This window comes from Mauremys reevesii, linkage group 2 (genome assembly GCF_016161935.1).
Source record: "Mauremys reevesii isolate NIE-2019 linkage group 2, ASM1616193v1, whole genome shotgun sequence".
NCBI lineage: Eukaryota > Metazoa > Chordata > Testudines > Geoemydidae > Mauremys > Mauremys reevesii.
The window spans coordinates 153001650-153140668 of NC_052624.1; the positions used below are offsets into that span (position 1 = coordinate 153001650).

A 139019-nucleotide genomic window follows, 5' to 3' on the forward strand; every position below is an offset into this window, starting at 1 on the left:
CACTTTTAAAATACCATTTTCACTAAACAAATAAGAGGGGAGACATGCATATGCCCCTGAAAGCATGTGCCCTGCATTAAACACATGAGGAGTTTCGCTAACATCAGTGGGCTCAATCAGACCTTATGTTGAAATCCTGCCGTGTGATCAGCCAGCATAGATCCCTTCACCCACTACCCGGAAGACCTTTAATAACAGCAATATCTAGCTCTTATATAGAGCTTTTCTTACATAGATCTCAAATAATATTACATATCCCCATATTAAAGAAGGGGAAACTGAGGCACAGAGCAGGGCTGTAACTTGCCCAGTATCCCCAGCAGGCCAGTGGCAGCACCAGGAATAGAATCAATAGCTGGACCAGAAAATGGGCAGTTAAAGGATTGAGATGGATGGGTCAAGGCCTTACTTGTTAGAGCTGGAGGGGGTGGTCTAAGGGCTTGTCTACACTGCCCCATAATTCAGATTGCAGGGGAGTGAATAGCAGTGTGCACCAAAGGGCTCCACTATAACTCCCTTGTGTTGACACTACAGGTGCAAACTACAAGGTTCTTAGTTTGCATTACTGTAGTCCTGTTTGAAGAGGGTTACATTAATGTGAACTGGGGATCTTTAGTTCATGCCCATAACATCCATATGGGGGAGCTACTGTGCGGCACTGTGGTATTTACACCCCCTTAGTCTTAAGTGCAGGGCAAGATAGACATAGCCCAAGTGTGAGGAATTCTGGGTTCTATTTTCCGAGCTCCATTTTCCTATTTCCTCTTATTTGGGACAGGAAGATGCAAGGCAAGGTGTAATATAATGGGTGCCAAAAATGATTCTTTCAGCTCCCACCGGTGGAACATAACATGGTTGTGTGGGCACTTTAAATACTTTACAAGTCAGCCCACACACACAAATGCATTTCCAAGAAATGATCGAAAACCAGAATTGTAGTTGTAACATGGGCCGAATGAAAACATATCTGCCGTAATAGCTACAAGCGGATCCCTGCGTCAGAGAACAGTTTCCCTCTTGACTTCGCACTCAATCTGCCTTGCCAAGGCAACTCTCTCACAGCATATGCATTTGTGGCCCAGATCCTTATTAATAGCTCCTCCCATTTAGAGCCCATTGTGAAAGTATGCAGAGCGTGAGGTGCTGTCCTATTTGTTCATGGCCACTTCCTCTTTCACACCTGCAGCGCTGCATGGTTGTGGGAGTAATAGTGGCTCCTTTCCCTGCATGAATCATTAATGTTGGACAAAGAGGGTAAAGCTCTGGGTGTTAAACCACAGGACAAATGGATTGTGGAGGAGGTAAGTGATACTTTTGCTGCTAAAAGCACCGTAATTATTCATGGCTTTGTTGCTCTCAGTTCTAACTGCAAAACAAACAGTTTAGAATTACGTTGAGCTAATTTGTTCTTGTCTAAGCCCCCTCCCCTCTGAAATTTTTAATAAGAGCCGGGGAAAAAAGCCACAAGCCACGTTCTATTATCAATCACAGTCATATGCATCTGAATGTAACTCCATTAAAGCCGATGAACATTTAGACCAGCGTAACTGAGATCAGAATGTGGTGCGAATCCAGAGTAGCACCTTTAAAGTCAATGAAGCAAGACACGAGCAGTAATTCTCCTGCTGTACTCTGCACTGATTAGGCCTCAGCTGGAGTGTCCAGTTCTGGGTGCCACATTTCAGGAAGGATGTGGACAAATTGGAGAAAGTCCAGCGAAGAGCAACAAAAATTATTAAAGGTCTAGAAAACATGACCTATGAGGGAAGAGTGAAAAAATTGGGTTTGTTTAGTCTGGAAAAGAGGAGACTGAGACGGGACATGATAGCAGTTTTCAAGTACATAAAAGGTTGTTACAAGGAGGAGGGAGAAAAATTGTTCTTAATCTCTGGGGATAGGACAAGATGCAATGGGCTTAAATTGCAGCAAGGGAGGTTTAGGTTGGACATTAGGAAAAACTTCCTAACTGTCAGGGTGGTTAAGCACAGGAATAAATTGTCTAGGGAGGTTGTGGAATCTCCATCATTGGAGATTTTTAAGAGCAGGTTAGACCAACACCCGTCAGGGATGGTCTAGATGATACTTACAGGGGCGGCTCTAGCAATTTTGCCACCCCAAGCACGGCGGCATGCCGCGGGGGGCGTCTGGCGGTCGCCGGTCCCGCGGCTCCGGTGGACCTCCTGCAGACGTGCCTGCGGAGGGTCCGCTGGTACCGCGGCTCCGGTGGAGCATCCGCAGGCATGCCTGTGGGAGGTCCACCCGAGCCGCAGGACCAGTGGACCCTCCGCAGGCACGCCTGCGGGAGGTCCACCCAAGCCGCCTACCGCCCTCCCGGCGACAGGCAGAGCGCCCCCTGCAGCATGCCGCCCCAAGCGCGCGCTTGGCGCACTGGGGTCTGGAGCCGGCCCTGGAGTGAGTGTAGGGGACTGAACTAGGGTGTAGAGTGCCGTAGGGTGTAGACTGAACTAGAGTGCCGTGAGTGTAGGGGACTGAGCTAGATGACCTCTTAAGGATACTGGATGGAGAGGCTGGAAACCTGGGCTTGCTATTGACCCGGTGTGTGACTTTTGCCAAGTCACCTTGCCTCTCTGTGTCTCAGTTTCCCATCCTTTGTCTATTTAGATTATAAGAGCAAGGACTCTCTCTTACTATGTGTTTAACACAGAGCCTAGTAATTAAAACCCCAAACTTTCCAGTTACAAGCAGCAGCATCTCCTCTCTACAGGAGGCAGAATATTTATTCAGTCCTCATCTTCTCCAAGCTGCCTATCGATCAGCTGTGTTTGTCCTATGGTTTCCCTGCCAAGTGCTTGAATTTTAACAGGAAGCAGCAGATGAGCATAAGGTGCCATCTCCATAGCTACCCATGAAGACTTGACAGCAAGGGGTGATGAAGAGGCTCTTACCCAGATGCAGCAGTCATTAACATTCACCATAACGGCCTAACTTGAAAGGACAGGCCTACCAAAGAAGCGAAAAGAGATAAATCTTCTCTCTTGCCATGGGGAACCAAATCCTTCTGGGTGATATTGGGTCAGATTTTTAATCTGTTGATTAATAATTTGTCTATACGGCACCTTTCAAAATTAAAAAGGAGAGCTAAGATTCTGCAGTCCACCTATGATCACTATATATATGGCCATAAGACAATGAACATCCTGAATCAGACAGACAGATGATCACATTATAGCTTCTCATTCCCATATACATCACCTTTTTCCCCAGGCTTCAATGCCTGAGGCAATAGGGTTTAGTACATAGGGCACTGAATTGGAAATCAGTATTTCTAGTCCTGGCTCTATTTGCTGTGTGACTTTGGGCAAGTCACTTTTTCTCTCTCTGCCTCTGTTTTCCCCTCCCTTTGTCTTCTCTACTTAGATTGTAAGGAAGAAATGCCGTGATTTCAAAAAAAAAAAAAAATTCTCACCTGAAACTGAATGAAAATCAAAATTTCCTGCAAATCAAAATTCCAAAATGTTTTGGGTTGATGGGAACATTTCATTGATAGAAATCAAAACATTTCTTTCCAATTTTGACCTTTTAACAACATTTACAGAGTTTTAATCTGCAGAACAATGAGTTCCATTTAGACAAGTCATTTCCAAGTGAAAAAGCAAAAGGTTCCATTCTGAAAAATGTCAAAAGTCAGCCAGGTGTTGCCCCAATCTGGCCCAGATGGTGGTGGACAATATGGGTGCCACTTTCACTCGGGCTGGAAACCCTCCAACTTTGCAACAAGGATGCAGGCTAAACCACCCAAGTGCCTTCCCACAAATCCCTCCAGATATCCAGAAGCGCAGACAAGTTCACCCACAATTCATTGCGAAAGAATCATAGAATGGCTCAGCTCACTGCAGCCCAAAGAACCATGGGATATGTCCCCAAAGTCATAGCAACACACATGGGGAAGCGTAGCACTAGTGAGGACACAATAACTCAGGTAGGACTTTGCGGTGTGGCTACTCACACCCAACCCAGGCCCACGCACTGTCAACCTCGAACTCCTTGCCAGAGGGTGTTGTGAAGGCCAATACTATAACAGGGTTCAAAAGGGAGCTTGATAGATTCATGGAAGATAGGTCCATCAATGGCTACTAGACAGGATGGAAGGAATGGTGTCCCTAGTCTCTGTTTGCCAGAAGCTGGGATTGGATGACAGGGCATGGATCACTTGATGATAATTTGTCTGTTTATTCCCTTTGGGGCACCTGCCATTGGCCACTGTCAGAGGACAGGATACTGGGCTTGATGGACCTTTGGTCTGACCCAGTAGGGCCGTTCTTATGCTACCCTGGTTGCTCAGACCCAGTGCTGATCACCCAAGTTAACTCTGCAGTGTAGACATACTTTCACTGCCCTATCTAACCTCTCTAGAGGCTATTATATTTTTTTAGATGTTCCAGTTCAGGGGGTTCATGATTTTATACCTGTGGTCCTTGCCCTTTTCTCCTCTTCAATAATATTTATAGCAGTTCAAGCTATGAAAATGATATGGGGCAGTCAACTCTCATGCTTCAAGGTCTATGCTGGTCTCCTGGAAGGGTCAGGAACATACTTCTCAACTTGCCAAAGCCCATATGTATGGTCAGTCCCAAAATGAGGAATGTTCCCTCCCAAAAATTATTCACAAATGAAATGTTTTGGGATTTCTTCCTGCCATGTAAATGACTCTGCCTGTTTTATTTGTAAATGCCTAAGGTACCTAATAACCAACAGTGGAAGTGAAGGGACACCAAAGGGCAGAGTCTCAAAAGAGCCAGCACATTATGTGTTGACCAGTTTGGAACAGCTGGGTGTAATGTCACTGAGTCCCATTCCTCACTAAGGATCCATCTACGTAGCACCTGGGAGGTGTGATTCCCAGTGCATGTTAACCTACATGCACTAGCTTGAGCAAAGTACCATCCAGCCCGACCCCTTGAGTACGTACTCAGGCAGCTAGTCCAAGCCACCCTCTGTGCTGCTGCAGCCACATTGCTATTTTGAGGCACTAGCTCATGCAAAGCTAGCACCGGTATGTCTACCCGCGCTGGGAACTGCACCTTCCAGCTGCTGTGTAGACATATTCTGAACCATATTTGCTCAGTAATGGTCAGGAAGGAATGCTACAGGCTTTAGAGGGTGAAAATCACCCCCCGTGGAGAGAGCCAGCAGAATGCCTTTTGCACCACTTAGATTTCTCTTCCTGTCTACAAGCTTCCAGCACAGACATGCAAAGCTGGAGATAGAATGGGAAAAAGAAAGCAACCCAGCCCTTTGAGTAATTTATGAGGCATGTTTATAGCTGTGTTATTTATAGAGATCCAAGGGGAATTCATATTGTTCTTTAGCACCTGCCATTACATGGCATGTTAGTAGTGCCTGCCCAAAAAAAAAAAAAAATACAGCATCTTTGATTAATGCTTTCGAAAGCTAAGAGTGTCAGCAAGTCCTCCAAAAGACTGTCCCTGCTCTCCAACAATAATTTATGTCTTAAAGGCACATGGCCCTGATTAAAAGCTCTCATCACTGTAAATCAAATAGTGCCGCTAGGAAGAAAGGGGCAATTTTCCCCCCTTTCCAAATAGCTTGTGCTTTTCTGGCATTCAGTTCTGTACCCACAACAATAAGGAATCAGTGAAGATTATTGCAGTGCCTTGAGGGAGTGGGGGTGCTTGGTCTGGCTTTGCAGCAAGATGGAGAGTTTCCTTTCAGGCCTGTGTGTTCAACTTTTATTTTATGAGATTAATGAATTCAGGTGCAGTCAAAATGGTTTACTGCAAACAAACACCATCCCTCTTAGCACACTGGAAGGATAAAGAATATCATGTGCATAAGCACAAGCTAAATGCTATGCACTAACCCAGACCGTTCTGTGCTCATTGTAGCTATTTGGGGTAGTGTTGGTCTAGAACATCATAAGAACAGCCATACTTGTTTGTAGTTGTTGAACCTGCTGGAGAATATTTAGTGGGTTCTACTGACTCAGTGAGACAAGCAACTCGTCTAGGATCTGACTGCAGGATCAGGGCTGAACAGAATGCTGTGGGTGGGTGATAGAGTGTCTATCCCACAGGAAGCCTGAACAGGTCATAAAAAAGGGCCAATTAACCTTATAGGCAGTATCTGGAGGAGACCCCAGCCTGATATAGTCTCATGGCTGATAAAGCCCAGCTGTGGGAGGAGTGGGGCTAAATTTATAAAAGAGGGAAGTTGGTGAAGACAAAAGGCTGCAAGGAGGATCTCTGTAGTTGCTATCTAGAGAGGAGGAAGTTGGCTCTGGGAATTTGCTTTGTAATATGGACTCTGATGAGAAGCTAGAGGGGGATAAGTAGCTATGGGGAGCATAGGATGCTCCAGAGGTGGGTTGGATGAGAGGAGGGGAAAGCCCAGGGAAACAGCAGCAGAGTTTGAGCAGACTGTGGTTGCTGGCCATAGGGTCCCTGGGATAGAGCCTGGAGTAGTGGGCAAACCCAGATTCCTCTACTGGCCACTGGGAAAGTGCACAGACTTGGAGGTAGATCAGAAGACAGCCTGAGACTGCAGATAGACCATCTGTCCAGTGAGAATTTCCTACTCTAGCAGAGGAGGACTATAGTGAGCTGGCCAGAGAACTAGTCACGAAGACGGAGCACCTTGAATGAGAGAGAGACTATGGGGTGAGCAACTGGAGGAGGTGGCATCAGACTGGAGGAGAGCTATTCCCCAGATATAGGCCCAAGGAGGCACCTAATTGTGAGTGTATCCCCATCACAGGGGGAAATCAATGCTCATGCTTCTAGGCTTGCACTGCTTGTCTGAAGGGGTTAGGAAGGGATGTTTTTACTATGTACAGCTTTGCATCATGGAATGTTTTCTACTTTTCTCTCTGAACCTGCAGGTAATCTATGGGCTCACCTGGCTTTCAACTATCCACCTAGAAGACTTTCACAGTCAAAAAGCTTATGAGATACTCTGGGGGGGAGGGGTATTTATTGTAATGTAATCCTTTAAAAAGCAAAGCCATGCAACCATTCAGACCAATTGCTATGCACCTCTATTGCGCAGTGTTGCCCGTTCTGCTGATCGTGTTTCAATTATAGTGATCACTTAGGAAAAAGCCAATTAGCACCGTGTCGTCTGGCAAGGTTCTGCCTCATGACCAGACCCAGAAGTTAGTTATTACATGGACCCCACGATTCATATGAGAGAGTGTCACACTTAAGAAAGGCGTTCTACCCTTGTAATATCTATTAGCACAGTTAGTCAAATGACCAACCCTCCAACCCAGCAAAGTAGGTAGAGATAATACAGAATGGTCAAGGGGCATCAGCAGTTCTGTACTTGCACTTTCTTTGGTGGAATGGCCCAAAGTATTAGTCCTCACCCTCACCTTGATCACCACCCATGGTTGTCATCCAGGTGTCTCCCAAGGCACACAGGCTGGGATACAGCTTTTATAGTGTTGTGCCAACTCCCACTGTGCCTAATGCATATTCAGTAGGCGTTTCAGCCCTTTTTGCTTCTCTGTATTTCCTCACCCTACTAATGGCAGAGTGCTCTCTTTTCATAGGTTACTGGGCCTTTTTTCTCATGCTTATTAGCATGTATGTTCATTGGTTACCATAGTATTCTTGTGGTCAAACCTCTGCTGATGTTCCTAACTTAAAATAGCTGAAGCTGGTATAGACTGGCATCTTGTGCTTACCTGTCAGCCGTTTAGCAACGCTTGCTTAGGACATCACTTTCTTGTGATCTAGAGTCACTTACCGGTTAGTTACTTCACGTTTTTAGGCCTTGGACCTTAGTTTGGCTACACTGTTGTCTTTACAGGCTTGAGCCCTAAAGGCCATTGCCTTGCTGCCTTAGTCCATACCCATATCTTACCTACCTATAGGCTATTATCAGGCCTCTGCTTTGCTGTGGAATTGAAAATAAAATGCAGCATTGGCCTTCATATAATCAAGTCTATTCTGCATAGGTTCTTGTACTGCACTCCTCACCATCGCTGTTCTACACTTGTTAGAGAAGGCCAGGAAAAGCCATGCACCTGGCACTTGGAGTGAGAGATGGGTGAGGCTTGTGGTGGTCCTTCATGAGAGTTAGATCTACAGTCAGGGACGGCCCCCAAGATGATTCTGTCTCCCAGGGCACACTGTAGTTGAGAGATCAAAGCTAGCTATTGCAGTGAAGCCACAGCAGCAGCGCATTGAGTGCTTGTGTAGTAGGAGGCTCCTGAGCAAGGAGGGATAGGTCAGTGGTTTGCACAGTAGCCTGCTAAACCCAGGATTGTGAGTTCAATTCTTGAGGGGGCCATTTAGGGATCTAGGGCAAAAATCTGTCTGAGGATTTGTCCTGCTTTGAGCAGTGGGTTAGACTAGTTGACCTCCTGAGGTCCCTTCCAACACTAATATTCTATCATATGGTAGAAATAAGTTCCACTGGGCCAGAGAAGCAAAGCTGTCATCCCAGAGCTCTAGCTGATTTTTTTTTTTTAAACTCTGGGCCCATGCTGTTGAATGCCTTGTTGCCAAACTCTTCTAAGAATAGGTGCTCCCACTACAGAAAAGTCCGCTGTGAATTAATAGGGATGAAACTGACAGGGTTCTCTAAGAATCACTCTGACCAATAGACTCTAACTATAGCCCTGCTGTAGAATTCTGTAAATCAGTTTGAGGTCAACTATTAAATTCAACAGGATTTTTCAGTAAGAATCACATGATATTTCAGCTGCATTTAAACCAGAACCAAAAATATAAGGATCTGATTCAGGAAAAAAGTAGAGGCAGAAGGATTCAGTGCTGAAAAGCCCTCTCTCCAACCACCTGCTTTGGGAAGCGGTTCAGATGTCCATCTCTATGTGCATACATACGTGCCAAATCCCACTTACTTGCTCTTGTAAATAGTTTTTACTGAAGTCAGTGGGAGTATGGGTAGGAAGATAGGGACGCATCTAGGTTAAACAATGTATTTATGGTGCCCTCTTGTGAGGAAACTTCATAGTTCAGTCTTGCTTGGAAAGGGCAGGTTTTAAGGAACCATAAGTCCCTGCCCCAATGAGCTTTTTGACTGGTTTGTAAAGCACCTAGCAGAGTAGGTTCCCGTCATTACTGGCACTAGGCACTGCCACAATAAAAACAGGAATATAAAATATTAGCATGTAGTGTATTATGGGAGGGTCAGGTTGCCTAAGAACACACAGTATAATCTAAGTGAGATCAAATAAAGCTTCTGTTTGTTTTTGCTGAAGATAGAACAAAAGTAGAATTTATGCCAATCTTCATAGCTGTACTTTGGGTGGCTTCATCTCCTGGCAGGAAGAAAAGCAATTGACATAGCCCCTTTGGAAAGCAGTACATACCATCATCTGGCAATGGTGTCTAATTAACCATACAAATTCAATTTGATCGACTCTATCCTTGCACGTCTATCATTTGACATATTTATTAACAGTGCTAAGCAAACAAACAATTACATGTAAATTCCTATTGACTTCAGTGGCTGTCAAACTCCACATGATACCTATCATCACAATGGTTTTGTTTAAACTATACCTTAAATAATCTTCCCATCTTATAAGGATCAGGAAAAGTGAGCAATTTAAAGCTCTCATTTAACATTTATAAAATGTATATTGCAGTAACAACCAAGGGCCTCAATCAGGATCAGGGCCCGTCTGCATAAATGTCTAAAACGTGCTACATAATCCAACAATGTGCAAAAATAAACTCCTTTCTATGCACATACATGCACCACACCCTAATTACAGATTAATTATTGCAGGCCAATCAAGGTCTGATCCATAAAGTCCATGGCAAAATTCCCAGTGAGTTCACTGATTCAGGATCAGACCTTACTAAAGGCATTTGTTTGCAGGGATTCCCTAGACTTCCTTAGCAGTGATTTGTTGAAGAGAATAACAGAATTTTGAATTTTGGGATTCACTTGAACCAGACTCCCAGCAGGGCTGGTGTGAATACATTTGGATCAAAACCAGAGTAAATATTTCCATGACCCTCAGGCCTCAAAACCACTGAGATTCTCTCAGCCCTCATAGCAACACTGAGATCTCAGTACTGAGATCTGCCAGGCCTGCCAAATGGCTGCTTCTGTCTGGGTGCAAAGAGAGACCACTCATAGCATCCAACACCTCCCTCTTTCCTTCTGAGCTGTGGAGACTAGGCAGAGAGAAATCCTTTCCTTTCTGAGCTTTGATTTTTAATCTGCTCCACCCAACAATCCAAGAACTCACTGGCAGCTCCCTTTTGATATATCAGATCAGACACCGATCCCCTAGGACACTTGCCCTGTCCTTCCCACCAATCTCCTAATCTACCCAGGGCTGCCAAAGAGACCCTCATATATTAAACCAGTGTCTCATTACTCCAGGCTAGCATCGCTATAATTCAAAGAAATGAACAGTATGGGGTTGGCAAGCAGGAGTTCCAGCCTTCATCAAAGTGCATCATGTGATGAAGCTCATAAATATTTAAAGCAATTTTGGTTGCAGATCTATTTCTGTCATCACACAGTGTGGTGTTCATCTCTCTCCACAGCGGGTACAGAGTGGAATAAACCCAGAATTCTCCTTTCCTAGCTCAGAAGTTGAGCCTACCTGACTCAAACAATGCTAAACTTAATGCCTGATAAAATATCAGGCTCCTTAATACAGCCAAGGAAGGCATAACACAAACCAATGGCTAGAAACTAAAGCCAGGCAAATTCAAATTAGAAACAACTTAATTTTTAAGTGAGGGTGACTTCCTTTGGGCCCTTGTTCTAGTGGTTTGTGGTGGACTCTGTGTCGTCAGATCAGATTGGAGGAGTAGTTCAGTGGCTTCCAAACTTATTCACCTACCATATGTGACGAGGTTCATTCACCACTACGGTGCTGCCTGCTGGCTATCCCGGGGATTAGCTCTGCTAACCACTGTGCCCTTCTGTTGGTGTCTCGCCACTGTTGCTTCTGCACTAGGGCCCACATCACTCCCAGGACCAGAGTCCTTTTCATGACACAGCTCTCTTCTCCCCCCTTCTGGGGGAACTGCAGTCCGTTGTCCAGCCACTTGGCTGTGGCTGTGGTGACTGCAGCCAATTGTCCGCCCACTTATTCAGTGGTGAGGTGGGCGGAGTGGGCGGGCACCGGGCACCCACCCGCTACTCCAGGTCCTGGTAGATGGCCACCATTTGCTGCATCCCTTCCAACTCCTTAGATTATTTCCCTGGGCCTCTTCGCCTTGGCTCCCAGAACCCTCTTTGTCCTTGTCTGAGGGCCTTGGCCTACAAATCCCTGTAGCCAACCAGGGGGCGTCTTTAGTTCCTCCCCGGTCGCTGCTAGCAGCACTCCTCTGTCCAGGGTGCTAGTTCCCTTCTGCTTGGCCAGGAGCTTGATCTTCCCTCATTGAGTTTGTCAGCTAATGAACTTGCTCTGCCTGCAGCTCTCTTTATATGGGTCTGCCCAGCCCTGACTGGCTGCTCCTCACAGCCCCTTTCCTATTGGCTGCTTTTTGCACAGCCGCCCTAGGCCCTAACAGGCCAGTGCGGGACAGGTGCCCCATCACACCACCTTAAATAATTAAGGGAATGGACGAAACATCAAGCTCACATCCAAAGGGTGGTACACTTATTGAACTAGATAGGCTCTTCCAAGCTGTAAGAGCCTATCTAGTTCAACCACAAGTTAAGGAGCTCAATACAGGAATGCATAGATGGACTTCTCTGGCCTGTGTTCTACTGTAGGTCAAATTAGATGATCTAATGGTCTTTTCTGACTTAAAATGAATCTATATCAGCTTTAACTATTCATGGGCATCATCTTGATCTTTTAGATGAAATTGTGACCGCTTGTGGTCACTGCAGATCCCACAGCACTTTTCAGTGTTAGCAGGAAGAGACACAGGACCAGGGGTGCTAAACATTTTTTATTTTTTAGTGAGGGTGCTGAACCATTGAACGCCTTGTATATAATGGAAACCACTTCAAGCCAGGGGGTGCAGTAGCACCCCTAGTTCCAGCACCTATGCACAGGACACTAGTTTAATGAAAGCTGGCTGAAAATGGTATGAATTTCTGGCTTTAAAAATAACACTTTTTAGCTTTCTCAAATTTTCAGAAAAAAAATGTTAAAGTAAAATTCTGAATTTGTCAAGGTTTGACTTTTTGACTTTTCAGTTTTTGGGGAGGGAAACCTGAACCCCAAGTTGCTGTTTCTTGTTTTAACAGCCCCTCCCCCTCCAGTTTTAAAGAGTCTTTTGTTGAAGAAAAATTAAACAATTTTGTTTCTAGGAAAAAAGGCCATTTATTGTCAAATGTTTCGAATGAAAAAATTCAACAGGCTCTACATTTAACTTTGTCTAAGATTGTGAAGGCAGCATTACCTCACCCTGTTTTAACTAAACTGAAGACAATTTGAGGCCACGTCTTTTACTCATGTTTTAGCACATATAATACTTAACTAAAACAATTGTGACATAAGGTTTGTTCCTAGCTGTGTTTAACTGCCTGCTCCTAGGGTTAAACATGACTAAAATCAAACTCCCGTATCCTGCCCACACTAAAATTAAGCCTAGGCTACACTAAGTTTTGCCAGAACAGTGTTAGCAGCCCACTCTTCTAGGACAGATGCACTTATACTGGCAAGCATGTCTTTGGCTGGTATATCTACAGGGGCTCTAAAGCGGCCCGGGCCCAGCAGCGCGCGGCGCGCCGCCCGCCTTCCCGGTCCGGGCGGGTCCCGTCTCTTCCGGCTCCTGTTGAGGCTCCGCCCGGCATGCCTGCGGGGCACACGGGCAGCCAGCAGCGGACCTGCGGCGCGGGCGCTGCTGCGGGAGCGGCGGCGGGGGGCGGAAGCGGACCGCTGCTGCAGTGCCTGCCGCAGGTCGTCCTCCGCCGGGTGACCTGGAACCCCGCAGGCAGCGCGCATGGAGGCGAACAGCCAAAGCCGCCCCCGGAAACAGCCGCCCCAAGCGCCTGCTTGGCGCGCTGGTGTCTAGAGCCGCCCCTGTATATCTAATACCAGTTCCCTATGTGAAATAAGCCATAGGGCTTTCACAGCATAGAAATGCTGCCCAAAAAAAAAAAAAAAAAATCGCATCCCTAACAGACATTGTCATTCCAGCAAAAATCTCTAGTGTAGACCTGCCCTTACAATCCTGTGTAACACATGTTAAAGCCTGACTCAGAAGTGAATATACCCTGATTGGGAATGGTTTTTCATTTGTTTTAGGGATTATTTGCAAAATTCCTCTCTGGTCAGACACATCATATTAAGAAAACTGAAACGTTCCAGAGAATTAAATATCCTAGGAAAATGTGGTCTCTCCAGATCCATTTCACTTTTTTAGTCTAGAATTTTATCAGCCTCTCCATGATGTAAATGAAACCTTTTGTAAACACAAATCTCTTCTGTAACTAGTCTGATAGATAATGCTTGTAGCACAGTCTTTATTTTATTATAGGAGGACACGGTTGGGGCTGAAATTCTAATAAAACACAAGGATGTTAATCTTTCAACGCTGATCTACAATGATAGAATACTGTGCATTTATTAATGTATTCATATGTAATCTATGTCACCGTAAGAAGCCACGTGCATGTTTCTGCATTTATTATATACTAAATCAAAGGGATTCTACTGTTACATATGCCCCACTAGCCTAGGTAATTTCTATTTTACAGGGCTTGCTGCCATCTAATGGTATTAGTTGTGCCTACAAAATTCTTGAGCTTGGAATAGAAATCAGCATAAAAATATTAAATCGGTATAGCTACATTAAACAATAAAGTGAGAGCCTGGCAATTAAAGTTGGACAAAATCAGGAAATTTATAGTTAAGGTCCACTAACAGCACTAGGCTGTCATCATGGCACCAACAAGTAATCCTATGTTGTATATACACATACCCACTGCAACGTTGGAGAGAGAGATCTGGCTTGTAATGTTGCTCAGCTAGGCACTGATTCGGCAGAACGCCAAAAGTGCAATGCTGAAGTGTCATGAAAGTCGATAGAATTCAAGCACGTGCTTACATGCTCTGCTGAACCAGCACCATAGTTCATTGAGGTACCTGGCTAGATTGGAAAAGAGAGGTTAGATAGAAAGAATGAATGGAAGCAATAAGTGTAAATCCTGCACTGTATGGGCAGGAGACGAGGCCAGAGCCCAGATCCTTAAAGGTATTTAGGTGCCTAACTAGAGGACGATCTGGGCCCAGCTGTCTATTGCTGAGAGGGGGAGGGTGCTGGTGAATCATGAGTGACATAGAAGGCTGATATATCTGCACGGTAGCTGGGGATTTACAGTCCCGTTAGAAATGTGAGTAGTCTGGCAGGACTGGTTAGGGAGCCTGTGGTGGGTGCTTCACCTGGGCATGATGGGTAAATGTCAGGGTAGGCTTCCCTCATCCACAGTAAGTGACATTCACCAAACAAGCACAGATTTCTCTTCCCTGGGAGGCCAGTCAAGGAACCAAAACAATGCTCAGCCTTCCCAGGCTGCAAACAAGGCTCTCAACAGTCTGGCCATCCAATCTTCCAAGTTGTTGAGACTAGCATGTCTCTTGCCAGCCATATCTTTCCTCTTCCTTCTATTTGTTAGCAGTGCTGTAGCTGAAATGAGCCCCAGCTGGATGTGTGTTGGCCCTACATGTGTGACCCTGACCCAATCAATGGGAAGTCTTCAGAGAACCAGACGGGTAGGATACACACACATAGATAGTAAGCTATGGGCTAGTACAGGGGTGGCCAAACTTTTTGACCGAGGGCTGCATCTGGGCCATGAAAGCTCACGGTTCCCGGCCAATGGGAGCTGCAGGGGTGGCGCTTGGTGCGGGGCAGCATGCGGAGCCCTACTTCCTCCCCCGGCTGCCCCTACCATAGGAGCCGGAGGGGGAACATGCCACTGCTTCTGGGAGCCTCATGGAGCCATGGCATGTGTGGAGCAGGGCAAGCCCTGGACCCCACTCCAGATTAAAATGTCTAAAGGGCCAGATGCATCTCCTGGGCCATAGTTTGCCCACCCCTGGGCTAGAACTTCAGCAGCTGGGCATCAGCATGGCTCCATTGACTCCAGTAAAAGTATTGCTGACGTATACACTCTGGAACTGACCCAATGGATCAATCTAATTGATCCATTGGTTTCCTCTACTATATTCAACCATTTCCCTGCCTTAGATTCACGGCCAGTTGACTTGATTAATCCATGTGATCAGAGAGCTATAGCACACAGCAGTGCTTGTAGCATTACTATTGTTCTAGTGGGTTTTTAAGCACTGCACTGATCTCCCATGGGGTTTCTCTTCCTCTTTCAGAATTCTGGCCCCCTTTTTTTGATCAAATAGCAACTTTCTAGAGCTAGCAATTGAATTTTTCAGTGAATGCTGGTGAGATAAACCAAAATAAAGGCTGGCAGTCATGTTTCAGTACAAATGATCTAGCTCATGATATTTTCATCAAATCAACTGTCCCACATGACTATAGTTTCTTTAAATCAACACACTGAGACATTAAGTCTCTCAGTGTTAAGCTAAACAGATTGAGAGCTCAAAAAAAAAAAGCCTCTCAAAAAGAAGATTGAGCAGTGACTTGATTAGTGCAGAAATACCTTCACAGGGAGAAAATACCAGGTTAAAAAGAGCTCTTTCACCTAGCAGAGAGGCATAACAAGAACCAGTGGCTGGAAGTTGAAACCAGACATTCATATTAGAAATAAGGCACAATATTTTTAAGTGAGGATGATTATTAATCTACTAGAAGTGGCAAATTCTTCTTTGACATTAAGCCCAGTCCAGATGTCTCTAGAAGATGTGCTTTAGTCACAATGGGTGCCAAGCGTGCTGCCACACCCCCTGGCTTGAAGTGGTTTCCATCATATACAGGGTTTACAGTTAGGTTCAATGGCTCTCAGCACCCCCACTATACAAATTGTTCCACCACCCGTTAATCACACATGTTGTTGTGCTCAGTATAGGAGTAATGGTGATATTTATTGGCCTGTATTATGCAGGTCAGACTAGATCTAAATGGTCCCTTCTCCCCTTAAAGCGTCTGTCCCTCAGTTATTAATAGAATTTATTGAGCATGTCAGATCTTAGTAAACTCTCCAAATCGTATCCCAGCCTACGCTGGGCTCATTGAAAATCCTGGGATGGATTCTCTGGGGCCAGCCTTTTCTGTGGTTTAGGAGACTGCAGGTGAGAATCCCAAAATGACCACTCATTAGGTGGAAGCTCCATCTATGTGTTTTAACTAAATATTAATCTATGGGCTGGCTTCATATTTCAGCTCCATGTTATTGTAGAAACACTTCAAAAGTTGAGCCTATCTAAACTCAGCTTCATATAAATCAATCCCAGAAAAAATGGAAGGGTGTTTCCATAGGTGCTACTGTCTAGTCTAAGGAGGTAATGACCAAATTGTTGCATTTTGCTGAGACAGGAGAACATAAGCAAATTAGTTGAGGTGAAGGTCTTTGCAAGAGGGCTTTTCCTGCCCCCCTGCCTTTTTCAATTCCCAACAGAATATTGTCTAGCCTTGCTTTGCTCATACCACTCCCTCTGTGCTGGAGAACCATGGGACTGAAACTCGTAGCAAGATTGGGGCGAAGTCTGGCCCTACTGACAATCAGTGGAAGTTTTGCCATTGACAACAAGGACAGCATTTCATGCTTGTGCTCAATTCCTATGCTACCACTGCTATTACCCCAATGCTATATTACTGCTGTAATAAAGGGTGGCTGCACTGTTAGGAATGCTACCTTTTAGCTGAGTTAGAGCCCATGGCGTATTCTGAAAGAGGTGGAGAGAACATAGGCAACCTAAAGATGAACAGACACATCATGCTTCCCAGAGCTGCATGGAGAAAGGTCATTCTGTTTCACGGAGGATTTCAAAATGGGATTTCATTCCCATTTGGAACAAAAACTAGAAACTTTGAAATTCTCTGCAAAAAGGAAAGTGCTGGGGGGCTGTGACTCAGGGCAGTCTGCCTGGCTGGCTGGTCTGGAGCTCCATACCTCAGAAGCTTCCCGGGTTTCTAGTTCCCCATCCACTGCCAGGGAGCTAGAAGCCTGAAATCCCGGCTGCTGAGGAACTGGGCTGGGGAGCTGGCACAGAACCAGAGGGATTTCACAACTTGCCTGTTGGAAACCTGCCTGAGTTCTACTGCAACTTTGAAATTGCAGCATCTCTGCAAAACAGTTCAACTTTGACAAATCAGCAAATGCCATTAAAAATGGTTCATCGGCATTTTCCCGACCAATTCTAACTCAGTTCTTTGTGTGGGTGCTTCTCTCTGTGTCTATCCCGCATACGGTCTAAGTGGGCACACATTGGAGGCTTGAGAGCTGTGCCAACAGCTTTAATCATTTTGGTTCCCCTTTGATTGCTTTAGATCATTGGTCACTGCTTAACTATGTAAACTGAAGGTGTTGTTTTCAGACAAACTATAGTGGGAATTCACACTTCTCTGCTTTGCCAGATGCTGTGTTTATCAGACACCTGGTCTGAAAAGTCTCTTAAATATGGTGTGAATTTGCTTGTGAAAGAGGCTGGCTCAAGCACTGTGGAGACAAGGCCACTAGTTATACAGAGGCGTTATAGTAGAGCGGCGCAGGGAGCAGTGGTGCAAACTGTCCTTTATTCACATGCCTCTTAGGAGAGAGTGGTAGATTCAGTCTCCATGGATCGATCAATCCTTGGCTTCGCCATTGAGAGGACCAAAATGAGTGCCAGCAGGATGGATTGTTTTGGCAATTCTTGTTGGCTAGGACTCCATCTGTCAGGCTCCCTTCAGCTGTGACAAGCAAGTTCAAGGCATGAGTAGGATGGGGCAGATTCTCAGGTGCTGTAAACCAGTCGATGTCAAACAGAGCTATGCTGATCTATACTAGTTGAGGGCCGCCCCTCCCTCCCCCCAACCCCACGTACACTCTCACAACACTGATCACTTCAAGACACAGATACACCTAGTGGAACCACAACATTTTGTCTTTATTAGGCGTTCCCATGGTAATATAACACAGTTTGTAAGGAATAAAACACAAGACTTTGGGGGGTGGGGTTTGCCGTTGAGACAATGGTCAAATATCAGTACTTTTTGTCTACACACATGATCATCTTTAGCACTTACAGCTCCTCCTCTCATAGTTCACAATCACAAATCCAAGGGTTAAAATCCAGCTAGTATTAAATCCTACATTGTTTATTATTTTTAGAGCTTCAAGTCACTGCGGTTAATTGTCAGTCTCATTTTTTCTTTAAGCATTTACATATGACATTCATTAAACAGACACAAAGCAAATGAGCTCCCACAGAAAAACATGCTTACATAGCCTGCAAAAATCTTTATATTTTTTCCTTTGTAATGAATGAACAAAACTATCTGAAAGTCAGTCTGTGAAGGAAAAAAAACAAGGAAGACTCAAGTGAATACTGAAGAGCTGCGAATGTTTCGTAGAATTGAAACGACTGTTTCTTTTTTCTCCCCAACTTGTTCCAATTTATTTCAAAGCACAGGTGGAAAAAATAGCTGTAATATATATTAGGTTTTACTGATTACTTTAACAAAAAAGTGCAATCTCTTTTACGAAAAACAAAAGACCCAAGAGTTAAACCAAAATCAAACATGGCTGGACAAAAACATATTGTCCTTTTTTTTTTTTTTTAAGGCTGATATTTTTGAAGGAGCCTGAAGGAGTTAGGTGTTGAGATCCAATGGGACTTAGGTACCTAAACTGCTTTAAGATCACTGGAAAATCCCAGCTTTGATACTTTACAAAAGCGGATTTGGTTTTTAGTTTTTAAAAGCCTGCATATATCTATTTTCCTTAAGAACCTGTAAACACCACTTTAAGAGTTAAAACATGGAAAAATAAAGTGAATACACATGCAAAAATACAAACAGAAGAAGCAGGTGACACCACTGAATACCAGGGGACAAAAAGACAAGGTAGCTGAGGTAATATCTTTTATTGGACCAAGATGTTACCCCATCCACTTTGTCTCCCACATATCCTGGGACCACCATGGCTCCACCAATGCTGCAGGGGACAAAAAGGCAGTGAAGATAAACATTGTGACAATGGGTGAAAGATTACCCTCTGTGCAAAGAACCAGCCCAAGGCCCCAAGCCCTCAAAATACAGCTTGAGTAGGACTGAAATGATGCATGTGAACCAACTGCTATCTGGATCTGAAACCAGGATCATCCATCGCTTGAGCTAAAGGATCAGCACCCAATTCCTCAAAGGCATCTAACGCTCACTGATTTCCATGGGAGTTAGGCACCTAAATACCTTTGAGGATCTGGGCCTTAGCTCACAGTCACTAAGCAATCTCTATATGGGATTTAGCTAGTATATAAGGAGTGATAACTACCACTGACTCTAAGTTAGGGTGGGTTAAATATAGGCCTTTTCCTGGGTGTTTCTGGCAGGATGAAATTTGCCCTTGTGCAATGATCTATTGTATAACGATGTCCCAAATCACTGGCAAAATCCTCAGCTGATGTAAATCAGCATAGCTACCACAAAGTTGCCATTTACACTAGCTGTAGTTCTGGCCCTATAACTGGAATTGTCATTGGTAAGCCCTTTCTTGTATGCTTTCACAAGGGGTCTTTACACGATACTAACGAAGTTTCTGTCCATCTTAAATGACTGCTCTTGTGAGTTCTACCTTTTTTCTGGTCATCAAAGCGGGGGGTGGCTATTGAATTTAACATACTGCCAAATTAACCTAGTTTATTGACTAAAACCTCCGCTTAGCAAGTTTCACTTCCCCAAATGAAAAGCCTGTTGAGGAAAGGTTTTCATGGGACTTTGTTCCAGATCCTCAGCTAGTGTCAATTAAGTGTGAACTTCAATGGCACTAGGCTGATTGACACCTGCTGAGGACCTGAGAGACTTTTTGAGGGAGATCATAGCTTCGCTTTGAGGCCCAGAAGTGTCCATGAACTAACACAAGTATCAAGTGCTTGCTGAAATGATGCTATGAACTCCTACAACCAAATGATTGTGGTCATGGTGATGGTGATGGTCAAAGCTAGGACATGAATGAGGCTGGGGAAGGGAAGAGAGAATGGGGGAGGGATGTCCACTCTGAGATGAGACTCTGCAAACACAATGGTACAAAACATTTTAAAAAGTACTCAATTTTTTAAATTTCCTCAAGGATCTAATTTGCAGAAAAATCCAGAAGGAAAAACACCACACAACCTCAACCCAACTGGGTAAGATGCATCTTGTCAATTTCTAGCACAGGGTTCTTATTTGTAATAAGATACCCAGTGAGATCACAGAATGGTTGTGATGGGGGAGAATGTTGATACAAGTTTAGACTTGTGTTCGTCTGCCCTCCATTTAGTTGTCCTGTTGCAGGTCAGGACCCTAAGGAATATCCAGTTTAAAAACCCCCTGAATTACTGCTGTGTTGGACGTCTCGAAAAGCAATTTTAATTTTTTTTAAAAGGCAGCTCCCGGGAAATTCACTTTATCCTTCCTTTGTCAAAAGAGAGATGATTAATGGGTACAGAGGCCACATCTCAAACACTCTCTTTAAACTGAATGTTTGCATGTCCAGCGTATCAAATAGGGTTTGTTTCTTTAACTGTGGTGGGATCGGGGAGAGGGGGAATTGAGTGGGATCGGTGACGATGAGGAGGATGGATTGAGGGGACTGAAAGTGGCGCCATAGCACACTGGTTGCCCGCAGTAACCGTCACAGGCTCTAAAAGAATCAAAAAGGGTCTCCAGGTACCCTGCCCCCTCCCCTGGTCCGCTAGGCGGCCTCAGAGAGGTTAGTTCCTTAACCCAAGCTGGTGATGTTGGCACGTCCGCCGGGCGGCGCCACTATGCGCTGAGTAGTGCGGCGGGGGATATTGTCGTCGATCTGTGCACCTGGAAGGAGAGGGAGAAGAGGCCATGTCAGTGCAGTGCTGGAGTTGAGTATCTTTCAAAGCAGTAACTTAGACCTGTGACATTGCCTGCTGTCTATGGGCTGCATTCAGCCCTTGGGTCTAAAAGGATGCAGCTCCACTGGAATTGATAATAGCCTCTTAGGCCAGGTTGAATTAGGCCCTATGTCTCAGTTCCTCAAAAAGGTATTTAGGCACCTAATTCCCATGGAAATCAATTGATTTCCTGCCTTGGGGAATCACAAAACAGGCAGCTGTTCTGCAAGGTGGGGAATCATCATGCCCTGCTGAATTGCTCTAATCCAAACTCACAGGGACCAGCACTGGAACTGGAAAGTGTAGCACATTCTTTAGTGGAGTGAGTCCTAGTCTTCTCTGCTGAGGCTGCCCCATTAATTAGGATGGTGGGTCCTGAGACGTGGATTAGATTGAGACCTCTAGGTAGGTTGGTGGCCACCAGCTATCCATGCTAATGGCTTTGTGGGGGAGCGAGCAGAAGGTTGAACTGCCAGCCTAGAAGAGAGGTTCTCTATCCCCGTGCCACAAGGAGGGAACACTATCTGGCCCACAGTGAACAAGATCTTTAACCTCAGCTCACTTGTTCTCGCTGCATCAGGTGCTCAATGGAAGGGCTCTAAATTGGCTTCTTGGGATGTAAAGCAGGGTAGACTGCTTAGCAGGAAGTTACGGCTCTGTGCCCATAGAATGGGGCTGGACATAGGACTGACCCCTGGGTTGCAGAACAGCAACACTAAAAACAGACAAGACTATGCTACTGTTTCAGTGGAAGCTCTGAGCAGCAGCAGCGGCCCTGGAGCTGCCTGCAGATTCAGGGAAGGGGCACCACATCGGTTCACACTGTTATGATGGTTCTTTGTGATCACAAAGGGCTAGGTTAGACTGAGAAAGTTTTCAAGTGGTAGGCTGGTGAGTGGAGAAATTTGTTAGTCTTCCCCCCCCCCACATATGCTAAATTGGTTTAATTGCTGATTGGAATCATCATTTTGGGAGGAAAATCCCTCTCCTGGCTTCCCCTGTTTTAGCTTCTGCTGAGGCATGCTGCTGGCTTACTAGCCCTTTATCAAACACTTGGGCCACCCATTCCTCTCAGCTAAGTTAACTTAGTGGAAGACCTTGTCATATTTGTTGTGGAAGGAGGAATCTCATTAAATTGTCATTCTGATCCTCAACCTATTGCTTAAGCACAAAATGAGAGAGATGTGTAACACTTTCCTATGCTGAGAACCTCAAGCCACAAGTGAGTTTCACTAGGACCATGTGAAAGTACTGAAATAACTTTTTAAATGCTTGCTTTCAAGTTCGCTAAAAGCACTGCAAGTCTCTCTGAGATGCATATCTCTAAATAAAACAAATGCGTTCCTCAACTGCAGGCAGCCCAAACTGCTTTTGGTCAGGTGATTGCTTTGCTTCAGGGAGTAGAACCAAAGTAGCTGCACGCTGCTGCACCAGCCAACATGAACTTCCTAGCTGTCTCATCAGAACTGCCCTCTGGTTTCCATAACTACATCTCCAAGTTCAAACCCATCCTATTTTCTCATTGAGTTGCTCCAGTGTCCACCCTACAATTCTGGCCTTCTAGGTAGGTACTCTTATTTGACTCCTCTCATTTTGGCTTTCTCTGGACTAGTCACTGACCTAGACCCCCCCCAAAAAAATCAAAACTTTCTCTATTTTCCCCTCATTTTTGTCAACATTTTGGATTTTCATTGGAAAGAAATATATTTTGTTGACAAATCCAAAAAAGTTGAATAAGTTTTGGCTTTAATCAAAGATCTTCCATGCAGAAAAAGTGAACTTCCTGAGCAGCTCTCAATTTAGCAGTAAGGTAGCCTTACCCCCCTTCTCTGGATCTGTCTCCCAGACACTGAGCCACTGTCTCTTCATACTTCACCATTAAACCCTCTTTTTCTCAATTCAGGACAGACAGTCTCTCTGCAGTATCCTGTGATGCTACACAAAACTGCCTATGCCCTACAGAACCGCCTCGCTCTGCACTATACGGGCCAGATCCCACATATCTGGTGTACACCAGCATGGCTCCATAGAATCTGGCCCTGAATGTCAATCGCAGGCTCCCTGTCTTTGGGCCACTCAAGCCTGATCCATAAAGGAGGCTTGTGTAAATGTCTCCCATTCTGGCCAAGCTATTCACGGCTGAAAAACCTCAGCCATAGATACTGCAAGATAAAAAGTGAAATAGACGAAGTGCCAGATCCTCAACTGGCAAAACTCTACAATGGCGCTACTTAACTTGTATCCCAGTTGGGGCCCTGCTCTTTGAAGTGGATGGAGATATCGATTCCTTTGCTTTGGCACTGAAATAAATCAGAATTCTAGGAGGGCTTCTATCCAGATTTTTTCTTCTTCTGTGAAATGAACCCTCCCAGTCCCTGCCTTCTTTTGTTATTGCAACCGAACCCACGGCCCCACAAGAAAACAACCAAGATTTCAACGTAATAATTTAGCCATACATAAGTATGTACCAGACAAGCTAAATCCAGACTGGTGCAGGTTCCTGACAGGTGGGGCCTGCTGTTTGGCTGGAGACGTCTTAGCAGAGGATGCTGGTGTGACAGTCTTCGGTGTCACCGATACTTCGCAGACGGGCCCATCGTACAGGCCCCGGGGGACGCCCCGCAGCTCAGCCAGCTGGAGAAAACACAAGCAATGAGCCTCCAAACAGTAAAGCTAAAGGCAGCGTTAGGAAGAGACCTGAACCGGGACCAGATGTCACCAAGTCAAAGATGTTTGATTCAAGGTTCAATTTTTGCACTAGAATGTAAAAGCTGCACCTCTGCATGGTGCTAATGTTGATTGAGGACTATGGCTGTTCAACTGCACAAGTGAAAGGGAGACCAGCCTTTGCCCCTCCAGCTGCAATAACTTCTTTTGCATTGATTGTAATTTCACTAATTGAGAGAAGGTCAACCAGACCTGGAAGGGAAATCAATATTTCTGGTGACCAAGGTATTCTAAAATCATGGGATTCCATAGTAATCCTCATGAGCCTCCAGTCGTATAAATCCATCGGCTTTAAAGCACTGCAAATTAATTATTTCCCATCAACATTTCAAAACACAGTCACTCTTCATAAGGAGTATCGCTTGCAATGAATACTTTGACGAAGTATAATCCCAAGCAAACAACTGATTCTATCCAGGAGAGGGCAGTGTTGCAGATATGTCAGTACAGTGTGTAATATTTCCCTTCTTAAAGATGTTGACAAATTAACCTATACATACAATTACACTACTGGTCCATTTTGAAACACTCTAGGGACCAGATCCTCAGCTGTTGTAAGTCTATATAGCGATGCTGATTTCAATATAGCTATGCTGACTTCTACTGGCTGAGGATCTCTCTAATTACTTCAGTTTTGGCTTTATACCTTTTTAAAACAAATGTTCAAATTTTAGCCTCAGACTAAGTTCACTGTTTTTCAAAAGTAGAAATGTTCTCACTATATTTGTTTCAATTCATAATAGACTGTTGGGCTGGAAGGGACCTTGAGAGGTCATCTTGTCCAGCCCCTTGCACTGAGGCAGGACCAAGTAAACCTAGACCATTCCTGACAGGTGTTTTGTCCAGCCTGTTCTTAAAAACCTCTAACGACGGGGATTCCACAACATCCTTTGTAAGCCTATACTAGAGCTTAACTATCTTTGAGATTTTCCTAATATCCAACCTAAACCTCCTTTACTGCAGATGAAGCCCATTACTACTTGTCCTACCTTCAATGGACATGGAGAACAACTGATCACTGCCTTTTATCAATGTTGTTGCTCTCAAATTTGTCTATCTTTCCTAAAATGTGGCACCCAGAACTGGACATGACACTCCAACTGAGCTCGCATTACTTCTGAGTAGAATGGGACAATTACCAACCATGTCTTACATACAACACTTCTGTTAATACACCCCTAAATTTTAGCCTTTTTTTCCCCCAACCATCACATTGACCCATTCAATTTGTGATCCACCTTAACACCCATTCCTCTTCAGCAGTACTACTGTCTAGCAGTTACTCTTCATTTTGTAGTTGTATATTTGATTTTTCCTTCCTAAGTGTAAACTTACTAAATTTAAATCTTTCAAAAAATTTTAATTTAAACCAATAATGCTGCAAACCCAATCGCAAGAGAATCAAACTATCTGCCTGAAACAAGTGTGATTAGCCTAGTTTCATTGTTTGAAGATCTATTAAACGCAAAGGGAACAAAGCAAACAGCATAATTAGTTTTATTTTAAAAGTGTAAATTTATCTGGACGATCAACTTAAACACTATTTTTTCCTCCTATTGTGACAAGATGCTAGTACCTTGCAGAGTCATTTTGTTGACTCACCCTGACCACCAGACCTAATGGCTCTTACTAGTTCTTATTACTCCTGTCCGTCCCTCTAAGACAGAGGGAATTTAGGAGCAGAGACAAAGATTCTGCAGGGATAGCCTAGCTCAGGCTGAGGTTATTTAGGTTACATAGTTACTTTAGAAAATAAAAGCCAACCCAGGGAAGAAAGTCAATTTGGACAATACCCACTGTTTTCTCTACAGAAGAAGTGGGGTGGGGATGTCACCTGTCTACCAGCCCCATAACAGACACTTCATGAGCTAACTAGCATTCATTGACATACTCACCCTGCTCCTTGCCTTGATGCGCTTGTAAACAAAGTCAGGGAATGGCTTCCTGGGGATGTATCGTCCAGAGCCCTCAGTTACGTGGAGGTTCCCATCCTCCAACACAATCTTTCCCTGGCTGATAACCACCAATGGAGACCCACGGCATTCCATGCCTTCAAAGATATTGTACTCCAGAGTCTAGGACAAAAAGACGACATCAGGATCAAACGTTCATCCCAATGCAAGATGCCACGTCTTAGGCTATCATCTAGTTAGAATTCCCCCACTTTGTTTTTGAAACAACAACCCATGCTGATTCCCAAATTTTAGCGTTCAGGTGAGAGAGAGATGACCATGTTGATGCACCCGCCCCAATATATGTGGTGACATAAAAGCAATAGTAATTAATGCTGTTATGAGGCTAAATCCTAAGGTCTTTACTCAGTTCTTACTCAATCTTTACACCGGCAAAACTCGCAATGGGGCACAAATTGTCATGATGAACAAATGCCAACAAGTTCAAACTTGGATGCACTATAGTTTAACCTCTTAGACTTGGATCCTCAAGGGGCCTAGTCCATGGCTGACAAAGGGATTTAGGAGCTTGATCCAAAGCCCATGGAAGTCATTCACTATAAGGCCTGATTTTCAGAGGTGCTGAGTACTAGCCCTTCCTACTGACTCCACATTGTGGAACAGAGGGATGAGCACATGGTTACAGCCCTTGACAGGGACTCTGAAGGACTGAGGTCCATTCTCCGCTCTGCCACAGACTCCTGTCACCTGGACAAGTCACTTTAATCCCTCTTTTTGCTTCCATTCCCCATCTGTAAAATGGGAATGCTAAATAGTGTTGCTTGTAAAAATTCAATTTAAAAATGCCAGGATCACATTTTTTACAAAATGTTCATGTTTTATTTTGACCCACTCTTAAGTTTTTTTTTTCTCCCCTCTCTCCCTTTCGTTGTCATGTTGGTTTAGACTGTAAGCTCTTTGGGGCAGACACTTTCTCTTACTATGTGTTTTGAGCAGTGCTTATCACAATGCAGCCTTGATCTTATCTGGGGCCCGGAGGTACCATCCTAATATAGATTAAGTCCTGCATTTTAAAATCTTCATTCAGACACTTTTTTTTTTTTCAAACCAGATCCTGCCTGATTTAGCCCAGGATAGACCTTCCTACACTAGCTACAGAAATCCCTGGTATCTTCACGGGTTTTTTAAACTTAATTGGATATAATTAAATGGTATATAAGGCCCTGAGGGATTATCCTAATAAACAATATTTAGTAAATCAGTCCCTCTGAAATACTCCTCATATATCAAACATGAACAAGCTTTTATTCTAAGTACAGGTGAATAAAAGACAAAGATCATGTGAGAGAAGCAAATAACAGCTTGCTTTATGCTCAGAGTATTGTATGCATTATTAGTAATCATATTTGTATTCTATTATTGCCAATCGGCCCTGTGACAGGGTACACCAACCCTCTGAGGCCCCCTGCCACACCCCACCTCAAAAAAGGGCAGTGGAGATGGTCCTCCAAGCTGCCTAGAGTGGCTGTGTGGGACACAGCCAATCAGGGCCCAGCAGCCTGGTATAAGAAGAGCTGCAGGGCCAGAGAGAGTTCAGTTCCTTGCTGGAGCTGTAGGAGTGTGGATGGTGTGTGGCTGGCTGATGGAGCTACAGAACCCTGGACAGGGCAGCACTGCCAGAAGCCAGGAAGAGCAAGAAGGAGACCTGAGCTGGTTGCTGGAACTCCATTAGGACAAGGCCCTGAAGTAAGGGTGGAAAATGTGGCCCAGGGAATTAGAGAAGCCGTGTGACATAGTTAAAGGGACACAGCAAACGGCTGTGATCTAGAGGGTCCCTGGGCTGGGACCTGGAGTAGTGAGTGGGCCTGGGTCCGTTAGCCACTGAGGAGAAGTGGCCTGGACACTGAGGCACCCCATAGGGGGAATGGAACTGTAGTGGCTCAGCTGGAGAGCTGTAGCCAGGAAGCCCCAAGAGGGTGAAGACTTTGTCTCCAGGGAGGGAGCCATGGGGCAGAGCAGGGACAATCAGAGTGTGTGCAAGTGTGCACACTTGGCCAAGGGGGCACTCATGAGAGGGGAGTGCACCCCATTACTGGTTCGAACTGAGAGAAAAGCCCTATTGTTTTAGCAGAAATGCGTATCTTTGAAGCACATCTTCTGTATAAGGTGAACAGGCTGTGAGAATTTGCTCCCCAGAAGGAGGACATTGATGTCACTCTTTCCTATTGTACTGTTTTGTCTTTAGACAATAAAATGGCTTAAGTTCAGTTATTGGGTATATGGAACGCTTAAGAATGAACCATGTGCACTAATACATAGAGTAGAAGCATACATACACTGCTCAGAGATGGTTTAAAAAAAAAAATCTAATCCTAATTAGATTAAAGCTAAATTGAGGTTTACAAAATGGTGTTTGTGTCAACATTTTGGTTGAGTCAGGGACTAGGCCAATCTTATTTTACTCTAATAGGATTGCACATTCTCAATTAATGGGATTTGAAATATTTGATTGGGGAGGAGACAACAAACAGAAGAGCCACTGGTATATGCTCCACCCTTTACCTGTACTGGCACGAAGGGCTTTACTAATATGTTATTTGGGAACAGGTATTCTTGTGATCATCGGGGCGGGGGGGAGGGAATAGCAACTTGCTCCAAGTCACTTTTGCGGAATTAATGATGTAGTCTGTTTCTTAAGTGTGTTATAACTATGGGTGGGTTTGACTGCAGCACTACAATTAGAATGGAGGTTAAATCAAAAAGCAAATGGGATCCAGTCTGAAAAATGTTGTGGTTGCCCAGAAGAGAGCTAGGATAAAAGCACAGGAATTAGGTTAGTTCCAAGCACAACAGTTTCCCTCTCTAGCTTTAATGTTTCCTTGCCAGAGAGTGGCACAGCTGTGAAATCCTGGAAAATGTGTGTTTCTCTAACATTTAAAAACAACAGACTAAACTGGTGCCCCATGATTACTAGGTCTGGATCTGCAGCCGTAATAGCTTCTCTTGAGTTTCAAACCAGCTTTGGTTTTATCTTTTAATAAAATGTTGTTCCTTTAAAATAAAGGATGCTAATAATTCTGCACTTGTATCACTTTTGCCTCCATCATAAAAGGTGCTATGGATGCAAAATAACTAACAGATGCTATGTAGGGCAAGTCCCTGACCTGGAAAGCTTAGTCTTATGTCAAGATGCAACTGGGAGGGGCAAGATCAACAGAAGAGCATTACAATCCTGTATGATACACAGCAGTTACCTACAACCTCATCCTCTTTTCCCCCACTCATCCATCTTTTTATAACCAAGTGTAGAAGCCTTTAAAGCAAGGGTCACCTCTTTACCTCTTGTTTATACAGCACCTACCACGATGGGGTATTTGATCCTCCAACTGCAGCCTCTGAGTGGTATTGTGATATAGAAAATATTAATGCCTCCTGGGAGACTTTTGGGGCTATAAACATGCTATTTAGAAATGAATATCTATTTTAAGTACTGCTTGTACCTATCTGGACAGGGACAGGATCTCTGTCTGGATGGGTAGATACCTGCATGAAAATTAGACATTTGTTGCCTACAAGTTAGTGGTTTGTGCTGTTTGTCTTCCGTTTAAGTCTCTCCTTTCTTGGGGTTTTAAAAGGTAGCTTTTGAGAGGTATTAGCACCCTGAGACAATGCGGTCCAGATTATCAAAGGGATTTAGGGATTTCAATGGGAGTTAGACACCTAATTACCTCTAAAGAAGGTGGGCCTGAGGTCCTCCAGCTGCAGGGCTGATAGGGAAGTCCCACAAACATGCTTTAAGCGGATATTGAGAGGCGATCTTTAGGAAGAGGGTCACTCACTGAGTGCTTGACAGCCAACAAAGCCAGAAATTCACAAGTGCACCCTAGTAAGTAAGGTGCATAAATCCTGTTGAATATCAAGGGTGCTCCTAAATCAGTTGGGTCTTCTGAAACTCTCTCCAGTGTGGGTCTAATTCTCCTCTGCTCTATACTGGCTGTATACTACTCTAACTCTGATGGCACTGGCTAATTGGATGGAGTTAATCCTGATTATACTGGTGTAAGTCAATGGAAAATCCGGCCCTGTGTGTTTTGCAATATGGACCCATGCCTTTTGGGAATCCACCATACTTGCATCACATAGACAAAAAAAAGCCATCAGATGGCAAGAATTTTCAGATGCTACCAACCAAAGCAGGACTTGATCCAGCCCCTTATAACCATCTCTTGTTCCACTCCATCCTTGTAAGCTTTGTTTTATATATGATCTTTCATCTACCATAATGAAATTAATAGCCCACTTACCAAGTTAGATAGTGTTAAGGAACACAAAAGCAAGCCAAACTTTTTTTAAAAGCCTTTGTTAATGTACCCAGGGGATCCATTCTGTGTAGGAAAATTTTGCTGCTTCAGCAGTGGAGTGAATAAAGCCATTCATGGAAAAAGCACAAGGAGGTTTTTCCAAGGAAACATTCCCTAAGTTTTTAGCCAGCAGCTACACCAGTTGTAAACAGACCCACACAGTGGTTGTTCTCTCTCTCCTGCCGTACTGCAGGGTCAGAGAGAACTTCAGTGGGCCCTGCCTGCTGATAGTGGTCTGCACTGTCTCCTTTAGAATATGAGACCTACTTATTCAACTGCTGGAGCGCATACTTAAGGAGTTGGACTCTAAGCTGCTGTAAATTAATATAGTGTCAGAGTTCTACTGATTTATTCCAGCTGACAATCTGGCCCATAGACTTTCAGGCCAGAAGGAACTACTCTCATTCATCTAGTCTAACCATTTGAATTGCACAAGGCACAGAAATCCTGCGGCCAGTGGGAAAGCTCCTGGTTTAAACTAGGCTGTGTTTTTAACTGAGAGGAATTCAGTCTGCAAAATCTGAATCTGTCATTCAAACTCTCCAAAGTTCAAGAGTACGCTTGGATCCAGACGTCTGATTCTGCCCACTATAATGACTAGGGGTCATTGGCAAAACTTAAGTCTCAAAAACCAGCTCATAATTGTGCTCATCTTAGGTTTAAACTGAACACTTCCTCCTCCTCCTCCCCGCTCCAAAAAAAAGACATTGCATCATTAGCTGAAAAATGACCCCCAGAATGCAGAGCTTCCTAAGTGTGAAACCAGTGTTCCTAGTCTATGTTCGTGGGCCAGTAAACACTTATTTGCTCCTTCACACTCAGGGTGCTGCTGTGGTAGTGTGCACATGGGGTGCATGGTCTCAGTAGGACTCTACAGGAGCGTAATTGTAACAGTGGATGTAAGTGTGAAGGATGGGGCTTTATGGCAGATTTTTCATCTTCCCCTGGAGTGCCAAGGAGGGACCATGCATCAGAATCAGGTGTGCATCAAACACTCTCAATTCCCTTTGATCAGAGGGAGCTGTACGGCACATTATGGAGAAAGCTAGACTAGAATTCGCACTATGCATAGTGCTCAGCTACAAAGGCCTGGTCTACACTTAAAAAAATTAGCTCAGCCTGGCTATGTTGCCCAGGGAGGTGAGAATTTTCACACCTGGAGCACTGTAGTTAGGTCAACCTAACCCCTTGTGTAGATACGACTGTCAGTGGAAGAATTCTTCCATTGACCTAACTGTGGGAAGCCTTCAGACTACGGTACTAGAGCAGGCCGGCTGTAGCTCGGTGCAGAAGGGAGGGTAGGCAGGGCTCAGCTGCAAAAGGTACTCACTATGTTATGAGTCTTGGCAGAGATTGTTTTGATACTGTCAGGATCCCAGATGACAAGGTCAGCGTCAGAGCCCACAGCGATGCGGCCCTTCCGCGGGTACAGGTTGAAGATCTTAGCAGCATTGGTGCTGGTCACAGCTACGAACTGGTTCTCATCCATTTTACCAGTCACCTGGTGAAGGAGCAAAGAAATCACAGCATTAGCAAAGCACAAACCTGCACTAACAGCAACTAGCTAATAGCACCTCCTGCTGAAAGCAGATTCCTAAGGGCCTTGTGCTAGACAGAGATTTGTTACCATTGGATGGAGGTGGTGGCTGGCTTTGTACAAACAACATTACTTATTAATTGTAACAACTGAGCTCTGTTACTATCTTTCCTTCAAAGATGTAAAAATGCCATAATACCTTGTTCTTGTTAGCAGTAGCTATCAAAACACTTAAAAAAAAAGTCACTGCTATTATCCCCATTTTACAGATGGGAAAACTAAGGTACACGGAGGGCAAGTAGTCTGCCCAAGGTTACCCAATGAATCAGTAGCAGAGCACCTATGTCTCCCAGGTCTGAATCCAGTGCACTATTCACTAGGCCACACTGCATCCCTATAGCAGTGCAAATATTAAGCAGCACCCAACATGCCTGTGGGATCAGTTTATTAGACAGTTTACAGATGAGGAATTAGAGGCAACACAGAGAGAATACAGGTGGAAAGAATTACATTTCCTCCATGAGAGCTGGAGAATTTTGAGCCAGATTTTTAGTCTCTGATTCAACTCCCTGAGAAGGGATACCTAGGGCCCTACATTCAACTCCTGTGCAGCCCTGGTACAGTGGCATTGTTGGGGCAGGGCCAGAGGAGACATGCAAGGGACCAGAGGAAGAGTCACAGAGCATGCTCTACACTGGCACTTCTAGGCTACAAAGCAGCCTGTAAGCAGCTATTAAGGGTGCTCAGAGCAAGGGCTGCTATAACTCACTCCACACCCCTATTGCAGCCCAGAAGTGGGAAGGTGCAAAGGTGGGTGATCTACCTCTAGACAGAGGCAGACAACATTCACTAGATTCTGTTTTAAAAATCACTTTCACTTTTTTTTTGTTAGTGGCCTCTTTAGATGCTAAACAGTGGCATCAAAAAAAAAGAGGAGGGGCCCAACAAAATGTAACCCAACCATGTAACTGACCTCCTCAACTAGAGAACGGATGGGAATCAGACCCCTGAGTGACATACCACAGCCTTATCCCAGATGATGGACATTCTTTCTTCAGTCCCATTGGTTCCTTCAGGGATCAGGGTAAAGTTGTCCTTTCCAACAGCTTTCTGGGCAGTGTTGAAGGTGCAATGGGCACTGCCAGTTACCTGCAGGTCTCCGCTGAAAACCAAACGGGGGGGGGGGGGGGGAATTACTTTATCTTCACAGCAAATTAACAACTCATGTCCTCAGAGAGCCCAGGACCTTCTGCATCACAGCACCGCACAGCACTCCCCCCCTTGAGCTAAAGCTGAAACTCTGTTAGCAGGCAGCACCAGGAAGTTATCTTTGGTGACCACCCACTAGCAGAGAATGCGCAACGTGCTTAGGCAGCATGTTCTATGAACACGCAGCCTCGCCTACTCACCAAGCCAGCAGGGAGTTGAGAAAATCAGGAGTGGTCGGGTCAGGGCTCAGTGGTGGGGAGGTGACAAAGGCTGCAGCCTTGACCCAGTTCTTACTCCAGTAATGAGATCCATCGGTCCCCAGGCTTGCTGTGATGGGCTCACCATAGACCACGGTGCCTATGGGGCAGAAAGACACCAACAGGACAGCTGTAAGCATCACAATGCCAGCAGAGCAACGCGCATCTCCAACCTCTCTGTGGGGGCCCTGCCATCCTTCTAATTAAGGGAGAACAGAGAGATAACTTGCCCCTAGGGACATTATCCCATAACTACAGCAGGATTTCTTACATCTTCCTCTGACGCAGCTGATAGTGGCCCTGACAGAGGCAGGATACTGGACTAGATGGTCTGAAGCAGCATTGCAACTGCCCCGTTCTATCCTGCTGTTAGAACCCAACCCAATCTATTTGTTACAACAAATGATATGAGGCCAGGTGCTATAAATGCCCCAAAATTAAGGCTGGTGAAATCTGAACCAACACAAACTCTATGGTTTGGGCAAAAATTTTATCTGAAACAAAATTCTGCCTGTTACCCCCCACTAACCCCACCCCTTATTTGCAGTATCTCCAGTATCCTGAAGTGTATTCAAATGTTAACATTTCATTAGTATGGACAAATGGCCGCACCCTGCTAGTGGGGAAAAAAAAGATGTAAAAAACGAGGTCAGTGCTGTGTATGAAATGCAGATTTGCTGATGAGACAACAACCATACAATTCCCATTTCCACAGCATCTCATGCTCGAGGGACCAGCTTAGATCAGCGTCATTAGACAAGATTGCCTGGTTAAGAGCTCCCTCAGAAGTACTCATGCTACCACCGCTTGCCATTATCTTATCTATGACCTAAGTTTTCACAAGCCACTGGTTATTTTGCGTGCCCAGTTTGAGAAACCTTAATAACGATACCACCACCTACCTCTTACATAGAGCTTTTCATCAGGAGCTCTCAAGGGTCAGTATCATTATCCATTTTACAGATGGGGAAACTGAGGCACAGAGCAGTGAAGTGACTTGCCCAAGGTCACCCAGCAGCCCAGTGACAACAGAGATGGAATCAGAGCCCATGTCTCCTGAGTCTCAGTCCCCTGCTCTATCACTAGGCCTTAGGGTGACCAGACAGCAAGTGTCAAAAATCAGGGCAGGGGGTAATAGGAGCCTATATAAGAAAAAAACCCAAACATTGGGACTATCCCTATAAAATCGGGACATCTGGTCACCCTAGGCCTTATGGCCTCACGGCCTCACAGGGGCCTGATTTTTAGAGTGTGGGTAACTCAGCATTTTCTGAAACTCAGGTCCATTTATGGCAACTTGAGTCAGGCACCCAACACCACCAGTTACTTTTGAAAACGTCTGCCTTTCAGTATGTGAGAGTTAACAGTGAGGGTCTTGTTCCTGATGAGCATCTGGGGCAGCAAATGTTGCCTGTTTATTAGATACCTCATAATGGGACCATACAAATAAGAGCTGGGGGAAAACCAGAGTGTCTGAAGGCCCATTATGGGATAAATCAGAAGGGATCTGATTAAAAAACGTAGCAGAATGAAGATTTTGTTATGTTTACAGTAACACTGTCATAAACAGAGTGGGGACCATAGTGCTAGGTGCTGTACATACACACAGAGAGAATCTCTGCCCGGAAGAGCTTAGAGTCTAAATAGAAAGGAGAAAGGAAGTATTATCCTCATTTTACAGAGGGGGAACTGAGGCACAAAGAAGAAAGATGTTTTCCCCAGTGTCTGTGGCACAGCAAGGAAATGCAACCAGATCTCGAGTCACAATCCAGTGCTTTAACCACAAGACCACTTTAGAGGAGTATTTTTAACCACAGGCGGGAACAGCCCATGTTTCAGGCCATGATTCTTTACATGGGTGGGATCCACTATCACTGTCTGCATACAGAGCACATACTGGAGGCTGCAACTTCAGAAGCCCTGACAGCTGCTAGTGGCACTGAACTACTAACCAAATGAACCCCTCTGAGCTCTATCTAATGCACCCCTTACTGTGGCATTCAAGCTTATTGTGCTACTACTCACGTGCAAAGAAGGCATCTGGGGCTCCGTGGGTTTTCAGATACCAAGAATAGGCAAAAAGCGGGGCAAAGACCATCGAATCTGGCCACTTTCCTGTGACAGAGCGCTGAAGGTGCATCCCAGAGAACAGGCCTTAAGTGTGGATCATAATGGCTTGGCCTCCTACCCCGTCACTGGGACTGTTTAAGAGACAATTCTCCAGCAGAAGAGGAGCCTGCCAGGGAGTACTCGCAGCAAACAGGTTCAGGGGTCACGAAACTGGAACAAGGCAAAGAGCACGCTGGATATGAAAGGGAAGCCTGTTTATACCCAATACATTGGAGGAATTGTTCTCACAAGCTATCTTTCATCTTGCAGGGCTGCCAAGGCCAGTGTCTGCAGGGAATATTCACCATGCAATTGCCACCATGTGCCTCTGGCTTTACATAAAGTTCTTGTTTCCCCCTCGCCCCATTAAGAAATCAATTACCTTTTGTTCATTTGTCTGGATGTTCTTCAGTGACTCACTCTCTACCCTCTCAGGGTTGTGGGTGCCAGCTGTGTGGCCCTCTCTCTGTTGTGTAACTCTGCTTTGCATGCCATGTTTTTAAGCCTGTGTAACTTATACCAAAAGTCACCTACTAGGGGCAAATGACATTTTGCCCTGGAATTGTACATAAGCTACCATCAAAGAGAGAGGATGGCCTAGTAGTCAGTGCTCTCTCCTACAAGATGAGTCAGACCACTTCAATTCCCTGCACTACCACAAACTTTCTGTGTGACCTTGCCCAAGTCACTTAGCCTCTCTGTGGCTCAGTTCCTCATCTGTAAAATGGGGATAATAATTTTTCCCTACCTCCTAAGGGTACTATTAAAAGATTGTGAAGCACTCTGAGATCCACTGAGAGATAAACAGGAGCAGCAACCTAGGGAGTTTTGTGAGGAGCGACGACGAGTTCCTTGGCATGAATTTGAATGTTAGCTTATTCGTTGTGTGCTTGCTTGCCGTGTGCCTGCTTGATTGAAGATTGTAGTGTTGTCTGTTGGTGGGGCTGGGTGCTAGGCAAGAGTCAGAGCTTCCTAACAACGCAGCAGCCATCCATCCATTAATCTCTAATGCCTTTAGGAGCTCTTGACAAGAGGCCACAGCTAACTCAGGGAAAACAGAGGCTTAAAAAGCCAGCTCCTAAACAACCCGAGGAGCTAGTGAACAGGTGAGTTTAAAGAATCATAGAATATCAGGGTTGGAAGGGACCTCAGGAGGTCATTGAGTCCAACCCCCTGCTCAAAGCAGGACCAATCCCCAGACAGATTTTTTTGCCCCAGATCCCTAACTGGCCCCCTCAAGGAATGAACTCACAGCCCTGGGTTTAGCAGGCCAATGCTCAAACCACTGAGCTATCCCTCCCCCATATTGTTACATGACTGAACCAATTAACTTTCCTCCTCCCCTCAGTGTGCTCTGTGCATCAGCTGATTGCCAGAGCTAGCTCCGTTTGAGTGGTGCCATATGCAATGGCTGATATACACTTTGGGGTCCTTGTTCAGAGTTAAAAGCTCTAGCTTGCAAGCTCCTCAGAGCAGGGATCGTCCCTTATTGAATATCAGGGGAGCTCCCAGCGCACTGTGGATGCACATTATTATTTCGGTATTAAGCACCCTTCAATTTCTGCTGTCACTAATTACTATGATCTGTATCACAGAGTGCCCCGGGGGGCCCAATCAGGATCCAGGGCAACAGAGTATAAAACACAGTCTCTGTCCAGAGGAGCTTACTCCCTACCTTTATGTATATTAATCATTATTACTAGTTTTTACATAGCAGCTTACAGCCTAGGATCTCCCCAAGCATGTCTCATCTTTACAGATGAGGAAAGCAAAGCACAGAATAATTAGGGCCATATTCTTCAACAGTGGCCACTGATTTTGTGCTGAGGCTCCCAAAGAAAAGATACACACAGCTAAACGCAAGTGGCCACTCTTGAAAATGTAGGACTCTGTGAGTTACCTAAGGCTGCCTGGTGAATCTCAGTGGCAGAGTTGAGAACAGAAGCTAACCCTGAGGACATCCAGTCCTGCTCTCGATTCCTGGTTAACCACAGCTAATACTGATATAGTATTTTCTAAAAACCGTACACACGTTATTAGCCCCCGTGCAACTTCAATAACATTCCATAAAGATTGTGTGTTTTAAAAAATGTTCTTCAGCTTTACACCAGAATAGATTTATACATTGCTTATTTCTGAGCTTTCAGAGGGGATGCTTTCATTTTTTTCCCCCTGCTGTTAACATGTCCCTTAAATGCAAGCAGAAGGAATGGGGGAGACAATTCTAGAAAAATACATTGGCTCAGCCACTCCTGGGACACAAAACTGAGCTAAAATTTACAAGGTTTTTTACCTCCTTGTAGTCCCCCCTCACAATCCCTGTTGTCTGTTCTTGCACATACCCAAATTCATGGCTTCTTTAGCCACCACTATAAAAGCTATGCTTGAGAATATCCGTAGGCCCAGATCCACAAAGGTATTTAAGCTCCTAATTTCCGTAAATTAGGGGTCTAAATATCTTTGTGTATCCTTGTGGTACACAAGGTTTAGAAGGAGTGAGAGAGCCAGATACACCTAAAAAACACACTCTAAACTTAGGCCAATAAACAACACAACCCCCAAAATGAACAAAAAATAAACAAAAAACCCTGCAAGAGTCAAAATAATGCAGGCAGAAGTCTAGCAGTAGAGTGGGGACTATCCGGTTTATTGCAATAAATGCAGCACATATGATTACCTGCCTTGTGGACAGGTGGTATATGTCTGCATTCAGCGCAAGCCATTCAAGGCCCTCAAAGACCGCATACGGGCTCTTGAGAGTGGCTGAACTGGAGGAACTAATGGAGACAGAGAAGTACATAGATGAGACTTCCATGGACACATCAAAGTGGTTCCACCCCCAGTCTGACAGCCTCCGTGCTGTTGAGAACGATGAAAGTCTCGAAGGAGAACATCAAGCTGGAGCAGAGGGAAATTATCCCATAGCTGGGACCCTCCTTCCAAATGTCAGGCACCCAAAACCACCAGGAGAGGGGACCTCAGTTATTAGGAAGAGCAAGGTAATAGTAATGGGGGATTCAATCATTAGAAAGAAAGATAGTTGGATTTGTTACAACTGGGAGAAATGCAAGAACTGCCTGTCGGATGCAAAGGTTGTGGATCTCATGAGACATCTAGACAGACTTATGTGAAGTTCTGGAGAGGAGCACTGTAGCTACACAGAGACATGGGGAAAGATAGGAGACAGATCCTGGAGGCCAATTCAGACTCCCAGGTAAGAGATTAAAATCCAGGACCTCCACGGTAGCATTCTCTGAAATGTTTCCAGTTCCATGTGCAGGGCCAGTTGGACAGAAGGAACTGCAGGGTATCAATGCATGGATGAGATGATGGTGTTAGGAGGAGGGATTTAGGTTTATGAGGAGCTGGGGAACCTTTTGTGAAAGGAGGAGCCTACAGAAGAAGGATGGACTCCAACTAAACCAAAATGGAACCAGATTGCTGGCATGTAAAATTAAAAAGGTGGTAGAGAAGTTTTTTAACTAAGGGCTGGAGGAAAGTCGACAGGTGCAGAGGAGCACACGGTTTGGACAGACATCGCTTAGACAAGGATTTATTAGAGGGGATGCTCTATATTCTAGTAAACAGGAGAGGATAGAAACTGATAAAGTACAGGCAGGAACTGAAGAGAAACAGTCAAACAGAAAGAATCCCATTCAATATTGACACATTTTTAAGTGTTTGTATTCCAGTGCTTGAAGTTTAAATATTGTGAACGTGAGTGCCTGGTATTAAATGAGGATATTGATATAACAGAGGCAGCACAGAAATTTGGTGGAATGATGATAATCAATAGGGCCCAGTAATAACAGGGTACAAAATATACAGAAATGACAAAGTAGGTCGCGCTGGTGGGGGAGTGGCATTATATGTGAAAGAAAGCGTAGCGTCAAATACAGTAAAAATCTTAAATGAATCAAACTGTATCACAGGATCTCCATGACTAGAAATTGCATGCTTGAATAATACTTTATTGGCACAGTATAGCAGCAGTAGGAATATATTACTGAGCTCCTGACCAGGATGGTGACAGTGACTATGAAATGCTCAAGGAGATTAGAGAGTCTACAGAAACAGAAAACTCAATATTAATGGGGAATTTCAGCTCTGCCCAGATTGAATGAAGTTGCCAGAAGTTGCGACTGGATGACAGAGGGAGGAATACTTGATAAATTGCCCTATTCTGGTAATTCGCTCTGAAGCATCCGGCACTGGCCACTGTCAGATGACAGGATACTGGTCTAATGGACCACTGTTCTGGATGGTATGGGAGACTAGTAACAGCCTCCAGCGCCTTTGATTTGTAGGTTGTTGGTTCAAATTCCAGGTCAGTTCCACAGCCACTGAAAGACTGTTTAACAGCTTGAGTGCAATGAATAGGTGGTTTCTATAGTCTATCAACCAGATTTAAAAACAGGTCTTAATCAGTTAGGCTAACCCATCAGCTAGAAAAATGTCATTGCTATCACGTTAGGCACATATCGGGTGGTCCTCACCAGAGTGGATGTAGATGCACTAGAAATGGTGCGGTTTTTCTCTGTCACATAATGTTTAAATCTTATCAGGAATTCTATCACAAAAAGGACCATAGCTCGAAGAAACAGTTTAATTTTGACCGAAATTGGTAGAAAGCTTCTAAATACAACTGATAATGCAAAATATTTATCATTATTTGTAGCATGGACAGATTTGAGAAAAAGTCCTAAGACTCCTGCACCAGCAACTGATATTAACACAGTATACGCCACGATGAAATATTTTCAAGATACGTGTCACTCTGGGCCAAGACTGGACCTATGACGCATATGATGAAGGAATCTACTGCAAAGCACAGTTGATTAAATGGACGAATCAAAACGAATTTGAAAATGATCACCTTGAGATGGAAGGCATGCATCATGCAAAGAATTTCATAGGTCATACAGGCAGTGTGATGCAGGAAATTGAGTTTCAAGTCACCCATGTGGAAGTCAGCATCCATGATGCTTCAGTCATCAGCCATGCTTTACGAGGAGAAGCATATAACCATGGTGTTAGAATCCACAAACTTATGAGTGAGGCAATGAGTTGCTTGAAATGGATGGAACTTAGCGATTCCATCAACAACGATGTTCTCCCAAAAGATGCAAAGAGATGCATCTTAGAGAAAGCTTGAACATGAACTAAAGCATTTGAAGATGTGGAGAAGGCACATATAGGAACCAGAGTGGAAGCACAGAATGATCTTTCACACTTCATGAACCATCATTCCATCAGCTCATGGACACTTATGTTACCCAAGGAAAAAAACTGTTTAGATATATTTCTGTTCTGGAAAAACTATATAGCAGATTTCTCCCTTTTACGGATAGATTTCATAGCAGCAAAAATAGACAATAACAAGTCCATGGAGCTTGAGACATTTGCAGAGATGATTCCACCTGATATCCAGTGTGGTCATATGAATTGGGCTAGATGGGATTGTGTAAAATGTAGCAGAAGCCAGACTTCTGGTGGAGGAGATGTATCATGCCCTGGTTAATAGTCAAGAAGCAGTATACTGGACTGCCAGACCCTTCAGAGGTGTATGGTATGATATGGCCACAAGGCAGTCTCTCAACAAGGACCATGGGAAGCATCAGCATCTTTGCACAAAAGATAAGGCTCTGATCAGGGGAATACCTGACTGCACATTTTAAGGCAGCTGTAACAACTTTGGCCAAACAAATGGGTGGAATACAGCCTTCAGCAACAGAGCTCCACAAAGAAGCTGCCCCAAAGTGTCTGGCTGCAAATGAAACAAGATATTATAAAAGCTGTGACTGAAAGAATGGCAAATCTGTGTTGCACTAAACCTGGAAGAAGCCCAGACAATAGAAAGCCGCTTGTGAACATTGCAACATCTTCTGTGGCCCCCCACCTGAAACTGCATGAAGTTTGTGTGTGATGAGAGAATGGCACACAAGGAATGAAGCAGCTTGAAACCAATAGGCTGCAAAGGGGTGAGGCAGGCCTCTTTGATCCCATAAAAAGGCATAATCTGAAATTGTTTGGTAACCTCAACAAAACAGATGAACAAAAGAAGAAGCAGACAGCACAATCAGTAACTATTGATAGTCAGCAAGCTGACAGGTACTGCCCAGTGCAGAGATGTTGATATCCAGGGTTTGATGAAGTATGTCCTGGCACCTGTCCCACTTTCTTAGAGATCCATCCAAGTTGAAGAGGGAAAGACCCAAAAGAGCAACACATTGTCTTGGCTGGAGAAAAATCTGTCAGTGGTTGAGCTAGCCAACGTTAGCTATTATTGACCTCCTGATCCTTCTGCAGATGGTGTGCACTGATACTGCCAAGTGCAAAACTTTTGGCGAGCTGCTTGATCAGCTGCTAAACATTATCCCTGGACTAACATGTCAATTCACTGCTGCTGTTGGTGACAACTATGCAGATAAAGACTCAGTCAAATCTGGTGAGCGAGCCTATGGGAGGAATGTCCAAATGCAAGAAGTTTGAAACCCCACTGTGTTAACACTATTACCAAAGCAATGCTTGAAGAGCTCATCACATTCAAAGAACAAATCTAACATTGCAAACTTCCTCCTCAGTGACTGGATCGTGAAGTGTGAACAGAGTTTGTTGCCTGGTGCTGAAGCATACCTTACTGGTGGGTTTCACAACCTCTCACGAGCAGTGAAAGTAGTGCCAGACAACCATTCTGCAATACCAGAACTTGAGGCAGATCACGAGGAAGCAGATTCACGCATGGTTTTTGCACGTTGCTGATGCAAAGCAAACACTTGGAGTAAACAGGGTGCTAATGCGGAGCTTGGACTCAGAGGTTGCATCTACGTGCCCAAGACACTGCTCTGTTCTTGGGGTAGATGAATTCTATTTCAAAACTGGAGTTGGCCCAAAGAAGAGATTTGTTCCCATGCACAGCGTAGCTAGGGAATGGGGAACGGACGTGTGTCTTATGTCACCATTCATGCAATCAATGGATTTGACTGTACTTCAGCTTTCAGTGACGTGGGAAAAAGATGGCTGAAGCTAGCAGCTGAGCCCCCGGAAAAGTGGATGGAGAAGGAATTTAGAGCTCCTCTCTCCCTCCCCTCCCCCTAGCCCTGAACAGCAGTAATGTGCAGGAAGGAACACTCCAGAATGCCTCTCAAACCCCCATTTGGACACCCCAACCCTCAGTCTTGGAGCTCTGTGTCTATGGCAGGCATTGAGACTGCTTGTTCTCAATTCCCCACTTGGTCTTGGGTGCGAGGCTGTGGCCTGCGGTGATGGTGTCTATTCTGCATCCCCCCACCGTGCTTGCTGCATTCCCCTTCTCAGCTCTCTTACTGTTAGTGATGTGTCTGTGGTACGAACCAAGTACATCCACCCTCAGCAATCCCTCTCCTCTGGCCTCAGGGCTAATATGTCTGTGGCATGCCCATTCTCAGCTCCTTGGTCACAGTGCTCTTCGTAATGTCTCTCCCACTGGATCTTCCGCTGCATTGCGGACTGTTTCTCTCTCTCTCTGGAATTCCCTCACCACCACACCGGGGGTCATGGCCCAATCCACGTGGGCTCATGCCACCGTGGCAGCTTTCCTTGCAGACGTCCTGTGGTAGGACATTGGCCGGGTGGCCACTTGGTCCTCCGTCCATACCTTTCAAACCCATTGTGCCCTCGCCCCTGCCGTGGCAGCAGATGCGGTTGTTGGCCATGCCATCCCTCAGACTGTGACTTCTGGAGAGCCCTCGTGCCCACCTCCACACTGAGTACTGCTCGACACTCTCCCACATCTGGAATCCACATAGGGACCAGCACTCAAAGAAGAGGAGAAGGTTACTTACTGTAACTGGAGGTTTCTTTGAGATGTATGGTCCCTATCTGGATCCCAATCCTCCATCCCCTCTGCTCCGGGCTCTGCTCCTGCCTGATAAAAGGGAACTGGAGTGGCGTCGACCCCCCGGCCTCTTAAAGCCTCAGACGTGCCACGTGGTGGGCGCACAATGCACATGTGGGTCAACAAACACCACTACGAACAGTTGTGGCTCTGAGGCACGGCGAGAATGCGCACCCCACATTTGGAATCCACATAGGGATCATCACTCAAAGAAGAACCTCGGACCATTACTTTGAATTTATGGCATGGACCGAGCTGACCTAACCGGAGAGTTAATAAAGAACCAACAAACAGCTGAATCAAGCAGTTCTTGCTTAGTAGCTCTACCAAGATTTGAAGGGAGGTGACTGCAGACCAACCCAACTGCAGCTTTTTCGAAGTCAACAGTGGTATCTTTGGTGTCTCAGTGCAATCTTTTCTATACTGTGGTGAGAAGCTAGTATCTAGATAACAAGCACTAGGAGTTGTTTGCCAAGAAGAACAAAACAAGTGAGAAACCCTGCAGCCTGCGCAATTATGTGCAAATCATCAGCTGTACATATGGACTCGTGCAACAGTTCAGTATCTTCAAGCATCCCTTGTCAAAACCAGATGGATGACAGACAGCATGGGACATCTTGTTCCTCAAATGACGGTCTGCCACCTGCGCCAAAAGTCATCCTCGCCTTTGGGCAGCATTGCTGAGGAGATGCAAATGCCGCAGGGAAGATTTGATGTGATCCTATGCAGGCAACTGTGGCAGTGATGAGTATAGGAACACATCAGACACAGGTTGTGAGGGGCAATAGAAAGATTTCAACTATCTGACTATTTTTTTAAGGAAATTATAGCTCAAACTGGTGTGGCATTAAACATTTAGTAGCTCATAGTTAGTTATATGTAGGGATTACATCCGAGTACATGTTATTCACACAGTGTATTCATGCAAAACATTCTACAGATCTTCTGCTAAGAATCATTACTGTAATATAAATAGTTTACATTTATTGTCATTGTATTCAGTGATACTAAGAAGATAATTACAGTTACACCATGTGTGCATTAGACATACAGTTCTGATGTTGTCTGCTCGGCCTGAGGCATGTTTTATAATTAGGTCTTATTACCTGCATTATTTGATAAAAGCAGCAGACAGATATCAGTCAATTCTACAAATAATAACAAAGATTTGCAAACAAATATGCCTCCGAAGAGGTGGGTATTCACCCACGAAAGCTCATGCTCCAATACGTCTGTTAGTCTATAAGGTGCCACAGGATTCTTTGCTGCTTTTACAGATCCAGACTAACATGGCTACCCCTTTGATATTTAACAAATATTTTGTGACAGAGAAAAACTGACCCACTTCCAGCACCTACATACGCCCTGGTAATCACCACCAGATATGTACCAAACATGGTAGCAATGAAATTTTTCTACCTGATGGGTTACTCCTTAATGCCCAAAATGGGTCTGGGCTGGTAGACTGCTAGCCCACATCCCAAAAACTACCACCACTATTGGCTGTCTTTACAGTTGTGACCAAGGGTCGAGGGATGTTTTTTGTGGTTACTGCACATGACTAGGACTCGAAAGAGCCAACTTCAGTTCCCGAGTCTGCCACAACCTCCTTGGCCATGTCTTTTAATCTATCACTCAGTTCCTGGCCTATAAAGTGGGAATAACACTTCCTTATCTCCCAGGGGCGTTGGGAGGATAAATTCAGTCATTTGGTTGAGTGCTCAGACATACAGTCTCATCATTGTGTGAATTTATTCTCTCATTTCTAGGCAATCCCTCTCGGTCCCAAATGAGGCCTGATGCTGCTTTTGCTGTCCCAGTTCTGTGGCTAAAAGAGAACCCCCTCAATCCTTCTGACCAGCTCTGAATTAATTTAACGGGAATCATGGAGTCTAAGCACTCACAAATTCTCTCCCCCCACATTGGAGTTTGCTGCAGTAGGAACTAATTCTTCCAGCACCTTGCCCCCACATGAAAACTGATGTCATTTGTGTATTCGTTTGGTTTTTATTTAGATTGCATCAAATTAAATCCAATCCTTGAGTGCAAAGGGAAAAAAAAATCCTCCTGCTTCAACGCCCACCCTGGATGATTTAAATGGAAATTAACAAGGCTTTAGTAGCAGAATAAAGGGATGAAACCAGAGCTCTCTCCACTGTTTAACTGTAATTCCACTGAGGCTGGAAAGCAGTGATGTCATTTGCTTGCCCTGCTTAAGCTAATGCCCTGCTTAAGAGCAGCACCGCTCACTTTTTCCTCCCCCATTTGTCAGAGAAGCAGAAGATGATGAGCCAATGCCAGCGTTGAATTTGGCCCAATGCAGCAACGTGGAGTATAGACATCAGGAAGGTGAGAATACTTCTCTCTAGTGTAGCTGCCCCTGGAATATTGTGTTTATTCCTGGGTGTAGAAGGGAGCCGTACAAAAGAAAGACGGGGGAGTTGGAAGGACTGAGTTACAAGGAAAGAGCTTTGTGTAATATGACTAAATGATTAAAGGCGGGGCACCTGGTAACTGTCTAATGGAGGAAATTACTGAGGGTAATGGGATAAATATTCAGAGAGAGAACATTTGGGCTGAAGATCAGGAAAAACTTCCAGACAGCCTATCAGGCTTCCCATGGGAAGTGATACAGAGCCAGTTGTTTGGGACATTTAAACCCAGACTGGACAATACTAGAAAAATGTGCTTCAGCGAACAATCCCAGCTTGGCGGGGAGACAGGCTGGATGATCTCACAAGACTTTTCCATCTATGAATAACTTACCCTTTTTCCTGGCCTGAGCAATAACATCTGCAGCACTTTTGCTCATCACCTTGGTGACGTACAGAGGGCAGTTGGTCTGGTTGGCGATGGTTATTGCCCGGTTCACTGCTTCGGCCTCCACCTAAAAAATAAAGCCAGCTGTACGTAAGAACAAGCTCGGCTTAGCGTGGCCAGCTCTTCCGACTCACCCAGTTACAACGTTGTTTTCTTAAGAGCAGAGGGTGCGGGGGGCTCAAAGGAGTGGGGTGGGTTTGATGGATTTAAGCCATTTAGATCCCAGGTGCTGTAGGGATTAGATTGGCCCTTGCCATAAACTGGGGCAGCCTTGAGCAGCTCCAATTTAGAGCCTTCATGCACACAGCCTGCTCTGCAGCATCTAAAAATCCCCATAGCTGGCCCAGTCCTGCCCCCAGCTTCCTCCTACCGTGCCCCCTCCGCTGGGGCTTTTCCTCAGTTCCTCCCCAGGTTGGATCCAGGGTTTACAGCTTTCATGCCACTCGGATCCTTTTACCTGATTTACAGAAGCTGGAACCACAATGACAATTTCACCCACAGGATTTTCCATACAAGGACAGCTCACATGCTTAATATTATCGTAATTGGTTGAGTGCACTCAGTGTGCTCAGCACTGCATTGAGATGGTCCCTGCCTTGAGCACTTTACTATCTAACATCACGTCCTTCTATCCTTCCTCTGGAAATACCTGAGGCATTGGGAAAAACATGTTTCCCCATAAATGATCCACCAGTCATTAAGTGCTGTACATGGGAGAAAATTCCTTCCTGACCCTTGCAGGCAATACACCCTGAAGCATGAGAATCGATTGCCCTTATTATGCATTACTACACATTTTAGTCAGTTTCTTTATTCAATCATAGGCATAGCAGTGAAATTCACCCTTGTGCAGAGGGCCAACACAATGCCAATGCATCAGTTAAGCCCTAAAATTTCATCTAATAGGGAAAAGGACACTCAACAAAATAAACAGCAACCCATCCCCTTAATGCCCACACCAGGGAAAGGGACCGGCCTGGAACACTGCAGGCTCTGGTAAGCCGGTGGAAGAAGTCAATTCTAGAGCTGACGGCCCTGCCACCAGATGGTTACATCTTCCAGGATTTAGGCCTGTTAGATGTTGAGCCCCTTCAACTCAATGGAAACTTCAGCACCACTGCCCGTTTCAGGATCAGGCCCTTCACTAAACCTTTGTTGTTATTAGGCTTGCAAGGGAGCAGAACGTGGCCAAGGCACCATTAACTGCACTGAAGCAGCTGACCTCAAGTGCAATGGTTGCTCCCTATGACTTGGTCTGATTCTCATTTTAGGCAGCAGCATCACAGGCAATGTATCCTAATTACGCTGAAGGAAGAACGAGCATCTGTGCATCTACTTCAAACTGCAGGAGGGAGATGTAACGAACAAGCCAAATAAGAGAACGGCCCCATCCATTACATCAGAGTCTGATTCCTGCTTAGGACTGAGCTAATCCTCCATGATGCTGGGCATCCTCTTTTCCATTTGAAATCAATGGGACTTGAGGGTGCTGAGCAGTTTGAGCCCAAGTGTCATGCAGTTTTCCTCCAATGCCACCATCTGTTATTGTTTTCCTTATGCAATCAGGAAAATATGTCAAGGAATACAAGGGTGGATGGGAAATCTGGATGCAGATGTTTGCGTACAGCATCCAGGAAACAGTCCCCATCCCCAGAGCCAACAATAGGGGAGAAAAGGAGAGGGTTTGTGTTCCAGTCGGGCCGGGCATTGTTCCTCTCAACCCGCAACAGCATTTGAAACTGAAAGATTTATGGCTGGCACTAAAATGCCTTTGGATGCTGCTTGACTGAACAAAACTGAAGGGAAGTAAATAAAAAAGGGGGGGGGCTGTGAAAATGATCTCACTCACTGGGCTTTCAGCAGCACCACATCTGGCACCTTTAGCAAAGCCCTGAAACTTTGGAGGAACAAACAGAATCTCCTTATACAGAAAGGGCAGCCCTCCCAGAGCCAAGATTCCATGGTGCAATGTCCAGCCCAGAGATACTGAAAGCTCAGAGGAGCACAATACAGCAGGAACAGAATTTAGGACCAAATCCTGTGTTGTTATTTACGCATCAATTTTCAAAAGGATCCTAAGGGATCTAGGTATCCACCTCCCGCTGAATTTCAGTGTGACGTGGGCACCTAATCCCAGCACAATCAATGGGAGAGGAAGGATGGTCCAATGATTAGGATGCCAGCCTAAGTCCCAACTCCACCACAAACTTCCTGTGTGACCTTGGTCAAGTCACTTAGTCTCTCTGTGTCTTAGTTTCCCACGTGTAAAACAGGAGCCTTAGCATTTCCCTACTTCACAAGAATATAAATACCTAAGAGCAGTGTTTCTCAAACTGGGGCCGCCGCTTGTGTAGGGAAAGCCCCTGGCGGGCCGGGCCGGTTTGTTTCCCTGCCTCATCCGCAGGTTCAGCCAATCGCAGCTCCCACTGGCCGCGGTTCGCCGCTCCGGGCCAATGGGGACTCCTGGAAGCACCGCGGGCCGAGAGACGTGCTGGCCGCCGCTTCCAGCAGCTCCCATTGGCCTGCAGCGGCAAACCGTGGCCAGTGGGAGCCACAATCAGCCAGACCTGCGGATGGGGCAGGTAAACAAACCAGCTCGGCCCACCAGGGGCTTTCCCTACACAAGCGGCGACGCCAGTTTGAGAAACACTGCCTAAGATAGATAGAACTTTGTCCCTATGTACAAATTCCCATTGACTTCTAAAGAAGTTTTGCCCAGACAAGGACCAAGTAAACAATGAACAACAATTTGAGGGTTTGGCGCACAGAAAACTCAGCTATAGTGAAAATCCAGTGCACAATCAGATCCAGAAACCTTTACTCAGACAAATCTCCTGAGTTAATGGGAATTTGATGAGGTTTAAAATATGCAAAAACCCCAGGATTTGGCCCAAATAAAATCAGAATAAGGGCTTCAGGGTCAGGACCAGACTGAAAGAGAAGGGAAGTTCTGAATAGTTTCACTTTACCAGCTGCAAATAGCAATTCCAGATACAGCTCAGCTTTCAGTGAAAATGAGGATGTTCCAGGAGGGAAGAGTGACTGCCCTAAGGCTCCAGCGTATAAAGGATTCCTCGGGGACTACCGTGACATTTTGAGGAAGCACAATCCAGTGGCTGAACCAGAGAGTGATGAGTCACATAATCTGGGTCCTCTATCATCTACAGCCCCCGCTGTGTGACCTTGGGCAAGGATCTCAGGCCAAAATTTTCAAGTGTTCCCTAATCTGGGCCTCCCAGTCTGAGGCAACACAGGCCTGATTTTCAGAGGTGCTGAGCATCCACAACTCCCATTGACTTGAGAAGTCATTATGGCCTTGCAGTGCTTCTGCTAATGAGGCCAAGGCATTTCAAGTTGTCTACCTAACCGGTGAGCCATCTCACATTAGCAGGGGCGGCTCCAGGCCCCAGCACGCCAAGCGCGTGCTTGGGGCGGCAAGCCGCGGGGGGCGCTCTGCCGGCGCCGTGAGGGTGGCAGGCAGGCTGCCTCCGGCGGTTTGCCTGCAGAGGGTCCGCTGGTCCTGCGGCTTTGGCAGACCTGCCGCAGGCGTGCCTGCGGGAGGTCCTCCGAAGCCGCGGGACCAGCGGACCCTCCGCAGGCAAACCGCCGGAGGCAGCCTGCCTGCTGTGCTTGAGGCAGCAAAATCCCTAGAGCCGCCCCTGCACGTTAGTGAGCGTTTTTGAAATTTGGAGCCTTTCTGCTTCCCAGTTACCAAGGCTGTAAGATGGGGCTAATGATACTTATACGGGTCTTCAGCTTGAGACCTTCGGACATCTGACACGACAGAAATATCTTTGTCATAAGCGCCAAAGTAATTCAAATAAAATATAATGGTCATAATCATTATCTAGTATTTATTGCATGGACAGAACAAGCAAACACGAACTTCCAGCCTCAATATCCTCTCTTCCCTTTCTCCCATCTGTCTGTGAAGCCAATATTTCCTAGGGCACACGATGTGAACCATATTCATGGCCACATTAATTGAGGCATGAGGCAGTATATGACATGACCCAGAATAGGGGGAATGAAGTGAAAATGTGTAATGTCCTCACCTCTTCAGGTCTACTCAATACATGCCCTTCAGGGCCTGTGATTCCCAGGTCCAGGATCCTTTGCTGCTCCTAAGGCAGGAAAAAACAAGAAGATGGCTCAAAACAATGTCATTTCTAATTCCAGGAGCTGGAGAGATTTGGAAAAGACGTAAAACTGAGATCCCTGTCATCTGTGCTCTCTAGATATCCCACGGTACTTTCACAAAGGCAGGAGTAGTAGAACCGGTGTTCAGACTATCTCCCAGTGTCTGGGTAATTACCAGAGCTCTGCAAACCCTTGCCATTTCATTCGCAGTGTTGTCATGCCAACCTTTCCTCTGATTTCACTTCACAGCCCTGCAAGTTGCAGGTTTGAAAGAACAAAATAAACTTCCCCCCAAACTATCAGGCCGCGTGTTGCAAACCTATGCAACTCCAAGTTGCGTGATCTAGGCCTCATGTGTAAAATAAGTGTGACCTCAGCCTCAGGACCCAGTTATTTATTTATTTATTATATTTCTATTGCAATAGTCCCTAGAGGCCAACCAAGTCCAAGTACCGTTGTGCTAGGTGCTGTACAAAACATATAGTAAATGTTTCTTCACTTCCTATCCTAAACTGCTGTGTAATATTAATATACACAGGGGCCATCTTCCACCCCAGAGATGGTTGCATTTCAGTGATGGGTGAAAAGATTTATGTATAGTTTGTAACTGTTATGGAATAAAACCCGCTATAGAAACCTGAGGCATTGTTGTTCTCTTACTGTGAGCTACAGGGGCAGTACTTTTGAAGTATAGCTCTGCTTTCTATATGGAAATGTCTATGCTACTTGAGACAGCCCCTTCATAGAATATCAGGGTTGGAAGGGACCTCAAGAGGTCATCTAGTCCAACCCCCTTCTCAAAGCAGGACCAATCCCCAGACAGGTTTTTGCCCCAGATCCCTAAATGGCCCCTTCAAGGATTGAACTCACAACCCTGGGTTTAGCAGGCTGATGCTCAAACCACTGAGCTATCTCTCCCCCATATCTTAATGATTTCCTGCTATGGGTTTTAAGAGAGGGATTTGGAGTTTGAACACCTGACAGCATAATGCAGCTAAAATTCCACAGAGCAAACAGATAAGATACCTCAGCAATGATGTCACCGTTCTCAGCATGAACTTGAGCTATGGCACCTATATCACGGATTACGCTCAGGACCTCGTATATCTAGGAGAAAGACGGGACACCATAGGATATATACCTTTTGGTCTTACAAATACTCCAGTGTTCTTGTAGCTTAAATGTCCTTTAACTTAAGCTGTTATGTAAAACCGAAACAAAAGGAAAGTGACTGAGACAGACAAGCTCTCTTTAGCTTGCCGTAAAAGATAAGGCGGTAGACTGGGACTCAGAGTTGGGTTCAGTTCCTGCCCCGGCCATTGATTTGCTGAGCCACTTCACCTCTCCGTGCCTCCGTCTCCCCATCTGTAAAATGGGGATAACAATAACGGCCTCCTTTCTAAAGCACTTTGAGACTCTCAGATGAGCAGCACGATATAAGAGGTAGGTATTATTACTACTTATTATTATTATAATGGAGCACAAAACAGGAATTGGTATGTTCTCCAGGGCATTATCAGTAGAAGTTCTAAGGGCCCAAATTTTCAAAAGTGGCATCTTTAATGCCTCACGTCATGGGTGCCCAACCTGCAAAGCACTGGCCCTGATTCTCAAAGCTGATCAGCGCCCACAATTCCCACTGCATTGGTGGGAGTTGCTGGAGCTCTGCCTCTCTGACAGTGAGGTGCATTGGGTCTTATGCTGAGCATCCAAAGATGGGGCTCACAAAATCCGTGACCACGTTTGAAAATTTTGACCATGTTCTTAGATAAAAGAGACCAATTTTTTAGTCACCTCTTACTCAATTCAAAGCGAATGTCAGACACTGAGGAAAATCTCCATCATGTCACGTTTGGAAGTAAAAGCCTTCTGCATTCCAACAATGAAACATATCCAATGACTGAGGAGTGCAGATAGAATTGCCACAGGGAATTTTTTCTTAAGGTCTCAATGATTCCAATAGTAAACCCAAGAAGTGCTTTCCCAGTTAAAATCAGGCACTAGCTCCCAGAATAGCGTGTGTAACACATGCTAACCAGCTTGGCGTTGTCTCCCTCTAACGGCTAGACCGCATAGAGAGGTTTATGAGTCTGGTACTGCCTCCAAATTAAAGGGCCTGGGGTAAAATCGTGGCCTCGCTGAAATCAATGCACATTTTGCCACCAACTTCAATGGAGTGAGACTGTCAGCGCTGCTCTTTTACCTCCAGCAGGAGAAGCTCTTGCTTTTAGATCCAGAGGCCTCCGGTTCAATCCCGGCTGACGGCATAACCTGAGTCATTGATACAGGCATAGAACATCGATTCATAGAGTTTAAGGTCAGAAAGGACTATTAGACCATCGAGTCTGACCTCCTGTATAACACAGACCATTAAATGTCACCCAGTTGTTCCTCTATTGAGCCCAATAACCTGGGTGTGGCTAAAGCATCACTTGTGAACGTAAAGCCCTCCTACCTGAGAATCTGTTAGCTGGAAGTGATCTTTGAAGGCCATGTAAACCAGGAAGGAATTCACACCTAGCAGAGACAAAACAAAGAAAACACCCAGGATGTACAAGTAATAGATATAGATAACATTGAAGTTACAAGTGAGCCAGGCACAAGTTACATAAACAAAGTGATCCACACAGAAGTTAAGTTAATAGATGGGCTGTCTAGCCATAACAGCTCCAGAGCCTGATTCTCCTGCCATTCATGTTGGTGTAAATCAGAAGGAACTTCAGTGAAGCTAATAAGAATACACTGGTGTGAGTGAGAAGAGAATCGAGCACAAGGTTCTTAGAGCTAAAACTGACTATACGGTTTGGAAACTGCAGAATAAGACAGTCCTGGCCCTGTAATATTCCACCTGTCTTGAACTGAGTAAGGAGGACTCTCCCCTTCCTGCCAGAGTGGACCAGATGTACCACTGAAACGAGCATAGACACTGGCTGGCTTTAAGAAACTTTTAACCTCTTCCCATCAAAATGAACTGATTTTGCATCTGTTCAATGGAACGGTCTGCTATGGACAGCCTAATCCTTCTTGGCTCTGAGGGCCAGATCCTCGGCTGGAGTAAATCAAGGTACTTCCAATCAAATCAATGGCGCTATGCTAATTTACACCACCTGAGGATCTGACCTTTTGTGCCTCCTGGGAAATGTGCAGCATCCTCAGCTCCTATGAAAATGCAATGTCAGGTTAAGGTTCTCAGCACCTGGCAGTATCAGCTCCTTGGACTGTGCGCCATGCATGACAATGGACCTGCCCCCACTGGAGTTAACGTGAGTTTGTCATTGACTGCACTGGGAGCAGAACTGATCCCACAGTTTGTAATGTACTGAAATACACTGAGTATGACCGTACAACTGACGAGCCCTGGAGACGCTACTAGAAATAAGATGTGGACCTCTCTGGGCTCCCCCAGAGAGCAGAAATAATAAAGAAATAAATGCAATCTGCTGTGAAACACACACAACACTTAATAAATCACAATTAAAGGCCACCATCTTCTTAGCCATGTGGCATTTAATAACTCCACTAGTAAGAATGATGGAGCCCACCCTGTGGCAGAGAGGAGAGCTCAGCCTTTAGGGCACCACTCAACACCAAAAAGGAATAAATCTTTTGGATTCAGCTTTGTGGGAGTCTGAGCAAAAAAATAAGCCGAATACCTGAAAAATGGGTACTGGCTGCCTGGTTTCACAACCCCTCCTGCTAGATGGCTGGGGAATTACTAACAAAGCGTTTCTACAGTTCATGCAAATCGGCCTCCCCTCCCCTGCACTCTATAGCACGACAGGGTAAAAATTCTTAACCAGGATGTGTAGGAAAACCATCATTAGGATGTAAAAGTTTGTTGGTGGTGGTTTTTTTTAAACCATAAACAGGATGGAAAATCCTTCCAGCCCAGGGACGAAAAGTCAAGGAAATCAGAGATGGGAAAGACCTATTCAGTCATCTTATCTAACTCTCCTACCTTCGCTGGCCACTGAAGGATTGTTCTTCCTGAGCCGGATTCTTTTCTCGCTTACCCTAGTTGAACTCCAGGAGTTACTCCGGACTTGCACCATTGCAAGTGAAAGGAAAGTCAGGCCGCCTCTATCTCCCCTGGATGATTTACAGCTCTCTTGCTGACACCGGCCAATGGGGAGAGAAACGTCCTACAAAAGCGTCGCCATCACTCCTCTAGGGAGATGCCCATCTCCAGAGAAGGTACAGATCCTCTGTGGCTGCAGCTTACCAAACCTCCACTGAAGACAATGCAGCTATGCCAGTTTAGATCATCTGAGGATCTGGCATGCCTTGTTCTGAATGACATGAGTAGCTCTCCACGGCACCCAGGGGCAATACCACCCCAGCTGTCACGTCTTACCCCCTACACATGGTCAGTGCAGTCTCCCTGCCCAAATGCCACTCCAGAGGGAAGGCTTCAGAACGGCAACAATGGATTCCATTCCCACCCCGTACACTAACCGTGCTTCTCCAGCCCCCCTACCACACTGCCTCCTGATATACCAAGCCCCAACAAAAAAACCAGACCCCATTCTGAACTGTGATCTGGCCATTAATTTGACCAAAACAAATAAAAAAGAATAAAATTTGAATCAGTAAGAACATATCGATGTAAATGATCCCAAAACTTACCGTGGTCTTTCACCAGGGCTTCCATCTCCTCCTGTACCCCTTTATGCCACTCCGTGATATCCACATGCAGAGAGTAATCGCAGCAAGACTTGCCATCCGCCCATTCTCGCCACTGGTCAAATGCCGTGAGCAAGCTGGTCCCTGGTTCCGGAACTACGTGATCAACTGGAAAAGACATAAAGCATTTGCACCCGTCAATATGCGTCCAAAGGTCTTTAGCAGCCATCCAAGACAGATCGCGCTTTCTACTGACTCTCTGAAACAGGATGTTTTCCCCCCTCTCTAAAGAAAAATTGGAGTTTGAAAAGATCTGTGTGTTTCCCAAAGCCCAGGGTTCGAGAACCCACTCTGCCATTTGATTACAAGCAAAAACTAAAGGAGGAAATAATTCAGTTACTAGAGTGTTTCACTGCAGGTGTATGTGAATGGAGCAGATGAAATTCCTAGTTCAAAGCCAGTGCAAATTCAAACCATTGCAGTGATTTGTACAGTTACTCCCCTGTTTCCTATTAGGGTTACAAACAATGACAGACAATAACGCCCCGCCTTCCATGAGCATCACTGAGTAGCTTTCCAGTCAAACTGAGGGACATCTTTGTCTACTCTGTGCCCCATGAGACGCTGGATAAGGTACCCCAAAGGGTTTGGAATGTATTAACACACCTCGGAGGCTCCAGTTACGGACCAAGACCCCACTGTGTTCAGCACCGTACAAACACAGAACAAAGGACTGTCCCTACCTGTAGCAGGGTGGTCACCTGCTCCTGTCCTGAAGGGCTTGAAACAGCCCAGGAGAGGGCTGTGGCTGGGGCAAGAAGCCTGGGCTGATTGGGGAAAGTAGGCTCAGCTGTGGCCATGCCCCAGTCAGGCCCAGCTGGCCCCTATAAGAGGCTGTGAGCCAGAAGCCCAGGGAGTCTCTCTCTAGCTATAGGAGGAGGCTTGGCTGCAGGGAGCTAGACACAAGGTACCTGAGTGAAGCAGGGCTGGGGAAAGGCTGAGGAGCTGGGGAGCTCCAGCCTGGAAAGCCCCAGGCTGCGGCCTAGCATTGGGGTAATAGATACTGGGGGTTGCAGAGGGCAGCAGGTCCAAACCCTCCTTGCCAGGGATGAGTGGCTGATACTGCAGTCTGCTCCAGGGGGTGGGGCTAGACAATGACTGGCAGTGGCAGCAGCCATATACAGAGGCAAGGTGGGGATAGAGGGAGGAGGTTTCCCAGGGAGGGGAGACCCTGAGAGAAAGGGGGTTACTGCCAAGGGGCAGCACCCCATGTAAAAGGGCACAGGGTCCAGGGAGGGACACGGGGGCCGGAGGACAGGCGGATCACCAGCCTGCAGAGGGTGCTCCGGAGCTGAATCGAGCTAATTCCCAGGAGTCACCAGCAGGAGGTGCTGCAGGGGTGAGTCCGCTTGTCTACACTACCCTAAAGAGCTTCCAGTCTAAATACAAAGATGAGATATTAAAAGGTCCACTTTCTGCACCTAGTCTCTGATTTGCTGTTACCATAATCCCACAGCTAACACCAAAAGAGGGAGCAGCAAAGATTCCAGCGAGCAAGTTCAGCTTTTCTTTAAATCCACCAAAATAACTAAGGCTACAATTGTCTTTAAAATCTGCTGATAGACCCCTAATTTGCACACTGCAGTCAATCCAGAGACCATGGCAATTGTATATATTCACGCACCCCTTCAATGAACTTCTTTTAAGGTGCCATTTGTAGATCCAGAGTGATAGTTACCTGTGTGCAGAGGGGCCCAGACAAGATCTATGTACCACTTACATCCACCTTCAGCCCAAAGTTCAAATGGAGCTTAAGTGGTGCACAGTAGACCTTGTGATTGCTCTTGGCACAAGGGAGGCCTTCCGAGTGTAATCTGAAAAGGAGCCCTGTACAGAGTCTACTGTATTGATTTTTTCTTTTAGCACTAGCTGTATAACTTAGCTGTTAAAAACAACAGTCAATGCAAAAACTTCAGATTAAAGCCCTGTCTGAGCTACCGATATTCTGATATTAGCCCACCCATAATGACTCCAACACAACCCCCCTACATCCCAGTTCATCATCTCCCCAACGCCCAAGCTGGGATCTGCAGCATTCCCAGGGAAGTTGGCAGATCTGGGTTCCAGTGGATGAAGAAGGGGCAAGTTCTAAACACCTTCACGGAGAACGTGCTGCCAGCCACCTCTTCTGAGAGGACTCCATTTCTAGGGCCTCCACTGATTGCAACTGAAGCAGCATCACATGAAGAAGGGAAGCAGGTCCAGAGCCATTAGGAACTTGACAGATTAGAACTAACACCAATGCCGTAAGTACAGGCAGCATAGTCCAGTGAACTAAGAGATCTGCATTCTATTCCTGACTCGGCCACCTGGCAAATCACTTCCCCTCCCCATGCCTCAGTTTCTCTGTCTGTAAAATTGGGATAATCATATTACCCTCCTTTGTAAAGAGCTCGGAGATCAACAGGTGAAAAACCCTAAAATCCTGAAACATGACGTTCAATATCCCCTCCAAAAATTGTTTAAATGTAAGTACTACGAGGAACTCTCTCTCGAGTCAGCAAGCCCTGAGGACTATGCGGTCAGAGGGCTCCACATCCTGGAGAAAAAACACAAGCATGGAACAAGGCCACAAAGCCAGAGTCCGAAAGACTGGGCAACTGCTCAAGGTGGAAGAAAAAGACAATCTCATGGCTTCAGAGGTCACAAATTGAACTTGTGTTGGGGCGAGGGGAGAGAAAAGAGCTGGGCTGATTGTACATCGACCAACAGGGGGGAAAAAATACATGAAACCTGTTTAGTTATCAGCAGAGAAACCAGAGCAGTTTAACTATATTGTTAAGTATCTGGGTTGCAATCAGCCCAGCATTTGGCTCTAAATCATGACGGAACCGCTGAAATGAGAGACGGAGTCCTCAGGCCCTGTTAGCCTTTGCCGTATCACAAACCATCCCTTTGCTCTTACTCAGAGCCAGACAAACCATCCAAGATTTACATGAGAAACTTGGTAGAAACAGCGTCGCTTCCCTGAACGCTTCATTAGCCGCAGCCAGCCATCTGAATAAGTAACGATGTCCCCAAACTGCCTGAGATGAGTGAGTGTTCCAGGAAGGAAAGAGGATTATGTAAAGCAACCATCTTTGTTGTATGAATTAGAAGCTTTGGCTGTCGCTTCCATTTTTGTGACGGTGGCTACGTGACTGTCAGCAAGTAACGGTTACAATATCTGTGCCCTTCCAATGAAGTTGTGCCTGCAGCTAAATGTAGCAAGTAATTCTGCAAGGCGGGAGGGTGTGACGCAGAACATTTTGCCGCCACATTGCAAATTCAACTGCAGCTTAGATCCGTCGGCACAACAACTTCAATGGCAGCCTTTTGTGAAATTAGTTGGTGGGTCTCAGCCCGTCGTGAAGACCAGCTGCTTCCGCTCTGAATAGTTTACGCCGTATCTGAAAGCCTCGTGAACATTTAAGAATGTAACCTCCAGTGCCCTGGTGAGACTGTGTCCCCATATTGCACAGTGGGAAATGAGACACAAAGACGTTGATTGACCCAGGTCACAGAGGAAGTCCGTGAAAGGGACAGAAATTGCACCATAATCTCCTGAGTCCCAGTCCAGTGCCCTTACCAGAAAACTGTCCTTCCTTGGGCCACTTATTTATGTGTCTGAATATGGATTTGGGCATTTTACTTTTAGGCACCCAAGTCTTAAAATGTTGGTCGGAGTCTTCCTGAACCTCAGTGTGCACAATAATAAAAAGGGAACAGTTACCACCTCACACACCATGATGCTGAAAGGCTTAAATTGTTGAATGCCTGGATGAAAAGGGCTATAGAAGTGCAAATTAGAGCGCAAAGGGATCATTAGGCAATCTTGCCTCCTGGCATGAAAGGGTTAAACACCACACAGCTGTAAGATCCTAACACAAAGGATCGACTCTGGTGTCTCGAATCAGAACTTTGTCGCTCTCTTATTTCATGTGCTGTCCAAGTATGAGTAATTGGAAGTGGGGGGGGGGGGGTTAGAGAGATGGAGAATCTCCATCTGATCTCTGACAAAATCAAAGCACAGCTGGTTATAATAAGGCTATAAAAACGGAGATGGTGGTACATCTGAGAGAGAAAATCAGCACTAGGGATTAGGAACATCTAGCGTGGAAGCAGCGTTGCTGACGCATCTTGTACAGCTTCCTTTAGCTCTTTGATGGTTTAAGACTATGCAAGCCAAATCTTGCTCCGTTTATGCACTCAGATCGAAAAGCTGCTGTCAGTTGATCATCATTGTCAAGACTATCTCAGGCTGCTTTGCAAACCACATATTGCTAATTACCACAATGCCTAAGGACCAATTGAGAATGCAGTCCCACTTCTCTAGGCCCTGCACAAACACCGAGTGGTAGATGTACTCAGCCCCAAAGAGCTTACAATCTAAATAGACAAGGCAAGACAGACACAGGGTGTGGGAAAGAGGTATAACAGAGCAAACGGTGTGATAGTAACATGGGTATGGTAGCAGTCAGAGACTATGGTAATGGGTACATTATAAACACTGGATACATTTAGATTAGACAGCAACGCCAGACAAGACATATTTGCAACCAAGCACAGTGTTACAACTGGTCATTACGGCCAGGCATCAGCAACAAAAAGGGAGAGACCAGACAGATCCGTTGGCTGTTTGTTAGGATGGTGCCATTTTCTCCATTTAAGGTCTCAATTAAAAACTATGCCCTCTGCCATAGTGGAGAGTTGCTAGCACCAAAGAGACCACATTTACTGCAGTGTAACAGGGTGCTGGCCTAAGAGGCACTGAACCAGCCCCTGTTAGCTCAGAACCTGCTAGCATGTTTCACAGGGGAGAAGGCCTATAAAGCTGGCAGGAAGGAATTGGAAAGGGGGGGGAACAGGAGGAGTAAGGAGTGAGGAACTGCTGCTCCTAGCTAGCAACAGGAACTAGCTGTCCCCCAGGTGGCTGCCTAACTCCTATTGAATTGTACAGAGTTGTATATAGATGGTGGTGGGAACGAACACAGGGAAATAAACTGAGTTTTGCAAAGTAAGAGGTCTCCGGCTGATTTGTACCGCGAGTGACGAAGCACTCGTCTACATGCAGGCTAATACCGCATGATGGTCTGATTGTTGTAGAGACGCAGCAGGAAATAAAAAGGCCCCAAACTCGGAGTGGAAAACAAATCTGGAATCCCCTCTGAACGCCTCTGAATTTCCAGGAGAGGAAGGGAGCGGAGACTCAAATCTACCCTTACAGTTTTGGTTCCAAATCAGACCTACGTGTCACCTACACCCAGGTTTGTACTGATGTAACTATTTTGGTTAGCAGTGTGATTTTTCTACCAAAATAGTTTAAATCAATACAGCCATACTGGCCACACAGTTATACTGGTATAAAGGTGCCTTATATTGGCATCCCTGCAGGTATAACTATAATAGTACAAGGCAGTTTGAATGTGTCCACACTGGTGGGGAAGGAGAGAGACCCAGCATGTTTTGTGCTTTTGGGAAGATGGCCAATTGAAAACCAGACCAGTGAGGTCAGAGCCCAGTCCCCCAGCCTCTAGAGGCTCCCTCAACTGTTCTTTAAAATGAAAATGTAAGAGCCAAAGCTCCAGCTGGTATCAATGAGCCTATGTCCATCTAAGTCTTTTAGATATCAGGGTCAGACACCAGAATCAAACAGGAAAGAACTAGGCACTGTCCCTGGATTAGTGAGTTGCAATTGTCCCTTGCCAGATGACCCCCCACTCCCATTAGCACTGGTGGGAGTTGTGCGCATGCATCCAAACAGGATGATTTACTTCCAGGCCTCAGACAGAACTTGCTAGCATGGAGGGAAACAAAAGCGTTTTCTTTAAGGTTGCCATGCTTCACATGTCCACTATGAAAATCCAGCTGCCTCTTCCTCCCTTTTTCCCACACTCCTAGCTTCCCGCAATGACCCTGGGGTATTATCTGCTAGCAGACCACGGACGCAAGGGCTCCTGACCCACTAGTACACATAGAAAACCCAGTCTCGCAGATCACCCTGGAAGCTTCACATGTGAAATGCAGCGTCCCGTTCTGACCCTACTGAACAATTTGTCTCTTGGGAACCCTGCTGCTTGTACTGTTGTTAGTTTCTTTCCTTTGATTTGGAAGCAAGGGAATGGGATGTTCAATTCCTGGAGCAGTGTGTGGCTTAGCTACTTCAGGATGGATTCAAAAGAAACGCTCTCAGCAGATGCTGTTATCACCCCCTTACTTTGCATTTGTTTATTGCTTTGATTTTCTCCCTTCCCTGACCCAGATGTTTTCATCCTGGTCTCCATTATTACTACACAAACAATGCCAAATTCTAATCTTTAAAGGGGAAGCTGTCAACTGTGTTTAAGCTAAAGTTGAAAAAAGTGGCTGATGACACAGCCCTAAAGGACTAAAGTTGAAATTCTCCCCTGTGAAACACATAACTGCCTGCAAAACAGGACTTGAGTGATGCATAGATTTTGTGCTGGCTCTCTGAACTAGAGTCAATTTCATCCCTAATCCTGAAGGCCGAGATCCTCAAAGGCATTGACAGCGCCTAACTCCTACTGAAATCAATGGGAGTTGGGTGTTTCAAAAACTTTCAGGATCTGGGATGAAGTTCCTACTCATTTGTAAGCCAGGTCTTATTTAGGCCTATTTTTGGTGAGGTAAATGGAGAACCCAAGGTAAGGACCTCAAAAAATGATTCACTATGAATAGAAATCATTACATACATTTAAATTTTAACCTTCTCCAAAGCAGAATTGGGAATCCCAAATGCAACGGTGTTGGGTTACTGTGTGGGAAGCAAATGGTGAAACTGACCAAAATCAAAAATGAAACTGACCAGTCTCTTCTTATCATTGCTGAAAAGAGCAACACCACCACAATTCTACACTTAAGTGCGTAAATATATACATCTGTGCCCAGCTATCTGTTTAAAGCTCCTAGGGCTGAACGCTCAAAAGAAGATAGAAGGCTAAATAAAAGCTAGGAGCCTAACTTCTTTTGAGCATTCGACCCCTACAGGCTGATTTAGCACCCTAATTTAGGAGTCTGAGAAAATTGCTCCTCTGAGATGGAGAATGACTTTTGTGAGGCACACTGGGGAAACTGCAGCAGAAAGGTGAAGAGTGAAAAGATTCCCCTCTGAAGTTAATGGCAAAACTTCTATTGACTTCTAAGGGGCCAGGATTTCACCCAAAGTGTCTTGCCAAGGTCACAAAGAAGGAAATTTGCCCTAGCGCAGAGGGCTGGCATGGGCCTACATGCACCACTTCAGACCTCAAAATAAGGCTTAAATAGGACTGAAGTGGTGCGTCGGCCTTGTAACGAGTAAAATTTCACCCACAATAAGTGGCAAATTTGGGACCAGAACACTGCTCCCCAGACTCTAGGCTGGTGCATTACCTGCCAGCAACTCGTCCTTTTTTATCCATGTCTACAGCATTGAGAATAAGCATCTAGTTAAAAAGATTGAATTGCTTTTTAAAAAAAAAAAAAGCTTTTCCCCTCTCTTCTTATGGCAAAACTAAGATATAAAACAAAGCACCAGCTGCTGTAACCCAGTGTAGCTCCGCTGACGTCAAAGAGGCAATGCTTTTTCACACAAGCTGAGGAGCTGGCTCAGAGATGATGGTGTTTTTGTTTATAGCATCAGAGGGGTAGCCGTGTTAGTCTGTATCCACAAAAACAATGAGGAGTCCGGTGGCACATTAAAGACTAACAGATTTATTTGGGCATAAGCTTTCGTGGGTAAAAAAAACACTCAGTCTTTACAGTGCCACCGGGCTCCTCGTCATATTTGTTTATAGCAAATCTTTATATTTTCCCCCTATGATCTTGGGGTGTTCAAAAGCCTCTGAATCTGAAGCATATTTTTCCCCTGGGCAAACAAGCTAGAAACCCAATTCCCATGGAAAATCAATGGGATTTAGGCACCTACCTGCTCTGAAAATCCCAACCACAACCCTTAAGACATTCCCTTTAATTGCCCAGGTCCTCTCGGTCATTCTATGCAGTTTTCACTCTGCTTACCAGGTGCATCTGTTCTTACTCCCAACCCATTCTGACCACCACCCCCCTCACCCGCATATCCATTGCCGCCTTTCTGTCTCTGTCAGGCTCCCTTCGCTCCCTCCTGGTACAAATTAATCAGCTCAAGATTAAAACCAGACAATAAGTCAAAGTGAGACAACAACACTAACCACTGTTAGCTTATCTGTGTGGCTTTAATGTGCAAGAGCTGGCATCTAGCCATGGTGAAATGTTATGCGTCCTCCAAGCACCAATGGTGGAACGCTGTGGGGGGAGAGATGACAGACATTAATGTATCTGACGGAGCAGAGCCATAACAGAGCTCTGTGCTACTTAAAGAGGGAAAGCAGAAAATGAGAGAAGCTGATCTGAAGGAAGCATTTCAAAACACACCCATTTACCAGGGGGGGGGGTGTTTGGGGGAGAAGAGAACATAACCACACATGAGCATGAAAATCCACGTAGGACAACTGAGTTATGATAGCAAACGTGCCCCTTTGCTAAACATTGCCATGTAAAGTTCCCTGTAACAAAACTTGTAATTGACCAAGCTGCATTGTTTTCCCCCAGCCCTATCAACATTTTCAAAGACAAAATGATCAAAGGGTTATGCTAACATAGTAAGGATGCGTCAGTCTGTTTTTAAAGCATTCAGCTCATAATTTGTTACATTCTGGTTCCACGTCCTGGCTCTAACACAGAGTCCCTAGATCTTGGGCAAGTTATTTAGGCGTAGATTTTCTCAACTGCTCAGGCTCATAGGTCTCTCATATAGGCACCAAAGTAAACAGCCGGATTTAGATTGTGTGTGCCAGCCAACTCATGGAAATTCTGGCCTTTAGGAGACACTTCTGAAGATCTGAGCCCCATTGTCTGCTAGGTGTCCATCCATGGCTCTCAAAATGATTAATGAATCATCCTGCACTGCACCATGGCATTCTCTCCAGTTCACAGCTAGGCATGGGGGTGGGAGAAAGAGACAGACGTGATCACCAAGGCTTTGCATATACTAGCACTTTTGTCGGCAAAATTTTTGTCAATCAGGGATGTGAAAAAACACCCTTCTGCCCGACATAAGCTTCACTGACAAAAGCACCAGTGTGGACAGCGCTCTGTCGGCAGGAGAGCATCTCCTGCCGACATAGCTACTGCCGCTCATTGGGGGTGGATTAATTATGACGGCAGGAGAGCTCTCACCCATTGGCATAGAGCGGCTTCATGGGAGTCCTTCCGGTGGCCACAGCTGTGCTGCTGTAAGGTCTGTAGTGTGGACATGACCTAGGGTAAAATTTTCAACAGCACTAAGCAACATAGAAGCCCAAACCCCCCTGACTTTCAATGGCTCTTCTGAAAATATTACCCCAAATCTCAAGAGGAGACACCAAAAATTGGGTTTTAATTTTTAGAAAAGCTTAGAAAGCCCAACCCCCACTCCTTAAATCAACAGGATCTCCAGGTGGCCTGCAACCCTGAAAAAAAAATCAGGCCCTTAAGCATCTCAAGTTGGACACCTCCCCGCCCCCACTAAAAAGAAAACAGGAGGCATTCAAAATTAGTGGCCACTTCTGAAAACGTTGGCCTTACACACTTTGCATCTTGTTGGCCTCATTTTTCAGCTGGGGAAACTAACACTTCGCCCTCTCACAGGGGCTTTGGGAGGGTTAGTCAATATTTATAAAGCCCTTTGATGAGGGAGAGGCAAATTCATTCCTAAAACAGCTTGGATCTATTTGGCCTGGAAAGTGCCAGCTAATGCGATGATCTTCTGCATGGGAGTGGAAAGTATTGGCTTTCTTTTAAAGAAGGAAGTTTTATTCAAGTAACTGGTGCACTCTGAACGGAAAGGCTCATTCTGCAGAAAGACATGGATGTTAATCTGATCACATCTCCGGCTGTCTTTTCAAGATGTCACAGGTATGACTGCACCATTCCACCATGTATGAAATGGAACAACTCATCTGTGACATCACAGAAGGACTGCCGAGAATCATCCAGCCCTCTGACTACTACCCCATGCTGTTCTCCCATGTGGGCACTAATGATACTGTAGGGTATGACCCCAAGCAGATCAGAAGTGACTACAGGGCTCTGGGTCTGAAGGTGAAGGAGCTGGAGGTAGAGCTGATGTTCTCATCATTGATCCTTCCCGTCAAGGGTAGGGGCCCAGGCAGAGACAGCCACATCCTGAAGGTGGATGCATGGCTGTGTTCACCAGGAGGGCCTCAACCACAGGATGCTCTTCCGAGAAGAAGAATTGCTGAGCAGAGATGGGGGTCCACCTATCAAGGAGAAAGTATCTTTGGATAGAGACTGGCTAACCTAGTAAGGTGGGCTTTAAACTAGGTCCTACAGAGACAGGAGACAAAAGCCCACAGGTAAGTCCAAACCATGGAGACCTGTGAGAAGGGTCAGAATTGGGGGAGCTTGCGGGGGGGGAGAGGAACATGGGCAATCGTAACAAGGACAAAGGCGAGACAAGAGGGAATACAGAGGGGAAATCTAATGAACACCTTAGATGTTTGTATACTAATGCAAGAAGTGTGGGGAATAAAACAGGAAGAGCTAGAAATACTAGTGAATAATCACAATTTTGACATAATTGGCATCACAGAGACTTGGGATAATTCACATGACTGGAATATTGGTATAGAAAGGTACAGCTTGTTCAGAAAGGACCGGCATGGAAAAAAGGGAAGAGTTGCATTGTATATCAACCATGTACTCATCAGCACTGACGCTGAGCTAGAGGTGGAAGGCAGACCTGTTAAAAGTCTCTGGACAAAGGCAAAAAACAAGGGTGATGTCATGGCAGAGGTCTACTGTAGAGTCAGACCACCTAACCTGAAATAATAGGTGGATGAGGCACAGGACTTGGTGGTGATGGGGGACTTCAACTATCCAAACACCTATTAGGAAAATAACACAGCAGGGCATAGCTTATCCAACAAGTTCTTGGAACGTGCTGAAGACGACTTTTTATTGCAGAAGGTGGAGAAAAAGACTAGGGGAGATGCTGTTTGGATTCTCACAAATACGGAGGAACTGGCTGAAAATTTGAAGGTGGAAGGCAGTGTGGGTGAAAGCAATCATGAAATGATGAGTTCCTGATTCTAAGGAATGGTAGAAGGGAAAATGATAGAATAAAGACAATGGATTTCCAGAAGACAGACTTCAGCACCCTCAGGAGAATTGGTAGGTAAGGTCCCAGGGAAAGCAAGTCTAAACGGAAAAAAAGAGTTCAGGAGTGATGGCAGTTTTTAAAAGAGACTTTAGTGAGGGCACAAGGGCAAACCATCCCAATGTGTAGGAAAGGCAGTGTGGTAAGAGACCACCTGGCTTAACCAGGAGATCTTCAATGACCTGACACTCAAAAAAGAGGCATACAAAAAGTGGAAACCAGGTCAAATTATGAAGGATGACTATTAAAAAAACAACACAGCATTTAGGGACAAAATTAGAAAGGTCAAGGCCCAAAATGATATTAAACTAGCTATGGACATAAAGAGTAACAAGAAAACTTTTTACAAATACATTAGAAGCAAGAGGAAGACCAAGGACAGGGCAGGCCCGTTACTCGATGAGGAGGGAAAGACAATGACAAAATATGCAGCAATGGCCAAAGTATTAAATGCCTTTTTTGTTTTGGTTTTCACCAAAAAGGTTAGCAGTGATTGAAGGACTAAGTCTATGTCTACACTACCGCCTACGTCAGGCAAGACACATATCGCTCAAGGATGTGAATATTCTACCCCCGAGAGACATACGTTACGCCAGTGTAAGAGATAGTGTGCATAGCGTTATGTTGGTGGGAGAGCATCTTCCACCACACACGCTGTAAGAGTAGCCATGCCCTAACATAGTGAATATCAGTTTGGTGGGGTAGGATGTGAGGCTAAAATAGAGAAATATCAAGCTAAGAATTACGTAGACAAGTTACATGGCAGGCCCTGATGAAATACATCCTAGAATACTTAAGGAACAGGTTGCTATAAAAAGGAAGGTGGTAAATTGTTCTCCTTAGCCACTGAGGACAGGTCAAGAAATAATGGGCTTACATTGCAGCCAGGGGGATTTTGGTTAGACATCAGGAAAAACTTCCTAACTATAAAGGTTGTTAAGCAAATTACCAAGGGAGGTTGTGGAATGTCCGTCACTGGAGGCTTTCAAGAACAAGTTAGACAAACACTTGTCAGGGATGGTCTAGATAATACTTAGTCCTGCCTCAGTGCAGGGGACTGAACTAGATGCCTATCGAGGTCCCATCCAGTCCTACATTGCTATGATTCTTCTACACAACAGCATGGATTTATATAATGGTGCTAGGATCTACATCCAATTCATAAACTTAGCTCCAGGGACCCATCTCTCTAAGGCCTTGTCTATACTTACCGAGGGATCGATGCGCAGTGATCAATGCATCGGCAATCGATTTAGCGGTCGACCGCAGATCGCTCTCCTGTCGACATCACATAGTGTGTACCCCGCGGTAAGTAGATCTAAATACGTCAAATTCAGCTACGTTATTCATGTAGCTAAAGTTGTGTAACTTAGATCGATCTCCCCCTGTAGTGTAGACAAGGTCTTTGGTACTTATGTGGCCCCCTTTCCCATAGTATCAGAGTATCTCACAATCTTTAATATATTTATCTTCACACCACCTCTGGGAGGCAGGTCAGTGCTATTATCCCCATTGTACAGATTGGGAATTGAGGCACAGAGAGGCTAAGGAGCAGATTTTTAAAAATATTTAGACATCTAACTCCCATAGTCATCTAAATAGGGGGCTAGATTTTTAAAGCTAAGTGACTTACCTGAGGTCCGTGGTGGAGCAGGGGTATCTGGGTCTCCCATGTCCTATGCTAGCTCCCCTAACCACTGGAGTATCTTTCCTTTCAAGCCCTAGTCTTGGCGGATCACAGAAGCCACACACTGCACAGGTGTAAGTGACAACACAATGAGCAAAGCAGGGGGAATCTAGGCCCCAGGCGGCGACACGTTTTAGGATCCAAGCTATGTTCGATGTCTGTAAAGCACTTTGAAGTTCCCAGAAGAAAAGCAGCAGAACATCCAGAGTGTTTTTAATTCTGCTGCCACCAGTTAGCTCACGAGAAGCCCGATGGCCTCTCCAAGTCTTGGAGTGACAGATATTCGGCTTCTTTCAACCACAGCCCTTTAATCAGCAGCACATTTTTTTGTGATGGGTGGGGAATAATGGTTTTATTGTTTCCTGCTATTGTGGCGCACGCGTTTTTATTTTTTAGCATCCTGCTTCGTTTTTCAGAGACCTTGCTTTGCCTAACCACCTTTTCCTGACATTTCTATTCATAGCGTTCAGTTCGAATTTCCACCCACAAGTGCTTTTCAACAGGACTAAGCATCTGTCTCATCTAGAACACACGTGAAATTTCCCCAAGTGCTGAGCTAATGAACAACACTGACAGAAGAGGGAGGGACAGAAATTGCTCAATACTAAGGTATAAAAGCCAGTTCGGCTCTTCAGTTAGGGACCATGTCAAAAGTTCTGCACATAATAAAAACATGACTCTGAGTTTCTAACTCCCATATTAAAGACCTTCCTCCTAACAAGCCAGATCAAAGCTCTAACTAACTAATATGTGCATATTGCTTAAGAGGAGTTTATAATGTGTAAATCCTTAACAGGAATGAACTAAACGATTACCAGGCATCCCGCCCCAAACCAGATTTTAAACAGTGGCTTGGTCATTATAACATCCACATTTAAGACTGAGTAATGCTGCTTAATCTTCCCAGCAGCAGTTCCCGCTGCATCTGATGAAATTTGGTTATTTTACTGGGTTGTACATCTTGCTGCAAGCCACTTCATTGAAAAGCGTAATTAAAATCTCTATTGCGCCTACAGGCACGATTCTGATGAAACAGAGCAGTGCAAGAACAAGGTGTCACTCCCAAAAAGTGAATAGAACCACCCCAGCGTAAGTTAGAGCAAAATTAGGCCCCCACCACCCAGTTTCTAAAGCGACTGGTGGTTTAAGGGGTCTCAAATTTTTGGATGCTCAGCTTGACTCACCTTACAGGAGCCAGATTTTTGGAAAGTGCTGGGCATCCACGCCACTTTAAGGTATCTGATGTTGAGCACTGAAAACATGAAGCCCCCAAATTAACTGGTCCCTTTTGAAAACTTAAGCCAACATCTTTTTTCATACCGTGAAAATACTTTGAACTTTTAAGGCCAAATTCAAACCTAAGATTCTTTCACGGGCACCGAGTACCTTTCACCCAGACACTTCAAACTCTGCACTAATACATCTTCACAGCACCTTTATGAGGTAAGCGAGTACCACTCTCCCCGTTCCCCAGATCAAGAAACTGAGGCATGAATAGGTTCTGGGCCTTGTCCAAAAATCACACAAATTAGCACAACAGCCTGGAAAACCCCTCGTATTAGCCGCTGGAACAGGATTCCCTCACAGCGCCATTTAGCTCCACAAATACTGTGAACAGGGAGAGATTCAGCGACGTTTGGCATAAAGACGTGACAGAATGGAATTTAGCACACAGTCTCCTCCCCGAAGAATGGGCAACTCGGCACGGGGAGGCGTGTTAGGGATGAAGCAATAGGACGTCCTCCAAATAAACCCACAAAACAACCACCATGGCACGAACATGATGTTTGCTGCCATCACATTGTACACTCTGTGGTATACCCCTTTCCCTCCTCCTACGTCTGCCTTGTCTATTTAGACTGTAAGCTGTTTGGGGCAGAGACTGCTACTCTGTATTTGTGCAGTGCCTGGCCTATTCTTAGTGAATTCTTAGGCATGACTGTAAAAAGCATGATTAATAATACACTTCAGAGACTTATAAACCACAGGCCTGACCCTCAGCTGATATAAATCAGCTTAGGTCCAGTGACTTTAGTGGAACGACATCGATTTACACCAGCTAGAGATCTGGCCCAGTATTTCTTACAATGCTTCCCAAAAGTTTTCAATGCTCTGTTACAGTTGCAGCCTAGAACAGAGATGACTTTTTAAGTTGATCTATATCTTATATATTTTACTAATTTACACTGAATTCCACAGCGGAGAAACAGACCCACACAAAACTGTCTCAACATACCATACCTCAAACTGCTTCCCACTAATTCCCAGACCCTCCCACAGGGATTTCCCCCCCCCCCTTTCTATTTCCAAATCCTTTTATAAAAAGGTTAATTGCTTTAGCCTAGATTCTCATGAGAATTTATTAAAAGCCCTACACAGTGACATTTGCTGTGCTAATACAATTGTTTGTTTGTATGTCTCTGATAGCTAGTCCCAAGGAAAGAAAAATACATGATGTCACTTTGTTTCGTGTCTGCCTAGAGCTAAAATTAGACTTTTTTTTTTAAATCAAGAACTGGACCAGATTCAGAAGAATAAAACGTGTCTGAAGACTCAGAATGTACCATAATGTTCTGTTATCCCCTAGCCGACAACATAGAGGGCAGTGGATATTTCATTTGACTTTTCAGTTGTCTGATTAGATCCAAAATACAAGAATAATAATGTAATGCCTTTTGGACCCAAATTGAAAGAATAATAGGAGGCCATATGTCCAACCAATTAATTACCCTTTTCAGCTGTGGAAATTATTAAACATTCAGATCACAGGCCAAATAAATTGCTGGTTTCTTTAGATTAGGAATGTGCAGTGCCTCTGAGTAGGTTTTATATCTCAGGGGGTGATCGTGCTAAAAAGAGCAGGGGAGGCAAGTTCAAATGAGACCTGTAAGGGCTTCAACTATTTATTTTCAGGCTCTAACCTGAAAAGTCCACAGCTGAAGCTCCTGAATAAGCATGTAACACTTCAAAGGATAATTCAATATATAAAATGGTCTGCAAACCTAGAGGGTACAGGTGGGAGAAAAAGCAAGAGATTTACAGTTTGAGGCCTTGGATTTAAAGTCAAGGTAAAAAACATTTAACAATATCCAGAGGGCAAATGTTTGTTTAGAAAGAATCAGCTGGTGTAAAAGTCAGTGTAGCTCCACTGAAGTCCACAGAGTTTTGCCAGCTTTTTCCCCAGCTGAGAATCTGATCCTAATTTTGCTTTCCATCAGTGGAGTTGTTCTGGATTTAAGGCAGTGTTACCAAGAACAGTCTCCCTGGATTCTGATCTCTATTTCATTCTCTGGTGTTGCCTCCTGGAGCATTTGAGCCAAAGAGGGACAGACAAGCAAGACAAGATTTTTTACAACGAGAGTTTAAAATGGTTCTGACAAGGTTTTAGTTCGGCAGGAATAAGATGATCAAAATTATTTCTAAAAAACCCCCAAAGTCTCAGGGAGATCTGAGGCATATATGGCATCACATTTTATTGGTAACGTAGGAGGTGCTACAAAGAGATTTTCTTATCGGAACATTCCTTTGTCTCTGTACAATCTCTGCAGAAATCTCCTCTCACCACACAAAGACCAGAAATTTCCTCTTTCTGTGATTTTGGTTAAGCGTTATCACACTTTAAGAAGGGGGTCTAGAAATGTGTCAATATCAATCTCTGCTTCTGTTAACAGATTCAGGGCCCTGGTTCACCTCTCAATTAAACCTCACTTCAGTGCAGTTAACACCCCATTTACACCAGGGAAAGCCAGAAAATGGACCCAAATTTTCACATGTGCATGATGTTGGAATTTTGGTAGGATTCCAGCTGTGAGTGCAATACACATATGTGGTATAAACAAAGAACAATTTTCAGTCACAGGACAGTGTTCAACCCAACACTTTAGCACAGCGAATACCCATTTTCTGCACCAGTCAGCGTATCCATCGCCTTCTGACTTATAAAGCCCTAAATGGCCTGGGAGTTGGTTGCTGAGGACATCTCCTCTCACTTCATGCAACACTGCCACCATAGTGATCTTTGGAGGCACTTTAATTGGGGCACTCTCAGTTTAAAGGGAAAGGGATTGCTGGCAAGACACTTTCTGTGACATGCCCTTGACTTGGGAGCTCACATCTCCCTTTTCTGAAATAGCCTGAATCTCTTGGCCTTTTGAGCGCACACGTGTGTTTCCTCAAACTCCCCAGGAGTCTGAGAAGAGAAACTCCCATGATTTTGGGATGGGAAGAGGATTTGTTCCTGCAATTAATTTGATCGGATTGATTTAGGGATAGAGTTAAATATGAATGTGGCTCTTTTAATTGATGTACAAGCCCTTAGACCAGCTGGGTAGAGCATAAGCTCTTTGAGGCAGGGAATATGCCTTCTTCCCACACCTGCTCTCACTTTACTTTTTGCTTGGGTATCTCAGACTATAAGGCCATGTCTCAGTTGTGGCTCAGTAGCCCTGACTGATTAATAGCAGTTCTAAGCACTCCACAAAAGGCTTTATTTTATGCAACTTTGATTCTGGATGAGTTGCACCAGTTCTGTGTTGCCTCCCCCAGCATCTCTTTACTGTTGTGGACCTTCATGCTGATGCTCATCTACTACGATCCTGGACATCTCTCACACATTAAAGATGATCAGGCCAAGTCAGTACCTGGACGGAGCTACTGGATCCCCGTTTCTGCAGAGAATGGTGCTAGCCAGTGTCATGTGGTTGATGGTACCATCTTTTTATATGTGGCATAAACCAGAGATTCTAAATACTTTTAGGAACTCAGGATTCCATGAAACTTTTCACAGCAGTAGCAGGAGTTAGTTCTGGATCCTGGCCAAATTCCAGGTTGGGTAAGTACAGCTAGCCCTTCTAAAGTTTCCCCCCACAACCTAAGCTGCACTGTAGTGATGTGGTGTACTGATAAAAACGTTGCTGTTTCATCTTAATGCTGGATGAAGTGATCCCTTTGCATTCCAGAATGTGCAGAACCTAGGGTCCCATTTGGAGAAAAGATACTAGATAATGGGCTTAAATTCTCTTACACTGGTGTAAATCATGAGTAATTTACCTGAAGTAAATGGAGCCGGGGGGGGGGGGGAGGAGGAGGAGAATCAGACCGTTTGTGCTACATACAGCTAAGGAATTAGGTTTTTAGAATAATATTACATGACTTGATTCCTCACTGTGAAATGCTATTGAAACTCTCCCCACTTCCTTTACACAAAGTGGTGTTGTGTAACAACAGAGGATCATCCTCAAGGAACTGTGGCTGACTTACCCTCACGTCGCCACTACAGCGTGCCAGAGAATTTCATTCATTTGTAAAAAATCATGGCGTGCCCAGGATTCCAAATATATACACCACACATATGCGACTGTCTGCAGGAGCAAAGCCATCTGGCTAACACTTGGACTATAGGCCATTAGGAAATGGAACTTACCTAAGATGTTGTCACTTTTCAGTAGGCTTAGTATTCAAACAGAGGTTTGCCATTAGAATTCACATGTTAACGTCACATTTAAAAGGATCCTTAAGATTACTTAAAATCATCTTACAGAGCAGCTTTCAACTACAGGGACCCAGAAGCATTTTAAATACCCGGGGTTTGAATCGCCTCCCACTTACACCAGCATTTACATGCAATTCTTGTTTCACTTTACCTCACACTATGGCCCCAATTCTGCAGTACAAGTTGCACGGACAGATGGCTGATCTGCATAGAGCACAATGCAGGATGGAGGCCTTTGACTAAGTTTTTAGGGGAAGGGGCCTTATCTGATATATATATATGCGTACAGTGCCTAGAATACTGTGGCCCAGTAGGTATTTCTGCCATGCAAACAGTCAGACCTCACCAATGCAGCTCGCTGACTTCAATGTTTCCTTGTGCTCCCTCTTCTGTCTGTACCCAAGTGCTGTCTCTCTTCATTTGTACAGCACCTAGCACAAGGTCCCAATCCATGACTTGGGTTCCTGGGTGCTACCACAATACGAACAACTGATGTACAGTAGCTGAGGATCTGGCCCAAAGTCGGCAGAATAGAAACAGTACCCTGGAAGAGTGCTGCTCTACCTTTCTACCTATGCTCCATGTTGGAGAGGGCAGCAGCAAAAGTACTTGAGAGCAGCTCTTTTTGAATAACACAGCATGATCCACCACCCACACACACCATGCAGTGAGAAAGCAGCTTTAGTGATCCAGACCATTATATGGAACACTAGGGATTAAGTGCTATTGCATAAACACACAACATCGGTTACTTCTCTAGAGCAGTTGCCAAATCCCTCTTTTCGGATGCATGGAAAAATCTAGGTTAGCTATCCACTTGCGTCTGCAGGAAGGCAGCTGCACTGTCAGTAATGTTGCCATTTCAATTGTTCCTAGCTAAAAGCAGAGGTCCAACTACAGCACACATGACACAGATTTCGGTCATTCCTTCCTATTCTTCCCTGTACAATCAGACAGAGCCGCACTGAGTCCTGAACAGAGCTGGGCCAGTCAGAAACTGAATCGAGGTCAAATTCACCTGCTCTTTAAAATTTGGTTACAAACCTAAAATTGGCCAAAGGAGTCACAACACTTTCAGAAGATTGGGGGAAGGGGGGGGCAAGATTCTAGGCTAACTGAGGGCAGTAGGAAGGAGGAGAGGAAATTCAGGAAAGGTAGTGGCTGATTTCTAAGAAAATCACACTAAACTCATTGGTTTCACAGGATTTTGACCCGAAACCAGACACTGTGGTTTTCACAGGAGTTCAGCTGAGCATTCCAGAGAGGAAGGATGCTCCACTGGGTAGGATGCTAATCTAGGACTCAGGAAACCTGGGTTCAATTCCCTGCTCTGCTGCAGACTACCTTTGTAACATCACACAAGTCACTTAGCCTCCCTGGGCCTCAGTTTCTCATCTATCAAATGGAGGAGACTAGTACTGTCCTGCCTCACAGAATGGGAGGATAAATAGATTAAAGATTAAGAGGAGCTTAGATACTACATTAATGGGGGCCAGATAAGTATCTACATAATTGTGGGGTTCAGCTCCAACCCAAAATTCAAGGCAAAACATGGGGTAAAAAGCCCAAGGCAAAGTGAAAGCACAAGGAAATGTTGCACTAACCGCGAACGGCACCTGTCGTCAAGTTCTATTTATCTAGAGCTGCCTTCAATGCCGGTAACCAGTAGGACAGACTCTCTGATCCCCTCCTCTCCGTAAGAGCCATGTTTCAAATGGACAGGCTGCCATCAGAGTCCTCGCATGGCAATATCTGACGTGCTGCCACCGTCCCTTTCATATGAGCAGCCTCCGAACTCCTCCTTGCAGTGGGCTGAAGGATGAACCACAACAAAGACTGCACATGGCCCAATGCAAGAGAAATACACACAACGTATGTTGAGAAATAAACAGCTGTTCCCTTCTGTGCTAACTGGCAAGACTCTCTAAGGGCTCGGTGGATTAGTACTTTCATTTCCAACGGGGCTCCTCATGGAATCCCACCATTAGAATGATACATCCAATTCCACAGGCTGGAAACTAAGTAGCCTGAGAAATATTTGGATGCACAAATGGCCCCAGCAAGCGCTCTGCTGTCTTTGCACGATCTGTGTTGCTTAAAATAGATGTGGCGGGGTTTAAAAGCTTGAGACAAAGAGCTTACAATGGGAAGTGCCCAGGTCTGGATACAGACAGGCTTTGGTAGTGAATGGCTAAAGGCTGTCGTGATTGAAAGTAACACACACGGCAGCGGAACCCGGAAATTAAAAGTCACAGCAATAGGCAAGATTGAGTGTGAATCCATGTGGAGCCCAAGTAGAAAGAAAATGAAGTCACCATACTCCAGTCAGTCAATCTGGGATCGTCATTGTTCTACACTTAAAGGGACATTATCCAGATAAGTCTCAAAATTTAGCTTCTGTACAGATTTTTTTCCCCTCAGAATAAACATTTTCAGGCAATTTATAAAGGAAGATTTAAAAGTTTCCTTTCAGCACTAGAACCTCAAACACAACAACGCTGTTCTGGTTCACAGCTGCCAGAAAGTGAACTGACTGGAAAGTGCAGGCCAACATGTATTAGCTACCGGTTCCCCCTGGACACTCAGCCAGTTCCTCTCTTGTTTCTGAGAGTCTACCAGGCAGCAGCAATGCAGAGAAAACAAAGAATGTTGGTGAAACACTGCTATCCAGTGGACAGTGCACTGGACTGGGACTCAGGAGAGCTGGGGTCTATTCCCAGCTCTGCCACTAACCTGCTGTGTACCCCTGACCAAATCACTTCATCTCACTATGCCTGTTTCTCCACCCACCCTTTGTCTCTCTTACCTATTTAGATTGTTAGCTCTTCAGGGCAGGGAAGGACTCTCACCATGTGCATGCGCAACACCTAGCATGGTGGGGCCCAATCTTGGTCGGCCTCTCTAGACTCTATCATAACATTAATACCACCCTTGCTTAGGCAAAGACTCCCAGTGCTTTGCTTGAGTAAGGTTGCAGGATCAGGCCCAAAGAGCGAAAGTGACCAATCTAGTTTCACTGCCCAAGTTAAGTGAAGCTCAAAGATAAAAAAAATAATAACAATGAAAAATCAATTAGAAACTTTTCAATATATAAAACTTGGGTGTTTATTAATAATCTGTGCTAATAATAATTTCATTCATAGTCTAAGGTGTTATTAGAAGCACAGGCAGAAAATATATATATATGGCTTATCAAAGGCACTGCCTTGCTTATTGTGGAATCACACAAACTTGTGCAAAAACACTACCATCACTTAACAGGGAGCGGCATTTACTATATATTTGAACAGTGCCTAGCACAATGGGGACACAACTTCTGTGTGCTACTGCAACAGCAGTAATATTTAATATTAAATAAGGACCGTTGAGTGATGGCGTTTTGCACCCTGGCGGAAGGAAGTACATACAGTGCAAAGTAGGGAAGAATGACACCCATTACTTTTAACCTGACAGTGTTCCTTTGACGCTCTGATGCCACTGTCCATCAGCTCTTGTAAAAGCAGATGCTTCTGCCCCCACTTCAAACTTTTCATCCTCATTGACCATTCTCAGAAGTGATTTAAGATAGTGCAACGGTCACTAAATGTGATCATTTTAATATCAAGATTAAACCTGAGAGCTGATCCTGCAATCCTGACTCACTCACGTAACCCTCTTTTGAGCAGTCCTTCCCAATTTCGTTTGCCTAGCTGCTGGCTCTTCCTGCTCCCATCCTGGGTTAGTCCCTATTCCCCATTGCTTCTCAGATGTTCACCCTGTTAGGCTATTACAGCCTGATTCTGAACTCATCTGGTGTAACCAGATTCACAACAACTAAATAACTCCTGGTTGACACCAGTAAAAGCTAAGGGAGCATTCAGACTTAAAAATTCCCTTGCCATTGGTTAAATATTTAGGGTTTTTCAAAAACAGCCTAAAGGGTTTAGGCACACAATTTATTGCAATTCAATGGGAGTTGAGTACCTGACTCTTGAAAGTCACTTCTTTGAGGTACACCGGCCCTTTAATTGGAAAGCAGGCTACAAGCCATTTGACGTGTGCCTTCATTTTAGAAACCTCCTAAAATACAAGAGCTCATATCCCTAGTGTATTTTCTCCATATTATTAGAATAACTGGTAGTCAAGTTCAAAAGGCAGCTGGCTTCCAAGTCGCCAAGCCAGAAAGAGCTATAATTCCTATTCACTGTAATTTCTCCCTGTGATTATAACAGTGGTTGACTGAGTCAATGCATGGAATGTCAGCAAATGATTTCACTCAAGGACAGCAAAGATACAGCAAGAAGTAGAGTCCTCTTTAAAAAAAAAAAAAAAAGCCAGCTTTAGCTGAAATGTGTGTGGGGGCTGGACTGGATAGTTTCAGTTCTAGTCAGGATATGAAACAGGCCAGGTTTATCAGACAGGCAATAAATAGATGTAATTAATCATAACGCATCAGAAAAAAATAGGTGTGCCAATAAATAGGGTGAAATCATACCCCTATTTGAAATCAATGGCAAATCCCCTACTGACTTCAATGGAGCCAGGATTTCACCAATAAAAATCAATAGGAGTTTGGCGAGGAATCCTTTGAGCCGATATAGAATCTTCTCAAGACGACCCTTGTTCTCAGTTAGTACCTTATTCCATAAGTAATCCCATGACTGTTGTCATAAGGTCCCACTCAATCTCTGAGGGTACAATCTGGCCCAAAGTACTTTGCAAACAATGGGCTGAATTCTGATTTTAGTACATTCAGAGTATCTTCAATCAAGTCAATGGAGTTACTTCCAGGTACCCACCCTGGGAGCTGAGATCAGAGCCTGACCTGTTAATTGCATACGCTTCCATTTTACAGATGGGTGAACCAAGGCCCACAGAATCCTCAGGTGGTATAATTTGTCACAGTGAAGTCATCAGGGCTATGACACATTCCAGCAGCTGATGATCTGGCCCATACACAATAAGTGACTTGCCCAAGATCCACAATGAATCAGTAGCTGAAATAGGAATACAATGCTGGAGTCCTGACTCCTTCTTGTAAATATTAGACCAGTGGTTCACAACCAGGGGTCTGGGGCCCACTGGGGGGCTGAGAGCAGGTTTCAGGGGGGCTACCAAGCAGGGCCAGCAGGGTAGAAAGTCAAAGCCCCCACGTATAGGGCTGAAGCCAAGGGCCCTGAGCCCCACCACCCAGGGCTGAAGCTGAAGTCTGAGCAATGTAGCTTCATGGGAGCCCCTCTGGCATGGGGCCCTGGGCAAATGCCCTGCTTGCTACCCCCTAATGCCGGCCCTGGCTTTTATATGCAGAAAACCAGTTATTGTGGCACAGGTGGGCTGTGGAGTTTTTAATAAGATGTTGCAGGGCCGGGGGGAGGTCTCAGAAAGAAAGAAAAAGGCTGAGAACCCCTGTACTAGACTCTGCTGGAACCATTCATCCAAACTCATGAACAGATTAATAACATCTGAATGCTATTTGGTAGCATTTGAAAAGAACAGTAGTCCAAACCGCAACATGGGTAAACACACCCTATAATATGTCTGATAGTCCAGTGTAGGAAACAAAGGTAATAACATATTCCACAAAACAACATGGGTGCAGCCAGAAAAAAAGATTGTGCAGAGAGCATCTTTTCACGCCACCGACCTGCTCCAGGAGTGCTTGCAAATCATGCCACATATGCTTCTCCACACCTGCAGAGTGAACACAGCTAGGGGAGAGCAAGCAGTATTCTACTCTGCCTTACAACACCAGCGGCAGACTCATCGCGAATCTTTGCTGCTGAAAATGTCAGAGGCAAAAGGATCATAGCCGGACTGTCAGAGCCCACATGATACATCCGCAGGACCAAAAGCTAGAAAAAGACATCTTTGACTTTCACACTGAGCAAACTGGATCAGGGCTCGGGGAGAAGGAAGAATTATGGAACCCTACAGTGGTCTGTGTACAGTCTGCCTTCAGCACACTGTGTGGTAGAAAGGAAAGGGCCAATTCAGAGATCATTGCTATTAGCCATTCTTCTGCCTTTCTACTGACTTGTGGAGGAGCTGAGATGTAGAGAATTGGAGCCAGATCCCCAGCTGGTGTAAATCAATGGAGCTAAACCAATTTATTCCACTGGAAGATCTGGTCCTTAGTGCTGAGACACTATAGTAAAGAGTACATTTAGAAAGGAGAACAGAAATCTATGAGAAGACAATACGGCCTGGAAACAATGCATCACATTTTTCAATTTGCCTATGCTTCCCTTGTACATGCTTCATGTGAAAGCAAAAGGGACAGCCTCAAAATAAATTTGAGAGGAGAGGAAACTTCAGTTCAGTGAAACCAAACCAAACACACAGGGTGAAATCCTGGCCCCACTGACATCAAAAGGCAGAACTATCATTGACATCACTGGAGCCAGGATTTCATCTGCAGGTTTTACAAAACCCAAAACCAGTAGAAATTTTTCCAAGCTTTTTTTTTTTAATTCCACTGGAACACACAAACACACACACTCCTGCGGTGTTTGAAACAGATAAACTTCAGCCTTGGGGCACCCTAAGTACATGAGAACTTGAAAGTGAACTTGACATGTGAAACTGAGCAGTCTGTTTTCTGTGCCAAAGCTGTTGGATATGTATAAAAGGAAACAAACAGCGTAAGTGGCAAACAGTGAATTAGACTTCTGAAATTATTTCATTTTTAATCATCTTGGATGTTGTTTATAGCATAAGTAAGGATATTTAGGTGATCTTTAATCTAGTTTGGGTCCCTTGAGGAAGGAATTTCCAAAGTAAGGTAAAGCAGTTAGACACCCAACTCACTGAAATTTAGAGGGTGGCTAATTCTCTTTTTAAAAAAATTCCCAGACACAATGCTTAAAATAAACAGATAAAATTCTTGCATGGTATTTACAGACTGAAATGTGTTTGCAATATTATAAAGCTGGTTTATTAAACAGAATCCAATTTAAAAGGAAATCTTGAAACGAACAACGGCTCCCACCTGCTTTGGGGAAAAAAAAAAAAAATCAAAGGCCACCCACAGGGATGATGTTCATGAGGGCAGCAATTCCATGCTTCCTTGTGGAGAAAACTTTATACGAATGTATAATTTTGCAGAGACGAGAACAGCTGAAGCAAACCAGCATCTACAAAGCTTTGAAGTGTGGTAAGATTATTCATCCTTTTTTCCACTGTTCAGCTCCAGTTGCTTAAGTCTGCCAATTAGAAATGTCTCCCTAGCCTTAAGCTGTATGAAAATATTAGTGCAGGGACAGGGACAGATATGATGCAACATCAGCCATTCTTTCAAATGTGGCCACTGATTTTGGGTGTGCAACTCAAGAAACTTCAGGAGACAGGACGGCATAGTGGAAAGGACACTAGCTTGGGCTCAATACGCAGGTCAGCCACAGACTTCCCAACCATGGGCATGTCACTTAATCTACACTGTGCATTAGCTTCCCATCTGTAAAATGGAGATAATACTTCTCTACCTCACAGGGTATTATCAGCATAATATAATGAGCATCAGTGGTTGTGAGGCACTCAGATACTACACTGATGAGGGCTATACACTCTACCCCACTATAATGTGACCAGATATAACATGGGTTCGTGTATAGTGCGGTAGCAGTGGGGCTCCGGCGGCACTTTAAAGGGTCCGGGGCTCCGGCTGCCGCGGGAAGCCTCGGGCCCTTTAAATCCCGCTGGAGCCCTGCCACCGCTACCCCGGGGCTGCGGCAGTGGGGCTTGGCCAGCGATTTAAAGGGCCCGGGCTCCCTGCAGTGGCCGGAGCGTGGAGCTCTTTAAATCACCGCTGGAGCCCTGCCGCCCCTACCCCGACATAACGGGGTTTCAGCTATAACGCAGTAGGGACTTTTGGCTCCCCACGACCGCGTTATAGTGGGGTAGAGGTGTATAAATACATGGCTGTAATATAATATGGGCTTATGTTTCAAAAATATCACTCCCCTTCACTTCTACACAACTGGATGTTTGGGGCTTTTCTGAAATATCAGATCCTAGGTATCTCAAGTTGGGCCCACAAAATCAGTAGCCACTTTTGGGGGGGAAATATTTTTAAATAACTACGCAAGCTAGAAGTGCTATTTAACATTTGTGTTATTACATGAATAATCCATTTACCAATCTAGATGCAAAATGTTATTTTCTACTTACCTTAGTTTAGCGAGAAAGAATGATATAAAACAAGCAATAATGTGGACACGGTAAATCAAGTGCTCTCATAATACAAGTGAATTTAAAGTCAACAAATATGAACCTTAAAAGGAAACACTATTTCATACAGTATATAATTACCCTGTGGAACTCATTGCCATACGGTATTATTGAGGTCAACAGCTTAACAGGATTCAGAAAAGAATTAGGCATTTATATGTATGAAAAACATCCACAGCTGCTTTAGATAAGATAAAAATATATACACAAGATATAAGCCTTTATACTTCACAGCTTAGGTTTAGGAAGAAACTTTCCCAGGGGCAAGTTATTTCAAAACTCCCAGTAACAGCATTTCTTGCACCTTCTTTGAAGCATCTGGTTCTGACTATGGTAAGAGACCAAATACTAAACATGATAGAGCAGGGGTCTCATCTGGTTTGGCAACTCCTGTGTTCTATGTATGGCATTTCCAAGATATTAGCTCCTTGGTATCTAAATTCTTTGGGGATCAGGAATTTGGTTTTTTGTTTGTCGTGTTTTTACCCCTGGTGCGTGCAACTATGCAAAATAAAAGCAATGTCAGGATTCTGTCCTCTGTCTCCCTGCCAGTTTGCAGGAAGGCAGTGCCATGAATCAGCGAGCACTATGGTCACCCCTATCTCACTGGTGACTTTATATTGGTTTTTTCTTGGCCGTTTTCCTTTGGCAGAAAGGAAAGTCACTCCTACTGAAAGCCCATGTTTCGCTTTAGTGCATGGGGAACAGACAAGACAATGAGGAAGACTTTCAAAGGCATAAATGGCAGCTAGGTGCCCAATTCTCATTTGTGTCTTTGAAAATCCCCCTCGATATAAGTTATTATAATATCATATCATTACTGCCAGTAATCATCTTCACATCCTGGCTGCTCAGCCCAGGTCAGTCCCCTCAATCCCATCCTTTCAGTGCCCCCACATCAACGCAGCTATGTAGAGCATTGCTCCATCCCAGCCCTCACTTTCTCCTGCTTTCCCTCTTGCGACTCCCAAGACTCCCTCCTACTTTCTCCCTTGGTCTCCATCAGTGGTGAGCTGGAGACGGTTCGCACCGGTTCGCAGGAACCGGTTGCTAAATTTAGAAGCCGGTTTAGAACCGGTTGTTAGGGTTACCATACGGCCAGCAGCCGCGGTTGCTGCTGGGAGACAAGACACCTCGCTCTGTGCAGCTAGAGCGTCCTTTGCCCCAGCACTACCTTCCCCCGGGTTGCCCCGCAGCCCCCTGAGCCTCGTCACCCCCAATTCCTCTCCCCCCCCCGAGCCTCGTCACCCCCGGATTCCTCCCTTCCCCCGATTCCTCCCCTCCAAAGGCAGGCTGATTGAATCAAACTGCAGCTCTCCTGCCGGAGCTGATTCAATCAGCCTGCCAGAGCCCAAGGTAAGACGAGGAGGGGAGGAATCAGAGAGTGCCTGGGCTGGGTGAGGGGGAGGAATCGGGGAATGACGAGGCTCCTGGCGGGAGGAGTTGGGGGGGTGACGAGGCTGCGGGGGGGAGAGGGATGGGATGGAGGGGAGGCAGGGAGTTGCCTGTCTGTATGTTCTAAATAATAGCAGCTGTTCCCCTAGCAAAATCCTTTCCTCTACATTTCCTTTCTATTTTTGCCTCATTTTCTCCAGTCTATAGTTCTGTTTTTTAAAGCCTATATTATCTATTCATGTTAATCTGTCTCTCTGTTTCAGACAGGGTTAAATATGTAACTTGTTTTACATAGAAAAATAGCTGGAGAGATAATGGTAAGACTATATCACCCAGCATTCTAAAGAGGCTCTGTCCTTTAACTTTGTGACTAGGAAAAACAAAACTTGTCTTTGAATTTTATTAACCAATGTAATTGCTTTTAACACATCAGGAAGAAAGGCAATGACTTTAAGACCTGTTTGTATAATAATGGAAATACTATAGTTTCTCACTGGCTAACTGTTAAAACGTCATTTCTTTTGTTTACAGCCACTGGCAGTAGCTATATAATACCCTACCCCACAATGGTGTTCTGTAACATTTGCCATGGCTACTGTCTAAATTCTTGCCAAGCTTTTCATCATATCCACAGAACAGAGATTAAATTAATGTAACTGCTAGCTTCAATTCATACTAGTGCTTGTAAAAACTGCTTCATCAAAGCACTTAGTTCAATTTTGCAATAAATATCAGAATCCAATAAAGACTATTAAATCTGACTTATTGGCTACATACGTATTATATTTGGAGATGCAGTCAGCTATTATTCAACAGTGAGTTTTGAGGGGTGGCTGTCAGGGGGCAGGGGTGAGGAGGGGGTCGGGGCAGTCAGGGGACAGGGAGTGGGGTGAGTTGGGTAGGGGGTGGGGACCTGGGGTGGATAGTTAGGGGGGAGGGGTCTTGGGAGTCGGTGGTCAGGGGACAAGGAGCAGGAGTGGGGTTGATGGATTGCAGGATCTGTGGGGGGCAGTCGGGGGCAGGACGTGGGGGGGTGTTGGAATGGGAGGACAGCTGTTTTGGGAGGCACAGCCTTCCCTACCTGGCCCCTTATACAATTTTGCAACCCCAATGTGCGGGGCCAGCTTTAGGAAGTGTGGGGCACAATTTGAACAGTTTTGACAGGGCCCCGGCAGGGATGACTTTAAAAAAAAAAAAAACATGTAAAAAACCACATGGGGCTTACTCACTGGGCAGCACTCCAAGTCTTCGGCGACACTTTGGCGGCGGGTCCTTCACTCGCTCTGAGTCTTCAATGGCACTGAAGGACGTGCCACCGAAGTGCTGCTGAAGACCCGGAGCAAATGAGGGACCTGCCGCCAAAGACCCGGTAGGGAACCGGTTGTTAAGATTTTTGGCAGCTCATCACTGGGTCTCCATCTCCTACTCTTGTTTCTGTGTCTGCTTCCATGCCTTCCATTAAGCCTAGAACACCCTTCTCCTTTCCTCACACAAATGACCCACCTCCATTCTGAATGTGCACTAAGCTAAGCCCAGCCTGTACCATCCACTACCCATATTACAACAACATGCCCCTTACATGCTGAAATGGCAGGGAAGACTTGCTTCTGGAGACAGGGAAGCATGATTGCGGCTTTTGCTCGGTTTAACTTACTAGTTGCTTAGGATCTAATGGAGCACCTATCCCTGGATCTATATTCAAGGAAAGGTGAACAGCCACCCATCCCTCTTCAGTAAGTGGCATTCCTGGCTTAGAGATGGTGGATCTATATTCAAGGAAAGGTGAACAGCCACCCATCCCTCTTCAGTAAGTGGCATTCCTGGCTTAGAGATGGATCAGCAGGTAACCACAACAGAGCCAGTCTCACATTTTATTAGAAGACCCATGAGAAGGATTTAGAAACAACTGGTGTTCCCCTACCCCAATCACTTGCCATCCCCCATGACCTCCACCATAGTAAGCAGGTGGAGAACCCCGGAGTCCTGCTTCCCAGAGACTGCAGCTAGCCACAGTGGAGTCAATGCGTGTGTTCTCTCAGTAACAATCAGGCATGTTTCTTTGATATTTACAGCTACTTCTATATCAAATATCAGAGGGGTAGCCGTGTTAGTCTGGAGCTGTAAAAAGCGACAAAGAGTCCTGTGGCACCTTACAGACTAACAGACGTATTGGAGCATAAGCTGTACATGCGTCTGACGAAGTGGGTATTCACCCACAAAAGCTTATGCTCCAATATGTCTGTTAGTCTATAAGGTGCCACAGGACTCTTTGTCGCTTCTATATCAAAGTCAATTTAAAGCGTATTAAACTAAAGGAGAGAGGGGTCAGAAAAGGAGGTAATGAGGCTAACCACAGAGGCTGAAGATGGGACAGGCCGACCAGGTCACACCAAGTACACCCAGCCTTTCACACTGAACCACTCCCCGTCCCTTGAGCTGCATAACAGGACAAGCCACCACAATGGATATGCATGTATGGGGTATGTGAAAGAAATAAGATGAAACATCAGGATCATGTCTGAACTCTACTTTGTGCCAGACCAATTTGAGGATCTATTTATATACAACTGCATATTTTGTCGAAGATGCTGGCTTCTTGCCCCATTCAAGCCTTGAATGGGGAAGGTTATGAATGGAGCCATAGGCTGCATTTCTCCAAACCCATATTCCACAATGCTCTCATTGTCGACGAGGAGAATTTGGGTGAAAAGCTTTGTCTGATGACAATAACATTACTTTGCCATGCTGACATGTTCCCTTCATTTTTCCTCCAAATGAGGAGCATTACCGCTATATGTTACTATTGGGGTTACTGCAGAGCTCTGGGAATCAGGACACCTGGGTTCTATTCTCAGCTCTGGCCCCAACTCACTGTATGACTTCAAAACAAGTCACCGGGGGGGAGGATGGGATTTTCACTGCACTAGGGCAGCCAACTCCCACTGAAAGTCAGCAGGAGATGGCACTAACTCCAATTCATGCCTTTGAAAATCTCATCTTCTCTGTGTCAGTTTTCCCGTCTGCAAAATGGATCTAATACCAAATAACTCTTAGCTACCCCCAAATGCACGTTCTTTCTGGTACTTACATGGACCCCATTACTGTAGTATCTGAGCACCTCACAACCTTTAATATATTTACCCTCCCACCACCTCTGTGAGATGGTGGAAAAGGCTATTATCCTTATTTTACAGATGGGGACCTGATCCACAGAGACACTAGGGCCAGATCCTCAAAGGTATTTAAGCTCCTAACTGCCAGTGGTTTCAATGGAAGTTAGGGACCTAAATACCTTTTAGGGTCAGGGCCTAAAGTGACGTGCCCAAGGTCATATAGAAGTCTGTAGCCTCCCAAGTCCTAGACTAGAGACCAATCATTAGATCATCCTTCATCTGGGGAGAGGATTAATTAATAACATGAAAAATAGTGGGTTAAAAAAAAGTCACCCTTTAAAAGGCAAATTTCCTTACCTGTGTTTCCAAGAACTCATCAGGTAAACAAAATCGAAGAGAGTTCTGTAAATGTAATGTTCTCCATGTCGCTTGGTTTGGGCAATGAAAATAAGACCCGTGCATAGTTCTGATCTAGCATGTTTCACTCATGGATCTCAAAGCACTTTATGAAAGGGTGATATTTTCCCAACAGGAGACATGGAGGCACAGAGGCTGGCCAATGTTAGGGGAAGAACTAGGAACAGAACCCAAAGCCTCGTGATTCCCAGGCCAATGCTATACCCACTGGACCACCACTGCCTGCTAGTTTAAGCCACCTAGTCAGTGTTTCTAGTGAATGATTACACAGCTGTTAAGCCACCACCACTGCTTCTCCTGCTGACTGCGATCATCTCATTGTTAACTTAGGCTCCCCTTTCTGTCTATGATCAGTATCCATCTGTTGTTTCTTGTCTTATACTTGGACTGAAAGTTACTCAGGGCAAGGGCTCTCTTTTGGTTCCCTGTTTGTACAGCACCTAGTACCATTGGGCCCTGGTTGGTAACTGGGGCACACAGGTATTATCACAATGCAAATTAATTATAATAATGATTAGTTTCACTTTCTGGTTCTCAAACTAACTCAATGCTGCTCTGTTTGGGTTGCAAACATGGCAGGGGCAGGTTTAAATCCAGACAAGAAAGCAGTTTTCTCTGAGGCTGGGTGAAGAAGAGAGATGGAGGAGAAGGATGGTTTTGTGGCTAAAATGGACAGTCAGGACCGCTGGGTTATATTCCCAGTTCCACTACTAACTTGCTGCATGCCCTCGGACAGCAGCAGGGATGCTCTGAACCAACCCCTCCCACTGGCTGACGTCCCACTATGAATTTTTTAAAGAACACTCATGATAGGGGAAAAGGGAGTGGGTTTATATGAAAATAAGTGCTTGGGCAGCTTTTGTAGGACTCAAGAGACCCTGGTTCAATTCCTGGCTCTGTCACAGACCTCCTATGTGGCCTTGAGCAAGACACTTAGTCTTGCAGTACCTCAGACAACCATTAGAACAATGGGGATAATACCACTTCCCTACCATAATATCCAAGCATTTCACAATCTTTAATGTAATGGGGGCCCACACAGGTACCTAAGATAATCATTTTTCAGCTAGTAGCGGAGCCTCTACCTGCATGTACTCACTGTCACAGGAAGTGTTGATCTCATTCATAAGTTTTGCTGCAGAATTCTCTTTCCCTTTCTAAAAAAAATTTGTTCCGAGAGGCCAGAATTCTGGCAACATAAAACATGTACGCTAGCGCAGGGGTTCGCAACCTTTTTCTTCCTGAGGTCCACCCCAACATGCTATAAAAACTCCACAGCCCACCTGTACCACAACACCTGGTTTTCTGTATATAAAAGCCAAGGGTGGCATTAGGGGGTGGCAAGCAGGGTAATTGCCTGGGACGCCAACGAAGCTACATTGCTCAGGCTTTGGCTTCACCCCAGGTGGCGGGGCTCTGGGCCGCGGGCTTCAGCCTCATGCAATGGGGCTTTGGCTTTCTGCCCTGGGCCCCAGCGAGTCTAACGCTGGCCCTGCTTAGCGGACCCCGTGAAACCTGCTTGCAGCCCTGGACCGCTGCTCTGGCGCATGCCACAGCAGTAACCAGCAGAGGCAGTATAGAAGAGCTTGCAAAGCAAACAATGCTCACATAGGACAACAGACTGCAGGATGTCCGATGGCAATTCACAAACTAATCTGCTGAACTGAACTATATTTTACGTTTTTCTCAGCTAAAACAACATAAATATAAATGATTTGTGTATAGAATTACAGGGGAAGATCCTCGGCTGATGCAAATGGCCACAGGTACCAAGAACTACAGCCATTTAGACCAGCTGAGGATCTAGCCTGGAGATTTTAGTCAGTTTCACTTCCTGACTCTCACACACTAATATGATGGTGTAATTCCAAGAACTAGAAAGAAGGTTTAATTATTTGGAGGGAGAGGGGGTCTATTTCAATTGAATTTTTAAAATCAAGCACAAAACTGAGGGCCAAAAATTTTGAAACTTGGATGCTTAAAGGTAGGCACCTACATCCACATTTAGGCACCTAAAAAGAGGTCTGATTTTGAGAGCGGCACAGTATGTGTAATTTGCATTGACTCATTGTGCCTCATCAGTATGATCAGCCTCTACCTCTCATGAGGACTAAAATATTTACCCCAAGAGACCCATATGAAGTGCCCCCATAGTATACTTATACAGCACAGCACCTCACACCAAACACTTTACAAACAATACACCAATTAAGCCTCACAACACCCTTGTGAAGATGTTGTTGTTATAGCAACTACACAGACAGGGAGACCGAGGCCCAGAAAGGATAAGGTCTGACCCTGCAGCCAGTGACATCAATGGCAAAATCCCCACTGAAAATTCTTCAAGGTCCCACAGTCAGCCTGGGTGTGATCCTATCCTCATGGAAGTCAATGACCCATTGACTTGAAGGCTACATGATCCAACTAGGAATAGAACCCCGGAGTCCTGAGCCCTGAGAGGGAGTTTACCCAAGGAGCAGAGGAGGGAGTCCCAACTCCCAGTCCCCTACTCTAGCCAATAAATGACAAATACACTTGGAGGCAAATACGCTGATATTTTCCATAAATTACATTCCCTGCTTACAGATATGGTTTGTTCGAAAGAGCAAAGGGAACCCCCTCCTAACTCCCCAGGGAATACATCTCTCTCTATCTTACTGAGCATCGTGGTGCCTCCAGCCAGGGCAGCCTTGGTTCCATGGAAGAAGTCATCCGCAGAAATCATTCCCTGGCCTGGCATCTGGAAGCGGGTATGGACATCAATTCCCCCAGGGATCACCATCCGGCCATGGGCTTCAATGGTTTTCACTCCCCCTGGCACAATCAGATTCTCTCCAATTTGCCTGGTTAAACAGGTGTCAATCAGTGAGTGAGTTACAAATGTTATACCACATGAATATAATGAGAAACGTGTCTCAAGTGAGCGACATGGTCTGGATACAATACCCTTTAACAGGTGTCACTGATACAACACAACACTGATACAACACAACACAACAGAGCAATACGTGGGTACACTGCTGTGAAGCTGGCATTCAGTGTATCACATTTTCTTTATTTTCTGGCTAGTCAAAATCCCACTGGAGTCAGTAGGAGTCTTGAAATTGACTTCAAAGGGAGTTGAACTGGGCCCTTAACTACCAGTGCAATAATTCATTCTGGGATGGAACGGTGATTTTTAGATTTTCATGTTTTGGAAGGGACTGCAAGAATTTCTGCATGTATCCTATCTACTTTATTTCACACTAAAACATATGTACAGCAACCACAAAAATAAACCTGCACATATGCTAGTTACCAAGTTCCTGATGAGACCCCAAAGCCCCTCAGTCTGGCTTTTGCAAGGATTTATTTTTAAACACTGAACTGCGGATGGTACATCACAATTAATTAGGTGTCTTTCACTTGCTCCTCCAACTTCTAGCTCCAATTAAGAAAGCAGATGTGCTGATTATATAGCCAGAACAAGCAAAATTCCTGGTTTGTAACCTTTGGCCAGTCCATTTTTCCCTATGAGTTTTATTCCAAGGAAATGTGTAATACATTTAATGTGCCAGAATTACATGCGTAATACTATAAACATAAAAGGTGAGCCTGAAAGGGGCCTGATCCAATGCCCCTTGAAGTCAACGAAAGTCTTTAATGGGAAGATTTGAATGAGATTTTGTTTGGGCTTCAAGTCAGTTTGCTAGGCTCTGGATTGAGAATTTCCTAGGCCTCAATGCAGCAAGGTACTTAAACACATGACCAGCATAAATTAAGCACGTGAGTAGTCCCACTGAACTCAAATCATTCAAGTACTTAAGTACCTCGTTAGACCAGAGCTTTAATGACTATGTTAATTAGAATGTATAGTACTTTTTTATTATTTAAACACCTTGGTTTTAGAATCCCTCCAATCAAGCACCCCATTATGCATTACATATTCATTTATTTCTGCATTCTAATATAGCTCTCAAGACAGTTATTCTTGCAGTTCTGCTGTGCATTTACATTACATTTGCTAGTTTCAATCACATCATTGTATCAGGCTGCACTCACTTTATCAACCCATCTTCCATGTAAATGTCTGCATAGAAAGACTGGTCATCATTAACTATTTTACCACCCTTGATCAAAAGACGATCGCTCTGAAACAAAAAAACATGGAACAATACATAATTAGTCTGTACGTAAACTGACAGTTTGCAGCACCAGTTCAGAGATAAAAGAGGAGAGGGAAACAAGCTTTGCATTATTCAAAGGGCATGTCAAAAAACAAGTCAATTACAGTACTTTCAACTGAAAAGATAAAATATCATTTCATCTGCAAGTCCTTTCATCGCTCTAATGATCCAAGAGCAAACTATATTCTCTATGTAAAAGAAGTTTGGTTTTGAGGCTTGTTTTAACTACACCAGCAACCAATTAAAACAAAATCATTCACCCCCCCAACACAAAAGCACTAAACACCATTTTCCAAAAAGCAGAGAGTGGTTTTTAACCACATCTCTTATTTTTAACCTTGCTGTAGGCGTAACTTCCTAAATCCACCCATCCTAAAGTCACTACTTGGCTAATTGAGTCACACTTGCAATCGGAGAAATTGACCAAAAGTCTGTTGCCACGGGATACACAACACAAACAAACCCATTTAGTCCTAGTCTAGCAAGGTTTCAGTTCAGTGGATCTTTTACTGTGTTTCTATACAGCTACTGCATAATCTAATGAAAATAAGCACATATTAGCAAATTAACGTAAGGATAAGGATTTAAGAAGCTATATTATTAAACCTCCCTCAAATTAGATTGCTGTTTGGTAGAAACAGAAAGGTAATTCCAATGAGGCAGCTTTCAAGCCATTCCTTCTAGATATTCACTTAGGTTACATATCTCCTTTGCAGCTACGGTAAGTGAAAAACAAATGCATCATTTTGCAGTACTTGTGCACAATATCAAAACACATACTCTAAAGATCTTTAGGTGAGAAGGAAAGTGGGACACTAGCATTATATTCATCCTCTTTCCTCAAAACACTAAGTGCATATATATTTAATACTTAATTCAAAGTGCACATCCATCATGCAGCACTAAATTTAAACCTTACAAGTTCCCCCTTACCTCTCAGAAATGTATTTGCACATATTCTGAAAAGAAACTGCTTATACTTTCCCCGTTTCCTTTATACAGAATCAATGACATTTCATAACCCCAGGCCTAACGTACTGTTGTCCATAGAGGAAATCCAAGGCTGATTTAAAAGAGGGAAAAGTGCATTACTTTAACATGTGGATTTATTTCAGCTGCATTATTTACTATTATTATAGTGGCAGTCAGGGGCCATAGTCAGAATTGGGGCTGCACTGTGCTAGGAACTATGCAGGCATATAGAAAATGGCAGTACCTGCCCCAAAACGACTACAATCTAATTTAAGATAGGGGACCAGATTCTCAGGTGTTATAAATTGGCATTGCTCTTTGGAAGTCAATGGAGATACGGTTGCACCAGTTCAGAATCTGGCCCAAGGTGTTTAAGATTCGCCTTTACAGCTAATTTTATATCATTGTACAAAAATCATAAAAGTTCTTTTCAGTTTCCAGTCCTTTTTTCTTATTTAAGGCAAAAGTTAGTGGGGAGTTTTGGCTCCACAAGGATGCCAAAATAAATCAAGATTTTAAATTGAGGCTCTGCTGTGACAATAATGCTTAACGAAGCGACATGGGGCTTGAAACACTTGCTTGTTTTCAATGCCAGGTTCTTGTACACGACAGCAAGTTGTCCCACACTTTCATCATTCCTAGAATCACCGCACTAATTCCCTCCAATTCAGCCTTCTTGTGCCATTAAAGGCCTGCTCCTGTTGAAATCAATAGGAGTTTTGCCACAGATGACAATGAGAGAAGAAGAAAGTCCTAAATCCACTGTCACTTGGGAAACATACAAATAATGACAAAACTGAGCCTTGGACATTGTAATGCTGTTCTATAACCTACTGCTAGTAAACACCTCTTTCTCTGAAGCTGATCCAAAGCCCACTGAAATCAACAGGAGTCTTTCCATTAACTTCAATGGGCTTTGGATGAAACCACATATGCAGTTTGTATTTGTGGGAAGGACTCGTACCACACTTGTTCATATTTACCTTGCTGATTCAGGTGAAAGTCCCCTATCCATTGAGCCAGATTCTGATCTCTTTACACAGATTGATCTCAGTGGAGTCACACTGTGTTTAGACCAGAGTAAATCAAATCAGAATCTAGCTCATCTCCTATTCTTTGTCTTGTTATTCACCCCAACCCAAATAACTAATGTTCATTCATGAACAAAAATACACCAGTTCACTTAAAACCCACAGCACCATCCATCTGTAATATTCAACTTCCTCTAAATCTAGATTAGCCTTTTTTAAAACCTTAAAATACTGGACTCTCAGTGAGAGACCACTAATTTTTTCTACCAGTTAAAGATTCAGTCTTATCACATTCCAATCAGTGAACTACACTGGCCTGCATAAATGTTATTTAAACACAGCTACCCAATACAATAGCTCACACCCAAATGTCATACTTAATATCATCCATCCACTACTGCTGATCTTTCACTTTTCCACCTCTAAGGCTCAGGAACAAGATTTACGATGGGTGTGTCCTTAGATCTAAGAGAGGAAAGCTTTTACACTGATACAAATAGTGCAAACTTGTATGTTAAAAAATAAACATGTAGCATTTTTAACTGCCTCACTTATGCTGCAGAAAGTTAGTCTCCCTGAATTTGTGATACCTGCACTGTGATCAGTTCCCATAATAATGGGAAAACACAGCGTTTTATGTAACTGCTCCTTTTCTTTTCCCTTCAGATTTCATTTAGCAGTGGACTGAATTGTGTGTTGCAAGAATATTCCCGGTGAAGAGAAATAAATCCTATTTCATTTCTAAACCTAATCTTAAAGAGGGTGGGGAGTTTCTCATATACCAGTACAAAAAACACAACCACCACCACCACCACCAGCAGCTCTTTCTAAGCATTGTTTTTGCTGCACTGGGAAGGAGGATGGAAGATGAAAAGAACAAGCCCCATCTGCTCATCTCATCGGAGCAGCGCCATTACCTCCTGGAGGAACAGCACAAACACTGTCCCCAGCTCCTCACAATCACAGCCCTCTTTGTATGAGCAGAGGGGGGAAAAAGCTGCTTCAATCATAGGGGGGGGAAGCCTCAGAGCCCGGACAAATCTCCCCTCTCCTCCCACAAAACCACTAAGTAGTGGAGAAGCTCTGCCCTGCAGATATTTCTATTCCTGAGCCATATTTTAAACCCAGATTGTAAAATCTGGTTTATGTTTAATTTAAAATCTCCTCCATACCCTTTTCCCTACCCAATCCTACCTTCTTCCACTCCACCCCTGCTGTCATTCTGCATCTACCGTTAACTTCCCCACCAACCCCCATCCGCCCTTTTTATTACAAGCAGAATGGATTGCCATAAAATATCAAACACATACATTTTCAACTCCGCTATTTTTCCCTAGTCGGTGCTTATGAAAACAGCCTCATCTAGATCATACACCCACGAGCCAGCTTTCTTAGTCTATTCTTCCCACCCATGCATATATAAATCTGCCATCCATTTGTTAGGATCCATGCTAGGGTAGCAGCATCCCTGAGCTGATAAAACACAAGACCAGATCCGGTTCGACTTTTATTAACTCATGCAACTTCCAGGCAACCATTGTTAGCCCCACATCCTCTTCTTTTTTGATATAAGGCTTCGATCGATGCTGCAGCAAAGGAAGCTTTTTGCACGAGACCGTGATCTTACTATCTTTCTGCAAAACCCCTGCAATCACCTCCCAAGCACACAAAGGGCTTAATCCCCACCACCCCTCCCCCTCTTCCCCACGTAGCTAAACTCACCGTGATCCGTGGAATATTTTTCTTCCCCTGATAAGACATGTCTCTTGGGAAACAACCCCCAAAATAAAAATTGGGCTGGGTTTATTTTGTCTTATTGCAAACGTTTTATTGAAATAAAAAAAATATCAATTGCAATCAAAAGGAAGTGGATGGGGGGGTCGGGTCTGCAGGGGAGGAAAAGTGCAATCGGTGGATCTTGCCCGGCTCTTTGCAAATCGCAGGAACGGGGACAAATCGGAGCCCCTGCGTGTCTCCCTTTCTTTGCTCCGCTCCAAGCCCAGCCCCAGATTTAGACCAAAGGCGAGCGCGGAAAAAAAAAACCCGCTGCAATAAAAGCCTGAGCACAAGGAGGCAGCGGGAGCGCATGCGCCCTCAGCCACTCCCTTTTCCCCTGTCGAGCGGGGGGAGCCACCCGGCTCTGGCCTGGATTGGCTGGCAGCCTCCTGGATATGCAAACGAGCCCCGGGCGCTGTGCAATGGGAGGGGAGAAGAGAGGTAACATGCAAAGTGGCGCAATGAAGGAGCCGCGCTCCCCCTCCCCACCCAACCCGGGGCGGGCTCGAGCTCGAGCTCGGGGCTTGCGGCGCGGCGGTGCACAGCGCCCTGCAAGCGGGGAGAGAGGCAGGGATGCTGCCTAGGCTCCAGAGGCGGCAAAGCCAATGGGGAGCGTGGGGAGGGCTTCGTTGCATCCCCCTTCCCTGGATGCTGCTGAGCCATCCTGGTCCTAGTAGGGCTTTGCGCCTGGGCTCCCCAAGATCCAGCCCCCTTTGTCTGTGCAATGCCCCAGATCGCAGCTGTCAGAAACGGGGCAAAGCCCCTTGCACGGGGCCAGAGCTCCACAGCCGCCCACACCCTTTTCCACCAGCCACAGCGGAGTGGGATGGTGGTGGTGGGTTTTCCTCCCCCTTTTCTGCTGGCGTGGCTGGAGATGCTGCTGCGGAAGCTTGCACGCTGGGTGGTTGCTGGGTGAGATCAGGCAGCAGGTTTGCAAGGGAATTGGGGGAGGGGTTGCATTTTTATTTTCTTTTAAAGGGAAAGGAGAGAGAACGCATCACCCTGGGCTAAAGAAAGCCTTTCCCATCAGAATAGGGAGCTGGCTTCTGAGGGCTGGCCTGATGTTCAGATGCTGAGCACCCGCAGGTCCCAGTGGGAGCCACCAGATGCTCGGTGACTTTGAAATTCAGATCATTATTTTGAAAGGAATATGCATGTGGATGCTACTATTTTATTACACACACACCCCTCCCCAATGCCGAGCCAGTAAATCCAATAGGAAAATTCTTCCTGGAGAGCGGGCACAGCAGGAAATACAGCACACTCTGTCTTTGTCCATCTCGCCCATTCCACCTTCCTTTGCGCTATGGAGAAGGTGCTTATTGAGACTTAATAATAGCAACAGGGCTGGAGAGAGGAGGCTAAAGAAGGGACAACTGTACCTGGGGCCTGAGCTCAGGGCTCCACCAGAAAAATCTGTAACGGGGGTGAAATGAGAGGGGGTGGGGCTCCAGCAAACTTTAAGTATCGTGGTTCCAAAATTCTTGACAGGCCTGAATAGCAACCCAAGGAAATACAGAGTTCAGACTTGACCAGGCCTTCCCATTTTCCACCGGGAACACCTACATCGTCTGATGCCCTTTTCCACTCTTCCTCAAAAATACCCAAGTAGCTAAGGGGTATCCACTTTCTGCATCTCTGGCTCCCTGGAAATCTTCAAGAAGCAGGGGTTACGCTAAGGGCCATTGGTCCATCCAGATCACATTCATTATTACAGCATGGCCAACCTCAAGTGTTCAAATATTGTGAATCAAGCTTCAAAATTTATGAGATTGGCTTAACAATCGAGCTTTTATAAAACAATAACTCCACTTAGGTTCTATTTCTTTGCTTCCAGTTTCTGAGCCTTAAGACCATTCTCGGGTCATGTTTTCAGTGTTTTCTCTTTGCCTGGAAGCTAGAAACTTACTTTAACAAAAAATGAAAGCTGAGATTCTCGCATAACCATCAGACTCCAAGAGTTGGTGTGCAAAGGAAAACAATAACTAGAGCAAGTGCTGGTGACACTGTTGTTATGCACAGCGTGCTCAGCACTGCACAAGACACAAAGGAAACATACGATCCCTGTCCACAGCATCTTACTATTTCAGGCCATTGGAATCACCATTCCATACCATATCAGTGGTCTATCTAACCATCCTAGCCACCATGGATGTAGAGGCTCTCTACACAAACATCCAACACACAGATGGAATACAAGCTGTCAGGAACAGTATCTCTGATGATGCCACAGCACAACTGGTTGCTGAACTCTGTGACTTTATCCTCTCACACAATTATTTCAAATTTGGTGACAATATATATCTCCAGACCAGTGGCACCGCTATGGGCACCCACATGGCCCACAATATGCCACCATTTTTATGGCTGACCTGGAACAACGCTTCCTCAGCTCTCGTCCACTCACGCCCCTTCTCTAACTACACTACATTGATGACATCTTCACCATCTGGACCCATGGGAAGGAGACTCCGGAAGAATTCCACCACGATTTCAACAGCTTCCACCCCATCATCAACCTCAGCCTGGACCAATCTACATGGGACGTCCACTTCCTAGACACCACGGTACAAATAAGCAACGGTCACGTTAACACCACCCTATACCGAAAACCCACCAACCGCTATGCCTACCTTCATGCCTCCAGCTTCCATCGCGGACACACCACACGATCCATCGTCTATAGCCAAGCGCTGAAGTATAACTGCATTTGCTCCAACCCCTCAGACAGAGACCAACACCTACAAGATCTTCACCAAGCATTCTCAAAACTACGATACCCACACGAGGAAATAAGGAAACAAATCAGCAAAGCCAGACGTGTACCCAGAAGCCTCCTGCTGCAAGACAAGCCCAAGAAAGAAACCAACAGAACTCCACTGGCCATCACATACAGTCCTCAGCTAAAACCCCTCCAACGCATCATCAGTGATCTACAACCCATCCTGGACAATGATCCCTCACTTTCACAGGACTTGGGTGGCAGGCCAGTCCTCGCCCACAGACAACCCCACAACCTTAAGCATATTCTCACCAGCAACCACACACCGCACCATAGTAACTCTAACTCAGGAACCAATCCATGCAACAAACCTCGATGCCAACGCTGCCCACATATCTACACCAGCAACACCATCACAGGACCTAACCAGATCAGCCACACCATCATCGGCTCATTCACCTGCACATCCACCAATGTAATATATGCCATCATGTGCCAGCAATGCCCCTCTGCTATGTAAATCGACCAGACTGGACAATTCCTACATAAAAGGATAAACGGACACAAGTCAGATATTAGGAATGGCAATATACAAAAACCTGTAGGAGAACACTTCAACCTCCCTGGACACAATAGCAGAATTAAAGGTAACCATCCTGCAGCAAAAAAACTTCAGGACCAGACTCCAAAGACAAACTGCTGAGCTTCACTTCATTTGCAAATTTGACACCATCAGCTCAGGATTAAACAAAGACTGCGAATGGCTAGCCAACTACAAAAGCAGTTTCTCCTCCCTTGGTGTTCACACCTCAACTGCTAGAAGAGGGCCTCATCCTCTCTGATAGAACTAACCTTGTTATCTCTTGCCTGCATATTTATACCTGCCCCTGGAAATTTCCACCACATGCATCTGACAAAGTGGGTATTCACCCCGAAAGCTTATGCTCCAATAGGTCTGTTAGTCTATAAGGTGCCACAGGACTCTTTGTCGCTATCTAACCCAGTATCCCATCAGTGCCAGGGACAGCTGCTTGAGATGACAAGGCAAGAAACCTTTTTCATGGACAGAAGACACAAATCCATCTCTCTTTGCAGGTCTGTATGGGCTAGGTAATGACTAACACAGGATATTATTTAAACTCCTCAGTGATGAGTGAATAATACCTGTTAAATACAGTACAAACTATAAAATAATGGAGCATATAGATCTATGAAAAGTCCAGCGTGAAAACAAGGTTGGGTGGGGCAACTGCCCCACAGAAAATGACACCTCTGATTTGGGGGCTAATTCCATGAGTAGGGGGGTTGCAGGAATCAGGCCCTTTGGATCACAAGATCCTTCCAGATAAAACATACAAAGCACGAACACAAGAGATTAAAAACTGCTTTAGTGCACCACTGCAGTGCATCTTTTTAAAGGGAACACCTGTTCCAAGAGATGAACACCAGAAACTCTCTTGTACATTAGGCTCTAAGGTTGCAGGGGAAAGTAGAGTGGAGAGAGAGAAAGAGACAGCTTTTCCTGGATATACCAGGGACATCAGGAAGCCTTAAACTGGTTAATGCTCCAATCCGCTAATACCTGATCAGTAACAAATAATAAAGCAGCTCGTTATCACAGTAACAACATGATTAACTTGTTACTGTGATGTTTAATATTTTGTTAACAATTTGAATAGAAAACACTAAATGCATTAACTTGCCCCTCCCTGGTCTGCTGCACTGGGGGAAGTTTTGACATCTCAGCACATTTTTACTGGAGACCTGGAAGTAAAATGCTGGCATCAGCAAACCATGAAGCCAGGAAGCTGTAAAGAAGCAGAAGCATGTTATTAGCTGCAAAGTCACATACACAGTATACCATACTAAGTACATATTAGCAGCCTTGTTTTATTATTTATTAAATGCCAAAGCACTCAGCCAGGTACAGGACACAATGTGTATAAACCTCAGATCGGACCATTCCCATAATTCAAGAGCTTTTGGATTTGAGGTTATGGTTTCAAGTCCTACATAAATTATTATTAGTATAGCAATGCCTAGAGGCTCCATCTGAGGTGAGGACCCTATTGTGCCAGGCACTGTGCAAAGTAAGACATAGTCTCTATCCCCAAAGAGTTTATAAAGGCAAAAGAGACAAAAGGAGGGAGAGGAAACAGAAGCACAGAGGTGAGGTGACATGCCAGCATCATGCAGTAGGTCAGTGGCACAGCCAAAATACAAACACAGTGCCCTACCTACTAGATCACGCTACCTCTCTAATAAAGATCCCCATAATGCTAGTTTTCATTGGCACCTCTATTGCCAATATCATGGAGATGCTCAGAGATTCTTTCCCATCACCATATTATATGAACCTTCCTAGTACAGAACAACACAGATGAAGGAATTAGATAGCTGGATAATAGGCTGATCCCAAACAAAAATCTGAACAGCGCAAAAGACATCCAGATTCTCATCCACTCCCAGATCACAACCCCATCTCTAACCCTTATGTGCAAGGTTGAGAGGGCAGACCTTCAGCTGGTGTAGCCCCAGGTAGCCCCATTACACCAGCTGAGGGTCTGGCCCAAGATTTTTCCTTCTGGGAAGTAAAAACTTCAGAAGATAAATGATTTTAAAAAACAATTATTAAACTTCCTTAAAATAGTAACTTAGAAAAGAAAATGTAGCTTATGAGCTGACAGCCCATGCCTTTCTTCACATTGACCATCTTAAAAACAATGCGTCCTTGTTCTTAATGGATCATGGTAATTAGAAACCAGTATTCTCTGAAAGATGTTTTGTATCAGAGTCTATTTTGTTTGTTTACAGGCCTTAGTTTTGCCTAAATCCACACGCTTTAAATTAAGACCAATAAATCCCAATGAAAAGTTAACTGTGGTCGTGAATTACTAGGTTAAAATGAATGGACTGGATTAATTTGTGACGTCCTAGTGGCTTGTGGCATAGCCCTGTTGTGATACAACAATGCTATTACCAAAAAATAAATCCTGCCCACGCACTGTGGAAAGGGAAGGAATGCGTCCAGCTCTGGAAGACAGACAGCTGAGGAATTCAGTCTATTGATTCCTTTTGTACTCCAGAGGTGGGGCTCTGCCTGCAGCAGGCTGGGAAACTTAAAATTAGAAGACACTGTAATGAACAAGCTCTTTGCCAGATCCTTCTTGCCAAATGCTAAGCAGAGGGGAATTGCCAGTCAGCCCAAACCCTAAATGCCACCTTCCCGACAGCAGACAAAGGAGTGGGATGCTTAAGGTCATTGATATCACCCAAAGTCCTGGAAATTGCTGAGTGAGGGATAATGGAAGAATGTTAGTATCCCAGACCTATCTCTGCCAGTGTGGCCCTATGCATCGCTCATCGAGGGTGGAATTACCCAATGCCCAGAGCCTAGGCACCAATTAAATCACAAATTAAAGAGTAAATGTTCTGCCTCCGCACCCAGGCTCGTGATAGGAGGAAGCATTCTTCCCCAAGATTGGAGAGTAGCTGCACTGCTGTTCCATGGGGGCTATTCCTGTCCAATAGCTGAAATAGCCTCTGCAGGGCCTTGTGCAAGCCCTCCTCTCCAGCGTGGTGGGGGATGGGAGAATAAACACAGAAGCAGATAGCTGTGCCTCGCCTGCTCCCACCCCCCTCCCCCATGCCATGCAAGGTTGTCACGCCCTGCAGGGGGTGCATGGCCCTTGACAGCCCCTACTAATCCTGCCCTCCCTTGGCTCAGCACGGTCACAGTGGTTTTTTGGCCACTGGACCTGCCGTGGCTGCAGTCAGGTTTTGCCTCTACAAGGCTTAAAATGGTGCATAAGGGCTTGTGCAGGTCCTTTGCACAAGAGTGTGTTTCATGTTAAAGGAGCCCTGTCCAGTAGATAGGCCCAACCCTACATGGAGTTGGAGGTGCCCACAATTCTTCACGACTCCTTCCGGTCCATGGCATGCATTCGTAGGTCTTCAAGTTCCAGACCTTTTCTCTTCAAACTTCCCTTGACAGAGTTTCCATCCTATCCTCAGTCTTCCATGTCCTATCTTGCTGTCCTCTTCCTCCCATGCTTTCTTTGCTGGTCATTCTTCTCCCATTGTTGTCACATCCTACCCACCTCCAACACGGGCTTTCCAGGCTATCAATGAGAGTGACAAGTTCATCTTCTTCCTAATTTCTTCCATGTGTATTTTGTCTACCCTCTGCTTGCCTGCCATTGTCCTCCTCAGTATATTATTTCTACTACCTGTATCTTCTTTTCTTCCATCTCTGTAAGACTCCCTCTTTCCAGACAATAGAGCAGGCAGGGACAAACACATGCAGCCTACGCTTCTTCCTTTCAGTTATTTACTTAATTGCTCCTGCCAATACTTAAAGTACTCCTGCCACCTTTTTCAGTGCCATCCAGGCACACTGGGTTCTTCCTTTCCATTCCCCAAATCTCTCTCGGATGGCACTACGTGTTCTTCCCAAGTGCACAAAATCCTCTGATTCTGCTTCTCTCCTCAAAAATCACTCACCAGCTCTTCTTCCGTATCCCCTACTTGCATAACATCAGTCTTCTTTGTGTTTACCTTCAGACCACGGTCTTCAAATGCACATGTCCACTCTGATACCATCTCAGGTCCTATCGATAGAATTTAATAGAGAATGAGAATCTCTTTCACGTCCCGATCCTCCACTGGTGTAAATCAGCATAGTTCAATTGACTTCAATGGAGCTACACCTATTTATACCAGCTGAGGATATGGCTCAATAGGTTTTTTTGGACTATCCTATCAAATGTAGTAAAGAATTACATTCCCTCTATAAATTACAGGATGATTCAAGTGAAAATGATCTCTTTTTCTATTTAAGTCTCTAGGATTTTTGACAGGTTTCAGAGTAGCAGCCGTGTTAGCCTGTATCCGCAAAAAGAACAGGTGTACTTGTGGCACCTTAGAGACTAACAAATTTATTTGAGCATGCAATAGGACCCTGCTGAGTTTCTACAACAGGGGTCGGCAACCTCTGGCACGCGGCTCGCCAGGGTAAGCACTCTGGCAGGCCGGACCAGTTTGTTTACCTGCCGCCTTCGCAGGTTTGTCCAATTGTGGCTCCCACTGGCCGCGGTTCACTGCTCCAGGCCAATGGGGGCGTCGGGAAGCTGCAGCCAGCACATCCCTTGGCCCGCACTGCTTCCCGCAGTCCCCATTGGCCCAGAGCAGCGAACCGCGGCCAGTGGGAGCCGTGATCGGCCAAACCTGCGGAGGTGGCAGATAACCAACTAGTCTGGCCCGCCAGGGTGCTTAACCTGGGGAGCCATGTGCCAGAGGTTGCTGACCCCTGTTCTATAGCATCCTGTTGGTTTTATCCCTATTAAATTCTTTATAGTTTTTCCATATGGACATCTTGTGATGGCATGAGAATAGAAACATATTTTGAAGTGGAATGAAAGGAGGGATCGGGGTGGATTTAAACCTTCCCTGGTAGTTCTGGAAACTCCACAACAGTATCAGCCTTAGTATGTGAGAAGCAAGTTAGAAACAGATTGGTTTCACTCAACAAGCTTTATATTTTTTCCTAGGAAAACAGACATGTGAGATGACAGATAAATGCTAATAAGCCACTCCCATTAGCTGCTCCTACTGTCACTTAAGTGAATGGGAGTTTTTTTATTGTCTTCAGGAGAAGCAAGGTTGGGCCAATAGACTTTTCACTCATTCATAACTAGGGCCCTGATCAGCACATGTAGATTGCTGCACCAGCACAGAGCCCCATTGACTAACAATGCCATGTGAGTACAACTAGATTGACCAGATGTCCCATTTTTAGAGGGACAGTCCCGTTTTTTGGGACTTTTTCTTATATAGGCTCCTATTACCTCCCACCCCCGTCCCGTTTTTTTCACAGTTGCTATCTGGTCACCCTAAGTACAGCACACCACCCACATGCTATCAAGTGCTAGAAGGATTAGAGGTAAGTTGGTAAATATCTGTAGGGGTACGTTTGTACCTCCCAAAAGGTGATGAAAGAAATGTCTACCGTTAATAGCTATCAATTACATAGGGGACTTTCTGTCACTAGTGGGGGAGGGTTTTTTGGTTTTTTTGACTGCTAATAAATGTTACAGCATAACTTAAATGCACACAGGGGTCAAAGAAGCTACAATGATGAGGTACAATCTTACGACTGTTTTCAGCTTCTACGGTCAGCCATTCTGAATAAATAGTATCTGAGGTTTTGAGTGGAGGGTTTATTTTCCATTTGCACAAACAAGTGGATAAAAGCAAATCAAAGTGTTTGTCTCTGGATGAATTTTTTGTTGTTGCCCTTAATATCATGAGAAACATAAAGACGGTTCTGACAGACCCTTATGTAAGGGCTGCTGTCGCCAAGATTTGAACCTACAACCTCCAGAGTTAAAGCCTGAACCTTTCGAGACTGAAGCATTAAACCTAGGAATCAGATTTTCTATGGAAGCTTTCACAGACATATATGCTCTTTGGATCAGGCAGAGAGGGGCATACATAATACACCCAGAATGGTTTCTATGCCCATATTCCTAGGACAGATTAAATTTATCCCAAGCATTTCAGGCCCACCGCTGTTCTAATCACATAAGACAAGCTCCCCCCACTTTTGTAATTGTTGTTATTATTACTACTACTTATTAATACTTTGTATGAACTAGTAGGCGAGGGGTAGAAAATAAGACAGAAAAATATCATAATGCTACTAACTAAATCCATGGTGCACCCATCCCTGGAATGCTGTGTCCAGTTATGATAGCCTCATCTCACAAAAAATATATAGTGGAACTGGAAAAAGGTTCAGAGAAGGGCAGCAAAGACATTCAAGGGTATGGAATAGCTTCCATATGAGGAGAGATTGAAAAGATTAGGGCTGTTCATCTTAAAAAACAGATGATTTAGGGGGGATAGGTTAGAGGTCTATATACTCACAAAGGGTGTAGAAAAAGTGAGTAGAGAAGTATTATTTACCCTTTCGCACAATACAAAAACCATGGGCCACTCAAAGAAATTAATAGGCAGAAGGATTAATACAAATGAGGACATACTTTTTTCACACAATGCACAATAAACCTGTGGAACTCGTTTTCATAGGTTGTTGTGATGGCCAAAAGTATAACTAGGTTAAAAAAAAAAGAACTGGGTAAGTTCATGGAGGATAGGTCCATCAATGGCTACTAGCCAAGATGGCCAGGGACGGAACCCCATGCTTGGGGCAACCCTAAACCTCTGACTGCCAGAAGCTGGGAGGAGAAGACAGGGTAGATCTTTCCAAAATTGCTCTGTTCTGTACACTCTTCCTGGAGCTCTGGTACTGGCCACTGTTGGAGGCATGATACTAGGCTAGATGGACCATTGGTCTGGCCCAGCATGGCAGTTTTTATGTTCTTACATATTGCAGAAGCACCTCAGCGTCCCAGTCAGGGATCACGGCCCCGTTGTGCTACGCACTGTACAAACATCATAAAAGACGGTTACTCACCGTAGTAACTGTTGTTCTTCGAGATGTGTTGCTCCTATCCATTCCAGTTAGGTGTGCGCGCCGCGCGTGCATGGCTCTCCGGAACATTTTTACCCTAGCAACTCCGGCGGGCCGGCTGGGCGCCCCCTGGAGTGGCGCCGCTATGGCACCTGTTATATACCCCAGCCGGCCCGTCCGCTCCTCAGTTCCTTCTTGCCGGCTACTCCGACAGTGGGGAAGGAGGGCGGGTCTGGAATGGATAGGGGCAACACATCTCGAAGAACAACAGTTACTACGGTGAGTAACCGTCTTTTCTTCTTCGAGTGATTGCTCCTATGCATTCCAGTTAGGTGATTCCCAAGCCTTACCTAGGCGGTGGGGTCGGAGTGAGATGTGGCAGAGTGTAAGACTGCGGAGCCGAAGGCTGCATCATCTCTTGATTGCTGCACCAACGTGTAATGGGAGGCGAAGGTGTGGACAGAAGACCAGGTGGCCGCTCTACAGATGTCCTGTATGGGATCATGGGCTAGGAAGGCGGCCGACGAGGCGTGCACTCTCGTTGAGTGAGCAGTGAGGCGGCATGGTGGCACGCGAGCAAGCTCGTAGCATGTCCGGATACATGCCGTTACCCAGGAGGAAATCCGCTGGGAGGAGACCGGCTCACCCTTCATGCGGTCGGCGACTGCCACAAACAGCTGGGTCGAACGCCGGAAGGGCTTCGTCCGCTCGATGTAAAAGGCAAGGGCCCTGCGGACGTCCAGGGTGTGAAGCTGTTGTTCCCGAGGGGAGGCGTGCGGCTTCGGGAAGAAGACCGGGAGGAAGATCTCCTGGTTGAGGTGGAAGGCCGACACCATCTTGGGGAGGAAGGCCGGGTGTGGTCGAAGCTGCACCTTGTCTCCGTGGAAGATGGTGTATGGTGGCCCAACCGTTAGAGCACGGAGCTCAGAGACTTGTCTCGCTGATGTAATTGCGACGAGGAAGGCCGTCTTCCAGGAGAGGTAGAGCAGAGAGCACGTGGCTAGAGGCTCGAAGGGCGGTCCCATAAGTTTGGCCAGAACGAGGTTCAAATCCCAGGTCGGGGCAGGACGCCGCACCGGCGGGTACAAGTGGTCCAGGCCTTTAAGGAAGCGGGAAACCATCTGGTTAGAGAAGATGGACCAACCTCCCATAGATGGACGAAAAGCGGACACTGCTGCCAGGTGTACTCTCAAGGAGGAGACCGCAAGACCTTGCTCCTTAAGGTACCAGAGGTAGTCGAGGATGGTAAGGACCGGGACTACGAATGGATTGAGTCCTCATTGATCACACCAGAGTGCGAATCGCTTCCATTTCGCAAGGTAAGTGGAGCGAGTGGAAGGCTTTCTGCTCTCTAGCAGGACTTGCTGTACTGCCGCCGAACAGTCCCTCTCTGCGTGGGTCAACCACTCAGGTACCAAGCTGTAAGATGGAGGGACTGCAGGTTCTGATGGCGGAGTCTGACGAAGTCCTGGATGATGAGGTCCGGCCATAACGGAAGGGGGATGGGATCCCGAACGGAGAGCTCGAGCAGCAGGGTGTACCAGTGCTGCCTCAGCCAGGCCGGAGCTACGAGTATGACGCGGGCTCTGTCCCTCCGAAGCTTCAGTAGCACTCGGTGCACTAGCGGGAACGGAGGGAAGGCGTAGAGGAGATGATCCATCCAGGGGTAAAGGAAGGCATCCGACAGGGAGCCTGGCGAGCGACCCTGGAACGAGCAAAACAGGTGGCACTTCCTGTTCTCCCTGGAGACGAATAGGTCTATCTGGGGAAACCCCCACCTCCGGAAGATTGTGTGGACAACATCTGGATGGAGGGACCACTCGTGGGAGAGGAACGACCTGCTGAGATGGTCGGCCAGCGTGTTCTGCACTCCCGGAAGAAAGAATGCTTCCAGGTGAATTGAGTGGGTCACGCAGAAGTCCCACAGGAGCATCGCTTCCTTGCAGAGCGGGGAGGAGCGGGCTCCGCCTTGTTTGTTCACATAAAACATCGCTGTGGTGTTGTCCGTGAACACCGCTACGCATTGGCCTCGCAGACGGGCGTGGAAGGCGTGGCACGCCAAGCGAATTGCCCGCAGCTCCCTGACGTTGATGTGGAGGGAGAGCTCCTGGGGCGACCAGAGGCCCTGGGTGTGTAGGTCGCCCAGGTGTGCCCCCCCATCCCAACGCCGAGGCATCTGTCGTCAGTGTCACGGACGGACGAGGAGGGCGGAACGGGACTCCTGCACATACGACCTCTGGGTTCAGCCACCAACTGAGCGAAGCGAGGGTAGGCTTCGTGACCATGACTACTCTGTCCATGGAGTCGCGGTGTGGGCGGTACACCGACGCCAGCCAAGATTGAAATGGGCGAAGGTGCAGTCTCGCGTAGGCGGTGACGAACGTGCACGACGCCATGTGGCCCAGGAGGCGTAGGCAGGACCGAACCATCGTAGTGGGAAAAGCGTGCAGGTCTCGGATGATGGAGACCATCGTCTGGTGCCAGGCGCGAGGGAGACAGGCCCTGGCCACCGTGGAGTCGAGGACCGCTCCAATAAACTCCACTCTCTGTGATGGAGTCAGTGAGGACTTCTCCACATTGACGAGAAGGCCCAGTGCCCGAAATAGGGAGAGTATCTCGGCAACTTGGTCTGTTACCAATTGGTGGGATGGCCCGCAAACCAGCCAGTCGTCGAGATAAGGGTAGACGTGAACTCGACGACGGCGGAGGTCTGCAGCAACTACTGCCATGCATTTGGTGAAGACCCTCGGAGCGGTGGATAGGCCGAAGGGTAGCACCGCAAACTGGTAGTGCGCACCGTTGACCACAAAACGCAGGTAGCGTCGATGGGGAGGGTAAATAGCAATATGGAAGTATGCGTCCTTCATGTCGAGGGCGACAAACCAGTCTCCCGGATCCAGGGAGGGAATGATGGTCCCCAAGGTCACCATGCGAAATTTGAGCTTGATCATGTACTTGTTGAGCTCCCGGAGGTCCAGAATGGGTCTGAGGCCTCCTTTCGCCTTGGGGATGAGAAAATAACGGGAATAGAATCCCCTGCCCCGCCTGTCTTGCGGCACCTCCTCTATGGCACCCAACCTCAACAGAGACTCGACCTCTTGCAAGAGGCATTGCTCGTGAGAGGGGTCCCTGAAGAGGGACGGGGAAGGTGGGTGGGAAGGAGGGGGCGAAATAAACTGAAGGTGATAACCATACTGGATAGTACGGAGTACCCAGCTGTCCGATGTTATTTGGGACCACACCGGGAGGAAGCGGGAAAGGCGGTTGCAAAACAAACGGGTTGGATCCTGGGAATAGACTGATGAGCCGTCCTTGGGCGTCCCATCAAAACTGTTGTTTGGGCCCTTGCGGGGCCTTGGACGACGCCTGGGCCTGGGTGCGCCTGCTGCCTGAAGGTCTACGGCGGTTGAGGCCGTTGCGCCGACTATTATAGGGCCTTGACCTGGCCTGGGTAAAAGGCCGGAAGGACTGCTGTTGGCGGAAGGAGCGCCTCTGGGTAGCTGGTGTGTGCATACCCAGAGTGCGGATAGCTACACGACCGTCCTTCAGGGTCTGTATCCTCGAGTCCGTTTTCTCTGAGAACAGGCCGTGAGTCTCAAAGGGCAGGTCCTGGAGGGTATACTGCACCTCCGGCGGCAAGGTGGAGGACTGTAGCCAGGAGATGCGCCGCATAGTTACTCCAGAGGCCAAGGTTCTGGCCCCTGAGTCCGCCGAATCCAGAGCAGCCTGGATGGAAGAGCAGGAGGCTGTCCTGCCCTCTTCGACCAGAGCCGAAAACTCTCGTCGGGAAGCCGTCGGGATCAGTTCCGCGTATTTCGTGAGGGACACGAAAATGTCGAAGGCGTACCGGGCTAAGAGGGCCAGCTGGTTTGCAACGCGCAGCTGGAGACCCCCTGCCGAATACACCTTGCGGCCCAACAAGTCCATGCGCCTGGCGTCCTTCGACTTCGGCGCTGAGGCTGGCTGTCCATGCCGCTCACGGTCGTTAACGGACTGGACGACCAGTGAGTCCGGAGCGGGGTGAGTGTACAGATACTCGTATCCCGTGGGGGGGACCGAGTATTTACGTTCCACGCCCCTTGCAGTAGGGGGGACGGACGCCGGCGACTGCCAGATGGTCGTGGCATTTTTCTGAATTGTTTTAATAAAAGGCAGGGCCACCCGCATCGGGGCCTCCGCGCCGATGACATTGGTCACCGGGTCTTCATCTTCCGGGACCTCCGCCACCGGAAGGTCAATGGCCTTTGCCACCCTGCGGAGAAGGTCCTGGTGGGCCCGCAGGTCGATCGGGGGAGGGTCCACCGTAGCGGCGCCCGCCACTGCCTCATCCGGAGAGGAGGATGAAGACAGAGTCTGTACCACCACCTCTGCCGGAGGCTGCTCAGGGGCTTGGGAGGTTGACGGAAGCCCTGCGGGATCCGACGACGGTAGGGTCTCCCCCAGTGGTGTTGGGGGAGGGCGGCTCACCATGGCTTCCGGTATCCTGCGTTCAGCACCCACTGGGCGCTGGGACAAGGGGAGCCCTTGGGACTCATAGCCGGCCCAGGGGACCCAAAAACCCCACTGCTGGTGTCCAAGATGTTGGCTCTGGGTGGGAGCCCGGAGACCTGTCTCGCTGTCCGCCTGGGAGACGACCGATGGCTGACGCGAAGGCCACGGGGGTGCAGAGGCGCTGATGGAGTGCACCGCGGAAGGAGGCAGCTTATCCCCGGACGGTGCCGAGGAGCGGTGCCGGCCGTCATGGTGCCAGGATGGTGATCTGGACCGTCGGCCACTTCGGTACCGGGAGCCAGAGCGTGACCTCGATCGTCGGTGGCGAGAGCGGCTTCGGGAGTCGCGACGGCGAGATCAGTACCGGGAACTGGCTCTCCGACAGTACCGTCGGTCCGGTGACCGGGACCGTGAGCGGTGCTGGGAGTGCGACCGGTACCGCGAGACTGAGCAGTACCGGGACTGCGACCAGTGCCGGGACGGGGTGTGGTACCGAGACTGGGATCGGTGCCGGGATCGGGACCAACGTGACGGCGACCGTTGCCTGGACCGGGACCGGGTCCGAGGCTTGGAGCGTCGCCCCTCTCCTCCGTCAGGGGTCTGGGGCCGCATCATTGCAGGCTTGCCCAACGACTGAACAGCCCGCACCGGCGGTGCCGGGGGCCGGAGGCTCGGTGCCTCTACGAGCTGAATAAGCTCTCTCGCCGTCACAAATGTTTCAGGGGTGGACGGGAGATGCAGCTCTACCGCGGCCGGCGCCGGGGAGCAGGGAGGTACCGGACTCGACGGCTCTTGAGGTGCCGGAGTCAACGGAACCGTGCACGGCTTGTGCACTACCACAGCCGGTGCCGGAGGTGGCTGGGTAAGCTGTCCCGAAGCTGCAGGTTTAGGAGCCGGGTGCGCCGTCTTCCGCTTCCTCTGGGGGGAGAGGGAACGGTGCCGGGACTTCAGTGCCGTCTGCGTGCCTTTAGGAGCCTCGGTACCGGGACGGCTCGGTGCCGCTGGTACGCTGCGCGCCGAGGATGGTTTCGGCGGTGCCGGGGACGGAGCGGGGGGATGAAGTGCCGCCTCCGTAAGGAGCTGTTTAAGTTGAGAGTCTCGCTCCTTTCTTGTGCGCGGCTTGAATGCCGTGTAAATCGGGCACTTATCTGTCCTGTGTGATTCCCCGAGGCAGCGCAGGCAGGAATCGTGCGGGTCGCCGATGGGCATAGGCCGCTGACAAGCCGCACAGGGCTTAAAGCCCGGTGCCTTGGGCATGAGCCTGCACCGGTTGTGGAAGAAGAGGGGCTAACCCCTCTAATTCCCTACTATACTATTACTACCACAACTATAACAACTATCTTATTCAACTAATCTAACTATTAAACTAAGTGAAACAACTATATACACTAAAGATACGGAGAAACGCTAGGGCTGTGGAGGTGAGATAGCACTCCACTGTTCCAACTGGCCGTCACGGGCGGTAAGAAGGAACTGAGGAGCGGACGGGCCGGCTGGGGTATATAACAGGCACCATAGCGGCGCCACTCCAGGGGGTGCCCAGCCAGCCCGCCGGAGTTGCTAGGGTAAAAATGTTCCGGAGAGCCGTGCACGCGCAGCGCGCACACCTAACTGGAATGCATAGGAGCAATCACTCGAAGAAGAAAAAGATGGTCTCTGCCCCGAAGAGCTCACAATCTAAGTACTATAAGGTTGTCATTTTGGTCATCACTACAACTGAACATAGGCCTTCCAGAGCTAAAGCATGTGCCCCTACAGCTTGACCTAAAGAACTAGCTGGGAGTTGTAGCAGACTCATGTCATCTGTGAACATGAACAGTGGGTTCAACTACTCTGCTATATTGGGGGAAATTCTGACTGCGTGACTGAGAAGAAAAAATCTGGGTAGATCTCTCCACCAAAAAAATCATTCGGTATCAATGCCATGGAGTTTATCTTTTCTCTCAGATCTTCTGAAGAATGGGAATCTCCTTTGTGTTTGAATCTTAGAACAAAGATGGTTGATTCTTGCTATATTAGGTCCAGATCATCAAAGGTATTTAGGAGCTGGGCCCTGGATCCTTTCGCAAATTTGCTCCCAAATGAAGCCTCCCTTTAGGGGTTCAAATGAAGGAACCATTTATGTAGAACAGGGATATTAACGTTATTCTAGCTGGGATGCAGAATTTGCTGCCAAAATAACGTCTCACCTCTCCAACAACCCTACTGGATGCGGAATCAAATTGAACATGCCGCTGATATGATAAAGGATATGAGGAATTAGACACAGCCTTGACTGTACCAGATTTGGGCCAGACCTGGAACACTGCCTTGTAGCTGATCAAACAAGTTAATCATTTAAAATTATGTTCATATTATTTGTATTGCGGTAGCACAAAAAGCACTCGATTACTTCCCCATTTGTGCCCCATCAGCACTGTAAATACACAGGAAGACAAGGTCTGTTCCCCTAAGTGTTTCTTCAGCTGGTATAAAGCTCCACAATAGATCAATGCCAATTTACACCTGCTGGCCCAAACAGTGGAGCCTCTTTAGTCCAATTGGTATTTGTTGGCACCATATCAAAGACCCTGGTTCTTTTCTGCATCAGAAGGAATGATGAGTGAATTGGTAAATTTGTGATAAGCACTTAATAGAAGACTTTATGCTCTCAGAATGTGTGGCATCCCCATAACATGGATTGGTGTCTTAAAGAGGGATCCGGGAAGCTTGCAGGATTTTGTCTGGTTTTTCAGTAGCCAGACAAATGATTATGATCCATTGGGAGAATATGCAAGTCATTTCTCTGTGTAATTATTTTGCAAGTAGTGATTATCGAAAAAAGGCTAGAGAAATTACAGGAATTCTAACAAATTAAACTTTTCAACCTCTATTGTGCTTTGCACAATGGCTCCATTAGCAATCCAAAGTCTATGATTGTTTGTGCTCTGTACAACGTCCTGTTAGTCATTATTTGTTACCGGGATGGGCAAGCATGATCATGAGAGCTTGAGGATTTTGCAACAACCCCAGTTATTTGGCAGGTTTGCAAGACTATTTCTGGAACCTCTTTTTCCTTGCATGTTAAATCCACTTTAGTCCGTCCGTGTTGATACAGTTTTAAAATAGAATTGCTTTCCTAGTCTGTGTTTATTAACTATTGTTATTCATTTGTATTACAATAGCGCCTCAGGGCCCCATTCTGCTCCATGCTCTACAAACACACAGTATGAGCCAGGCTCTGCCTCAAAGAGCTTACAGTCTAAACAAATAAGAGAGAAAAAGGGAGTGTTATTTATTCTCATTTTACAGATGGGGAACTCAAACACAGAAAGATTAAGACAATTGCTTCAGGTCACCCAGGAAGTCTGAAGCAAAGCCACAAAGGGAGGAATAAACAACCTCCATCTTTATTTGGATTAGATTGAACAGAGAGATCATCTGTCCCAATCTAGTGCATTTACCATCCTTCCTACCTATGCTATGTACTGGACTGACAGGTGCTGTGTGTAAGTTATTAGATTAATGCCCCGATTTTCAGAAGAGCCAAGTACCGCAAAATCCCACTGTAGTCAATGGGACCTGCAAAGTAACTCTGAAAGCCAGGCCATTTATTTATGTATTTCTTTCCTGTCCCATTTCTGCTCCTTTACCCTGATCACCCCTTGATCCTTTCTCTCCCAGTCACTCCTAATCAAAATGCAAGCCCGATCATATTTGAGTGACACTAATTAGCTGTGTGACCTTGAGCAAGTCACTTCTGGACTCTGTGGCTCAGTTTTCCCACCTGTATAATGGGGATAACAAACTGTTAAGCACTTTGAGATCAACAGATAAAAAGCTCTATGCATCAACTATCCCCAAATCAGGGGCAAAGCAGGGCAAAGTTTTTTAGCCAAAATGTTTAGGTGGAAAGTGCAGATTCAGCAACACCAAAACATTTTGTGAATTTGGGTCAGTTTTGATAAATTGTGTAAAAAAACCCCAAACCCCAATTTTGATGTGTTTGGTTTAAAACAACTTTTTGTTTTGAAATTTCCTTCAATTTTATATTTTTAAAACATCAAAAACCTTTAACATGGTCCAAATTGAAATAAAACATTTTGTTTTAGGTCAAACAAAACATTTAGTCTGACAAGAAAGATTTGGGGTTTTTTTTAATTTTCAATTTACTGAAAATTCTGAACAATTTTGTTTTTGGCTCAACATGAAACTATTCTCCCCCCCCCCCCCTCCTCCCTTCATTATTTTGGAATTGCTACCTGAGCAGAAGAATATGTTATTTGCACACTCTAATCAGGGGCCCACCAAAGCTGCTGAAGTCACAGGTCCCAAAAGCTGGCTGTGCCAAAACAAAGTGATGATCTAATAATCCTTTCAGCTAGGACAGAAGTTTTGGATAACTAGACATCTGGAGCATCCAACTTTCCTTCGGTCAGCACTCAACATGCCCACTGACTTCAATGGGAATAAAAGGACTGCAAAGGTAGATTCTGAGTCTCTGCCTAATGGCAGCTTCTTTCATAGAGTGCAAAGGGAAGAAGCCACAAAGGGAGAAATAAATAACCATCATCTTTATTTGGATTAGAGGCTGACCTCCATTAGTAGCAGCATTTTCACCATAATAGTGCTTTGCTTCATAAAGTCCTGTTACAAAGGGCAAACACTGATTGCCTAAAACCTAACAACCTCCCCCCACTTCTGAGATATTCCCCTTTATAAAGGAGGAAACTGAGGCACAAAGCAGTCACATGGCCAAGCCAAGGAGGGGCAGCATGGTCCAGTGAAAGGGGCTCTGGAGTGAAAGTCAGGAGACCTCAGTTTTATTCCACCAGTGACTTTGAGCAAGTCACCTCACCTCTCTATTTCCCCTTGCATGCTTTGTCTGTAAGACTGTAAGCTCTTTGGGGCAGGGAGTGTCTCTTACAACGTGTTTAGACAGTGCCTACCACAACAGGGGCCCAGTCTTGGCTGGGAACTTTAGGCACTACCATAATAATTATTATTACATGAGGAGTTTAGAATTTGCCTTACAGGGAGACCAAAGTTGCAATGAAACCAGATTCAAACAGTTTTTAATTTTAATTAACCTTTCCAGTGTGTTAGCATAACCAAGAGTTTTGGTAACAATAAATGGAGCTGCCTGGTATTTTCAGATCTCTCTCTATGCAGAAAAATCAAGTGAGCAGCACACACAAGATCATATATATTTTTAATTGCAATTACATTGTATTGTAATTGTCTGCTGCAGCATGTGCCAGTTATTCCATACAGACTAATGAATGACTGATAGAATGTAGTTTTTCTATCTGAGAGTGGCAGTGTGAGGTGTTGTGGGAGGCAGTGTGTTATAGTGGATAGAGCACTATACTAGCAGTCAAAGTATCTGACGTCAAAATCAGGACATATGGTCACCCTACCTAGCACAATGGGACCTGATAGAACCTCTTGATGCTACTATAATACAAATAATAACTATATAACCACTTTTCTGTATGGAATCATCACACCTTGTCATCATCATAGCAGCCTCAAAACTTCCAATTGGCCTTTTGGGGGGACAGATCTTTTATTCGAAAACCTGTTCTTTAAAGGCAGGAACCAGTGGTGGAGAAATTCAAAATCCAACTGTGAAGTTAAACCAGAAGCCCTGATTTTTGCTGGACTCAAACAACTATACATAGGACTGGGTTTAAAATGATCATTAATAGTAACAATACCTTGCACTTTGTAGCACCTTCCGTCTGAGGACCTCAAAGCACTTGACATAGCAAGTTTAATAATTAAACACCTTAGATTTTCAAAAATTCTCAACATTTTTTTTTTAAATCTCATTTACTTTTCATGGTTTTTGTTTGCTTCTACTCCTTGCACTTCACTCCACTTGGGCAGCGAAATTAAATTCATGATTTCAGTCTTTGGGCTTCACCTGGCCGTCTTTACCCCAGCAAATCACTGGGACTTTTTCCCTGAATTGGGGTGTTGTCATTACGACGATACTTTGTAGAGGCCGCTACTGAGATCGGGCCACCATTGTGCTAGGTGCTGTACTAGCACATGCGCAGACATATTGGGTACGTCTACTCCGCGGCAGGGGTGTGAATGGCAGCTTGTGTAGACCGACCTGTGCTAGTTGTACTCCCACTAAAAATTAAAATGAGGACACCGTGACCCGGGCTTCACAAGCCTGCCTGACCCTCCGGGGTACATACTTGTTCGTACAGCTGGTGTTGGAGCCTTGTGCCACAGCATCCTCCCTGCTATTTTCAGCAAGCTAGCGCAAACACAACAACATGAACTACAAATCCCACTGCTGGCTGCAATGTAGCCGTACCCATAGCATGAGTTATTCTCTGCCCAAAAGTTAGCAAACTAAGTAGACAAAGAATGGAAAGGGAAACAGAAAAGTGAAGTAACTTCCCCAAGGCCATACAGCAAATCAGTGGCAGAGCTTGGCACAGAACTCAGATCTTCCACATTCTGCCTGTTGATTAGGCTACACTGCCCCTAAAGAACTAACTGAAATGTTTTGTAAAGTAGGATGGAAACTCTTCCTGATGTCTCTAGTGATCATTTTAAGCCCGAAAGCATGGAGCACCCTGTCAATAAGATACTACTGTGATAGATGCTTGTGGACTACCATAGACAGCCAGAGAGAGATTTTAATACTCTTAGTCTGCAGAACTACACATGCCATTTAATGCAGGACAATTAAATTCCCTTTTTATTCTCTGGATAGTTAAGAGTACAGAAAAATATGAAATGTGCTGGTTCTAGTTGCCTCGCTAATAATATAGGCTGAGAATAAGGCAGGATCATTCTACATACCAGAAGAAAAGAAGACTGTGCTTTAATATATTTTGGATCAGATCCTTGGCTAATGTCACTGGGCATAGCTCCACTAACTCCAATAGAGCCATCGCCCATTTATACCACCTGATGATATCGCCCTTTGATTTCTGGACCAGAGCACACATCATCAAAAATATATGGGTTCTTAAGAATATTGGTGGTGGCCATAACAATACTCAAGTCTCCAAGCTACAGGTAGTTGAGTGTTAGGACATCTTGGCTTTTGTTAGATAATCTACATTTTTCATAACTTCAGGGACCATGAATGGGAATTTATTAATTATTGTTTTATCATTATCTATACAGAAATGTAGATAGGCTGTTCTTGGCTAGGTTATACACGATTATTAGTGTGTTATTAAAACTATGTTGTCCAACTGAGGTGTGAAAGTAAATGGCCAAATTCAGACCCCGGATAATCAAATGCAAATCCACTGAAGCCAGTGGGCTTTTAGCCTTTTAACACAGGTCTGAATTTAGTCTAGTAGCTTGAAGTGCTTTCTTTCCCCTTTCTTATATAAATATATTGAGCCTGATCCTCAGCTAATGTAAATAGATGAACCTCCATTTACTTCAATGGAGCTATGCCAGTTTATATCAGTTGAGGACCTAGCACTCAATTCAATACAATACACAGATGCTGTCACCTGGGAAACCATAAAAGCTACAGCATTCCTGCTAATGAGTACCAATCTCTCTTTAGTCATTTACCACAGAAGACTTCACATCACCATTAGGAAAAAGAACACCATATTGGTGCCAGCATTATGCACAGCTAATGGGACACAATTCAAAAATTCTAGTGGATCATGCCATTATTTTGTGCCTTCTGAATTAAAGGTATAATGAAAATGTGACTATCAAACTGATAACATGCAACAAAACTTTTTTTAAAATACAGTTAATATTCTGCTACAATTCCTGATTTTTTCCTCCAAATAATTCCATATTTATTGTTTTCAACTAATATTTGAAATAGCTACTTTTTTCCCCACCAGACAAAAATTGCACCTTTTTATTATTATTTACAACACATTCCCAGTCTTCTATTATTAGTATTGCAAAGCATCATGAGTTACGCTTTGTCTGAAAGATGCCACATAAAATTAAGTCTTGAATTTCAAAAACTTTCTTGAACCCTAAACTTGCAAACTTGTATGCAGATGAGTAATTGTATTCCTGATATTAATCTCACTTAGTTAAATGGGTCTACTTCATTGAACAAAGTCATTCACAGGCATCAATGTTGACAAAATCAAGCCTTGGGTTTTTGCAGTAGCAGATGGATATAGAGTATGATTTTCAGAGGTGCTGAGTACCCAACGCTTGCATTAGATTTATGGGTGCTGAAGCTCAAGCCCATATCGACACTCACCCAAGTTTTTTGCCTTGAATGTACCATCCACGCCATTGGTGAATCAGCATCTGGGTACCAGCTATTCAAATTAATTCTTAAGAGACCAGGGGCGGCTCTAGACATTTTGCCGCCCCAAACACGGCGGCATGCCACGGGGGGCGCTCTGCCGGTCCTGCGGGACCAGTGGACTCTCTGCAGGCAAGCCACCGAAGGCGGCCTGCCAGCCGCCCTCCCGGCGACCGGCAGAGCGCCCCCCACGGCATGCCACCCCAAGCACGCGCTGTAAGAGACTGGAATTGTTTCTTAAGCACCTTTGGGGTGTGGACATGGGGGAATACTTGGAAGAACTCTTTCCTACTTTGCTACTAGAAGTTTGTCAGATTCCGGGTCCACTCTTCATTCACCTTGATGCTTCAAAGCTAGTGTTTGTCACAGGAAAGCACAGAGAGTGACAATATTTCTTGACTTAAAGCTAAATAAATCTTGTTTGAGTTGATTTCTTTTAATTTACCTGAGAAAGAAATTATACATGATCAGCCAGAGCTATGGCTTTCAATATTTTGTTGTTAAGGGACAAAGAGGTGCTCAATTATACATGGTTTGACACATTAGCAGGGACCTGGGACTAAGGGTCAGGACCAGGATTTTCAAAGAGGTCTAAAGGAGATAAAATAATTTAAATGGGATTTGAGTCCCTCTTTGATAATCCAAGCCCAGATTCCTACAGTCCTATGCAAGATTTACTCAGGCAAAATGCCCATTTCAGTCAACCGCTAAAATTCTTCCTCAGCCAAAATTCCCACTAAGAGCATTGCCTGAGTAAAAAAGCTGGGTCGAGCCTTCGGAATTGAGCCCCAGGCGAGTTTTACCTTCAGTAAATCGGCAGGGATTTGGCCATCAGGGTTGCTGCCCAATGCCTGCTCTTTTGCTTACAATTGCATTTTATCTTGTTGTGAGCTGCATTCATCAGATGGGTGGGGCACTGTGCTAGAATAGTGCTTGGAAATGCCTAAGAAACAAAAAGTCAGCTTCCATCAGCAGATGGAAAGGAAAGATGCGGGGGAGGGGGGTGGTGGTGAAGCAGTCCTCTCTCTAATTCTACCCATCTCCCCTCAGCTCCTGCAGAAGAATTCAGGGACATAGTCTGGCGATGAGAGGCTAGTACCAACTGCTGCCTCAGTGAGCACTGGCACATGCAGCAAGTTGAATGCAATGAGGAGGCATGATGCGAAATGGAAGCCTGATCGGAGATCACCTTTTCCCTCTTCCCCCCCACCCCAGCTTAACTCGTGTGTAAATTGCAGATCTCCCTCTCAGACACACCCAGAGCCATCCGCACCCACCTTGTCATTGAGGTTCTGCAGCGCCTCTTTGCCAGCAGCCGCCCTGATCTCCACCTTTCTCCCGAATTCAACAGATGGTTCCCCTCCCTTCCTGCCCTGCCTGGAAGAGAGGGAGTGGGAATCTGAGCCCAGGTGGGCCACATCCCTCTGCTGGGCCACGATCCTGCTGGTTCCCCGTCCCACGGACAGCGAATCGAAATCGATGGTCTTGTTCTCCAAGGAGCCTTCCACCGGGCAGAACATGCCACAGAATTTCTGCCGGGGTTTGGGGCTGCCTGAGCCCAGGTTCTTGAAGAAGGCTGGGACCTCCTCCTCTTCATTCTGCCGCCTCTCGGCCATGGCTCCGGGGGGCTCCCTGCTAAAGAGAAACAACAACAAATAGGATCAAAATCCCCCCCTGGAGAGAGAGCCCAGCAGGGGTGTGCCTTGCAAGGCTCGCCTGTCCTGCCCTCCTAGAGGAGAGGCTGGCTAGCGAGCTGGGTCCATGGAGAGGGGAATGCAATGCAAAGTTGAAGGCAGGCAGCAGCTCCTGCTGCAATCAGGAGAGGAGATTTCAAGTTCCCAGCCTCTCCAGATGATGAGGGAGGGGATGGAAAAAAAATCCCTCACTCTGCAGCAGAGATTGGGGCCTGATCCGGAAGTGATGTGGGGCTGGCGAATTGGCAAATGGAGCCGAGCAGGATTGGAGCAAGAGGCCCCCTCGGAACGTGCTGCTGCTACAAGTTGCTCCTAGCAGCGCCCCTCCCCTGCTTGGGGTGGGGGGCGTGTTAGCTGCAAGGGATCTACCTCCCCCCTCCCCAGTCCCCTTCCTCTACCCCCCTGCAAATGAAGCGTGGCGCTAGCCTATTGTTCCTCACTTTCTCCAAAGGCAGCAGCTGGAGGGTGAGCACCGCAGGGGAAGGGGAGGGCGAAATGCTGAATCATATATTGGGGGGGGGGGTCAGCGGTGCCCCGGCTCGTGCAGTGTCCCCGGAGAGGGGGGTGGAGGGAGAAAGGCAGAGAGGAGGCCAGGTGGCACTGGAGACAGCCAGAGATGGGGGAGAGAAAGAGAGAAGGAAATTTGCCCATTAATCAGGACTTACCTCCGGAATTAGTGACCTTGCAAGACAGGGAAACACCCAGCAGTGCCAACCCCCCCACGCACCCCCGATCTCACTTCTAAGGCGGGGGGGGGGGCAGAGGGAAGGCACTATATGGCTGTTGAGATTTAATTTAATTATGGTTAAAGGCTAGAGAGAGCACGCGATAAACCCTCCCCTCCCAGCTCCTGCCCATGCGAGCAGAGCCCTGGGGTGGGAGCGTGGAGTGGGGTGGGAGGGGAGACACCCAAGCCCCGCTGATCAACTGCTCGCTCCGATAAAAAGGAGTCGCCCAGCCCTGCTCATCTTGGGGGTTTGCCCAGCTCGGCTTCCCAGGCGCTGTCCCTTCAGCACCCGCCTGCCCTCTGCATGACTCAGAAGAGATGCGGCTGCTATTGTTATGGGGAGAGGAGGGGATCAGCCACATGCAGGTACTGTGGGAGCTTGCAGGATGATCATGTCCATATTGCAACGCCCCCATCCCTCCACCTTTTTATTATTTAAGGTTGTTGCATTAGCTGCTGGGTTACAGTCCACACACCCCTTGTAGCATAGGGAAGTCCTTTGCTCCCATGCCTAGCTCCCAGGAGAAGGTGAACAGATTTTTTTTTAAATTCTTATTCCATCATTTTTCATATCTAAATGAACCATTTAACGGTCTGGAGAGAGAAAAAATGTTGCCCTGATAATTCCTCAATGATTGATTGCAGCCAGATACACTGTGAGTGTGTGTATGTGGTGGGGAAGAGGGGAGGATAGATGTTTCTATCACAAAGGTAAGAGATGAAACACACAATAGGTTTAATGTAGCTGTAACCATCTAGTACATGTTATTAATAATGCTGATTGGTATTATTAAGGCTAAATCCATATTCAATATTGTTCTGAAGCAAACTCAATTGCTAAGCTATTAATTGCCATGCATTATTTATTAATATGCACCTATGTATATGCACCCATGAAATGTTAATTTAGAGGCAACTGTGCCCAAAAGGGTAGCAAGCACCTTAGCAAGAAACACATATTTAAAAAAAAATCAAGGTATTGTCACTAATAAGGCAAAGTGCCCAAGTAAAGCCAAGGTCAGACGCAAGAGAAGGCATAAAATAAATGCACAACCCAGTTATAAAAGACTCCACTAAAAAGGAAAGATGTACGCCTGGAGTGTTGCCCTGAAGGATGATGGAGATGTGCTCTGGTGACTAATGAGGGGGAGAACATTCCAGAGACACAGGTCCTCAAGGGAATAAACCCCACTCCTCCTTTTCCTCCCAAGATTGTATCTGGGGATGGTCCTGGGCTGTAGCCAGGCCAATCTCAGGTGCCTTTAGGGGACTCAGGCCAACATATGGTCTATCAGGTAAACTAAATGCTGTATTATTTAAGGTTTATAAATATTAATAGCCAAATCACTGCTGAACTGGCAGTCGATACAAGCTGCAGAGAGCACTAACAGAGTCTTCAGCATGTGAAAGCTGCGGAGCAGTTGTACTGACACATTCTGCAGTTGCTGCCATTTATGTGATGGTTTTCAGGGATACCCCTAAATAAAGCTCATTCATTGCTTAACACATCCCTGGAAGTTAGTTACCACAGTTATGACCACCAAAGAAAAATCTAAATAGAATGAAATTCCATAACTCAGCCTAGGGGGTCAAGAAGACATGGAGGGCTGTGAAGAGACCTGGGTCTTGAAGAAACATTCACAACTTCCCAGTGTTTCAGAGCTGATCAAAGCTACTCCTACAACCTAGGCTTCCACACTATTCTCATGCTCAGAAATGGCCCCATTCTGCCTCGCCGCAGCAAACACCAAGAATGCATAGAGCAATCACAGATCAAGCAATGTCCCACAGCCATTTCCCCTTTTCCACAAGTAATGCCATTGTCTTTCCACATAGGTCTGGCACTTCTGGGCATGTTCAGTGTGGACTTTAATTGCTGTGCTGTGTTTAGGTACCTTGGTGATTTATGAGAATTATGAGAAAGAGATGCTTACCAATACTTGGGTAGGAAGCACTGCCCTATTTCATATCTAACTAATTTCTGGTTTCACATGCATACTGAACCACAGAGGCAACAACATTTACTCCTGCAGGATTCCAGGCACTCAAAAGAAATTACAGAACCCCTCTGAAGCAACCCAATTCTGGCTCCATCAGTCTATGCTATCAGGCCTTATCTCATAATCAAAAGGTTCCATAGGTAAGTAACAATAACAAGGTGGAGACCTGTCTCAGATTAATCATGCACTCTTCTGTCATGGTCTGAAATCAGACTGGAAGATTACAAAAATCTAGCTACCCTTGAGTGGCCCAGCCATCACCTCTGTAACCTCTTTCCCCCACCATCCCATAAACAAAGGTTGTTCTGACCTCAGCCTTTCCTGAGCAGCAGTCTCCATATGTTAGCTAGTTGGGCATAATCAGTGCTTCCTTTATCGAGTACAGGGTATCAGCGGCCATCCAACAGAATAACTCCCCATGACTGGCTTTGGGGAGCTATAGGTTTGATCTTCAAAGGATCCTAAGGGTGCAGGCACATCACGTCCTTTGAAAATCCAAGTCTATATGCTTATGTTCTTCAGTCAGGTTATTTCTGGGACCTTTGGTTTATAATTTTGTCACTTTATGATCTTTTCAGTTATATTGGAAAATGGTGTGTACATTTTTTTAGGTTTTGTTAGGCCCTGTGAAATCAACCAAGGGTCTTTAAAATCAACCAAGGGCCTTTAAAAATGATATTACAGTCACTTTGTTGTCTTATTCTTTTTTGTATATTTGTATTGTAATTCTTTGGTAAACCTATGTAACTCCACAGCTTTATTGCTACTCAGTTAATTTCTTCCTTTATAAAAAGTGCACTCATAAACCTATGTCTCTTTCACATTCATTCACTACAGATCAGAGAGCTATAAACATAAACATCAGCAAATCAAATGCAGCTTGCCAGTTTGTTTTAATGTTTACAAAACAGAAAACATGGAAAGTAGTGACGGAGCAAAGGCAGGGAACCTGAGGATGTCTTGGGGAAGATGAAGACCAGTCATGGACCTCAGAGGTTTTGTCTGCATTTCACAGTTAAATCGATTGTGCTTAATCCAAGTTATGTAGCTCAATGTAAGCCAACAAGTCTGAGTGCGTCCAAGCTTGGTATTCACACACATGCTTAGCACATTTATTGTTTGCAGTGTTGTTGTAGCTGTGTTGGTCCCAGGATATTACAGAGACAAGTTGGGTGAGGTAGTATCTTTTATTGGACCGATTTCTGTTGGTGGAAGATACAAACTTTTGAGCTACACAACATTCTTCTTCAGGTCTGAGGAGGGAAGCGAAGTGTCTGAGCTAACCACAAGTTGGGACAGATTGTTAAGCAGAAGGGGTGGGAGGCAGTCACTTGAAATAAAGTGAGCAAATGGGGGTTATATAGTTAAGCATAAAGGGTTTGAAGTGAGCCATTAAGGGTGGTAGGCAATGTGGTGTGTAACAAATTGCTGTAATGAGCCATAAGACCAGCCTCGCTGTTAAGCCCATGGCTTTCACTGTCTAGAAATTTAAGTTCTCAAGGTCACCTTGTGATGGTATTGTGCACATCTCCTTTGAAGACAAGCATTGAAAGATCAGCTATGAAGCGATCGCTTAGTGAAAAGTGTTCGCCCAGAGGTGATACAATGTATTTGTCTTATCATTTTTCTGTCTGAGTTCATTTGAGAACACAGTGATTGTCTGGTTTCACCCACCTAGTTGTTATTGGGACATTTTGATTCACTGGATGAGATACTGGTACCCCATGTTGTGATAAGCATGTGTAGGACCCATGAATCTTGAAAGGTGTGTTGTGAGATGTACTGATCATAAGAGTGGAGATATGTCTGCAGGTTTTGCATCTGTTGTTCTAACAGGGTCTGGTCCCACTTTAAGTTTGTATGTCTAGGTCTGTGGGGAGTTTGCTCCTGATGGGTGAGTGGGAGTTATTTGAAGGTTAGAAGAGGAGGGTTCAGGAAAGATCTCTTTCAAAATGTGATCCCCATCAAATATGGGTGCTAATAGTTTAATGAGACCCTGTATGTGTACCAGTGTGAAGTGGTGGGTGATAATGAAGCATCTCTGGTCAGGGTTGGGTTGTTTTTTCCTGTATTGAAACAGGTTCTTCCAGGGTATTTCGGTGGACTGTTCCATGACACAATCTGCTTCTCTCTGGTGGAGTGTGCTTGTTTGTGAAGGTGGTTTTAAGTGTGTTTTGGTATATATCTCAGACTTTCTCTTGGGAGCAAATTCTGTGGTAGCTGAGGGCGTGGCTGTAGATAACAGATTTTTGTGTGTGTCTGGGGTGATTATTGGATCTGTGAAGGTAAATATGGTGATCGGTGGGTTTCTTGTATATTGTTGTTTGTAGAGTTCCATAGTTTAAGCTAATCATGGTGTTGAGGAAGTTGCTACTGGTGTGGGAGCATTCTAGAGAGAGTTTGATGGACAGCTAGTAGTTGTGGTAGAAATCTATGAGGGATCGTATGTCTTTCCTCCAGAGGATGAAAATATCATCAATGTATCTCAGGTATATAGTTGGGTTTGTGTCACATTTTTCCAGAAATTTTCCCTCAAGGTGGCCTATGAAGAGGTTGGCATATTGGGGAGCCATCCTAGAACCCATGGTTGTTTCCATGGTTTGGACAAAGTGATGGGTATGGGATATCATCAAACAATTACAACCCATATTTGGTGGGGACCAAATCATAATCTTTCTCACACTCCCTCTTCTGGCCTTTAAACAACCCTCCCAGCCTGAGCAAACATTTACTGTCTCTAGCACATTTACTGTCATGCATCACATTCACACTTGTGCAGCACCCAATTATGTTAGACACAATTGTACCTTAGTGGCCAGTGGATGAGGTACATATTCTCAGCATCCAAACCAGTGAGGCTATGGGTCTTGTCCAGCTCTTGGTATGAGAGCCTGGTTCTTTATCTCAAGCTGTAGAGACTCAGGCTCTGGTTGTCTTCAGTTCAGTGCCCAAAGTTGGTCAAGATGTCGGCTGTCATGCAGGTGGGGACCTGTCTTGGATCTCAGAACTCTCAGCCTTGGAATGATTTCAGAGCTTCCCAGGAGACCTCATCTGTCCACAGGAGGATTGTGGGAGGAAAGGTCAAACTCTCAGGTGTGCAAGAAGAATACACTTTTGACTGTTGGCAGGGCTGGCTCCAGACCCCAGCGCACCAAGCGCGCGCTTGGGGCGGCATCTTGTCGGCAGGGCAGCAGCTGGCTCCGGTGGACCTTCCGCAGTCATGCCAGCGGATGCTCCACCGGAGCCGCGGGACCAGCGGAACCTCCGCAGGCACGTCTGCAAGAGGTCCCCCGGAGCCGTGGGACCAGCGACTGCCAGAGCGCGCCCCGCGGCGCGCCGCCCTGCTTGGGGCGGCGGGATTCCTAGAGCCGCCCCTGACTATTGGATCACTGAGCAGCTGTGTTATCTTCAGCAATACCTCCCTAGACCCTCAAGCCCAGAACAGTGAGGGATGCCTGATACTTGTGTGCAAATAGATTTATTGCATCAAACATCAGCTTGACTTTCTATGACCAGTGTACCTATGGAGTGTTGCTATCCCCTCATCATGTATATTCTGTATATCTATTTATATCTTTTACCTACATAACCTTTGGCATATTCTCTGTGCTGCCATGTCACTCTCCCTTTGCCTCACAAACAGACAGTTGTTTATAAAAAGAAGTAGAAAAGGAAATGGCAAACAAACAGTAACTCCTTGAAAAATTACAAAACTGTCATACATATACTGTACTATGTGAGGTACACCTCGACCGAAACCAGTGCACCAATATGCAGATTCCCTATATGTTACACATACCAGCATGTATGCTTGGAAGTATGATGGACCCGAGTCTGGTCTCATACCACTGTAAAGAGAGAGTGATGTCAGTGGCACCACTTTATAAAACTGGTGTGAGATCAGAATCAGGCTCACTAAGACTAATTCACATAGTGTCAAATTCTGATATACTTACTCATATTACCTTTCTCCTTAGAGGATCCTATTGACTTCAATAGGACTATCCTAGGATTAAGGCACTACTCGGTGTAAATAAGAAGTTCACAATCTGGCCCCTAGAGATTATGGGTCCAGATCCTCAACTGGAGTAAATCAACCTGGCTCCATTTATTTACCCCAGGTGAGGATCTGACCCAATCATGTATGCACAGTGAGGGACAATAAATCTTACCATTTACTGTACCACAGCATTATCCTTTTTCCCATATTTGTGGTATTTCCTGCACTTAACACAGGAGCTCCATAATCACCACCATAAATTAAGCGGCTGCAAGTGGAAGTGTCAAGATTTTTATTACTCCCATTGTAGCATATGTAAAACAAAGTTTCATTATGCATATTTTAAATACAACGTGATATGGATAAAAAACATGTGACTCGTCACTGAGTGGCATTTGCATGAAGGATATGAGGCCGTGCTTACAAATCAATGTACAATAGCACATATACACATTGATCTGTTACCATATCCCGTGAACCATGGAGATAAAACTGATATTTCATCAAACAACCACAGTAATTAATAGATACAAACTCTTCTGTTGTCCATCTGTGGACCAAATTTCCCCCACTTGCATTATGTGAAAACAGGGCAGTGCTTACAAGTAAGACTGTGCAAAATGGTCAGACTAACCTCCAAACTGCAAAATACTCACCTGGTTTTAGATTTTCTTGCCACCTAAGTTCAGCCTAGGTTCATCAGCAGGTTCTTGGATTGTGAGGGCAGGTACCAGAGCAAGCCTGGTGCTAGTCTATGATTTTGAATCAAAGTAATGTAAAATTCATGGTTTTACATAAGAACGGCCATACTAGATCAGACCAAAGGTCCATCTAGCCCAGTATCCTGTTTTCCAACAGTGGCCAATGCCAGGTGCCCCAGAGGGAATGAACAGAACAGGTAATCACCAAGTGATCCATTCCCTGTCACCCATTCCCAGCTTCTGGCAAACGGAGGCTAGGGACACCATCCCTGCCCATCCTGGTTAATAGCCATTGATGGACCTATCCTTCACATGATTCTGATGTGAAAGCAGGTGAGATTTCATCATTTTTTTTATGGGGGAATTTTTGTTCCTGCCTGAAACTCAGACTCATGCAAATCCATCCAAAACAGAAGTTAGCCCCAGCCCTTCTGAAGTGAAACACAGTGATACTTAGAACCAGAGATCAGTCCCAAATATGGAGTTCAGAGCCTAATCTGAACTGCTCCAGAGTGCTATGTTGCTCATATTCCTTGCTCATGTTCTAGCCCCACACAGAACAGCCAAACAGCTGAGTCTGGATCTGGAATCCATCTTCTCCAGAGTTCACTTGTGTTTAAAAGTCATTTTCCAATTCAGGTCCATCTAACAGCATAGCATATTTAAACCTGAGCCTGTGTGGCTCCCTACACCATTTTTCTTTGATACAATTTTACTTGGATTTATTATTATTTAGGCATATTTAATAGGGAAAATATATTCAGACTATCAACCAATACTCTAGAATATTTAGAGCAACTAATCAGTTTACTGAGTTCATGAAGAAGTACAGATACCATGATCCAGAAAGGCATTTAAGCACATGCTCAATTTTAAGCACGTTTAAGTCCCATAGACTTCAACACAATTCAGTTCCTGAATAGGAAATTTAAGCACATGCTTAAAGTTAAGGGTAAATTTTTTAGACGTCCTTAATTGCTAATGAAAATGGGGCTTAGGCTCCTAAGTTATTTTAAGGGTTTGTCTACATTAGTTAGTTCACAGCAAGATGGGGTGCGAATCTACCCCACACTAGCCTGCCGCAGATTAACTGTCGTACCTCAACAGTTTGTCAATGTACTTTGATCTAGTCTTCTTTGAAACGGGACTTGATCAAAGCACAATAACAAACTATTAATGCGCATCAGCAGGATCCACACAGATGCTTATAGCACGGCAGGCTAGTGTAGGGTAGATTCACGTCCCAGCTTGCTGTGAATTAATTGTTCATGTAGACAAGCCCTTAGGGTCAGCGTTTAGAAGCTTAGTTCACATTGAAATCAACAGAAGTTGGGTGCCCAAATACCTCTGAAGAAGAATTATTTTGTCAACCTAGCTACCACCTCTTGAGCAGCTGGATTATCATAGTTGACAGGAGAACCCCTCCCATCAGCATAGGTAGCATCTGCACTGAAGTGCTACAGCTGTGCTGATGTAGTGTTGCAAGTGTAGACAACCCATCAGACTTACTGAAAGTTGTTAGGTGCCCAAAGCCTTTTGAAAATTCCACTAAGTGCCTATCTGCATCTTTGGGCACCTAAATACCTTTGAAAATCTGGCCCAGACTTGGATTTCACATACAGCGATGTAAATTGGGAGTAATTCTATAGCAGTCAATGGATCAAATTTCACCAAACCTTGGTGTCAACAGATGAAACTCCTTTAAAGTAAATGGAGTTACACAAATGTAAAACTTGCTTTGAGTAAAGAACTGGTCCCATTTGAGTTACACAGACGTGTAAGTGAGATTAGAATCAGTCTGTAACAGTCTTTAGCACTTATGCAGCACTTCCCATGTTCAAAGTGTTTTATGAGCATTAATTAACCCTTGCAATATTGCTGTGAACACAGTTAGCAGAGTTAAAAAAATGTGAACAGTTATTTGCCAATCGACACAGAAATTTAACTGAATACATTAGTCCACTGACACTAGTCAATAAACTCATAGAATTGCTCTAATAATGGAAGGGAAAATATTTGCTGAATAATTTAAGGAATGAAAAATGATTGTCAAAAGAATTTTTAGCCAATATTTTTCAACTCTCTTTAAAGATAAATAGTGTTATCTCCATATCATAGATGGGGAGGGAGAGAGGTCATGTAACTTGCCCTAGGCTACAGAGTGAATCGGTGGCAGAGCTAGGTTTGTACTATTAATATTGTGGTAGGGCCTAAAGGCCCTAACTGAGATGAGGGCCCAACTACTCTAAGCATTGTACAGAGAGCAAGATACAGTCTCTGCCCTGAGTTTACCATCTAAATAGACAAGACACACAAAGGGCTGCACAAAGTCCACTAGGGATTTTGCTATTACTTCTACAAGGAGGTACTTGGATACTATCATGATTGGTATTAGTATATAACCCTAAGGTATATAGATGGGGAAACAGGAAAATTGACTTGCTCCTAGACACACAGTAGGTTGTTGCAGAGTGGGGTATAGATCTTGGGGCCTCCTGACAGGCCAGTGCCCTATGCATTATACCCAACTGTCTCAAGAAAACTCAGGACATACAACTGTGTACTCATTCTTCTAGATCATATTGCATCTAGCTAATACCATGATCCTACATATTTCAGATCCTCCATTTCACTAGATTGCAACAACCCACCTGACTTCTCAAGCACAAAACAATAAAAGTAATTCCTGCTTTGTTAAATTCCCTTTCCATAAGTACCTACATGTGTAATGTGCAGCTGAATGATCAAACTTTATTTGAATTAATAATGCAATGCAATCTTTAAATTACTTTAACTCTCCTGCAACCTTTAGGTGAGACCCTTGCCCCAAATACATCATTTGGTTCATAGTTTAAAGATTAAGAACTCAGACAGAAATTACAGCAGAACATTCTGCCTATGTCGCCATTATTAAAAGCAAATGACAGATACTGCCTCAAAAGCTGGAGCTTTCATTATTAAAAAAATTAATTATTAATATCTTCAATGTACGCTAAATTTATCATGCAACGTAGGACTCTGGCGCCCCCAAATATGTATGTGTGTGGAGGCAAAATACCATGAAACATACATTTCTTTCTATATATTTGCAAAAGACAGAAGGGTTAATATGATGGAGCAGGGGTCAAATCCTTAGCTGGGGTAAATTGAGGTTTCATTGACTTCAGTGAAGCGATGCCGATTTGCACCAGCTGAGGATATGACCCCAGATATTCAAAGATTTTAGGGGTGCAATTCATGCTTAATTTGCATTTGCAAACAAACACGAAAATTAGGCACTTGTGCATGTAAGTGCTTAATTTGTGCATGCAATCATGGTAATTGCAAGCACAAAAAGGCATACAAATTCATGCACAGTTGCATGCCAGATTTCTTTGGAAATCTGAGGTGAAACACCGGCCATACTGAAGCCAATGTCAAAACTTCCATTGACTTCAATGGAAGATTTCATCCCGTGTCTTTATTAGCCACAGGAATACAGATTTATCCTAGATTATTAGACCATTAAGTCAATGTTGGGTTTTTGGCAGTGACCGTCAGGGAAAAGAATCTAGAGTACACTAAGATATGTATTCTAGCTGAATTTGAGGGGAGGATTTCTTTCTGACTCCTGTGAAGATGAAGATTGAGATTTGATTGCTCCATTTTAAGTGTTGTTTCGAGAGGAGCTGAGCCACAAAGCTTGGCTCTAAATCCACATCCAAATCCAAACTATTTCCTTTTATTGGTTACTAATTTAGTTACCGCTGATTTAATCAAATGACCTCATAATTCTCATATTAGGGGGCAATAGGGAAGTATCAAGAGGAGGAAGTGAATAGCTTTCACTACACTTCAAAAATCATATACTAACATCAAGAACCAAACCCTAAAACGCTTGATTAAATGGGAACTATTCTGGCATAGCATGAAAACTGAAAGACCAAGCTGCAGCCAGAAAAATCATTAGTCAGCTTCCCTTTGGGATATGATAATTGCTGAACTGTTTGACAACCTCTCCTGACACTGAGCACTCCAAAAGAGAATGACGCTAATTTGAAAACATTAAAGACCAAAAGAAAGTCTTTGGACAAATGAGTTAAGTCTGTTCAAATGCTCAAAGCTCATTTATTTTCATGCTCCTTTTTTTCTTGCTTACCCTTGTTTTTCTTTATGGTTTTTGTCCTCAGCAACCTCGACAAATGTAAACCAGTCTTGGTGAATTTCTGCCAGTCAGGGTTTGTTGCCAATGAGTTTTAGTCCATGAAAACAGATTGCCTGAAAGCTACATTGTGCCATCTTGCCCACAGCCAGTAGGACAAATATTTAGTCATTTAGGAGTAGATTTTCCAAAGGCACAAATGGAAATTAGGCACCTGATTCCCACTGGTTTTGGATGGGAGTTGGAAATCAAACTGCCCTTTCAAAATCTCACCCTTCAAAATGATTCTTTAAAATATAAATTAATGTTTGTGAAAAGTGCCACGCTTCCATCTCTGGAGTCTAAAGTCTTTCATCTCCCCCCACAATGATAAAGCATGAACAGCAACAGTGCAAGTTCCTTCACCCCAGCTCCTGAATGTACCTTGCTGAGAGATTCTGCCTTTGAGATGAGACTTCAAACAAAAGTACTGACTGCATTTGGGTCATTAAATAGGCCCTTGACATTTTCACAAGGGCTGGGGTGTTAACCCCTACCATGTCAGTCAAATTTCAATTCAAGTAAATATGTTATGTCAACCTCAGATCTTCCCTGCATATGGTATTTTTTTCCACTTGTCTGAAAGATCACTTAATGTTTGGTGTGCAATGTTGAACAGCAGCCCCGTTCCACACCAGAAGGGGCTGCATTTCAGTTGTCATGGAGGTGAACTTCAGGCATAGTCCGCAAATCAGAATGTAAAGCACTTTGAGAGGGAAGTTGCTATAAAAGGCTCTAAATCAGCAAAGCACTGAAGCACGGGCTTAAGTTAATAGGACTACACACATGCTTAAAGTGAAGCAAATACTTAAGCGACTTGCTGAATCAGGGCCTAAAGGTGAGATCCTCATATAAATCTCTACTCTTATTCCTCCCATCTTCTCTCTCCCTACACTCTTCCTCATCCTTCTGCCTTAATCTTCCCTTCATCCACTCCCATTCAAAGCTTAAACCTGATGCTTCAACCCCAGCACCACTCCTGAATGGCCTACAAATTGGGAACATTTTATCATCTTGCTATGGAAGAGTTTTAGAATTCTGCTGTCCCTACTAGCCCTGAAACGGCATGAATTCCTGAGATTGTAACTGACTGCCCCTTTAAGAAAGACAAATGCAAAGTAATGCCTCAAGGGAATTCCAGTGCATCTCGTTAGCAGAAAGAGGGCGTAAAAAGGCAGATCCCTCCAAATCTTTTCATCTAGAATGCTGCTAACTCTAATCATAAGAAAGCTTCCTTGGGAATACACTGCTATGCATTGCATTTTTACTAAACCAACGGATTTTCTATGCATGGTAATTCTTACCCTACAACTGAAAATAAAGATTCAAAAATACATTTGTGATATCAGAGATATTTCTTTTAATTAGAGCTGTGTGAATAACTGGTTTTTTGGTTTACCGGCAGTTCTGGAAAAAAATTCATTTCAGGTCAAACCAAACATTTCATTTTGATTTTGAGCTTCTTTTGAAATTTTTTTTTTAAAGAAACTGAAAGAAAATTCAAAAGAAAAAAAATCATTTTGAAGTAAAAAATCAAAACATATCATTTTGAAAATGACAGAACAAAGCCTTTTAAATTTTTTCAGATTTTTTATTTTTGTAAGTTTTTTTTTTTTTTTTTTTTTTATTTTTTTGTATTTTTTCATTTGATTCATTTTTTTTTCAATTCAAATTGCATTTTCATTTTTCAAAAAAAAATAAAAAAAATAAAAAAAAAACTTCTCTCTTCTTCTAGCTAAACTTCTGCAGGGGGGCAGACTTTTTTTTTTTTTTATTTATATTATATTATTATTTCTATTAAGGGGGGGGGGGGGGGGGAATTGTGGAGACTCTACAACATTCCCACCCCACCCCCCAGTGTTTTTTTTCAAAGCCCCTGGAACCTGTACTAGACCAGAGAAGGAACAGAGGAAGGGAGAGGGAAGGAGACTATTCATTTCAATAGGCACAAGAGATAAAGAAACAAAGAGATGTTTAACAGGTAGATCCCCTCTTCTCTTAGTAGGTCTAAAAGATGCAGAGAAAGAGAGAATCAGATAGATCAGATCTCTCTCACACTTCTCTACCACTTTGGGGGAATATATAACTCCATTAGCTGGCGACAGTAGTAGGTTCTTGTTTTGTCTGTAGACCACTCACTAGATGTGGTCTATTGTACTTATCTGAAGCCCATTACAATAGTACAGGAGCACCTCACAATCTTTAATGTGTTTATCCTCACAACACCCCTGGGAGGTAGGGCAGTGCTATTATCCTCATGTTACAGATGAGAAATTGAGGCGTGGAAAGACATATGGACAGTCTGTGGCACAGCATGGAGCTGAACCTGGGTCTTACACCCAGGCTAACATCCAGACCACTAGACCATCCTTCCCTTCCACTGGACTCCAGTTTAATTCCACTTAGTTAGTGTGCTACAAGAACCAAAGCTGACCAGCATGGAGAATAACAACTTACATGTAAAGGTCAGGAGGGATTTTTTCCCCTCTCAAGTACAGTATTGCACAAATGCCCTGATGCGTTGTGGGAGTTTTCAACTTCCTCCAAAGCATCAAGCATGGACCAACAATCTGATGCACCATGACAAATCCTATGTTCCTAAACATGGTTACCATGTCAGAACATGAACCAGATGCTCAACTGTAAAAAGGGAGAGAGAACAGGATTATCGATTCTAAAAATTTAGTCATTTTGGTTAATCAATGGACATAGACAAATTTCATTAGACATTAATCACCCACTAAGTTAATATGCACCAGATTTGGTCACCCAGTCAGTATTACCCATATTAATAACAACTGCTCTAAATGCATTGGTGCTCCAGTCCATCTCATAGCTCCTGAACTGATGAATATTGATACTCCAAAAACTGATTTTACAATAAACATTAAATCCCCGAAGAGAACCAAACTGAACAAACACCACAAAGCCATACAATACACAGCCACCAGGATCAGATCTCAAGGTGGAAAAAAGAAGCTTGGAAACTTGAAGGTTGTTATGACTGAATGTATCAAGCGAGAAAGAAATCCACCAACTCTTGGTACAAGATCCTTCTCCTTTGCACCTCTGGCCAATTAGAGCAGTCTCCCTGAATCTCTCTGTCTTGTCAACTCTTCTGCCTGTATCAAAAAAAAAGTTTTGCTTTTTTTCCCTCCGCAATGGAAATATTTAACACAGCAAAGCATTTTTGGATACAACTAGTCACAAAAAGCTGCATTGTACTCAGCAACTCACCTACAATGGAACATGTTTATGCTCTGTTTATCTGGTCTGTTCATTGGTTACAAGAGGACCTTATCTTGAAGCAGCATTAAGCAGCTTCACCTGAGTGGCTCTATGGTCTATGATGGCTTTGGAGGCTATTTTAAACTTGGCTAACTAACAGAGCCATGGCATTGGAATGATGGGCATTTAGCAAAACAGCTCTGGGTCCATTTTTTTCCTCATTGTTCATCTGAGCACAGTGGTTTACTGGGGGGATTCCTGGAGAGAGCGAGAGACAGAGACAGAGAAGGGGAAAGGTCTTGAATCTGCTGGCAAAGGTAAATAGCTTGTCATCCTTTATTTAGGGAATGTAAAGGAAAACCAGAGACAACTCTACAGAAAAGAATGCATCCCTTGGCTAGAATGTTATTGAAGACACAGAGCTAGATTGTCCAATCCTCCCTCACCTGAGATGAGCATTTACAGAAATAGCCAATGAGTCCCATGCGTAAGTGTGCACCAAGGAGTGTAAGGTCTCAGTAATCCAGCTTTTCCTGGCTCCCTCCTCCTTCACAAAGGGCCTGATCCTGATCCCACATCCACCAGCAAGAGTCAGGTGCAACTCCATGGAAGTCAGTTGAGTTACACTGATGTAAAGCTAGCACAAATGAGACAGTCAGGCTGAAAGCTTCCCAATATGTTCAGTTTTATTATAATTCATCAGTTATTAACTAAGATTGGGGCCTCACTAGGGGCTGTGCAAATACATCACAAGAGACAATCTCTGCCCCAAAGCGCTTATGCCAAGATTTTCAGAAGTGTCAAGCAATTGTGGATGCCCAACTGGAGACAGCTTTCAAGGGGCCTGATTTCCAGAAGCTATACTCAGGCCATTCTGAAAAATCAGGCCCTTAAAGATACCTCAAGCTGAGCACCCAAAATCACTTGATACTTTTGAAAATCTTGGCCTCACAGCCTGAGTAGGCAATGCAGACAAAGGAAGTATTATTAGCCTCTTTTATGGATGAGGAATTTAGGCAGAGAGAGATTAAATGGTCTGCCCAAAGTCATAGATGGAAGCTACAGCAGAGTCAGAAATAAAACTCCGCTCTCCTGAGTCCTACTGCAGTGATTAGCTACTAGACCACTCCCCCCTCCCCCCCCGGGAATATAAGTGGCTAGGAAAGACTTTGATCGAATAGAGGAGGAAGACAAGGTTGTCACAGTTCTGAAATGCCAAGCTTGACCTGGCAGACTGAGAAGTATTAAACTAAAAGACCACCTCCTAACCCTACAATTCAGAAGGAAAAAAATAAATGGAAAAAAATCAGAGCAGTCTGCGTTGCTTCATAGAACCCATTAGCTCTGGGTACTTTTTAGCTAAGATTAAACTTGAACCAATGTCTTCATGCTCTGCTTATTGAATACATCTAATCTTATTAAACCACATTATGACCTTTTGTTTTATAAAATCTATGTGCTTCCCAGAGCTTCTGGAGTATTAACTCATGAACTCACCACCAAACCTCTCCCACTATCAGTTCTGCAGTGGAAACTCTTCCAGCACTTGGGTTAGAATACGAATACCTTACGATTACATAGCACCCGATGACCAGAAGAATCTGAAAGTGTTTTACAGCTATTGCCTGGATCCAGCTGGCTGCTGCATGGCTGTCCGGGTCATTACAGGAAAGCTCATGCAGCAGAAGGACAAGACCCCAGTGTAATGCCTAAATTAGGGAGACACTGTAGCAGCCAGAAGGAGATATGGTCAGATGCATGTTTTATACATACAGGGCCACTTTACTCACCAGTGAAATGTGTGGGGCAGAACGCAGCAGCTGTTTTAATGGCGCACAGCAACGCTGCACAAAAGCTGAGGAAAGGAAGTGAAGAAGTTGGTGGCTGTGATCCTGCCTTGGCTTACACCAATATAAATCAAGAGTAACTCAGGGTTACATTTGTTTAAAGCCAGCTTTACAGGCCCGCTGTAGCTAACTGAAATTGCAGTTTATTATTATGGTAGCACACAGGGGCTCCAACCACAGATCAGGGTCCCAGTGTGCAAGGCGCTGTCCAGACATATACATTTCAAGTGTAGATAATACAAAGCTTGCTACAAGCTTAAATATATTTCTATAGTTAATAAGTAGCTATCCCTGAAATGTATGTGTCTGGCACCTGCTTGGAGCACTGGGTTAGGCAGAGTCTACACAAGGGGTTTGCACTGATACAGCTATGGACTCCAACATAGACCAGGCCTTGCTCTGAGCAGGTTTAATTGGCATGGGGTTTAAACACACCAGAGGCCATGGAAGCTTTTTCTATACTGAGGAGCTCAGAACAGCTAACATCACAGCAGTATCTAGCAGCACTGGGTAATTATGAGAAAAAAATTCCCTTTGCAGAGAGTGTGCATTGGTTGTCCAAATCTCACCATGAAACCCTAAGCATCAAGCATCAGAAGCATCAATATTAAAATTGAAGTGGGAAAGGCAACTGACTGAATCGATTCCCCCTGCGTGGCTCTAATTGCAAACAACCAGCCTGGAATCCACAAAGCATTTAAGCATGTGAATAGTGAAAACAATGGGACTACTCATCTACTAAAAGTTAAGCACGTGCTTAAGCACTTTGCTCAATCAGGGCTACAGTGCTCAGCATCTTGCAGGACTGAGCCCCAGAGCACAATGGACATCTTCCCAGGTCCATTCAATTCTGTAGTGTACTTAGCTTCCCATCTGGGTAGCTTTTATCCAAAGCTTTGCAGTGGGGGAGCCACCCACTAATTGCTCACCATTTTCTTTTCCTAACAGAAACAGACAAGTTAGTATTAAAGGGCGACATATGAACCAGCTACTCTGCAATTTTTCTATTTGCTTTGCTAATGTGTGTAAATGTAACACTCTGGCATAGGATCTGATACTGAAAGCTCCACACATATTCATAGTCCCACTGAAGTAAATGGGAATATTTGTGTAAGGATTGTTTAGGTAATAATCTGTAGGGTTGGGCCCAGAGTAGTTTTCTCATTTAAACTCAGATCTCTTTCCCCTTCTACCTCACACCCGAAAATCTGATTATAAAGGGAAGGAGCATTGTCTTGGCGCAGCAGTAGGGAAGTGAGAATCAGGACTCCTGGGTCCTATTCCTGACTCTGCCACTGATACACTTTGTGACCTTTGGCAAGTCACTTCACCTGTTTGTGCCCATCTGTAAAATGAGGATGATACTACCCTATCTCTAAGGGGTGGATTGTAAGGATTAATTCATTCATGATTGTAAAATGCCTTGAGATATTGGGATTAAAGGCCCATGAAATATTCAATTATGAAATGAAGTGACCTGAAGGCTCATTGCATTATATATAATTAAGCAATTATCTGGAAAACTGGCTCCGAGGACTGTTAATGTTACAGTAAACTGTTATAGTCTCAAACGCAGTATACGAGGTGTATGTATCATCCTCAGATGGATGAAAGGCCAGTCAGTTCTGAGAAGCAATGAATTTAAATCACATCCCTCATCAGAGGAGCTCTCGACTCGGAGGGGGATTGAGCTGGTGAGCCAACAGTGTATTGGAGCCTTAGAACTCTAACTAGGCACAGCAAAATTGACACTACAAGAAGAGCACCTACCCCCATGGCAAATCCAGAATGTCGTCTTACCAGCACCTCGGGCTGTGTAGGGAAATCAAGCCTCTTGGTCCCACAGCATAGATGCTCATAGGGAGAACAAGTCACAGACTGCTGGGGTCTATTACATTGCAAGGAAAGTGTTACCATTCGCATTGGAGAGAAAAGGTTACAGTAACAGAGTGGAACTCCGGAGATCTAGGTTCAGTTTCTGACTCAGAGACAGGCTTCCTGTGCGCTCTCATACAAGTGATTTAATTTCTCTGGGTCTCAGTTCTCCATCTGTAAAATGGGGAAAACAATACTCCCTCTCCCACCCTTTGTCTGTCTTCTCTATTTAGATTGTAAGCTTTTCAGTGCAGGGACCATGTGCGTACAGCACCTAGCACAATGATATCCTGATCTTGGCTGGGGCCTCTCGGCACTACCATAATAATAAAAATGATAGTGGTTTAGCCCAGTGCCAGGAACCCAAACCCCCATGTTCTTATCCCTGCTCTGACAATGGTTTCCTTTAACCTTGGGGGAATCACTTCCTGTCTGCGTGACTCAGTTTCCTCATTTATTAAATGGGGATAGTAATACTGAACTGCCACTCCCAAAATAGATAGATTCAATAGATTCTCCCCTGGTTTATGGTGTCTTTAAGCAGCATAAGGCAAAGGTCCATGGTGGCAGAAAATCCAGCAGGGGTGTTTTATTACTGCTACAGATAAGACAAAACCAGCTCTCCAGGCCTGATCCTGTCAGATGCTGAGCTCCCTCGATTCCCACTGACCTTGGGGGATCGATGCTGTGAACAGCAAGCTCCCAAAAATGCATGACTGCTTTTCCTCCCCAGCATTGGTTTGTATTGAAAACTGGCTCTGATTTGCCTCCTCTGTACAACGTACATGTGCAATGCTGCTGTAACAGAGAGACCAACACAAGCACACGCACGGCGATGCCCCAGCTGGAACACACAGGTCTCTGGCGGGTTAAAAAGAAAGCAATCCTCAAGCATGTTTGAAGCAGCAGGGTGTCAGCTGGAGCCTGCACTGAGGCTGTTTCTATTGCCATTCATAACTAAATCAGGAGGTAGCAAGTTGCTATAGTAATGGCAACAGAATGTCCATGGCTGCTCCTCAGAGGGCATGAAACACCGCCCTCTTAAAGAAACCCTGGGGCCGGGTTCTCCTCATTCCTAGGGGCTGTCTACCCGCACCTCTGCACTGATTTAGTTAAACCATTGAAAACCCCTGTGTAGAAGTTCTTATTCTGGTTTATAAGAGGGGCTTATTGCAGTTTAGCTTAACTAGGGTGACCAGATATCCCGATTTTTGGGTCTTTTTCTTATATAGGCTCCTATTACCCCCAACCCCCTGTCCCTTTTTTTCACATTTGCTGTCTGGTCACTCTAAGCTTAACTGACTTATACTGACATGAGCCTGGTTTAAGCCCAGGTAAGTGCCCATTGGGTGGGCAATGTGGGCAACTGTCCAGGGCGCTATGGTCATGGGAGCGCTGTGATCAGGAGTCCAGGAGCGGGTTGGGCCTGGGGTGTGAGGCCACGGAAGGGAGCTCAGGGCAACGGGGTGGAGGGGAGGCAGCAGTGGCCAGGGAGGATGGGTGGGGAGCCCAGGGAGGCAGTGCGGGCCAGGGGCACCAAAATACAAGTTTGTCCAGGGCGCCATTTTCCCTAATGCCGGCCCTAAAGTATCTGGCACCGGTTTAAACTAAATCAGTTTACAAATCCCATCTTAAGTTAAACCGGTGCAACTCTGCATACAGACAAGCCCTGATATTGGTGAAAATCAGGAGTGACCCCAGTGAGATCAATGGAGTTAAACTGGTGTAAGGGGAGATCAAAACTAAACCTGGTCTCCTTTAATATTCCCAGACGTTGTTTCCAGTTTCTATTAGTAAAAGGCTTGATGCTGAGTGGTACCGAGCACACTCATAGTCTTGTTGACAAGCGCCCTGTGAGGTGTTACT

The 139019-nt window shown here is 45.2% G+C and overlaps 1 protein-coding gene and 1 long non-coding RNA gene across 5 annotated transcripts; one reads left to right on the forward strand and one right to left on the reverse strand.

The window, feature by feature from the left end:
- Positions 1–17920: 17920 nt before the first annotated feature.
- On the reverse strand, positions 17921–118647 carry DPYSL2 (dihydropyrimidinase like 2). Of its 4 annotated transcripts, none has more exons than XM_039524186.1 (14): positions 118179–118647; positions 90057–90145; positions 88674–88858; positions 54478–54642; positions 52307–52368; positions 50878–50958; positions 49767–49835; positions 45658–45778; positions 32850–33006; positions 32461–32602; positions 31234–31404; positions 25525–25704; positions 23359–23536; positions 17921–20849 (listed from the first exon to the last, which is right to left on the reverse strand). In XM_039524186.1, exons 1-14 carry the CDS (start codon positions 118515–118517, stop codon positions 20758–20760), a joined length of 2031 nt encoding a protein of 676 aa, XP_039380120.1. In that variant the 5' UTR covers positions 118518–118647; the 3' UTR covers positions 17921–20757. The 4 variants fall into 4 exon arrangements, with proteins under 4 accessions (XP_039380120.1, XP_039380119.1, XP_039380122.1 ...); XM_039524185.1 differs by having other exon boundaries at positions 23371–23536; positions 118179–118536; XM_039524188.1 differs by lacking the exon at positions 118179–118647 and adding an exon at positions 93907–94249 and having other exon boundaries at positions 23371–23536.
- LOC120397758 lies at positions 64542–68077 on the forward strand. Its single transcript, XR_005593979.1, has 3 exons — positions 64542–64904; positions 65515–65721; positions 67858–68077. It is a non-coding gene; the product is annotated as an uncharacterized LOC120397758 (long non-coding RNA).
- Positions 118648–139019: the final 20372 nt, after the last annotated feature.

Bases quoted from the DNA above. Each gene is read 5' to 3' on its own strand.
- DPYSL2 (XM_039524186.1), bottom strand. From the start codon at position 118,517: ATGGCCGAGAGGCGGCAGAATGAAGAGGAGGAGGTCCCAGCCTTCTTC. The intron at 45,779-49,766 runs GTGAGGACATTA...TTTATTTTTTAG, and splicing joins TATTGAGTAGACCTGAAGAG to GTGGAGGCCGAAGCAGTGAA. The intron at 25,705-31,233 runs GTGAGTACCTTT...TTTTTGTCCTAG, and splicing joins CTGCCAAGACTCATAACATA to ACTCTGGAGTACAATATCTT.